Below are 137,464 nucleotides of genomic sequence, written 5' to 3' on the forward strand. Positions count from 1 at the left end.
CCCGAGACGCCTAGTCCTCAACCCACCTCGACCCCGCCCGGCCTCGCCCGGACCACGCCTCGTCTCCCCGAGACCAGCTCCCAGGAGCTCTCGCCGCGGCCCCGCGGAGGCGGGCGGGGGGAGGACGTGGGCGGGCGGAGCGCACCGCTGATTGGTCGGCGCCCCTGATTGACCGGCGCGGGAACCGCTCGCTGCCGCCGCTGCATCCGGCTGCCCTCGTACGGGCTCGGCTCGGCTCGGCGGCTCGGCTCAGCTCGGCTCGGCAGCTCGGCTCGGCTCGGCGGCTCGGCTCGGCTCGGCTGCGCGGCCGCGGACGGACGGACGGGCGTGCGCGGGGGGCGCGGGGCGCGGGGCGCGGGGAGCGGGCCTCGGCGGCGGCGGCGGCGGCGGCGGAGGAAGCCTGGTGCCCCCGCCCGCCTGGTCCCCTCGGAGAGGCGGAGGCAGCGCGGGCCGGCCGCAGCGGAACGGGCGCGGGCGAGGGGGGCGGCGGCGCGGGGGAGGCGCGGGGGGCCCGGAACGAGCGCGGCCCGCCGGGCGCCGCCGACCCGGCTCAGCCGACCGACGGACAGACGCGGACGGACGCGGCCCCTCCCTGCCGCCGCCCACCCGCCCGCCCGGGGCGCCCACCTTGCCGGCGCCGGGCCCGGGAGCGATGACATCGACGGGGAAGGACGGCGGCGGGGCGCAGCACGCGCAGTATGTGGGGCCCTACCGGCTGGAGAAGACGCTGGGCAAGGGGCAGACAGGTGCGTGCGGGCCAGCTGGGGCCGGGGCTGGGGCCTGGGGGCCCCGGGACACGGAAGGGCCGGGGGACCAGGACACCGATGGGGAGTGGGGCACCGCGGGGCCGGGGAGGACCGGGGCTCACAGGCCCGCCGCCGGGGAGGCCGGCGCCAGCGCGCGGAGTCGGGGCCCGGGAAGGAGGCCACCCGGAGCGGGGTGCTGCAGGCCCGGCCCGCGGCTCCGGCCGGCGGCCGTGAACAATGGGCGGCCGGGCCCCAGGTCCCGCCGCGGAGCCCCGCAGGCCGCGCGGCTGCGGTCGGCCGGGCGCGGCCCAAGGACACGAGGCGCGGACGGGGGCGCACGGGCCCGGCCAGCGCCCCTCGGCCGGGCTGCAGGTGCGCGGCCCCGGCCGCATTGTGCGCCCGAGCGACCGGGCCCATTGTGCCGCGGGAGGAGGGGGCCGAGCGGGCGCCCATCTGCCGTCTGCCGCGGCCACGCTAATAGGCGTGTTGCCCGAGCAGCTGCGCCCCGAGCCGCGCGCCCCCGGCCGCGACCTCCAACTCAGGAGGCCGGCGGGCAGGGAGGCCGCCGTGCGCGACGTGCGGGGAACCGGGCCACTCTGGCCAGGCCGGGTCCTCCCTCCAAGGTGGGAGTGGGAGAGTGCCGGCGCCACTCCGAGGGCTGGACAGCGCCTCTCTCGCCTCCCAACCTCTGCTCAGAATGTCTGCGACACTGCACTTCCCAGGGGAGGGAGAGAGAGAGACCGGTCCCGGGCCCCACCGCGGATCCCGGGCCCCGGATCCCACACTGGTAGTGGAGCAGCCCGGCCTGCAGGAGGAAGGGGCTCCCCAGCTGCTCCAGGCCGGCTGTCTTTCTGGGGATCAGGTTAGATCCCGGCCCGGCTGCCAAGCCCCTCGTCTGGCTGGCCAGGCGCTCTCAGAGTGGCTTTGTGGGAGGCTGGGCTCAGCCATTTTCTTTCTTCTCCCTGGATGGGCCTCTCTTGGCGGCCCAGAAGTCCGAGTGGCACTACCTCCTCCTTGCCTCTATGGTAAGTTCCTTAGACCTAGGGAAGGCGGGAGAGCAGAGGAAGGGAGGAGGAGGGTGCGGCAGGGCTCCCCCCCCCCCCCCCCCCCGTGCAGGATCGGCGCCCAGGAGGGAGCTGCTCTGGCCAGGGATGCTGCAAGCCCTCTCTAAGCCCCCCAGGGTGGCCCAGAGGCGGAGCCTGGAGGTGGGAAGAAAGTGGGCCAAACCCCCGGCTGGGGGTGGGGGGAGGAGAGCCGGGGTTGTGATGTAACTAAGGCAGAGCGCAGGAAGGTGCCTGGGCCAGGGCAGTGGGAGCTCCCTCTCCCCCTCTGGGGTAGGCAGCTGAGGCACCAGGGGGTCCTGGGCAGTGGTGCAACGCCTCTGGGAGTCAGGGTGGCGGGGCCCGGGTTCCAGGAGGAGGTGGCAGACAGCCCGTGTTCAACTGAGTTCAGAATATGCATGTTTCCAGTAGTTGGTGAAATTCTTGGTGGGGGAGGGGCCTGGGGCAGCAGAATACAGGAGGCAGTGAAATAATCTAATTATCTAACCAATAAAATGCTATTATAAGGAAACGTCAGCGTGTAAGTGATGACAGCAGTGAATTACATACAGTGCCGCGCGTGCCGGTCTCCGTGGGTAGGGGCTGGTCTCCGTGCTCTTCATTGAGTCGTACTGTCGTACAGTTAATTACAGGAGGTTTCCACTGTAATTAACAGTAATGAGTACAAAAGGATGAGCCGTGTGTGAACAACATGCTGCCAGTGATGTTTAGAAGCAGCTCTGTGTGGCCCAGGACGCCAGCAGTCTCCCTTCTCAGGCCCCTCCCTTTTGAGTGGAATCTGCCCTGGAGGGGTCCAGTTGAGGCACTTGCTCTGGGCGGGGGGGGGGGGGGGGGGTCTGTCTGTCCTGAGTTCCTTCTGGCCTCATTGAGTGCTTTGAGCTGCTACCCAAGTTCTGATGGTTGGAGCGCCTGCTTCCTGGAAAGGCTGGGGAGGAGGCCGTCCCTCGGGCTCCTGTCTCTCTGTCTCTTCTTTTGAAGGGTCGTTGGAGTTTAGTGGACGTGGGGCCTCCTGGTGTGTATGCGCCAGGCCTGGCCCCTTGGCCTGCTGGTTGGCCTTCGGCACCAAATGCCCAGAGAGCTGTGACTTCCGAGGCCTGGCCTTTTGCTCCTTCGGCAAACGTCTGACCTCATCTGGGGGCCAGGCTTTCTGCCAGGAGGCCTCAGTGGAAGAACTTCTGTTGCCGCCTCCCTCCCTGGGACGTTGGTCCTGCTGGGGACCTGCTGCTGGTGGAGCCGTGCAGGCCCCAGGCCCGGGGCCCGTGGTGTGTCCCCTGGCCCCAGCCTGGCTTTCCTCATCTCACAGACACCTCCGTTCTCGCCCTCTGCCCAAGTCCTGTCTGTAAAGGGGGTGCTGGGAATAGTAGGCTTTGGTGAGCTCCGTGATGTAGCTGGGCCTCTGGGCCCATCTGACCTGGGCGCCCTGGCTGGCATGTCCCAAGCCAGGGTCCGTTGGGAGGCAGTCCCTCTGCTCTCTCTCAAAACACTGCACTTGGGGAATCAGATGTGGGTGGGCGATGCTGCCAGATGTAGAGTGCAGGTGTGGGCAGAGCCGCCACCTCCACCTGGCTGGACGCCCCACCGGAGGCTGGCAGGGCCTCGTTCCCACTTCTGTTTTAGCTTTTTAGCCACGGGTGGGTCTGTTGTGCTCATTTGGTGTCGGGCTCAGTGAGCCGGTCTGTCCCCATCAGGGCTGGCGAGGCAGTGGTCAAGAAGTCATCCCCTCTGCACAGCCATCCGGGGGCAGGTGTCGCCATGTGGGGTGGAGTTCACTGCTGAGGCCTGCCTGGCCTCCCCCTGCTTGGGGGGAGGGCATCTCCAGAGGGTCTGGCGGGGCCTGGGGAGGTCCAGGGGGTGAGCTGTGTAGGCAGTGCAGCCTTCATCCCTCCAGCCCCATTGGGAAACCGAGCCACACACACACAGCACTGCCGGAACCAGGGTGCCACTGGCCCGGCAGGCCAGGAGGATCCCGCGGGAGGAGGGGAGGGCGGCGGTTCTGTGAGCCTTTCTCAGAGCTGAGGTGCACAGTAAGATGTGGGGCCTACCCTGGAAGCCCTGCGCCCGGTGGGCGGCAGGCAAGGTAGGCTTTGAGGTGAGGGGTCAGTCCAGCTAAAGAGGGACAGTGGGCGTGAGGGGCCTCCCTGCTGCTTATGTGGCTGGAGGGCTGGTGGGGGCCCTCCCCTCCCAGTTCTCTAGGGACCCTTGGAGAATCAGTGTGGGTGCTGGTGGCAGGCAGGCTGGATAGGACTCCTGGAGGGGGAGGAGCTAGTGAAGAGGGGCAGGTGAGTGAGGGAGATACCGGTGAGCTGGGAAGACAGACAGGTGACGTGGAGGGAGAGACGGTGTGCTGGGAGGAGAGACAGGTGTGATAAAGGAGAAACAGGTGAGCTGGAGACTGTGCCGGCAGACCCTGAGGTGACCCCCGGCCTGGAGCTGGAGGGAGGCCAGCTTGGAGCAGGCTGGGGGAGGCAGAGCCAGAGGTGAGGCCCTGGGGCATGGAGGACGATGTCGGTTTTGGAAAACTGGGCAGAAGGTGGCAGCTTTCCAGTTGGCGAGTGGCCATGGTGCTTCGGCCCTGGGGATGGGGCAGGGGCTGGCCCAGGAGCCGGCCTGGGGTGCCGTGGGGGCTGAGGCCTGGAGAAGGAGCAGGCCTCCCGGATGGGTGGAGGCACTGGACTTGGGGCACCCAGTGAAGGTGGACAGAGCAGGGCGAGTGGGGTCAGCCTCCACTGGCCACATGTGGACCACCCGTCATGTCTGATGGTTAGCGCCATCGGCAGGCCTTGTTGTCCCTTGCCATGAGTCAAGGGCGCCCCACGCTGGCCTCAGGCTGGCCTCAGGTTACCCAACCCGTTTCATAAGTGAGAAAACAGGCTCCGAACTTGGTGCTTTGGTCAGGGCATCAGCTCCTGGGGATGGCAGGAGGCCCGCACACGCTCAGGTCATGAGCTCGGTTAAAAGTTCGGACCCTGTTCTCAAACAGTGGTGGGCGGAGCTTGGGTGGGGGCCGTGGGGAGCCCCCGCCTGTCTCTCTGGCCCCATGCAGTGGTTAGAAAGGCTCGACACCCCGTCTGCAACTTTGAGTGGGACCGATGCCACCCAGCTGTCCTCCCGAGCACAGACCCTGCCCCAGGAAGCCCCCTTCCTCAGCTGAGAGCCAGCCTCTGGGCAGAGGGCAGCTCTGCATGGGGGTTCCTGGCCTGATGGGGGTCTCACCTCAAAGGATGGGCAGTTTCCTGAAGGTAGGATGGGAGGGTCCTGGGGTGAACAGAGCCCCAGCACCCTGGTTCCAGAGTGTCCCTTACCCACTGCGGTCCCCTGTGGCTCTGAGCACCTCTGAGTTTTCACGCATCCTGCCTGAGTCACCACTGGCAGTGGCCACTACTCTGCAGGGATGGGGAAAGGGGCATCTGTACCAGGAAGGGCACAAGTGAACCCCAATGCACAGTCACCCAGAATGTGCTCAGGGCCAAGGAGCAGAGCAGCCGCGGATTCTGGGGTTCCTGGTCCCACTGGCCTGCTGGAGACTGGCCAGGGATACCCCCATCCTTACTGGTGACTGGCAGGCTTGGCCATGCATGTTGCGGGGGAGGGTGTGGATTCCCCCTGCCTCCCAGCCCGTAACCAACCAGCCACCCTGAGGGCTGTGTGGGGCCAGTGAGGGCTGTGCCGCAGGGCGCCGGAGTCCCCTGCTGCCCACACCAGCCGCTAGCCAGCACTGCTGTGGCCTGAGCGAGTGTGCGCCTTCCCCACCCACACATGCTTTTCTCTGGCTCCTTCTTCCCCTCGTTCTCATCACCATTGCTTATCTGTGGGGTGACCACTGGGCCTGAAAATGCCAGAGAAGTCAGGGGTGGGTGGGCGGCGAGGAGGGGGAGGGGGATGGCTTCTTGGAAGGCCCGTGTGGCCTGCCGGCAGCACTGTCTGCATCTGCTCTACCTGAGCATCAGCCCTGCGGGTGCTTGGCACCGTCTGTGTGCCTGGAGTGGGAGGGTCTGTGGCTTGCACTCACAAGGGGCGCTGGGGCAACTTTGTGGTCACCTGGTGCTCTAGTTTGGAGCACCTGTGCCTTCAAGGCTGGCAGACACAGACCCGATTTCTTTGGGGACCTGGAAGGGTCAGGTTCTCTCAAGTTAGCACCCTGGCTGTATCCTCTGGCTGCCCGCACCCTCCATGGTGGGGCTGTGCTGGCAGCTCCTCGGGCCCAGGGCCCTTCCTGCCTATGTCCACTGCACAGGCTGGGCCCCTTGGAAGGGGGCACGCTGTGCTCTCGGGGGCCTGCTGCGCACAGAGGGCGAGCGTGGTGGCGGGGCGTCCAGGGTGGGAGAGAGGCCTCGCCACCTGCCTGCAGCCCCGTGTGCTGCCTGCATCGGCTGGCCTCTCTGGCCCTTGTGGCCAACTTGGACCCTAATGGGGTGGTTCTGTGCCCCTGGTTGTGGAAGCACAGCCCAGGGACAGAGCCGTCCTGGGCTCTGGGCTCGGGAGCTGAGGGACTTTGAGCCTCAGGCCCCATCTGTAGGGCAGCATTTCCTGAGCTTCTGTGAGGCTCTGATGGCCAAGCACAATGTTGGGGGCACATCTGTGGTGCATGGTGTCCAGCTGGAGGACAGCAGGCCAGCATCTGTCAGGGCCCCTTGAGGGTCTCGGGGGAGGGGAGAGACCCCCTTCTCTGCTGGTGTCCCTTGTGTTGCCCTGGATTCTGCCAGAAGTCCTCTCAGATATGGGGAGAGCCAGTTCCTCTGGACAACCGCCCCAGGGTAGCCCACCCCGGTGCCAGGCCACCCAGTCCCGCCGTCATCCACGGGCCGGCTGATGTGACCAGGCCACACAGGACTGGGTGGTGGGCCCGGGGTGGCCCTCTGTGAGCCTGGCCCAGAGCCCCAGGCCCTGGTGGGGGATGGCTGAGCTGCCCATGGGCCTGCCCGAGGCTTCACCCCAGGGATGGTGGCCGGCCGAGTGGGGCAGGCCCGGGCCAGCAGCCTTGAACTCTGGACAAGATGGAGGCTGGGCTGGGGCAGAGGCCGCAGGGACAAAGCGGGGATTGTGCCAGGCTGGGTCCTGAGAGGCGGCCCAGGCCTTGTCCTGCCGCCTCTGAGGGGCCAGTGTTCTAGAGCCGGGCAGCTGGACGCCCCCCGCCCCCCGCAGGACAAGGCTCCAGCAGGCCTGGCGCAGCTCGAGAAAACCGCCCTTGTCTTTCTTCCGGTGGCTTTCTCCCCGTCCTTGCTGACTCCATCCCTCGGGGCCCGGGGGCTGCCGCCGGACCTCAGTTTCTTCCCTGTGCACTAGGGTGACAGTGCCTCTGGCTGGATTTCAAGGGCTACTGAGGTCGATGTGTGTAGGGCGCTGGCTCGGCATCCTGGGGACACCCACCCTGGCTAGGGGTGCTGGCCTGTGAGGACAGAGCTGCTTCCCCAGGTGGTGGCCACATCCTCGTCCCCCTGGGTGCCTGGGGCTGGCTGCCCCTCCTGGGCCTCCTCCAGGCCCTGCCAGTGGGCCTGGCTGACAGTGAATGGAAGGTTCCAGGGCCTTTTGGTTCTGGGTTGGGGTGTGGGGAGGGCCTCAGGGCACCTGCACCGTGGCTGCTCACTCTGGGCTCAGCCTGGGCCCCGGGGTCCTGGAGGGCAGGGCTGGCCTCCCTGGCCCCAGAGCAGAGGTGGGAAGGCAGCCCAAACAGCCGCCCACGTGGCCTGAGTGACGTTACTGGAGCTGGGGACATGTCAGGCTGCCGCTCCATCTCAGGGCTGTGGGTGTTTTTGGGGGGCGGCAGGAGGCTGTCTGGCCAGGAATGCGGCATCTGTAGGGGTGGCTGGGCTGGGGTGCTCCCTGGCGACTCCAGCGTTGCTGGCAGCCGCTGGCTTAGGCTGGGGGCCAGGAAGAGAGGGGTCTGAGGAGACAGCGCCTGGTCAGCCCTACTTGTTGAGGGGTGGCCGCCTGGGAGCCTGACGAGCCCTGCCCCGTGGCTGGCGTGAGCCTGGACCGTGGGCCGCAGGCCGGAGGTGGGGTGGTGCTGGGGCCACTGCCTGGGCCGCCTGGTCAGGAGACCCCTCCCGGGAGCTGAGTCAGGAGAGGCCCTGGCCAGGGGTGGCCCCGGGCGGGGCGGGGCAGGAGGCCAGTCCCCGGGCTGGGTGCTTCCCGCATCTCATTCTGTCTGGGACGGTCCAGAGGCACATTGGGTGTGTGGGTCCTGCTTCCTCTGGTGTTGACGCTGGCTCCAAGCTGGAGGCTCGGGAGTGGGGCGCCACAAGCTCTGCCCACCCCATCTCAGACTCCCCTGTGGTCCAGCGAGGGCCTGTGGTGGAGCCTGGGCAGCCCCTCAGGGTAGCTTTCCTCCCTGGAGGAATGCCTGCATCCCCCGGGAGTGAGTGTGGCCCTGATGCCCATGGAGAGGGGCCTGCCTGGAGTGTCCTAGCAGCCTGTGTGAGGAGCTGAGTCCCCTGGGACCATTCAGACAGAGCCTCCTGGCCACCCCAGGAGCCAGCCAGGAAATGCAGAGGACCTGTGATCATTCGGGGTCCCTGGGGTCAGCCTCTGTGCAGGGCCCAAAGACAGGGTCCCTCCTGGGTGTTTGGTGAGGAGCCCAGACCCTGCGGTGGGGAAGTCACATGTCTGCCGGCCTCAGTTTCCCCACAATGTTTCAGGCACGAGGGTCAGGATACCCCAAGGAGGCACGCAGTGCATGCTCAGGGCTAAGCAGGGACCTGGTACAGCTGCAGCAGCTGGTGTCGCCCTTGGGCATGTGCCTGGGAGTGGGCTCGGCCTGGGCAGGGGAGCCGAGGGGGAAATGGGGACGGGCGGACAGATGGGTGTCGCGTGTGCTTATCCCCTTGGCTTCGGGGTTTGCGTGCAGCTCTCGTTTTGGGGGCGGTCAGTGGGGAGAGCGGAAGGGGATTGTGGCACAGCTGGGCCAGCCAGCTGTGCCAGGTTGAGAGGCCCAGGGTGGGGGCATAGTCCCAGGGCTGCTGAGGGGCTTGTCTGGTCCCTTCCTGCTGCCACATGGCACCCTGGGATGCAGCCCTATCCTGCCCGTGTCCCCACCCCGCTGACCATCTGGCCAACAGCGTCCTTTGTCCCGGGGGCCCACCTGGCCTGGGGGTGTGTGTGCCTGCACCCCCGTGGGAACCAGCCCCTTATTTTCCTTTGCACACAGTCGCTTCCAGGCACAGCAGTAGAGGAAAGTGCGCCCTGGCCCCTCGAGCAAACCCCAGTCTCAGCCACACGCCGTCCATTTGCGTCACCTGCCCGCCTCCTTCCCCACCCTGGACATCGTTTAACTGCAAATATTTCAGGGCTGTGTCTAAAAGATTGAGACTCTTTAAAAATGCACTTACCGCTGGCATCCTGAGAAGTGAACTCAGGGACTTCAACACTAAAGGGCTGTTTTCCTGAGCCTGAGTTCCGTTGCTGGCCCTTGCACGTGGCACCTGGAGGCTGCTGGGGGCCACGGCCCGGGGCTGCCTTGGCAGGTCAGGTGGGCCCGAGGAGCTGCATTTCTTGTTCCCCGGTGATGCTGATGCTGGCCCCCCGCCCCCACCAGAGAGAAAACCAGGTGTGGTTGTGGCCTGTCCCACTCTCATTCCTGCCCCCACCCTGGTGCCATGGTGGTTGGTGCCAGTGTGGGGCACACAGAGGATCAGGCCCAGGGCAGTTAATGCCAGGCTTTGGCTCTGTTGTTCTGGGGGTGGGCCTAAGGCAAGTGAGAACAGGTGGCTGGTCACTCACTGGCCCCTCACCCCCGAGACCACTGCAGCCCTGGAGGGTGTGGGTGAGGGACCAGACACAGAGCTGTGGGCCGCAGGGCTGGTGGGCTGAGGGAGGCCCTCCTGGGGTGCTGGGACCAGCCCACTCCAGAGCCCTCGTCTCCTCACGTCCCAGTGGGCCTTGGCTCCACACCCAGCACCACCTCCTTGGCTGCGGTGGTCCCTTCACCGAGGGCCAGTCTGAGGATACACTGCCAAAGGGTGGACAGATGGTGTGCAAGGTGGTCAGTGCTAGGGTGGGGTGGCCGTGGCCTTGCCCACCTCTGGCCCACGCCTCCAGCTCCATCCTCCCAGAGCATCTCTGCCGACACTCCTGGCCTGTGGCTCCGACACATGACCTTATGCAGGAGCAGCTGACGCCCTGCTCGGCCCCACGTTGTGCTATCTCTGTTTTGGGGTTGATTTCCGGGCTACTTGAGGCAGTGGCCCATGCTCCTACCTCCAGTGGGGGTCATGCCGGGTGCGCCAGTACTTTCCCCAAATGCGTGTGCTTCCAGGGGGAGCCATCTGAGGGGGCCCCTGGTGGCCTGGAAGAATCCCAAGATAGGGCATGGTATGGATGCTAGGAGCCCCTGCGTCCAGGGGCCAGTGACCCGTGAGCAGCAGCACCCAGGGAGCAGGGACCTCTGAGCTCTCTGCAGGGAATGCCATTTGCTGGTCTGCTCTGGCAGCCCGCAGCCCCCTGCTTTCCCCTCCTCACGTCTCCAGGGACATTGAGGGGCAAGCCCTCGGGCGTTTCCCATCTCTGCTACACCCTCCTGAGGACAAGGCCGGGGCAGCTCGCTGGTTGCACGCTGACCCCGAGGCCCTCAGGACCCTGACCCTGAGTTGGGGCCCAGCGCCCTGATGGTCTGAGTGGGCCCTGCAGCTTGGGGCCGGTCCCTCCCCTGGGAAGTCCTGTGGGTAGGAGCTGTCCAGCGCGGCAGTGCTGAAGCCTGCAGCTTCTGCTCCCCGTGGGGGAGGTGCGGTTAGCAACTTGTCCTTAAACCTCCCCTGCAGCGGAGCAGACCTGTTGGGGGGTGGTCTGGGGTCTTTGGTGAGTTCCTGCACCTGTCTCCCACGTGTGGGACTCTGGCTCCGTGCGGAGGAGGGGGAGCCGGTGTCTGGGTGCTCAGTGTAGTCGGCGGAGGCCTGAGTCCCCCAGGCCCAGCTGCTGTGCTGCTGGGGGAAGCCCTGGTCCCTAGTCCCCTCCTTGGGCAGAAGGAGCTGGTAGCCAGTTCTCCTGGGGCTGCCCTGGGACAGCCTGTGGAGCTCCCTACACACATCGGGAGGGTCCTCTGGGTCTCAAAGTCTGTACCTGTGCCCCCTTCCCAGGCCTGGGGCACTGGAGGGGTTGGGCCTAGATTCAGAAAGCCAGGCCCCCAGCCCCAACCCCGACTAAACTAACCCACCCAAACCACCATCCTGGGCTAGCTTGGCGGGGAGGCTGGAAACAGGAGAGGTGGGGAGGGACCGAGGCCGCGGAGATGGGAGGGAGTGTTGCCTGTGTGTGGGGCGGGGGTGGCAGTGCCTGGGCTGGGCAGTGGGAAGGGTTAGGTGCTGGCTCATCTCTAGAAGCGAGAGCTCATCTCAGATTGGAGGTTTGCTGACTCTAAACTCCAAATCCCAGGGGATTTATAACTAATCATAAAGTGGCACAGATGGAACATTCTCCAACAGATCCACAGGGCGGACGAGGGCAGCAGTGGACAGACGGGGGCCACGTCGGCCGGGGTGTGGTGGGGGCGGCTGCGGCTCCTCCGGGTGATGCCCAGTGGCCCCGGGTCTGTGGGCTGGGTCTCCACGTTCCCTTCCAGCGTTGCTGCTGGCCCTGGCAGAGGCCTTTGTTGTCCTCGGCACTCCCAGAGAGCTTGGCTGCTGCCCTCTGTGCCGCCCCAAATCTGTGCCTCTCCCTCCTGGGTCCTTCCACCTGAGGGGTACTCAGACCTCTGTTCCACAGCCCACGTTTGGGGTCAGTTGGTCATGGGGCCTCTGACCTCAGGGGCCCTGCTTCATGCTGCCCCCTTGCAGCACACAGCCTCCTCTGGGCACTTGTGCCCTGCCCTGGGGTCTGCAGGAGGGGATGTGGGAACCACCTCTCTGTCAGGATCCAGATTGGTGGGGCAGGGGAGTTGAACTGAAGGCCACATCTGGGTGAGGGCCTTTGGGGGACAAGTCTGAGCTGGTCAGTGCTGTGGGCCTCCAGAGATGCTCAGGACCTGGTGGGGGCTGGGGGGCCAGGGCCCCTTCTGTCCAGGGGGCTTTGGCATCCTGAGTCACGCCAGATGAGTGGCCCTGGTGACAGTCCCACTCTGCCAGGGGCATTCAGGGGGTCCCGTACTGACTGAGGCCTGGTTTGCCGAAGCTTCCTCGGTGCTTCTAGGGGAGGCGCTGCTCTCCTGGCTGGTGGACACTGGGAGGCACCTCTGGGAAGTGGGCCGGCATCTGTGCTGGGGACAGAGAGACCCAGTGGGCAGCCAGGGTCTAGGGGAGGCTGGCCCCTGGGCCTGTCCATGCCAATCCAGGCTGGGTCTGAGCTTCCAGCTCCCCACCCTGTGCCTGCTGCTGGAGCTCCTCACCAGGCCTTGGGGAAGAAAGAGGCCCCATGGGAGCCGTCTGTCCCTGCTGCAGAGCTGCAGGCAGGGCAGCAGGTCTGTCTGCTGAGGGACACCTTCAGCACGTGTGTGTCCTCCCTTCACGAGCTCCAAGAGCAGCTGGTGGCCGTGGCACTGTCCCCATCTAGTCACTGTCATGGGGGCTCTGTGGTTCCTTGCTGGGCCTTGGGAGTTCACCACTTGGGTGAGTCCTGCCGAACCTGCTTGGGGGCTGCAGGCCAGAGCCCACCCCATGGGCTGCCTCTTCTCCTGGAAGCCGAGTGGCCTGTACCCTGGGGGAGCGGTCAGCAGGCCCCAGAAACAGCAAGGGCCTGTGGAGGTCTGTCAGCTCCTGGCAGCCTGGGTGCTTTCTGAGTTGTTGGGGGAGGTGCCTGTGCCCCTCCTCTTTCCGTTTGGGGACCCAGGGCAGGGGGCAGGCCCGACAGCAGGGTCAACAGAGCAAGAGCCTGGGGACCCCACGCTGGCAGGACAACTGGGGGTCATCTGGTCTGTGTGGTCTCCTGGAGGCCCTGGGCCCGGGACTTCATAAATCAGGCCTGTGCCCTGCGGGCCAGCGCCGAGGCCGACCGCGTGCTCGCAGATGGGAAGGAGGCCTGCACCTCGGGAGCACCTTGCCTGCCGTCCCCAGGAGGGCAGGCAGGATGGGGAGGCGGGCCCCTGCCTGGGCTGAGGGTCGGGGCAGCGGCCCAGGGGATGCCCAGCCAGGGCCTGTGGCTAGCACGTCAGGGCGGGGCTGCTGTTCTGAGACCTCACCATCGGGCGACGAGTCCCACCGTCCAGGCCTTCCAGCTGCTCCCCAGGTGCCAGCCCTGAGAGGGGAAGAGGTGGCGGAGGAGGACCTACTACTGCCTGGGTTCCGTGATCATGGACAGCTCCAGGCAGGCGGGCCTCCTGGAGACAGTGGGAGGAGCCCAGGGGCTGAGGCGATGGCGGACAGACCGGGGTGATGGGTGCGGGCAGGCAGGCCGCTGCCTCTCTCCTTCCTCCCTGTCCTTCGGAGAAGCTGCCCGCTGACCACTAAGCAGGTTCTATTATTACCCCGCGCTGGAGATTACGTGCACGCCGGTGCCCTTCTGCAGATGGGCAGCCTCTCCAGGCACCTGACCCCAGCTGGGCGGGGGCGGGGCTCAGGGCCCCAGGCCTGTTTTCCACTCCCGGCAGTTACCGGTTCCCACAGGCAGTGTATGCGCCTGTCCTTCTGTCTGTGTCTGTCTGAGGGCCTGGGGCAGGAGCTTGCTTCTCTGGGGCTTGATGCCCTGCCTGAGCCCCTGGGGTCAGTTGGGAGCAGCCCGCACATGGCCTGCCGGGCCAGCACCTTGGTGTCCATCTCTTGTCCAGCACTGGCTGGGCCCTTGGGTGGCCCCAGCAGCCTCCTCAGCCCCCGGGTCCCCCAGATTAGGCACCCCGCACATGCAGCTCTCAAAGCTCCGCAGTCGGGGCATGCCGTGGGACGGAGGAGGAAGTGGGCTCCAGGGCCCACTGGCAGCCAGCACCCAGCGCGTCCCAGGCACTGTACTGCCAGCCCAGCCCCGTCCTGCAGAGCCATGCTGTGCTGCCGGGGACCCCCTGACCCAGGCAGGCTGGATAGCTGGTCTCCTGGGTCGAGTCTAGCATGAGGCCCAGCTCCCAACCCCACGAGCGGAGTGGGACATGGGCTTGTTGTCTCCGGGCAGGACGGGACACGCAGCCATCCCAGTGGTTGGGGACCCAAGTCAGCAGGAAGTTTTTGAAATGTGGGTTTTTTTTTTTTTTATGCTAAATCCAGACTTCACAGTGCGGAGTAGTCCTGTGCTGCCCCCCCCCCAACATGGGGACAGGAGGTCTTGGTCATAGCTCATAGGGGGCAGCTGTCACTCCGCCCTGCCCTCCTGTTCCTTCCTACCCCGCCCACAGGGCTGCAGGAGCCCATGAGGCCTCCAAGGCCGACCCTGGCAGTCTTCCCAGGTGTGCTGGGCTGGGGGTGGCTGGTGGCCACAGTTGGGAGGGCTCTGCCCTCCTCTGCTTGACCACAGGCTTGCCGGCAGATGAGGGTCCCCTCCCTGCACAAGGCTTTGCTGTGTCCTTTGCTGTGCCTTGTGTCAGGGGCGGGGTGCAGCCAGGAAGCAGGCCTGGATGGAGGGCCGTCCAGCCTCTGGCATCTGGTCATCCACAGCTCCTGCCCCACGGGGTGCAGGCTGAGGGGAGGTCTAGGGCTTCTGGGCCTGGCTTGGTGTGTGAGGATCCTCCGTGCCTGGCAGGTGTGTGGAGTTATACAAGGCTGCGTCTGCCAGCAGAGAGGCTGCGGTTGTGTGTGCATGTGTGCGTGTGCATGTGTGCGTGTGCGTGGTGACAGGTGGAGATCCCTCGGGCCTCCCAGGGCGCCCTGGCCTCATCACCGAGGCAACCCCATCACCACCCCTGGGGCCTGGCGGTGGGTTGAGCAGAAAGGGGGGAAGGTGGGCAGGTCCAGTGTTTGCTGCTGAAGCCCCCTGGGGCCTGGCCTTGAGGCTCCCTACCTCTGCTGGGGGATCCTCCTCTTCCCCCACTAGGCACGGGGTCATCGACTCTGAATCTCTTCTGCTGGCCACCACCGCTCTGTCCCTCCACTGCCTGCCCCACCCCACACCCCCACCCATCCCTGGGGGCTGGACAGCTGCTGGCTGGGACACTGCCGCCCGGGGCACTGCCGCCCGCGGTGCCTCCGGTCACACCGCCGTATCCACACTGCAGGTGTGACCCTCGTCCTCCTGGATTCCAGCCTCCTTGGACCTGGGGCTCCTTGTGTGCAGGACCCCGCACCCTTCCCTTGCTCTGCTGTGGTGCCCCCACCCGCACCCTCCGCTGCCTGTTCCCCACCAGCTACTGACCCCGCCCCTTCCTGGGTCCCTCAGACCAGCCACGCTCCTTCCTGCGGGTGTTTGGCTGGCGACCCCAGCACCAGCCCCCAGTCTTAAGGCTCCTGAAACTAGGTCATCAGCTTAAAAAAATACAATTTACCAGATTGAATTACTGAAGACTTACTGAATTCAATCAGAATGTTCCATTGGGCTAATTCTACAGTATTGAATTGATAAAACAGTTAATAAAAACTTAATGTGGTCACTTGCCACCGCTGGAACTAGAGCCGTGACGCCTGCTCGCCCGCCTCTGGGAAGGTCCGCTCCTGCGGAAGGGTTTCCCAGCGAGAGTGGGCGACGGCTCCGGGCAGGGAGGGCGGAAAGGGGGCCCAGCCAGCTGTTTGCTGTCGCTGCACCCAGCGCAACCCAGATTGACGGTTTCATAGCACTTGTGCCTCCCAGATGAGGCTGCGGGTCCCCTCGGGGTGCTGGCCTCTCCCTCCGCCTTCTCTCATGGAGAGGCCCTGTGGCTCTCAGTTCGGGCCTCCCAGTGTCTGGGGCTCCTGCCCTTAGGAAGTGGTGCTGAATGAACAGTAGGTGGGTGCCCCTTGGGGAAACTTGCTGGGCAGTGGGCTTTCTGTGACATGGCCGAGGGAGGCCCTGGTGGGCCCCACTGTGTCTGGGAGCCCACCCTGGAGGTCGGAACAGTGATGATGCCCATGGTTTGGACGTCAGCCAGGGGACCTTGGCTGAGGGAGGAGTGCCCACCTTTCTGCCCCCACTGCAGGGTGGGCAGGCTTGTGTGCGGGCTCCTGGGGGGGTAGGAGGAAGGGGTGGGGGGAGTGGGAGGCATGCCCTGTTGCAGTTGCCATGACAACCATGCTGGGGCTGGGTGCATTGATTCTGGGGACCCCGCCCCCCACCAGTGCCCTGCTGGCTGGGCCCCTCAGCCCAGGAAGGAAGCCACAGCCTCCCCGCCCTCTCCCTCCAGCCTCAGCGTGGGGGATCCGCAGTGGCCCTCAGTGAGCGGCTGGGGCCTCCAATGCTTCTGTCCTTGCAGCCCTGCCCATGGCCCACACCCACCTTGACCGCACTCATCCACAGCCCTCAGTGAGTCTCACATTGTGGTGGGATGGAGTCCAGTGTCCTGGACACAGCCCGGTGGAAGGGTACCAGGGCAGCAGCCCTTGGAAAGGGCTAGGGTGTACGCTGAGCTGTCCTCGCCCTGGGATGTGGGGCCACTGGGCAGAGCGGCAGGACAGAGGGAGGGCTGGTGCCCTCTTGCCCCTGCGGCCCCCGCCACTCTGCCTCGAGCGCACCCCGGCTCCCCCGCTCCCAGGCCCTGCACCTGAACTGCTGTGGCCCCGCTGGGAACGTCTCACACCGTCCCAGGCCTGTACGAGGCCCCGCCCCCTCGGGCCTGGCCGGCCTCGTGGGGCTCCCGTCTGGCTGTGTTGGGCATTTGTGTTTCCTTGAGAATTGCCGGTCTCATCACGGACATTGGTGGGTTTCTAGAGGAGCTGGTCGGCTGTCACGCACGGGGACCAGGTCCACCGGGCTTGTCCTTCCGTCCAGCGAGTGGGGTGCTCTGAGTCCCTTCCAGCTGAGGTACCGCGGGGCGATTCCGTTGACGCGGACCCCCAGGGAAGGAGGAGGGCGGGGTGACGGGTGAGGACGCCTGGCTGGGGGAAGTGGGCGCACCCCGATTGCAGTGCCCAGGCAGAAGCTCTGAGGTCCCTTCGGTCTCTGGGCATCGCGTACACCCGTGGAGCAGGTGCAAGGGGGAGGCTGCCAGGGCTCGGAAAACGTGAGGAGAAAGAAAACCCTGGGCTCAGCCCCTGCCCCGGGCGGTGTGCGGTTGCCTGCTCTGCTGCTCAGGTGCCTCTGGGCAGGTCACTGGACCTCTCGGAGCCTGGAGCCCTTGTTGTGAGGGGCAGTCATGGTGTCTGCCTGGCAGAGGTATGAGAACTGCATGTGGGGGTGTGACGTGTTTTAACGGAGCGCTGACGACGTGGTGGCTGCAGCCATGCGCCTTCCTGTCCTCGTGACAGCTGTGACTGCTGGGCGTCCTCAGCTGGCCCCAGCCAGTGGAGTGTGTTGGTCGCGTTTATTCTCGGTGGTCCCCCAGGTCTATACGGAGTTGACTGAGGCAGCACGTGTAGGGGAGCTGCCTGCCAGGCACTGCCCCCTGGGTAGCCAGGATCCCTGGGGCCATGCCTGCCTCACGGTGGGCCCGGGGTGGGCAGGTTGCCTCCTGGACATGCTTTTTGGGTTGGGCTGGCAGGCCAGGGCCTCCTTGGTGGGGACACAGCAGGGGAGGTGGATCAGGGACCAGACAGGTCCCCGGCCATTCCCCAGTGCAGGACGGGGCTGGCACCGTGGCGGAGGCCAGAGGGGGTCTCTGGGGGCTGGAGTCGGGGTGCTTCGCCTGGCCTTTTGTGCAGGAGGCAGGTGTGAGCTGGGCTGAGGCTGGGCCCACTGCTGGGGGCAGAGGGGCTCAAAGGCCAGTTGGGGCTGCAGCCAGAGGCATGCTCTGATCCCAGGGCCCAGCTGAAGAGAGCGGGAAGGAAGGGGGTGGGGAGAGCGCTGTGCCCCTGCCTTTCAGCTCCTGTCGTCATGGCAACAGATGGTGGTTTGGCAGGAGAGAGGGGGGAGGGCTTTGTATGCGGAGGCTCAGGGTTTGGAGACCAGCTGGGATCCTTCAGGAATGGGGTGGGGGCTCTGGGCTCCAGGCTGAGCTTGCCCCTCCGCTGGGCCCCAGAGCAGCCCCAGGTCCACGGGCAGGGTTTAGATGCAAGCTCGAGTCTGAGCCCCCTTTCTGAGTGTCAGCCCTGACTGGCTCACAGTGGCTGGCCCGCCCTGCCTCTCTTTCCCTCCTCTCTCTTCCCATTCCTGGCCCGAAGGACAAATTGGAAAGAGGCCAGTGGCCCACCTGGACACCCCACCAGCCCAGGTCAGTGGGCAAAGGGGGAAGTGGCAAGGATAGGGCTGCAGCTGGGCAGTGGGCCTGGCTCTGCCCCCCGCCGTGGGGTTGGGGAGGAAGCCTGGGTGGAGCATAGCAGCCTCACCCCGTACGGCCGCTGACCACAGAGGTGCCCACCATGGGGCACCGTGCCAGGACGGTCCTGTCCCAGCCAGCAGCCCCCCTGCCCTCTGCTACCGGGGAGGGCCTGGGCTTTCCAGGGTGATCCCTTGAGCCTGTCCCTCACCCCTCACCCTTCACCCCGGCTCCCTCTCTCCCATTGCACCTACCCCCTTCTCTTCCAAACCAGGCTGGTGTTCCCTGCAGACAGCTTCCCAGCCTGCGGGCTCAGTCCAGGCTCTGCCCTGCTCGCTCCCCATGAGTGTGAGCCCACGTGCCTGTGCGAGTGTGAGTCTGTGTGTGTGCAGGAGTGTAAGAGGGTTCTCCCGTTCTCACCCCCATGGGGAGGGCCCTGTGCACATCCATCAGCACCAGGTGAGCCGTGCTGTGGGCTCCCAGGTGGGGGTGTGGGCACCTGAGATGAGTCTTGGGGCCTGGTGCCGCCCACCATGTGGGTGAGGAGGTTTTGAGACACCTACTGAGGCTTGGGGACCCCAACCCAGGCTGCTGCAAGGACAGACTCATCAACCCGGTCTGGCCTCGAGGCCCCACATTTGCATATCCCACCCCGCCCCCAACAAGCACACAGCACAGCTCAGAGTGGGATGGGGGGGCAGGGGCAGGAGCCGCTCTACCCCAGTCCCCGGAGATTGGACCCTCCTCCTGCCCCACCCACAGGGCACCTACTGCTTTTGCTGAATACGGGAGGGAGTGTTGGGAGTGTCCGTGGGCCAGCTTGTGGCCACGCCCGGGGGAGACTGCCCCACTGGCCTCACTGGGAAGGTTGGCAGCATGGTACTGGGACTGGTTTCTTGGAGGCATCTTGGCTCCCAGGGCTCAGGCCTACGCCAGGGTCTCAGGCTAGAGCAGGCGGGCACCCCGGGCCTGCCCTGGAGTCGCTGTGCTGGCCCCAGTGCCCTGTGAGCACCTCTGGGAACCCTGGCCTATCACCAGCACCCTGGCCGTGCCTTCCTGCAGCCTTCAGCTCATTGTCTCTACAGAGCTTCCCCTGGTAAATGCCCTAACCCCGCCACCCATTCTCATGAGCCCGGGGACCCCACCTCCTCCTCCCTCCCCTGCAGTCCCTTGCCCCAGGCCCACCCCTCCAGGGATCCTTTTTCAGGACCAGATTCCCTGTCAAGGGCCTTGAGTGGGTGCTAGGGGAAGACTGACCCACCTTGGGAGGCCTGGGGCTCCTGCAGGGCCAGGACAGCAGGAGGCCTGGGGCCTGATAGGAGGTCCCCTCACAGGAGGGTCCCTGGGGCCCAGGCTTCAGGCTCTGGTTGCGGGATGTCATGTGTGTGCATGTAGGCGAGTCTTTCTGTGAAGGTGGGCTCTCCAGGCCCCTCCCAGAGCTAACCAGAAGCAGAGGGTGGGGTGGAGGTGGGCAGAGCAGAGCAGGGGCCAGGGGCAGCGTAGCTGGAGTATGGGGCGAGCTGGGCCCCTGCCCATGAGCCTAGGACCCCTGCAGTGGCCTCCTCCAGGGCACCTTCCCGGGCAGGGGGCCTCAGAGTGGACACACGGGACCTGTCCCCCAGGGTAGGGAGTGAGCCAGGGAAGCCGGGGACCTCGGGCTGCTGGCTGTGGTGGGAGGCTCCTTCCTGTCTGCCTTGTGCCCTGTGGTGGGGGCACTGTGTTGGTCTCCACGACGGGGCCTTTAGAGGCCGGCCTCAGCACGCCTGCAGCCAGGGCTGGGGATGGTTGCCCCGTCCCCTGGTGGGGTAGGCTTGGCTGGGGTGGGGTGGGCGTGCACCCCATGCACTGCCCCCCTGCAGGCCTCTGGGGGAGGTGGGAGAAGTGGGAAGGACTCATGGGTCAGCCCAGGCTCTGGGGTGGGCACAGCTCACCTGCTCTTTTCCCAGAGGTCATTCCCAGAGCCTGGCCAGCATCTGCTGTGTTCCCACCCTCCCCCGGGGAGGTGGTTGGTGGCAAAGAGCAGCTGTCAGGCCGGTGGGGAGCCAGCGAATTGTGTGGCTTGGCAAAACCCTACTTTCTGGGACGACCTGGATTTGATCGTTTTCAATTTAAGAAAACTGTTCCTGGAAGTCGGGGGAGGGGGCAGGCCAGATCTGGCCTGAGTTTGGGGTGAGGCCACTGAACCATGAGTCTTGGGGCAGCCAGGCCGGGCCAGGGAGCCCAGTGCAGCCCCGTGAGGCATGAGACCATGGGGCCCCAAGGCCATCCTCCCCAGCCAGCACGCTCTCTCTTCCACATGTGTTGACATCTGCCCCCAACCCAGTGTGTTGGTCCCGGCCCCCAGCTCCCCAGTGGAGCCCCCCAAATCAGGGGGGAGCAGGCACAGGGTGTCCGGGGCCCGTGATGCTGGAGCCTGAGCCCTGTCTGGAGGGGGGTCCCCACACTGTCCCACCACCCTGTCCCCTGACCCCACGAGTCCAAGTTGGTGCCTCCCTGGGCAGAGCAAGTGGGGGCCAGGAGCCCGGGGTCCTGCCGCACCCCTCACTCCACCGGCTCCTCCCTCTCTTTGGGGACACCCATGGTGGAGGGGCTGGCAGCTGAGACTCCTGGGAAGGTATAGGCCACCCTGCCCAGCACCCTGACTGCTGGTCCCAGCCTTGGCTGTAGGCAGGGAGAAGGATGTGACCACCTAGGGTGGGCTCAGGGAGACCAAAGCCAAGGATCGCCCTGGCCAGTGGTCAGCGCCACAGGGAAGAGGGCTAGGGCCACCCTTGGGGGCCTGGATGTGAGTCGGGCTGCCCGTGACGGCGGCACCTGGTCACCTGCCCCACCCCTGCTGGACCCCTTGGGGAATGGCCCCTCCTGGGGACCGGGTGCCCACCTCGCATCTGGACACCCAGAGCGGGCTGCTTTACCGTTCTTCATGTGACAGAAGAACATTTGACAGTCATCAGTTGTGGTAACAGCTGTTTTTTCTTGACCTGTCCTTTAGTTCTACAACAATTATCATTGATTAATTTAATTCATTTAAAAAGAAGACTTTGCTTTCATATTCAAAGATATGAAATACATTTCGTGTATGAACCAAGATTTAAACTTAACAAAAACATCACAGCCTGCAGCTCACCCTGTGTCATTGTTTTGAGTTGTGAACAAAGGGGCCGTCCCAGGTCCAAGTCACTCGCGGTGTCCCGGCGCGGCGTGCCAGAGCTGTCCTCCTGAGGAGGTCGGTGTGCGTATCAGGCCGGCTGGGGCCCTGGAGTTTGATGCCTCATCCTCTGTGTGGACGCAGTGCTGGCTGTGACTTCCACACGCAGGATGGAGACTCACCTGCGAGTGCCGACTGGGACGTGGACGATGACAGACTGTGTTTTGGGGGAGGGTGTTGATTTTATCCCTGATGTTTGGAATCATTGGTGCGCGGGATAAAAAGCAAACTGGGTTTTTCTTTTTTGTGAATTGAAGTGAAATTCACATAACGTGAAGTGAACCATTTAAAGTGAACAGTTCAGCGGCGTTTGGCACGTTCACTGTGCTGTGCAGTCTCCACCTCTGTCCAGTTCCAGAACGTTTTCATCCCACAAAGGACCCTGGTGTCCAAAAGGAGTCACCCGATCCCCCTGCCCCGCCCCTGGCAAACACTAATCTGCTTTCTATTCCCGTGGGTTTGTCTGTTGTGGACATTTCATAGACACGGAATTGTCCACATGTGGCCCTCTGTATCTGCTTTCATGTGGCAGAAAATCCTCAAGGTTCATCCTGGTTGTAACCTGCGTCAGCATTTCCTTCCCCTCAAAGGCTGAATAATGTTCTGTCATGTGGATGGATCACATTTTTTATCTGTTCTTCCATAATGGGCATGTGGGCTGGTTGTGCCTTTGGCGGCTGTGAACGCTGTATGCAGGTGTGTTTGAGTCCTTGCTTTCACCTCCTTTGGGGACACGTGTAGGAATGGTAACTGTTTGGTTTAATTATTTGAAGAACGGCCAGACTGCTACCCAGTGGACCCAACTTTAGTGTATTTTTGCTGTATTTAAGTCTCCGTAAGCAGGGCACCCCCGATTGCCTCCCCTGCCCATTGGGCCGCTCCCTCTGCCCGCCCCACCCTCGAGACACCACTGCCCATCCTTCCTCTGCAGAGTTTACTAGAAGGGGGTGTGACTCACCCACGTCTGCGATGCTCACAGGTGGTCCTGGTGAGGGCTCCGTGGGGTGCTGCCTCCCCGTTGCTCTGGGCTCCCTCGTGGCCCACGACCTCCTTCGGCCACTGTCACCTGGAAGGCAGCTGTGGGAGCTCTGAGCACCTGGCCTTGGGCTCTCGGTACTTCTGTTCTGTGTCTTAGTTTTTACCGATTTGCAAAAGTTGAAGGTTTTGAAGTCCATTGCCACTAGGACCCAGAACAACATGACGGCCAGAGTTGGCTCCTAGTTCCCGAGGCAGCCCTGAGCCTTGATCAGCACACGGGCCACAGTGTGGCCCCCGAGGGGCTGGAGAGGGCGAGAGGCTACACCCTTTGCTGTTGCACTGCTTTTGGAGGTGAGTTCACACCTCAGGGTCTTGGTGGGTCAAGCTGGCAATCCTGGTACCCTCTGAATCCGCCATTCCCCGCCACCCCGCCTCACGGTAGGTAGCTGGGGTCCCTCCCAGGTTGTCCCTGGCTCCTTTTTACCTGCAGGTAACACCGTAAACCCCTGTCTTGTTCTGTTAGTTCCAGCAGAATTGCTTCTCTTTTCTCTGGTCTTCGCCTCTCCCTCCCTCCCATCCTCCTTTCTAATAGCTACTTTTACTTCTTTCTTTCTTTCTTTCTTTCTTTCTTTCTTTCTTTCTTTCTTTCTTTCTTTCTTTCTTTCTTTCTTTCTTTCTTTCTTTCTTTCTTTCTTTCTTTTCCTTCTTTCTTTCTTTTCTTTCTTTTCTTTTCTTTCTTTCTTTTTTTCTTTCCTCTTTTTTATAGAACAGTATTTCTGTCTGGCCTTCTGGGGTTTGACTGTTGGTTGACTCTCAAAAGTGAAAAGTCATTAAGAGGGTTTCCATAACTGTCAGCACGGAGATGTCATTCAGTGCTGGGCTGGGTAGTGTGCCAGGATTACCGGTCCTGGTGGGTGGCGCTGGAGTCGGGTGACCCATTTGAAAGAAGTTGTGCCCACCCACCCACTTGGCAGTTCAGCTCTGAGACCTGGCTTTTAAGGATTTGGGAAAATCGGGGGTTTCAAAGTCCGTTGAGTTGACTCTCTTTTCTGACACATTCCATTTGCATCCATGACTTGCTTGAAGAGTCCTTTGATTTTCCTGGAGTTCCCAGTTGCCTTCCTTTTTCCACTGCACTGTTTACTGTAAACTCGTTACATGTATATACGGGCAGGCCATACATTCTGTCAAGGCCCCCGTTTGTTGTGATAACCTCCTTCCCGGAGCCCTCTGTCCTGCTCCAGACCGCCATCTTTCTGGTCTATGGCCTCCCTTTGTCAGGTGCCGTTTCCTGTTGTTCTCGGTTTTCTCAGTTTAGCAGTGGCGTGCCTCGGTGTGGTTTTCTGTGTATCTGTCCTCCTTTTGGGGCAGTGGGCCCCGTGGATCCATGGGCTGATGCGTCTAGTGTGTTGCAGGCAATGCATGAGTATTATCTCTTACATCTTCAGCCCTGTCCCCTGTCCCCTCTCCCCTCCTCCTCTGGGACTCCAGTCACCAGCGTGTCCCACTGCTGGGTGCTGTGCCCGGGTCTCCGACGTGCCGTTCGGCTCGTCTGTCTCTTCGTCGCACTGCTTCCCTTGACCTGTGTTCGATTTCACTGGTCCTCTCTTCTGTCACGTCTAGTCTGCGTCTGTTGGCTGAGGCTCCTCTGGAGGGAGGTCGTGTCTCCCCTTCCCTGTACTTGGGCTTCTCATCTATGTGCCAGACACGATTTACACAGAGGAGCCGTTTGGACTGCAGTGGGGAAAGGTTCCCCCGAAGGGACTCGCCTTTCCCTCTGTCAGGCACTTAGGGCGGGCTGGCCAGTCTGACCCACACGGGACTTCCACGTGGTTGGGACTGAGGTGGCCACTCAGCCAGTTTCTGTTCAGCCCCAGCCGAGTGTCTTGGGGTTGTAAGCCCCACAATGAGGGGTGTGCACACCTTTTTGTTTTTGTTGTTTTGAATGCCTGTCGCTGGACAGGCTCAGCGAGTCCCTGTTGAGTGTATGAATGAACGGATGAGGCAGGGCCCCAGGATGTGACCTCCCGGAGGCCCTGCCCGGCGGGGGTCAGCTTGCGCCCAGAGGGTGGGCAGCCCTGGGCCTTGTGCGCTGACGCGCTGGCCGGGGCGTCGGTTCTTGCGGCGCGTCCCCGCCTGCCCGCAGCCACTCCCTTTGCACAGACGCTGGGCTTCCCTGGCCGCCTCTGATGGTCTCGCCTTTCCTTCCTGTCTTTTCGCGCCGCCTCATGCGGCCCTCCCTCGCGTTCTTGGATCTTGTTCCAGTGTTCTTTCCTTGGCCGTTGTTGTTATTAACTATGTCTTAGAGCCCTCTTTTTTTTTTTCAGTTGAAGTATAGTCAATTTCATTGTATCAATTTCTTTTTTCTTAAAACACCTTCGTTACGGTATGATTCCTACACAGTAAAGTACACGTTTATCAGATGTGCAGTTTGATAAATTCAGATGGTGCCCGTTTCTGGAAACTGCCATGTGGGGAGCGCTGTCTTGTTTTCTCATCCTTTTTGTGGATTTTTTCTTTCCTAGATGAAGCAACTCATTAAACCCTGGTAAATCAATGAACTAAACAGTAAAATAATTTAAAAATACTTCTATCTGTTTCTACCAGGTCAGTTCTTGGACTTCCTTCCTGGGTTTCTCTGGGCGGGGGAGGGGGTGTCTCCTGCTCGGAGCGTGGTGTGTCTGGTGGGGGCAGGTGGATGGCACGGACTGGGCCTTAGGCCTGTCAGAACAGGAGGAGCAGGGCAGCCTCCTGCCCCTGTGGTACTGGGTTTGTCCCTGGCTGTGTCTCAGTCTTGGCTTGGAGGGAGGGGATGCTGACCCAGGCTGTCCCCACACCCATGCCCTCAGTAAGTGCCCCATCTGTTGTTGCAGCCCCCCAATGCCTCCTGGCTGACACTCCTGGAGCCCCCCTGGGGTGACCGGCCCTTTCCCCCCCATGCCTCCTGGCTGACACTCCTGGAGCCCCCTGGGGTGACCGGCCCTGTCCCCCCCCACCTGCTGCCTCCTGGCTGACACTCCTGGAGCCCCTTGGGGAGACTGGCCCTGTCCCCCCCATGCCTCCTGGCTGACACTCCTGGAGCCCCCCTGGGGTGACCGGCCCTGTCCTCCCCCACCTGCTGCCTCCTGGCTGACACTCCTGGAGCCCCCCTAGGGTGACCGGCCCTGTCCCCCCCCACCTGCCCTTCCTTCTGGACATTTCTGGAGTGCTGGGAGGCTTCTCCTTTCCACCACTGGGCTCTCTCTTTACATCCAGAGTGAGGTCGATAGGAGGCAAACACAGGGACCTGAGTCCTTCCAGCCAGCAGGACCCTGGCAGCCCCTCCGGGTACTGGCTGGCAGCCCAGACCCCCTCCCAGGACCCCCCATCCCCAGGCATCTGTCCCTGCCCACTCCTTCCCCAGAACTCCGCCCAGCTCTGCTGCCTCCTCCATCACCTGGGCCAGCGCAGTGCTCCTGGGATTGGCCCTCCTCCCTCCAGCCTCCCCTTACAACTCATCACCCGTCTCCACTGGAGATGGCTTCTGAACACGCGCCTTGGTGTGGTGGCTTGGGAAACGCTTCCAGGCACCTCCTGGCCACAGATGATCCTAACCCTAACTGTTTGCAGAAGCCATGTCAGCCTCTAGTGGGGTGGGGGGTCTGCCCCGTTACTGTGCCCCGAGGCCTCGGTGTCGGGCATCCTTCTGGTGTCCAGCAGGTGCCCAGCGTCTCGCCCTTCTCAGTGTTGGCCTCGGGAGCCTGGCCTCACGCCTCTAGGGGGAGGAGGGTTTGTGTCTTGGGATTGCTTCTGCCCCTCCCCCCACCCCCCCGGCCGGGTCCCGGCACGCGAGGTCTCCATCCCCGGACTTTAGTTGGTGTTCCCATCAGCATTTGCCAACTGGGTGCAGAGCTGGGCCGGAGCTTGTCTTTTGGCGGGAGGGGCAGGTGTGAATGGTCATCTGCTGATTTTCAGGGGGCTCTGGGCCTGGAAGCACTTGGGACCCTGTAGGCTGCCTTTGGGCCATAGGGAGAGGGTGCCTGGTGCGGCTGGCCCCTCCCTGGAGACCCCCCGGCTGTGCTGTGCTGAGGGCTAGAACCCTGCCGCCCACCTCCAGCTGGGCCTTTCCATGGGTGCAGTCCCAGGCTGCCCCTGGAGAGGGAGGAAGTGCAGGAGCTCAGGACTGAGATGTGTGTGTGTGTGTGTGTGTGTGTAGGGGGGATCTCATTTAGCCTTTACCAGCATCAGGAGAGGGTGTTGGGACACCCCTGAAGCTGCAGGGGACAACCAAACCCCTGCTACAGGGACAGGGAGCCAGGCTGAGAAGTCTGGGGAGACCACAGGCATCCGTGCCCACTGCTGGCCAAATACAGTGGGCTCAGCCTGGGAAGGGCCTTCGGGGACCAGAATAGCGCCCTGAGCCATTTAAGTGGCACAGAATGGCCAAGGAGGCAGGAAGGGCTCCCGGGGATGAGTGGGGAGCGACCCCCCATGGCCTTTTCCTCCTCCGGCTCCGGGGCTGCCCCTGGGTTTCCATCCCTCCAGCGCAGGGGACAGCAGTCCCCTAGTCGTGTTTGGGTGCTGTGCGTGGGGAGGGCAGGGAGCCCAGCAGAGGCGGCTGAGCGGCTGCAGTGCGTGTGAAATATTTCAGGGCTTAATTAATTTAATTTGAGAGGTTCCTTTTCAGAGCGCGAACAGTTGTCTCCCAAGAGACACGCGCCGCCGCCTCCCCCTCCTGCCTGCCTGGCGCTGGTGGGCGAAGGAAACAGCACGATCTATATTGAGAGTGATCCGTGACGGGGTGCGTGGCCGCGCCGCGGGCTCGCCCTCCCTGTTGCCTGCCCCGGAGTCCTCCCATCAGGGCCCCCTTCCCAACCCCTGAAAGAGAGGGCTGTGCGGTGTGGGGGGTCCCAGGGAATTGCGGTCGGCAGGGCCTCCATGGAGCCCTGAAATGTGGGCGCAGGCTGGGTGGATGAGGCCCAGAAGGCTGCTGCACAAAGCTGGGGGCCTGGGGCCCGGGCCTCCCCCACCCTGCAACCACTCCCACAACCGGGGAGGAGGAGGGCTTTGAGGGGCGTGGAGCCCCAGGAGGAGAGGCTGAGAGACCCGGGTGCCAGCTCAGCCCAGGGTGGGGGTGGGGGTGGGGGTGGGCGTGAGCAGAAAAGGAGAAAAGGAGGGTGCGCAGGGAGGGCAGGCCAGGGCTGTAATGAGGGGGGAGCGAGCGCGCCTTGATGTCCACAGCAGCTTCAAAGAGGCTGCCGCCTCCTGCGCCGTGTCTGAGTCGCGGAGGAGGCCCGAGGCACACGGGCCCAGGCGTGTTTGAAGTAGGCCCTGCTGGGCCTGCGCGCCCCCTCCGCTGGACTGGGGAGCCTGGGCTGGTGGGGGGTTGCTCCCCAAACCCGGGAACCAAATCCCCATTCAAGCTGCTCCCTTCCCTGGCTCCTCCGCCTGAGAAGTGGGACTTTGAAGCCAGACATGAAGGGGGCAGCTGCTGAGGGCGGCCCCTACACATACATCCTTCTAGACCTGCGTGTCTGTCCAGTCTGAGGAGCTTCCTGGGGCCAGAGGGCCCAGGTAGAGCCCTGCCCCACTGCTGGCCTTGGGAAGAGGGAGCCTGTGGCCATTCTTCATTTATTCTCGGGGCAGATACCCAGGGAAGGTGGGGCCTACGCTCCCGGAACCCCCCAGGCTAACCACGGGTCCCTGGCTCTCGGGGACTGGGCTGCTGGGTGGCAACTAAAGTCAGGCAGGTTGGAGAGGACGCTGGCAGCCTGGGGTGGGGTGGGGCGGCTGCATGTTGTGGCTTGTCCTCAGTTTGAGCCCCCGGTGCCCGACCCAGCAACGTGGATCCTACCCCAGCATGGTCTCCCTACGAGGGCCTTGGAGGCGGTACTGGGCCCCAAGATGGAAGACCTGAGAGTCCCCCAGCCCTCACTGTGGATGGGGGTGCAGGGTAGATCCCAGAGGCCTCCCTGGGCACAAGCCTTGGAGACTGGAGTGGGCAGAGGGGTGAGGGTCCCTCCCAGCCCAGCTCCCCCTGGGCCTTGCCCCGTCCCTCCCAGCCTGCGCTGCCCCCCCCCCCCCCGCTGGAGCCACACGTGGGGTACTCTCTGCAGAGGTGGGAGCTCCTGCAGCACCGTCCCATCCGATGGTTGGAGGGAGGTGTTCTCTCACTGCTGAGGGCCCTTCTGTGGGCCAGAGACTAGGGAGGCCCTGTGCTGGGCGCGGACAGTGCTCAGCGTCCAGGCGCTGGAACCCGGGCAGCATCTCCTGCGGACCGGGTAATGTGCAAGAGGCCTTGTGGAGGGGTGTGCATGCCACTGGTGTCCTGAGTTTCCAGGTCACCGCTGTGCCACGCCAGATACGGTGCAGGCAGGCCTCCTGCAGGGCCCAGGGAAGGGCAGGGGTGTGGCCGGAGGAAGTGCCCCAGGAGTGCTGACAAGTGGCTTCCAAGGGCACCCTTCTCTGGTGTCTCACCAGCTCCAGTGTGACCTGGAGCAAGTCACCTGCTGTCCCTGGGTGGGGGTGGGACTCCCCCCGCACCTGCCCGCCAGACACCTGCACTGGCTCCTGTCCATGGTGCTGAAAGGAGTTCTGGGTGTCATGGGCTTGGCCGCTGCCCCTCCTGCAGCCCTGGGAAACTGCAGGCGGGCATTCCCTCCAGCGTCTCTCTTTGCGCCACTCACCTTCGACTCCCCAAACCTGTACCGAGGGGGTGATGGGGATGGAGCCTGTGCCTACACCAGCTGGGGAAGCCCCACCTGCAGGGTTGGACGTGGGGAGGCCTCACCCTGACGCCTTGGGCAGGGGCAGTGGAATGGGCCTCGGGGTCTTGCAGGCCTTGCCCAGCCTTGGTCTTCCCTTCTGAGAATGGGAGTGAGGCTGCTGTGAGGGTCAGGGTTCATGTGGACCACACTTGGGAGCCTTAATTCTGACCAGATGTGGTGTTGCTGGAACAGGTGGCCACATCCGGGCCTGACCATGTGCCGCAGCCCACCCGATCCCAGGGCTTCAGCCATGCTCCAGGCTGCCTGGGTCTGCAGCCCACGGGGCCCCTCCCCCCACCCATGCCTGGTGCCGGTAGGGCGGTGGTGAGAGCCAGCCAGGCGTGCTTTTGTGGGCTCTTACAGAGGCAGCAGAACCCGCCTCGCCCCCAAACCCTGTCCTAACAGCTCCAGGCTGATGCTGGGTCAAGAGGCCCCGAGGGTGCCCAAGTCCTGTTGAGGGCTGCCCTTCTGGCCAGACACAGGTGCTTCTGCTGAGTGCGTGAGGGTGCAGGGAGAGGCTCACATTACAGTGCGTGATCAGGCTTACAGAGAGTCCTCTGGCAGGGACGAGACCCTCTGTGAAGAGAGGAGACTTCAGGTACATATGGGAAGGGACCCTGCACAGTCCCTGGGGCCCCACCCCCACTGCCACAGCCGTAGTCGCTAGAGCAACAGAATCTCATGTCAACTCTGGGGCCCGGGAGTCTGCGAGTGGGTCTCCTGAGGGCTCCGAGGGAGGGTCAGCTCCGAGCCCCTGCCCCGCCTCTGTGGCTTCTGGTTGTTCCAGACCCAACACCCCGGCCTCTGCCTCCGTCCTCACGTGGTGTTTCCCTCTGTCTTTGTCACTGGAATTAGGACCACCTTGCATGCATCGTGAGGTCCACAAGTACCTCTGCAAAGGCCCTTTCCCCAGATACGACCCCGCTCGTGGGTGCCCGGCACTGACACGTGGACCATCTTCCTGAGCTGCTGTCCACCCCTAGATGCCCCACTTGTGGTCTGGGGCCCCAAGTGGATCCCACATCGTCCCGTTTTGCACTGTGGCTTCCTGCCCGTGGACTCAGGGGCTGCTCGCTGGCTGCCGGGAGCCCTTGGCCATCACCTGGAGCTGGTCCTGCAAGATGAGGGAGGAGACTCTTCCTAAAAGTCCTCCTCCCCACAGTGTCCATGGGTACTCCCAGCTCTGGGGGAGGCCGAGTGTGGGGGTGATGGTAGGAGAGCCAGGTGGGCACCAGGGGTGTCCTAACCGTTGCCCTGGTGGGGTGGCCTCCAGCCCATCCTTGGGATCCCCTACCCACCCAGGCAGACCGTGGAGGGGGCTGTGTCAGAGAAAGAGATGGGGTCCATGTGGGAGATGGAGGACAGGGTGAGGAGTCCCTTTTTCTCAGTGGACACCCTGTGGCAAGAGCTTTCCCGGCGTTTAGAAGAGAAGGATGCAGCCGCTCCCCCCAACACACCCAGGACGAGGGACTGCCGCACAACACCCACTCCAACCACCAGCACCCTCCAGCTCCCAACCTGGCTGGGCCAGGAGCCACTCAGCCCTGGGAGCCGGGCAGGCCCTTGGTCCCCCTAGCAATGGTGGGAGTGGACCAGCAGGTGGGGGGTGGAGACAGACGAGGGGCGGGGCTCTGGCCCCAGGGCTCCCTCCACGTAGGCTGTCTGGGAGAGGTGGTCCCTCTTCCGCCTCCAGAGTTTCGCAGGCAGCTCCTGCTGTCTGATGGGGCTGGGCGGGGGTTGGGGTGGGGTTACTTTTCTTGCTCCCACAGGTGAGGAGACCCAGGCTTGTGGGGGTGAGAGGTGGTTTTTATTTGAAGGCAGCGGCCGGGACTGCCAGGCCCATCTGCTGCTGACCATGTGCTCAGCTCGTGGTAGCCGCCGGTCCCGGGTGCTCCTCTGAAGCCTGGCAGTTGGAGGACTGAGTTGTCTGATATCTTTTGCTGCAGAATGAGCTGCCCCAAGGCATAGTGGCTCCAGACAGCAAGCATTCTCTCATCGCTCACAGAGGAAGGTGTCCGGGGCAGCCGAGCTGGGTGCTCGGGGCTTGGGGTATAGGTTGAGGCTGCATCGGGGGCTCGACTGGGGCTGGGCCCTGCTCCTAGACTCGCTCGTGCAGTCGGCCGGAGGCCTCAGTTCCTTGTAGTGTGGCTGTCACACAAGGACTGCGGCAGCTGGGCTCCGCAGTGCAGTGATCCTGGGACAGGGCCCGAATGGAGGCTGTGCTCTTGTTATCACCTGACCTTGGAGAAACGGGTCTGTCCTTTGTGCCACGTCCCACTGGCCACACAGTCCAGCCTCGGTGCAGCTGGGGTTGGGGGGACCACACTGCCAGGGGTGGCTTCCAAGAGGCAGGAGCCACCAGGCTGTTTTCCTGCAGTCAGGAGCAGCAGGGTGATGGGGCGCAGGAAGGGCCTGCCTGGGAGACCAGGTGCAGCTGAGAACACTGCAAACACTCATCCTCTGGTGAGCGAGGCCTGTGTCTCCTTCCTCATCACTCCTTCCAAGATGGACCCCGGGGGGCTGGGGGAGAGGCCTCTGCTATCTCCCAAATCGGCCCTTGGGAAGCCTCCTCAGGCCAGCTGGTCCTGGGGTCTCATCACCTGTGGCTGCCGTCTGGACCTGTCTGGCTGCACAAGCTTCCATCTGGGCCTTGGGCCTACGAAGAACCCATGTCCCTGCCTTAGTTCTGCCCCCAGAACTGCCCACCCTCTCTTGGCATTGCAAGGGCACGTGTAGGTGCTCCTGACGGCAAGCTGGGGTCTTCAGGCTGGCGTGGGGTTGTGCGGTGTGTGGGGACAGTGGCCAGGGCAGGACTGTGGGGCTGCAGGAGCAGCTGAGACCACCCTGCTGGCGGGAGCTTCCTTCACGGAGGCCCCTGAGTAGCCCTTGGGTTCAGAGCCTGGGAAGCCGTGGTCCCAGGGATAGCCAAGGGCAGTCTGCAAGCCCTCAGCAGGACGCTGCCCTGATGCCAGAAAACGTGTCCCTTCCTCAGCTGGGGACTCAGCCGCATTCCTGCCCCTACCAGCCCTCTGAGGCTTCTCCCAGTGCCTGCAGTGGGCAGTCCGGTCAGGAGGCAGGGCTGGCTCAGGGTGGCCAGCTTTGCTGACTCACTTTTCCAAGAGCCAGTGTGGTGCTACTTCCTCATCCTTGTCCAGGGAGGGCCCAGGCAGGAGGGGTGACAAGGGGCTGCCCTGTTCTGTCCACCCCAGGAAAGCAGTGTCTCCCTGTCACACCCCTGGGAGCACAGCCCCACAGTGAGGTGGGTCGAGGTGGTGGAAAGTGGGTCACTGTTAGCTGTGCTTGTGGCCCTGGGGAGCTGGCCGTGTGCTCCACAGAGGTTACTGGTGGGGGAGGAGGGTCACTCGCCCACCCCAGGCGTCAGTGACCCTCGGAGTGGCCCTGCGGGCATCAGTGGCTGAATGCTGGTGTCTCCTGTGGAGCTGAGAGGGGCCCCGGGGTGGGTGGGGGGGTCTGGGCAGGCTGCCCTGCTCCTCCTCCTGGCTCAGCAGGAGCCTGCGGGGCGGGTGGAGCTGTCAGGTGACTCAGAGCTGGGGCTGTGGCGCATCCAGCCAACCTCCCCCCCCCCAACCTGGAGAGGGTGCTGTTGTCAGGTCTGCGGCCCCCAGCGCGCTGCACGCAGGGAGGCTGATGTGAGCACACTGACGGGGGACTTCCAGTGAGCAGGTGTGTCCCTGTCTCCTGTCTCCTGTCTCCCAAAGGCCTGGGATAGTCGGAGGCCAGGCCCTGTACCACGGCACTGGCGCTGTCAGCACCACGGACAGCAGCTGCCCTGCGCCGCTGCAGTCAGCGCTGAGCTGCGGCACTCAGGGTTCTAGTTCACAGAACACCTCCCGTGCCCTCCCCGCCCCTCCCCGGAGCCACGGCGCTGTGGGTCGGCACTGGTGCCCCTCCCCCTCCCCCAGAGCCTCGTGACCGCTCCCGACCCACGTCCTCTGGGCTGGCCTTGCAGGACACAAGCTGACTCCTGTCTTTTCTCTGAACTTTCACCCTCTTCCAGGGACACGTGGCAGCAGCCAGAGGGGTCCACAAGGTGGGCCCTGAGGCCTATGATCCCAGGGGTGGGGTGGGCAGGAGGGAGCCTGCCCTGACGCCTGAAGTTGACGCGTGGGCGGGATGGAGATGGGGGAGGAGGAAGCACAGTCTCGCCTTCAGGCGGGAACTCTGGGCTCTGGAGAGCTGACTCCACGAGGGGGGGCCCAGGCGTGCGGCTGGGGAGGGAGAGCGCAGGGCCCGGCCAGGGGACGGGCTGGGGCAGGTCCTCCTCCCCTGGTGGAGCCCCAGGGCGCTGTGCATGGGGCCGCGGCGGCGGCGGCGGTGGGGGGGGCTGTGGAGGGGCAGGCCAAGTCAGGAGTGAGCAGGGGCCCAGGCTTCCTCCATTCTCCCGGTAGCCCCCGCCCTGGGGGGCCATCTCTCTTCCCTCAGCTGCCTCCACTCCCCAGGGAGGGGTGCTCATGGTGGCAGCATGATGTAGATCTGGTGACTTAAATGGCTTCCCTCCCTTTGGTTTGCCCTGTTGGAGTTGTGTGCACCCCTAGCGAGCGCATTGCTTCACGGGCTCTGCCAGCAGGGTGCCAGCGGACAGACCCAGGCGCCAGGCTCTGCCCGTGGGGCCTGTGTTGCTGAGGTTACAAGGCTGGTCGGCGGCATGGGGGCACCGGCTAGGGTGACCACACACGGGACCTGTGTGTGGTGTGTGTGCAATGGCGTGTGCACCCCTCTTGAGCCCTGGGTTCCCATCCGCAGAGGCTCCTGGGCCGGCAACTAGTGGACGGGGCTGAGGACGCAGCCGCTGAGCGCTGGCTGGTGGTGCTGGGACTGAAGCTGTGAGACACCCCTGCCGGGGGAGGCTTGAGGTCACTTTGCTGTGATGTCACTTGGTCCAACTTGAGCCTTTTCCTCTGGGGGTGGGATACAGGTCAGCCTCAGAGAAAGAAGACGCCTGAGCGGAGGGGGTTGGTGGAGGGGATGCAGACCCAGAAGCCCTCCCACCAGACACCTGCTAAGTGTGGCCCCCAGGCCTTGAGAATCTTCTCCCACCTAGTTGAAGGGCAGCTGGGTTTGAGGGGAAGGCCCAGGGGTGATGGGGACCCTCGGGCCATCTTCAGGGGCCAGAAGTGTGGGAGCTGCACCCTAATTCTGGTCTTGGGGAGGCGCCGGCCCATAAGATGTCTCCCTCCTGGGAGGGAGGTCACAGTGCCCTCCACCATCCAGGGGCTCGGACGGGGTGGACAGCGTATGGGCTGGGAGTGTGTGTCGGGGTGGCATCCGAGATGGAAACTGACAGAAGAATGTCACTGAGAGGAGCAGGACCTCTCTTGTCCCAGCCCCCCGTAGCAGCCACGTGAGGGGCCGTGGGAGAAGGCCTGGGTGCGCAGGACCCTCACGGGGAGGCGTGGGCTGGGCTTGGGATGCTGAGGGGCCAGCTAGGGGGCTCATGACCCGATGGCCACAGGCAATAGGGCAGGGGCCCTACAGGCAGGACCTTCCCAAGCATGCTTGAGGGAGGCTGTGCGGTGGCCTGGCACCTGGAGACAGGCCTCAGGGCGGCTCTGAGCTCAGGACGAAGGATGGAGGGCAGGCCCCCTGGGGGGCTGAGCTGCCGTCCCCGAGACTGAAGGGCTCAGAGCAGATGGCGGCGGGGGTACCCGGGGTCCCCACATGTGAGGCTGGGGGCAGCGGGCCTCGGCTGGGCCGCCCTGAGAGGCCAGAAGCTCGGTACTTGGGGAGGGAAACAGCGCTGGTGGCTGGAGTGCAGTCTGAGGCAGTGACCCCACTGTGTCTGTAGGGAGGGGTGTCCCCCACTGCCCCACCACCCACCACCCTTCAGCCTCCACTGCCCTGCTGAGTTCCGGGGCTGGAGCCCTGGCGGAGAGGGTCCCCTGCCCTGCCACTCCTCCCTGCCCACCCTGTCCTGCCCCAGCGGCAGTCTGAGTCATGGGGTCCCAGGCTCCCTCTCGGGGTTCCCCACAGAGTGGTGCCCAGTCCTCTGAGCTGGCAGTCCCAGGGTGCAGAGCCCTCCAGCAGGTCTTTTCCAGAGGAGAATGACAAGAGAGCTGGGGTGTGTGGCATCTGCCCAGGACCACCGCCCCCAACTTTGGCCCCACAGGCCTCTCAGGCCACCTCTCGTGTTGGGACCCCTGCAGGCCTGCAAGTCTCCACCCTCCCCTTCCCCACCACTCCTAGGCTGCCTGGGGGCTCTGGCCTCCTTCCTCTGACCACACTGGTGCCATAGGTTTGAAGGCTGGCCAGGCCGGTGGGCAGGAGGGCTGGGCACTGCCTGCAGAGAACTGCTGAGCTGAGCCCGGGAGCCCCCTGCCTACCAGCTCTCTGGCGGCCCAGCCACTGGCGGAGGGGCAAGGGTGCTGGGGGGAGCCCTGCCCGCAGCCCAGGTAGGGGAAGGGTTGCACACTCTTTGGGCGCCTGGGTCCGGGTGCAGGGTCTGCTCTCAGGTACCAGTTCCTGGTAAGGGGCCGCTCCACGCTGAGGAGCTGCGTGCTTATGCCTGAGCCTGGGGTGCAGTGGGGCGCCCCTGAGTGGGCTCAGCGCACTCTGGCTTCCGTCGCCTGGGCGGGACTGGCTCTGCTCCCTCTGCAATTATCTGTGACACTGTATACTTCCCTTCTCTTGATGTGTGCCTATATTTGCTGTGAAGACAATAATTAGAGATAAAATCACAATTGGAAAATGAGCCTGAGCGTTCGAAGGGTGGGGTGATTAGGGAGGCCGTAAGGCTCCCCAGCAGGAGGGCTCCCGATAGCCCGCTCTCCACTCCCTGCCTCCAGGGAAGCGGCGGGGCTGGAACCCGAACTTCCCACCCCAGCACACCCAGGGTGGCAGGGAAGCTTCACCAAGGAGGGGTGCCTCCATGCTGGGCTTTGAGTGGTGTGTAAGAGTCTGTGGGCAGAGGACTTTCAGGGACAGCGGCAGCAAGCAGAGAAAGACGAAGGCTGAGAGGGAGCCACCAGGGCTCTAGGACGAGGCCTAGAGTAGCTCCTGCCCCCCTGCCGTGCGCCGTGGCCGGGGCCCCAGCCCACAGGCCTGCAGGCAGCTGGCTGTGGTGGGCTCATGCCTGACGGCACGAGGCTCATCCAGGGCACCTCCTGCCCTGCTTCTCTGTCCTCTGGGGCTTTCTGAGCAGCCGGGCACCAGCTGGTTCATGGAGCCACCGAGCTTCCTCGTATGCGAAGTGAGGGTGGTAACAGTCCCCCACGTCACACGGCCCCCGGGGCGCAGTCTGCAGTTTGGCTGTCATTATTATCGGTGACGGTGACAGTGACAGCAGCCATTTAATTGCCCAAGAGTCACCTGTGTCACTGTTGGAGGCTCACTTCCTTTCCTTCTGGAAGCAGGACCACGTTTCTCCCCACACACTGCGGCTCCCGCCCCCCGAGGACACGCTTGCAAGGGTGTGTATTCACCGGTGTGCGGCATGCGCGCTGAGTTGTGAGGCTCACCCGTGGGGCGTTTCTGGGCCGTTGGTGTCTCCCCGGGAGCCCCCGCCTGCTCTGTTTGCGTCTGGTCCGGCGTCTGTCCTGCGTGTTGGAGACCTGCAGGAGCTCGTGCCCCAGGGAGCGGCTTTGCCACCCATTGGTGCTGATCCTCATTGCTCTGTGGCCTCAGCTGTCTGCGGGGCTCACCCGACAGAAGTCTGCCTTCAATGCTGCGCTACCCCTGCTGGCGTCCGTGTCTGGGCCAAGACCCACCTCATGTGGGGAGGGCGGGGTCGGTGCCAGCTGTCCTGGAGGCTGTGGAGTCCCCGTGCCTCCGCTCTGAGTTACAGGGGCTGGTGCAGTTCCCCGGGCCTCCTTTGCTCTCCCCCTGACTTGGAATCACAGGGCTTGTGCGCCAGATCAAAGGCAGCTGGCAAGAGGCCCCAGGAGCCCACAGTCCTTCCCGGGCAGAAGACGGGACGCAGTGGGCTCACCTGCAGCGCCTCTGTCCTTCCCGGAGCCCGGGGCTTCCGGCTTCCACCAGGCCTGGCCCCTAGCCCTCGTCCCTCTCTTGCCCCTGTGGGCGCACTGGTGAGCTCACTGGCCCACAGGGTGAGGCTGCGGCTGCAGGGCTGCTGAGGGGCCCTGGTTGAGCTGAGGATGGGCAGTGCTGGGGAGGAGGTGGGACTGAACTTGTGAGGCACCCAGACGGACGGCCAGACACAGAGATGCGCGGCCCCCTGGGAACATGTTTTCAGTGTACGTAGCAAAGAACTCATTTCCCATATAAAGCAAAAGGTTCTGTAGACGGATAAGAACCAGCCCCACAGCAGTGGTCAGTGACCATGAGACGCTGTCAAGGTCGCAGTTAAAGCAGCAATGACAGGGTTGGCAGAGCGTGAATGAGACAGAGTGGGCGTCCCGTGATCCACGCCCCTCAAAACCCTCAAAACCCAGCAGAAGCTGCAGTGCTGTGGGGAGCGGGTTGGCCTACAAGGGGCTATGTCCCAGCCTCCCAGTGCTGGACACAGCCCCAGCCATGGCACTCACCTCCATGCCCGTCGGGGAGCACAGGTCACCTCAGAGAGCATCAGGGTAGGGCCCAGGTGCTGGAAGGGGATGCAGGGCATATCGGCCATGGAGGGTCTGGCGCAGGGTGGAGGGCAGCTGGTGGCGGGTGGGCTAGGTTGGAAGAGGCGCTCCTGAGGCTCTGGCAGCATCCCAGCCGGGGGCAGGGGAGGCCCCCAGCTGTGCGCAAGAGGCCAGGGGCAGCGACCAGGACCCCGGGGCCCTGAAGTGTGGTGGTGACCACAGGTAGCATCCTGTCCTGCGGGGGGTCTGGGGAGGAGGGCCGCAGGGCTGCAGCTGCCCAGCGGGTGGCCTTGGGCCTGTCCTGGTGTCCTGGGGAGAGCAGTGAGCTGGACACAGGCATGGGGGCACCTCTGTCTAAGGGTCAACAGGCCAAAAGGAGGGTGACGGGTGCAGGTGGCAGGAGAGCGGAGGCTGCAGTATGGGGTGGGGAGGCCGTGTGAGATCTTGAGGGGCCCGGCAGGGCGTGGCCCTAGACCTGCTGAGGGTGCCAGGGCTGCAGCTGAACGTCTGGGGAAGGGACACTAGGTGTCACTGGCCTAGGAGCAAGGGCTGGAGGAGGCGGCAGAGGGCCGATCCTGTGGGAGATGTGGTGTGGGGCAAAGTGATGTCGGATACAACTTCTGGGCAGTGATCGAAGAGCATAGGAGGGCAGACGGTGGCCGTGGGGTCTGGCTCAAGACAGTCTGGGCGGGGTCGGGGGGGTGCTGGGTCCTGACGCCGAGGGAGGGGCCTGGGTTGGGTGTGGGCGGGGTCTCTGCTGGTCAGGGCCTGGGCTGTGGCCCGGACGTGTCTGAGGTTCCCTCTCTCGACCCCAGGCCTCGTGAAGCTGGGGATTCACTGTGTCACGTGCCAGAAGGTGGCCGTCAAGATTGTCAACCGGGAGAAGCTCAGCGAGTCTGTCCTGATGAAGGTGAGCCGGGAGCGGGCCTGTGGGCGGGGCCGAGAGCAGCGGGGCGGGCTTGGGGCGTGACCGAGAGCCGCGGGGCGGGCATGCGGGCGGGGCCAAGGACAGTGGGTCGGGCCTGTGGGCGGGGCCGAGGGCAGCAGGGCGGGCCTACGCTCGGGGCAGAAAGCGGCAGGAAAGCCAGCCCTGGGGTCCTGCTGTTCCCAGCCTGGGGCACAGCCCAGGTGAATCAGGACCAGCTCTCTGCCTCTGAGCGGGGAGAGGAAGGGCTCCGTCCCAGGAGGCCTTGCAGCCTCTCCTCCTTCCCATCCCCCTCCCTCCCCCCTCCCTCTCCAGCCCTGCTGGTGTCTGGTCCCCTTTAAGGACTGACTTGGAGGACTCCTGGGCAGCGGTCCAGATGCTCAGTGGGGAGGGGACTGCCCAGGCCTTGGGTTCCCCGTCTGTCTGCACTCCTCTGTTCAGATGTCTGTCCACTCTAAGCCAGCTAGTGGGGAGCAGACCTGGCTCTGCCTTGCCCTCCAGGCATATGGGGAGAAGAAACCAGGAGGGTGGAGACTGGTGGGGGCTGGTGATGGGTAGTGATATCAGTGAGGACCCCAGTGGCTGGTGGGGGCAGGGGGGGACTTAGGGGGCCTGACTGGGGATGCTCGGGGGACCCACGATGGGCTGGTTGTAAGGGAAGGTGGTGGTCACTTGGATGGAGGGGCAGCACTGGTGGCAGACAGGCAGATTCCCACCCTGCCTTAGCCGGAGTTGGGCAGAGGGGCTGAGCCTCACCTGTTAATTTGGGCGCCAAGTTTAAGATGCCCATGAGATACCTGAGTGGGGAGATGGGAGCTCAGTGGAGGGGACCTTGGGGTGTAAATGGGGTCCAGCCCCTTGAAAGGCTGGCAGGAACCAGGCGCAGCCAGTGGGGAGGCAGGGAGGTATCCCTGCCCTGTGTGATGGAGGGGTGGAGACCCCAGTGCTAGGCTGGCCTGCTCCAAAGCCCAGTGCTGCCCGCACGGGCCCATGCAGCATCCTGAGGGCAGCGGGTGCGCTGCGTCTGTGGCCCCCATGGCCTGACCCCACATGGCCCAGGAGAGTGGTGGATGGTGCCTGGCAGGGATGAGCCCGGCCCTGCCACGACGGCACTCCCTCCCCTGCAGGTGGAGCGAGAGATCGCCATCCTGAAGCTCATCGAGCACCCACACGTTCTAAAGCTGCATGACGTCTACGAAAACAAAAAATATTTGTAGGTATTACTGGGTCCGGAGAGCCGGGGGGCCACAGGGCACGGGGCCTTGGGCTGGGGCCGAGGGGGGAGCCATCCAGGAGTGGGCCGGAGGACTGGCCCCAGGCCTTGGCACACTGCTCCGTGACCAGACCCACAGCCAGCTGGGCGGGGACTCTCAGAGCCACCTGCTTGAGCCACCAAACTGGGGATAGAGCCTCCTGGAGGCGCTGGGGCAGGGGTTACGGGGCAGGAACAGCTCTCCCCGCCCTGTCTTCCATCCCAGTGAGCCTCGGGAACCCTCTACTCTGTCAGGGCTTCCTGGGACCATCCCCCGCTCCCTGGAGCCCCCATCTGCTCCCCTGCAGGCGTGGGGAGTGCAGGCCAGCTGACCACCTCCCACCCCAGCCTGCTGTCCTGCCGTTGGTGTGGCCGACCTTCTGTCACCAGCTCGGCCACCAAGGCTGGCAGAAACCTCAGTGTGGGCAGACGTGGGTGGGAGTCCCCAGCTGAATGACCTCAGCAAGCTCACCTTTGGGTGTGGGCAGTGGCCACTCCCAGGGTCAGCGCAGGGGACAGTCAGCTCTGCCACCACCGTGTGACTGTAGGAAGGGCCTGCTGTGCCATGGCCCTCAGGGACAGGCCCCACCAGTGTGCTCCCTGGAGACATGGACTGAGCGAGGGAGTGTGAGGGGGCAGCAGGGCTGGCCTGGCATGACCCCCCTCAGGCCCACTGCTCCAGGGGCCCCTCAAGGCCTTGAGCCCAGCCCTGACTGGGCACTGGACGCAGGCAGACCGGTGGCCCCAAGTGGCCATCCTCAGTCCCCGCGGGCAGCACTGTTCTGGGCAGAGGAGGTAGGGGCAGGGCTCCTAGCCTCCCCTTCCTCCTCTGTCATCCCTGCGCCAGCCAGGGACCCAGTGCATGAACGGCCAACGCTGAGTGTTTATCTACAGACGGGGCGCCGAGAGCTGCCCCCCATCGGGGGCCCTGAGAGGAGCAGGGACAGCAGTCACCACAGGCCTGGGGAGGGGGTGGGAGGCAGGTGGCGGTCCCTGGGCCCCTGGCACTGCTGAGCTGGAGAAACTCGGCCACCTTCAGGACCAGGATGAGGGGCACAGGCCCCCCAACCCCGGCTGGCCTGACTGGGGGCTCACCTTGTGGTGTCTGGATGATGCCCCATGAGTCTGGGGTGCAGGTGGGTGTGGGGCAGACCTTGCCCACCTCCACTCACACCACCCTGGAGGCTGGGTACACCTCCTCACTTCTGCTGAGATACTCGGGGGACTCCGAGGAGGCCACCTGAGGTGGAGGCAGGAAGCGCGGAGGGGCCTGGGCCAGGAACGAGATGCTGGATAGGAGGGTGGACAGGCAGCCAGCTAGGTCCTGCTGGGCTCAAGGCCTCCGAGGCAGCCCGGGAGCCTGGAGACCGAAGAACAAGGTTGGGGCCTCTGCCACTGAGGGCTCAAATCCCACCCAGTGCCCCCACCCCATGTCTCCCGCCCCTTTCTCCCCCAACCCCACCCCTTCTCTTCCCTGAAGACTGGTACCTTGTGCCCCAGGGGCTGCCTCCATCCCCACTGGTCTCTCTATTCCTGCAAGACCAGCTCCAAAGACAGCCAGTCTCTCCTCTTCTGTCCCCAAGGCCCACAGCCTCATCCCCTCTCACCCGCTTTCCCTCCCCAAGCCACCGCAGCCCACCAGGACCACCCCTCACCACTCCCACCCGCGGCTCCTCAGGGACCGTGCTTGGCCCTCCAGGCATCAGTGTCCATGTGTCTTGGACCACCCCCCACCTCACCCCAGAAACCAGCCCCCTCAGGCTCCACACGAGGAGGCTCAGCTTGGACACACTCCACTTCTCATTTGGTACCTTCAGAGGGGTATGGGGACCCACACAGCCTGTTACCCCAGCCAGAGCCTGGACACCTTCCTGCCCTCAACCTCCCTGTCCTGTCTCCCCCACCCCTCACCCCACAGCCCTGCGCAGTAGCCCTGTGGGTCCTTGGTCCCTGGACCCCTGCCTGGTCACATGATGCCTCTGGAGGCTGGACTAGCCGGCTGCTTCTTCTCCCTGTCACGTAGGCCGCTTGGCATGGGCACGCGGAGTCTGGGGAGCTGTTGGAACCCAACCCCTCCAACAGCCAACCCCAGCCCGCCTGCACCATTCGGGCCACGCTGAGCCGAGTCAGGGGCAGTCACCACCCGGCCATCTAGCCACACCCACCTAGACCCTTCTCCCAGCTCTGGACCTGTTTGAGGCCCCAGCTGTGCCCTGCCCCCTACCCATGCTGTTTAGAGGTCTGCCTTGCTGGCCAGGGCTCTCTGAGGGCCCCAGTGTCTGGTGCGTACACCCTGCTCCAGGAGCCCCGTCTGAGCAGGCCGTGAGGGGCCTGGAAGGGCCACAGCCCAGGCACGCATGAGGGTCAGCAAGCATGGGGTCCCTCTCGCCTTGGGGCCCAGTGTGGTCCTGATCTTGGGCCCCTGGCTCCAGAAGGCTCCTCCAGCACCGCTGCCCTGGAGGCGGGGGCAGAGTGGCCCACGCAGTCGAGGATCGCACTGAGATGGGGTGGCGGTCCACGGCTTCAGGCCAGAGGCGCCCTGGCTGGGTGGCCCGGAGGTGGGCTGGGCTCCTCACGCGTGCCCACCCGACGCCCGCCCGGCCCCCAGATACCTGGTGCTAGAACACGTGTCTGGTGGAGAGCTCTTTGACTACCTTGTCAAGAAGGGGAGGCTGACCCCCAAGGAGGCCCGGAGGTTCTTCCGGCAGATCATCTCAGCACTGGACTTCTGCCACAGCCACTCCATATGGTGCGTGCCCGTCCCCCAGCAGGTGTCCCCCATCCCAGCAGGTGTCCCCCATCCCAGCAGGCGTCCCCCATCCCAGCAGGCGTCCCCCATCCCACCAGGTGCCGCCCCTGCTTTCCTGCTCCCCCATCGGACAGCATATGCTCTACTGACCCCCTCTGGGGCATCAGAAACCTTTCTGCTAGGTGCTCACCCAAGGCTCTTTGGCTTTTTCAGGGGTCCTGGGGCCCCCTAAGTCTGAGGGCCTCAGGTTGGGCTGGGCCCAGAGCAGGTGTAAGGAGGGAAGCAAGGGGGGCGGGAACCTAGGGAGTGAAGCAGAGTCTGCCCCTCCCTGCAGCTACTAGGCATGTGAGAGACTTCTGATTGGCTGCTGGTGACATCACCAGGCTGGGTTGCCGTGAGCCTTGTGCTGTGTGGGTGGGGTTTTAGGAGGCCAGGCAGCTCCCAGCCTGCGAGCCTCAATCTCGCCTTCCTTCCCAGCCACAGGGACCTGAAGCCAGAAAACCTTCTGCTGGACGAGAAGAACAACATCCGGATCGCGGACTTCGGCATGGCGTCGCTGCAGGTGGGGGACAGCCTGCTGGAGACCAGCTGCGGGTGAGCCGCGCCCTCGGCTGGTGGCTGCCGGTTCCACACGGGCTGGCCTCTTGCAAGGCACAGAGCCTGGCCCCGAGATGCGCAGCCAGGTGGCCCCCAGCTCCAGGCCCCCGACTCAGCGCCCTGCAGCCTGGGTTGGAGGCAGGGCCTGTCTGCCATGTGCAGTTCAGCAAGGGGGCAGCAGGTGACCCGCCTGGCCCAGAACATCCCTCAGCGCTGCGGCCAAGCCCTGGGAGATGCCTGCCCTGCTTGGGGGTGAGGCTGGTGTGCCAGCTTCCTGCTGTATTCACTCTCGTGGTGTGCCTGGGCGGGGGCCCTGGGTCACACAGCACGGTCCTTCCTCTGATGACCGTCTCCCTGGGCTAGGACGGATGGGCAGACAGTCTTCAGTGCAGTGGGCCCCTAGCTCCTGGGCCTCAGTCTCCCCAGGAGCATGCAGAGGGGGTTAGGTTGTGGGGGAGTGGGCACCAAAGCCCTGTGGCCTCCTGGTGGGCCTGAGGGCCCCACAGCGGGGCATGCATCCCAGGCGGAATACGTCGGGGACAGCAGGGGGGCGCCCCTCCCTCAGTCACCACCTGCTCCGGTCCAGGGGGCGGGGCGAGATGTCCGGGGGCGGGGCGGGTTGCCAGGTGCACTCAGTCCTGAGCCTCCTGCTCTGACTGCCGCTTTTGCCTTCAGATCCCCCCACTATGCCTGCCCCGAGGTAATCCGGGTAAGTAGCCCCCCACCACGTCCCCACCCTGCCCCCGCCCGTCCAGGGTGGCCGCTCTGCCCCAGAGCACGCATACCCCCAGGCCTGCGCCTGGCCGCCAGTCCCTGACACCGCCCTCGGGGTGGCTCCTCCCAGACCCTCCGCCTGGGCCCCTCGGTCCCCGCGAAGACCCCGGCCCTGCGCCCCCGCCAACCGCACTGCGGTCCGCAGGGGGAGAAATACGACGGCCGCAAGGCAGACGTGTGGAGCTGCGGCGTGATCCTGTTCGCCCTGCTGGTGGTGAGCGCCCCGCCCCTCCCCTCCCTCTCCGTCCCGCCCGCCCCGCTCCGTCGGTCCGCCCCCGCGGTGACCCGGTCCCGCCCGCAGGGGGCGCTGCCCTTCGACGACGACAACCTGCGGCAGCTGCTGGAGAAGGTGAAGCGAGGCGTGTTCCACATGCCGCACTTCATCCCGCCCGACTGCCAGAGCCTGCTGCGTGGCATGATCGAGGTGGACGCGGCGCGGCGTCTCACGGTGCGTCCCCGGCCCCTGCCGCCTCCGCGCGGAGGGCGCGCAGCTGTGCCCGCGGGGGGGGGGGGGGGGGCGGGGTGCGCAGGCGTGTGCACGGGGGCGTGTGCGCGCCGGCAGTGAACCTGTGCAGGTCGCTGGGGGGGGGGTGTGCCGCACGCGCGCACGTGCTGGCCAAGCGCCACTGACGGCTGTCTCTCACCCTCATGACCGGCTGCGGGGGCTGGGAGCGCAAGGGTCTGAGGGAAGCCCTCACTTCTGAAAGAAGCCCCAGCCGGCCGTCTCTGCCTCCTCTGGGCTCGGCTGGTGCCAGGATGGCAGGTCCCAGGGCAGGGGCAGCGGGGCTGCTGGGCTGGCCTCTCCAGGACGGGGCTGGCGGGGGTGGCCGGGTGCCCAGGAAGCCGACCTCCCCAACCGGGCTCCCCAGGTCAGGATGGAGAGTGGGGCTGGCCCTGAGCCTCCTGCCCGCACCTGCACCCAGCTCCTCCCGCGCAGGTGGGCCGGGTTCCTGGCTGCTTGCCCCCTGCTCTCCTCTCAGGCCTTCTGCCCTGAGCCCCCGGGGGCTCCTGCCTCCCACACCCCCACCCGCGCTCTCTGCCCCTGCCTGCAGCCCCCACTCTCACTGCTGTCTCTAGGTTGGCATTTTCTCTTCCACCTGGGGTAGGCAGGGTCAGGGGTGCTAGCCTGGAGCCTCCGGGAATGCTGCCCTCCCCTGTCCATCCAACCCCCTACCTCACCCATCCCCCTACCCACCTCTGTTCTCTTTGGCTTTCTATCCTGCCCTAAACCCACCCCTCTGCCTTCCCCCTCCCCCTTCTGTCCTCCTCCATCTCCATCCCTCTCCCCCTGCCCTCCTCTCTCCACCCTCCTGTCCCCCTCCCCGTGCTCCTGCTCCTGCTCCCTCTGGCCTCCTAACGTGGCCTCTGCTCCTTCCTCGTACTAACTCCCTGTTTCTCTTTCCTTGTAGCTAGAGCACATTCAGAAACACATATGGTATATGTAAGTAGCTTTTCCTCCCCTCATCACCTGCTTTGCCTGCCGCTGTGGCCTGCAGGGCCTGCTAGGGAAGGCGGGAGGGGAGGGCCCGGCCCAGCGCAGGCCTGCCTCCAGCCTCGGGCCCGCGGGCCCCCGGGCCCCCGGGCCCCCGGGCCCCCGGCCGGCCTGCGCTGGGCACAGGCAGGACGCAGGAGGTGTGCAGGGGCTGGGCGCAGGGAGAGCAGCAGGACTCAGGGGCCCCAGGAAGGGCTGGGGCGGAGGAGCCTCAGGCCGGCCAGCGGTGTGTGACCCATGGCGTTGTGCCCTGTCTCCCCCAGAGGAGGCAAGAACGAGCCGGAGCCAGAGCAGCCTGTCCCCCGCAAGGTGCAGATCCGCTCGCTGCCCAGCCTGGAGGACATGGACCCTGATGTGCTGGACAGCATGCACTCCCTGGGCTGCTTCCGAGACCGCAATAAGCTGCTGCAGGACCTGCTGTCCGAGGAGTACGTGTGGGCCGCGCCAGCGGCAGGGGCCTGGCGGAGGCCGTGGGTGGGGACACCGCCCTCCAGGAGCCCCCATCCAGCCTTCTCAGCGCCTCTTACCCACTGCAGGGAAAACCAGGAGAAGATGATTTATTTCCTCCTCCTGGACCGGAAAGAAAGGTACCCCAGCCACGAGGACGAGGACCTGCCGCCCCGGAATGAGATAGGTACAGGGGCCGGGGGTGGCCCGGCCTGTGCCCCTCCGGGCCCAGCCGGCTGCCTGGCCTGACCCCCATCTGCACGCAGACCCTCCCCGGAAGCGTGTGGACTCCCCGATGCTGAACCGGCACGGCAAGCGGCGGCCTGAGCGCAAGTCCATGGAGGTGCTGAGCGTGACCGACGGCGGCTCCCCGGTGCCCGCGCGGCGGGCCATCGAGATGGCCCAGCACGGCCAGAGGTGTGTGCTTTGTGGGAGGACCCAGCGCTTCGCCCCCTGGTGCCCTGGCCTGCTCAGCACCGGCGCCTCTCCCGGGCTGTGCCTGGCCTGGCCTGGCCTGGCTCTTCTCTGCCACCCACCCCGGCCCTGGGGCTGGGCTGAGGCCTCTGGGCAGGGCTGGACTGCTTGGGCTGCACTGGCTGTGCTGAGCTGAGCTGAGCTGAGTGGGGCTGCACTGGGCTGGGCTGGGCTGGGCTGAACTGGGTTGATCTGGGCTGAACTCTAGGCTGGGCTGGGCAGAGTTGAGCTGGGGTGGGCTGGACTATACTGAGCTGGACTGAACTGAGCTTTACTGGCAGAGACTGGGCTGGACTGGGCTGGGCTGGGCTGATCTGGGCTGAACTCAACCAGACTGGGCTGGATTGAGCTGGGCTGGCCTGGCTGAGCTGAGCTGGACTGGAGTAAAGCGGGCTGGGCTGAGCTGGGCAGGGCTTTGCTTTGTTGACCTGGATTAAACTGGGATGGGTTAGGCTATCCTGTGCAGGACTGGGCTAAGCTGAGCTGGATCTAAGTGGATGAGCCGGGCTGGGCAGAGGTCAGGTTCTGCTCAGAGCCAGCAGCCCAGTAAGCTTGTCCCTGCTTGACGCTGGCCCCGCGTGTGGGCTGCCTGTGGCCGTGCAGGGGTCAGGGATGTGCACTTGAGGGGTGGGCTGTGATGAGCAGGTCTGGGCTGTCCAGACGGACCTCATGGGGGAACGGAGGGCATCGGGTCCTGCAGAGGCTCAGCTGATTTGGGGCTGGCTGCGTGTGACCAAGCGTTGCTGCTTAGGCAGGGACTTCAGTTTGGGGACAGCCCTGGGATTTGGGGACAGCCCTGGGATCTGGGGACAGCCCTTGGGCCTGAGGTCTCAGCAGCCCTGGCCACGCCTGGTCAGCTGGGTACTGGGTACTGGGCCAGCCAGGTCTCTGAGTAACTGCAGGGCCATTGGGCCACCATCACGATTAAACTGGGCTGACCAACTCACAGGCCACAGACCCCACCCCTCACCCCAGGGGTTCCAAGCGCTCCCTAGGGGTCCAGGCTGGCTCAGCCACTGATCTGGAGTCCCAGCCTCTGGGGGCCTGCTTCCAGGTCTCCAGACAGCTGTGGCCCCTGCCCATGGGCCCCAGCATTGGGGTGGGGGTAGTGGGAGCAGGAGGAGGGGCCTTGCTGGCCGCGGTGCTGCTTGTTCTGGGTGCACCTTTCCTGGCGGGGCCCCAGGGAAACGGGGCCCCCTCCGGTGGTCCAGGCGGGGAGTCGCCTCTTCCCAGCCCACCTTTCCCAAGCCTTGCCCTTGGCCTCCTGTCCATCACCCACAGGGCAGGCTGAGAGCTGACCAGCCCTCCCCGCATCAGCCATCCACACCCCTCACACCCCACCTGCCTGGAGCAGGACAGGGCTGGGTGTGGGCGGCCACCTGTCGTGACTTCTGCTCTGCCTTCCAGGATGGGGTCAGGCGTGTACCGTCCCAGGTCACCAGGAAGCCCCTCCTCGTGGCCCTTCCCCACCTGCTGCTGCTTCTTGGCCTCTGCTTACTCTCTGGCTTGGCCACTTGTCGCCACGACAGGCCACACCCGCTGGGGCTGGAGGGGTCCTGGGGCTGATGGTGGTGCCAGGCACCCCACAAAGCCTGGCCGGGCCACTCTGCCTAGCAGGGCACCAGGGCCGGGTGTGCAGTGGCCCTGGCGCTCTCCTGCCGGACCCCCCTCACGGGTGTGTGCCCTGGCTTGGGGCCAGGCAGGCTGTGCCCAGCTCGGAGCTGCGAGGTCTGGCCTCCCGGGCCGCCTGGCAGGGCTGCGTCAGTAACTGTGTTTTCTCGCTTTGTTCCCGCTGTAGTAAAGCAATGTTCAGTAAAAGCCTGGATATCGCTGAAGCCCACCCCCAATTCAGCAAAGAAGACAGGTATACACCCTGCCCACCCACCCCGCCCCCCAGCCCCCAAGACAGCAGCGGGCCTGGTGGCAGGGCTGCACCCCCTCCCTTCCAGCAAGCCGGGGGAGGGGCCCAGGAGGCGGCGTGGGGCTGCTGGGGTGAGGCTGGCGGTCGGCCTGAGCGGGGCCGGGAGACTCACAGACTCTCCCTGCCCTGGGACCCCTGTGCTGCAGCTGGTAAGGCCCCTCCCCTGGCCTGCCCTTGCCCTGTGGTCAGTGGGCCTCTGTGCCCCGGCTAACCTTCCCTCCCCCATCCCACACTGGCCCGTGTCCTCGGGCTGCCCTGCTGCCCACAAGGGCCAGAGTGGTAGTGGTGGCCCAAGATGGCTGCAGGCTCCCCAGGAAGGGACAGGAGTGCCCGCACTGGGGAGTCTCGGCTCAGGGCCCGGCCTGTGAGCGCCACTCGCTCTGTGCCCAACCTTGGCTGCCCTCCTGCTGGCACCACCCTTCCTGCAAGTCAGTGTCCAGGGGCCGCTCGGTTAGACAGCAGGGCGTGGACACAGCTTCGTCCCCTCCCCCACTGCTGCTTTTCTGCTTTCCTTGCGGCGGCAGCAGGCTCATGGCTGGCTTGTGGCCACTGTCCTGCCGGCCAAGGCTGCTGGGGTGGGCGCCAGGTGGGACTGACTGGCCCCTCTGCAGCATCTGAAAGCTTTGGGCCCAGGCCTGGCTCTGGGTGTGGTACTGGCCGTGGGCCGGCTGGGCTGAGGACGCTGAGAGCTGGGTCTGCGCCGCACCCTGTTCCATGGCTGCACCAGGCTGGGGGGAGTTGGAGGGTCACTGCCATGGGGCCCCAGCGCACAGGTGCTGGGGACTGGCCAGCGTGGGTCCGGCTCTGCCCCGTGGCCCAGGGGCTGAGCTGCAGTGTGGGCAGGTGGGTGGGCTGGTGGCGGTGTGGATGGACGGCCTTCACTCTTTGTCCTCTTCTCTCCTGTGGCTGCCTCGACCCCTCCGGTTTCCTTCCTCTAAGGATGGCAGGTGCCGGCGCCCAGGGGTGAGCGGGCGTTTGCTTTCTCTCAAGGCCGCGCATTGTGGTGGAGCGAGGCCCGCAGGCCTGGCCCTGCCCTGAGAGGTGTCCAGCTCCTGCCCTGAGGGGGTGGCGGCTGTCTGTATGTCTTGGCTGGGCACACTGGACCAGTGGCCTTCCTTCTGGCCGTGCCCAGGTCTGCAGGCTGAATGGGGCCAGGTGTGGGCAAAGTCCACCTCCTGCTGATGCCCATCCCAGCTGTGTCTTGCCCAGGCCCTCATGGTGTGAGCGACGGGAGGGCCATGGGCAGCTCTGGGCCGGGCAGGGTGGCTGTGGGTGTGGAGGGGCTGGGCTGGTGCCAGCTGGTGCCAGCAGGTGCCACACGCCTGAGTGTGAGGTGCAGGACTTGGGGCCGTGACAGCTCAGCCTTGTGTGTGTGTGGGGGGTCAGCCAGGCTCAGGGCAGCCGGGATGCGGGGGGTGCAGCCTGCCCAGGGGCGCAAGTCTGTGCACGGAGGCCCCCGCCTCCCCTCATCCCTACGTTCACCCAGGCCCCCGAGATCCTCACTAAGGGCTCCTCTGTGCTGCCCTGGGCCTGGGGCCTTGGACACAGGGCACCTCTTGTGTGCAGGGGAGGAGCCACCAGCCACACCACTGGGGGGCTCTGATGGGGCCCCCAAGGGGCTGTGGGTTCTCCTGGGCCTGCTGAGAGGTGGGGTGGGGATGGCAGGACGGTCCTGGTCATGGCCAGGTGTGCACCAGACCAGGTCAGCCTCGGGGCTCTCAGCCAGGGCTCCGGGCCTCTCGGAGGGCCCACCTGGGGAAGGCTGGGACCCCTTCCGGATCTGAGCCGCCCCCCCACGCCTGTGTCCCCAGGTCTAGGTCCATCAGCGGCGCCTCCTCAGGCCTCTCCACCAGCCCACTCAGCAGCCCCCGGGTGAGTGACGCTGCCCGGCCTCCGCCCCCGTGCGCACCAGGGTGGGGCGGCTGGCGGACCCCGCCTGCCGCGGGCTGCCCGCGTGGCGGCGGCTGCTGCTCTGCTCCGGCTCCTCTGGCTAACTGCACGCTTTTCTGTTTTGTTGTTTGTTTTCTCGTGTGTTGTTTTCTTTTGTGGCAAACGGTCCCCCTCCCACGCCCGCCTGTCCCCACTGGTCCTGCTTTGCGGTCCCCCTGGTGCTGTGTGTGCATGCGGTGGGGGGGTGGGGCATGCGCTGTGGCTGCCTGCCTGGTGGGTGCCCCGGTTCTCTCCCTCCTGCCCTCTGCGCCTGCCCCGTAGCCTGTTAGAAAGTTTGTCCTGCCTCCCCCGCCCCCCGAGGTCCCCTTCGTGGCCTGCTCCCCAGCCACCTCCATGGAGCCGGAAGCTTGCCGGAGCGCCTCTCGGCCCGGACACATCCTCCCTCCACAGGCCGCCCCGCGGCCCAACCCCAAGACCCAGACCTTGCCGAGCAAGGCCAAGCTGACTGACAAGCCGCTGCAGGGCACCAAGTCCAACCCACTCCCGGCTGGCACCCAGGCCCGGCCCCCTGTCCCGGGGTGCATCAGCCCCCAGCTGGCCCTGCCCCCAGGCCCACCTGCCCTGCCGGCCCCTGCCCGGCTCCCACCCGCTGGGACTGAACCAAACACCAAATCTGTCCCCACCATACAGGTGACCCCTCACCCCTCTCCGAGGGGCAGTCCCCTCCCTACCCCCAAGGGGACGCCCGTGCACACGCCCAAGGAGAGCCCGGCTGGCACGCCGAACCCCACGCCACCGTCCAGCCCCAGTGTGGGTGGGGTGCCCTGGAGGACACGGCTCAATTCCATCAAGAACAGCTTCCTGGGGTCACCCCGCTTCCACCGCCGGAAACTGCAAGGTGAGGGTGTCTGGAGGTGGTGAGGTGTGCAGTGAGGGGGCTGCAGGGGAGCACCACCCTTCCTGGCTAGCTGGGCAGGAGGAGTTGGGTTTGGAGGAGCTGCTACTCCCCTTTGGTGGTTCATCCTGTGTCCATAAGGCAGTGCCAGGGGCCCACTCGGCACCGAGATGCCCATCTGGCAGGCATGGCCTTGGGATCCCTGGCTCTCTTGTTCCCCTTTGGCCTCAGGTGGGGCTGCCTGGGCCCCATGGAGGAGAGAGGGCCAGTGGGTGGGTGTGGGTGTGGATGGTCAGGAAGCCCACAGGACTAGGGCAGAGGTGGGCAGCCTGCCGCTGTGTGCTGCATGCCGAGGGTCGGTTGGCACTGGTCGGCCACCAGGGACCACCAGCCGCACAGCACAGCCGACAGGTGGGGCGTTGGGGGGCAGGTGTCATCTGTCCCTGGACAGCAGGGCTGGCTGGAGACCAGAGAAGGCCTGGTCCAGTTCAGCACCAGGAGGCAGGACAGCTCCCTGGGGCCGAGGCTCCTGCAGCTACAGCTGTGGGCAGGGGCCGGGGGCTGACCCGTGTGTGGGTGCTGTGGACAGCGCCCTGGCTCTGCAGTGCAGGGGCCCTGGGGGGAAAGGGTGGCGTGGTCACACCTTCTCTCCCTGTCCCTCCCTTGTGCATAGTTCCGACGCCCGAGGAAATGTCCAACCTGACTCCGGAGTCGTCCCCAGAGTAAGTCCCCAGGTTGAGTCAGCTGTTACCTCCCTCCCAGTGCCTGGATGCAGACTGTGGGGGCCGTGGGGGACCCTCCCACGTGTCAGGCCAGGGGGATCCATTGAGGGCTATGGGGCCCTCTGGTCCTTCTCTTTATGGCCATCTGCTTGTCCCCGGGCCGCTCTCAGTGCTGGTATCCCTGCATCTCCACCTTGAGTGCCAGGTTGGGGGCGTGGGGTGGGGAGGGAGCTGCTCTTCCCAGCTCTGCTCAGAAGCCACAGACTGGGGGGAGCCTGGGGCTGGGGGCAGCAAGGGACAGCACGGCCATGCCTTGGAGTGACAGTCCACATCTGCTGAGAGCTCGGCCTCCACACGGTGGGGGGGGGGGGGAGCCCTTGGTGGCCAGGCATGCGGTGCCTGCAAAGGGCAGCCTCCGTCGGCGGGGGCACTGGTGCAGATGGGAGCACAGCCCGGAGTGTGGCCAGACACCTGGATGGAGGGTTCAGGGAGGAGGTGTCAGAAGAGGAAAAGGCATGGAGCGGCTGGCAGGAACACATGTCCAGGGGAGGGTGGCCTTGGCTGGGGCCAGGACAGACAGAGCCCTTGGCTCACTGTCGTGCAAGAGGAGGACACGGGGCTGCATTCCATCCTGGACGGTCTGGACACCAAGTTCCGTGTGTCTGAGGTGAAGACTCCACAGAGGCCCCACCCCCTGCTCTCCCCACCTCAAGCGTGAGAGTGAAATGCAGAGGGGCAGACGCAGGGCAGGGCCGCCGTGACCTCACAGGCAGCCTCTGGAGGCAGGCAGGTGGGCCAGCTGCCGTCACCACGTCCAGGTTGCGCAGGGCCTGCAGACACAGCAGGTGTGTGGGGTGAGGAGCCCCGCGTCAGGGTCATGGGCACATGGGCAGCCGGCCCGGAGTGCAGGGATTCGGGGTCTCTGCCGACCCGCTGGTGACCTGTTAGTCAGTCTTCTGCTGTCATCAGACACTTTCATGACTGTATCTGTAACGTAATTGTTACGTATTTCCAAAAAGTTAAAAAACCACCCACAGGAGCCCAATGCGACGGTGCGGGTGGCTGGGGCCTCTCCTTCCTTTTCTCGAGTCCTTTGGTGACCTCGTCCCCTTCCTGAGGGTTCTGGCTGGTGCCTGTCCCTAGCGGGTGTGGCTGATGGGAAGGAGCAGACCTGGGTGGCCCCAGGGGGCGTGGTGCACCCCCCAGCGCCTGCTTCTGCAGATGATGTGCTCTCCTGCCCTGAGCCCCGCCAGTCAAGGCCCCAGAGGGATGAGCCCCGTGTGTGTGGGGCTGCGGTGTTTGGGAGCCGGCGGGCATGACTGTGGGGCTGGCTGGTCTGAGACTGCAGGTCCTGGAGGCAGGAACTTCCAGCTGGGGGCCGCTGCACCCTTGAGTGAGTCTGATCTGCTGGCTGCAGGCTGGGACTCGGGCCTGTCTCCACCTTGCAGTTTTGAGAATTCTGTCTTCCGGGAACTCTCAGCCTCCGGTCCTAAGGCTTTAGACGATCAGACAAGGCCCGCCGTGTCTTGGAGGGAGACCCGCTGTGCTTGGAGTCTGGCGCCCACCCCAAAGTTCCTCTCAGAAGCAACATCCAATGCTTGGCCACACAGGCCCAGCTGATGCCGAGTCAGGCCTTCCTGGCCTACCCAGGCTTCTCTCATACCAGACGCCGAACTGCTGGCGTCCCACAGCACACAGCTGAGCTTCCACTGTTACTCCTCGTCGAGGGAGGGGAGGGCAGGTGTCCCATCCGTGAGCTCCCCAGCCTGCGCCCCCGAGCTCCAAACACCCCACAGAGCCCGCAGCACGTGAAGGAAGTGGAGGTGGCCCCGTGCTGGCATGGGGTCAGCAAGGACCTGTGTCCCTGCGTCTCTGCGTCTGCTGTCGGGGATCCTGGGCCAGACACAGAGGCCAGCTCCAGCCACGGGAGCAGAAAGGGCCCTGGTGGGCAGGATGCTTGGTGGAATCGGGCAGGAAAAAGGGAAGTCTCCCAGCAGGAAACAGCCACCCAAGCCCCAGGACCAGCCAGAGAGCACTGCTGGGCATCGGACCCCATGGCTCATCCCGCCAGCCCAGCCGGGGCAAGATGCAGGGCCCGGCCAGTCGGCCCTGGCCCTGTCCAGCCTGGACTGGCACACGTGGCCGTGGGGCTCTGGCCACGTCTGTGCTGGCGCTGCCCAGCTGTGTGAGTCAGCAGTCACTCGTGACAAGCTACTCCCAACAGCACACGCTGACCGCCCGGTCTCCGTGGGTCGGGCCCAGCTTTAGTGTCCAGTGGTGGTCGTCTCGAGGCTCAGCTGGGCAGGCTCTGCCACCAGCTCATGGGGTCACTGGCAGGATTTGGGGTCCTTGCTACGCAGGCCTCTTGGTCATACCACGTCCACCACCCCCATCGCATCAGGCGGCTTTGTCAGATGGAACTCCAGCCTTCTGTGAGCTGACCTCGGAGGTGACGCCCGTCCCTTCCCCACGCTCTCCTGGTCAGAAGCGAGTGCCGGGCCTCATCTGTGCCCGAGGGAGGGGCTGACACAGGCGTGAACCCAGAGGGTCAGCAGAGGGGTCTCCTGCACTGGTGTGCACTGTTGGGAGGACCCCGTTTCAAAGAAGCGTGGCCTCAGGTGCTGGACAAGTGATAAGACCGGCAGAGGACAGAGTAAAGGGAGGTCCTGGGCATCTGTGACGGTGTCGCCAGCCTTGGGTCCGTGGGGCATGGCCTCTGCCCTGCCTGACACAGTGGCTGGGCCCCCAGGATTTGAAGTGACCACCATGTTCTGCAGAGTGACTTTGGCTGGGCCGCAGGGATGCCGGCAGCCCGGCGGCCACTGGTCCCCAGATGGAGGGTGGCAGGGCAGGTAGCATCCAAGGCCCCAGCCCCTGCCATCTGCGCCGTGTCTCCCGTCCATGCCTGTGCTGTCCCACCTCCCGCACCCTGCCTGCTCCCCATGCACCCCCAGACCGGGGCACTCTTTTCCAGGAAGCTGCAGGGTTGTAGCTTAGCAAATTACCTGGAGACATGAGAAAAGTGAGGCTGGGGCTCACGGTGGACTCAAGGGAAGAGCACCAGCCCCCATTCTCCCTTCTCTTCTGGTGGGAGCCTAGTGGGCACTGCCCAGCCCCAGGCAGGCAAGGGAAGGCGGAGGGGTGAGTGAGGCCCAGGGCTGTGGGATTAGCATGAGGGCTGTGGAGTCAGGGCCTGGAGGGTCAGGGCCAGGGTAGGGGTTCCCTGACATAACCAGCTCCTCCGCCCCCAGGCTCGCCAAGAAGTCCTGGTTTGGGAACTTCATCAACCTGGAGAAGGAGGAGCAGATCTTCGTGGTCATCAAGGACAAGCCGCTGAGCTCCATCAAGGCCGACATCGTCCACGCCTTCCTGTCGGTGAGCCTCCGGCCATGGGGGACACTCGCTCTGTGCGCGTCCTCACTGCGCAGCCCTGGCCTGGGCCGTGGGGCTAGCGCTTTGAGGAGACGGTGGTCGACAGCAGGGCTGTGCTGCGTGCTGGCCCAGACGGGGCTGCGCTGTGCTAGAAGGGGGCGCGGGGACAGGGATGGGCCTGGGAGGACACCTCTCTGAGGGGTGGGGGCGGAGGGTTCTGTGAGGAAGGGCCTCTGCTGGGTCTGGCGGACGTGCCCGAGGCCTCAGGAACTGTCCCCGGGGGCCTGGCTCGTCTCAGTGTGCTGTCTGCCCACCCGACACGCTACCGGCCTCCGGCAGTCCCTCTCCGCCCGCTGGTGGCTCTTCACGGGTGGGCTGTGCTTGGGCCTTGGGTGGGTTCTGTGGGTTTTTGCCGGTATCTCTGGGCATGTGGAGCGGGAAGCCCTGGAGATTCTCTTGCAGAGTCACGGCAGGGAGCCCCACCCTCCCCACCCTACATGGGGCCTGCCTTTTGCTGGACCCCCTTCCCCAGGATCACAGCTTAGGGGTTCACAGCGTCCCCACAGCTCAAGCTCGGGCCCCACACTGTGGTGGTCAGGCCTGCGGGGGTGGTTTCCCTGGCTCAGTGCAGCCTCAGCCCCACCATGCATTCTGCCACCCTGCAACCCTGGCTGCAGCCAAGTTCCCCTTAGGGCCTTGGGGACAGCCTGGCACTCTTCCCAGAGGTCTCAAGGAACCAGGGCAGCTCTGCGCCAGGCAGGGGCTTTGGCTTGGATGTGGGCATCTGGCCCCGATGAGTCCCCGTCCCCGCCACCACAGCCGGCTCTCCTTGGGGCCCCGGGTCTGGGCCTCTCCTGGAGCCCCCCAGGCCCCTCTTGCAGCTCCGGGAACCCCAAGATTTCCTCCTCTGTGATGTGGACTCAGCCTCCTGACGCAGGCTGGCCCTTCTACCCAGCAGGCCGGGCTCTGCTCTCCTGAGCACCAGAGCCTTGCCCTGGGGGCGTCCCCTTTGAGGCAAGACCACCTCCAGGTTTTGCTTTGACCGTCATTTCCCTCGCTGCTCCACACCCCAGATTTGCAGAGGGCCCTTGGCCCGTGCCTGGAGTTGTGGACCCCAGGACCAGCAAGCTGGGGGGGGCCTTGACTCCAGGGGCGTCTTCTCAGTCCGCAGCCAAGGCCCTGACCCCGGTCCTCCCTGCTGCCCTCGGGGCCTCCTCCCTCGCGGGCCCGTTCTCCCCCCACCTGCAGCTCACAATTCCGGGCTGTCGTTGTGTCCCCATGCCCCAGACTGGTGTGGAAATCCATCTGCCGCAGGGGCCGTGGGGGCGGGGGCCGGCTCCCTCCCCTCCGGGGTCTCCTCGGCCTTCTTTGCGCTCACGCCGCCCTCCGCCCCACAGATCCCCAGCCTCAGCCACAGTGTCATCTCCCAGACGAGCTTCCGGGCCGAGTACAAGGCGACAGGGGGCCCGGCGGTGTTCCAAAAGCCAGTCAAGTTCCAGGTGGACATCACCTACACGGAGGGCGGGGCGGCACAGAAGGAGAACGGCATCTACTCTGTCACGTTCACGCTCCTGTCAGGTGAGCCACGGCCGAAGCCCGGGGTGCAGGCTCCCGCCGCCCTGCCCGCCTAACGCCCCGTCTCCCCCAGGCCCGAGCCGCCGCTTCAAGAGGGTCGTGGAGACCATTCAGACCCAGCTGCTGAGCACACACGACCAGCCTTCCGCTCAGCACTTGTCAGGTGAGGGAGGGGCTCAGCTCGGGCGCCCCGAGGGCTGGTGAGTGGGGGTGCCCGCCCCCCGCCTGGCTGCGTGTGACCCAGGGCGCAGAGCCCTCCCTGCAGCGGCCGGCAGTCTGCACACCCAGGGAGGTAGGGCCCAGCACACCACACTGAAAGGCGCCTCTTATCCACTGTAGAACCCCCCCCGCCAGCTCCAGGACTAAGCTGGGGCGCTGGGCTTAAGGGCCAGAAGGTGGCCACCAGCTACGAGAGTAGCCTCTGACGCTGGCAGGTAAGGCGTCCGGCCCCGCCACTGGGGCAGGGAGGGGCTGTGGGCAGGTCCCCTCCAAGAGCCAGGCTGGCCCCAGGAGGGCACCTCCCAGCCCCGGGCAGGCCGCACGGGCCCAGACCCAGGCCAGTGCAAGCAGCCTCCAGAAGAGCGGTGACCAGGGTCCTGCCTGGGAGCCCTGCCGCCCTCGGGGTCCCCCGCGTAGCACTCTCCAGGACTGTGGGCCCGGCACCCACACTCACTGACATGTGACGGGCAGGACAGAGGGGTCCTAAGGTCCCAGTCAAGGCAGGGCTCCCCAGCTAGGCCTGGGGGGCACACACGGGGACGGGGCTGCCCAGGCCTGAGGCCCTGGGGGCCACAGGCATCCGGTGGGAGCAGGCAGCAGCTGTGTGGGGGCGGGTGAGCCCTGGGGCAGGTGCATGAGCTGCGTGTTAGTGGGGCGTGTTATTAGGGTGGGCGGTGCCTGTCTGCACGGAGGGCGGGCGCTCACCTGAGGCCTGTGTTGGGGCTGGGGTCCGGGAGCTGGGAGCGGTGTTCAGCCCCAGACCCTCCTCGGAGCCCCCTGCAGCCAACCTTCTGTGCTTCTCTGTGGGGTCCGGAGACCAGACCAGCCCCACTCGTCCACCCCTGCCCTTACCATCTGCATTCCATTGTCTGTGTCTCACCTGCCCCCCCGTCCCAACATGCACCTCGTCCCCCGGTGGGGGGGCTGGAGGGCCCTCACCCCATGGAGGGGGCCGGCTCTCCTGGCCCTGGAGCCAGGCTGGCACGGGGCAGGGGCCTTTAATGCCTCCACCTCAGAGCAGGGCAGTGCTCACAGAGGGAAACTGAAGCTGGGGAAGGACAGTGCTCGTCCAGGGAGGCAGGCCAAGGGCTGGTGTGCTGCCCCGGTCCCTGGTTCCTCTCTGCTCCTGGCCAGGCAGTGCCACCCTGAGAGGTACCGCTCTGTCAGTGAGCGTCCCCTGCACTAGGCCCTGGGCACAGCAGTAAGCAGGGTGGATACGGCCCTTCCCTAGGGCCCCACTCCCAGGCCTGTGCCCACCTCAAAGCAGGGGCCTCCTTTGGCCCTGACCCCATTTTAGCCATGTGTCCAAACCACATCCTGGGAGGTTCTTGGGTGCCCGCCCAGGGCAAGCCTGTCTGCCCTGCCTTCCTTCAGGGAGTGCTGGACTTGGAGAGCCCAACCTGGGACCCGAGCCCATCCCTCAGCCCTGTCCCCTGGACTTGCCAAGGGGTTTCCCTGTGCGCCAGCCTTTCCCTGTGCCCTTCCTCCCACAATGGACAGTCTTGTCCAGCAAAGTCAGTCCCAGAGCCACTGCAGGAGGGGTTGGAAGCTGGGGCCCCTCAGGCACCAGGCCAAGGGACCTGGTGGCCACTCACAGGGCCCCCAGCCCAGCCCAGGGAGGAGAGGCTGAGAGGACACGTCGCACGTGCAGAAGCCCCAGCGAGGGCTGTGGGGGTGCAGCCCTCCACCCCTGGGCCCTGTTGCCTTCCCCACCCCAAGCCCCAACATCCCAGGCCCAGCAGAGGGAGGAAGAGGGTCAGGGAAGGGGGTGCCACCATGAGTTGTGGGTCACATAGGAGCCACATGGCCACCTGAGTCAGAGTGGCAGGGTAAGGACACACAGGTGAACAGTGTAGACCAGGACCACAGCCCTGGGCTGCTTAGCTCCACAGCAGGTGTCCTGAGCCCGGGGCAGGATGGAGGAGAGAGAGGGCCTGGGAGGCCCAGGGCAGGGAGGGGCAGGGCCAGGTCCTTAGGTTCTGGTTGCTGCCCGGAGATGCTGCCCACTCCAGGCTCCGCCCTCCTCCGAGCCCTACCCTGCTCTGGGCCCTGCCCCTCTCAGGCCTGCCCACCCAGGCCCTGTCCCCTCCCCAGGCCCCGTCCCCTCCAAGGCCGGCCAGAGGCTGCAGGCAGCACCAGCCTGAGGTCTGAGCAGGAAGCCTTTTTCACAAATCTCCCTCCCCCCTCTCTCCGTTCTGTGCTCCAGACACCACTAACTGTATGGAAATGATGACGGGGAGGCTTTCAAAATGTGGTAAGAACCCCTCACGCTCACCTGGGCCCCCCCAGCCTGTCACCCCCCCTGCTCACCTGCAGCCTGCTCCTGGCCGGGTGCTGCCCCGCCACCCCTGCGGCTGTCCTGAGGTCCCTGTGTACACGAGGGGTCTGGACACACCCGTGGCCCCGCAGGCGCCCAGCTGCGCCCAGCCCCCCACCCCTGCCAGGAGCAGCCTCGCTCACTCAACCCCAGGGTGGCCACAGGTCTGGCGGTAGGATCAGGGCAGGCCAGGGAGGGACCCCAAGGCTCAGAGGAGGAAGGGGTTCCTGAGCCCCACGGCTAGCCGGGGTCCCATGTGCTGGCTCTGGCGTAGGGTCAGAGTGGCCCCAGTCCTTGGGCAGGAGGCTGGTGTCAGGCCCTCTGTTCACTGCAGGGGGTGCGGGGAGCTGCACGGCCCCACGCATTCACAGCCCTCTGCACCGCATCTGGTGGAGGGGCTCAGGTGGGGAACGTGTTCAGGTGAAGCCGAGGTGCCCCTAGTCGTGCACCTGGACAGCGAGCACAGCCCCCCATCTGTGCCCCTTCCTCCTGCCATCAGGACTGTCTCTCTGGAACCAGGGCCCCCTCCAGCTGCTGCCCCCAGCTCCCCCACACCCAAGCTCCATGCCTGTCCACCCATCCATTCATCTGTCTGTCTGCCGCTGACCTCTGTGTCCACGCTGTGCCACCTGGGCTGGCCAGGGGCTGGGCACCAGGCCTTCTGGGAGGACCTTGGTAGGCCCACTGGCTCCAGCCTCCCGGCCGCCGGCCACCAGCCCGGGGTCCCGCTCAGCCCTGGCCTTGACGTCTCCGTCTCCAGAGTGGGGCTGGCCAGCGGGTGAGGCTGCAGGGCTGACCGGGAGGCCGAAGCTGAGGTGGGGGGGCCTGGGCCTTCAGGGAGGCCTGGTGAGGGAGGGGTCCCCACCGGCCTGGGCTCTGCCCGCCCCGCTTGCTGCCGCCCCGCCCGTCTGCCCACCTGCCCACCCGCCCGCCCGCCAGCAGGCCCTTCATTCATTCGTCTGTTCTCTCTCTTCCCTCCCTTCCTCCTTTTCTCCTTTTTTCTCTTTTCTTTTTTTTTCTTTTGTCTTCTGTTCTGTGCACCCAGGCAGCCCATTGAGTAACTTCTTTGACGTAATTAAACAACTTTTTTCAGACGAGAAGAATGGGCAGGCGGCCCAGGCCCCCAGCACGCCCGCCAAGCGGAGTGCCCACGGCCCACTGGGGGACTCCGCGGCCGCTGGCCCCGGCCCTGGAGGGGACGCCGCATACCCAGCGGGCAAGGACACGGCCAGGACGGGGCTGCCCGCCGCCCGCCGAGAGCAGCCTTAGACACATAGCCCCCTCCCCCAGCATGGCCCTGACAGCGGCCCAGGCCGCCTCGCCGCCCGCTACGTGTGGACCCGGGGCCGCACCCGTCTGTCCGCCTAGAAGGCTGTGAAGCCAGGGAGGAGGGGCACCGGGGGCCACGCCACGCTGGGCCTGCCCGTGCGCTCCCCTCGCTGTCTCTCTGCCTCTCTGACAACACCCTGTTTCCACTCTGACACCAGGAATTATCCCGAAAAGTTAACACGTCGCCTCCACGAGGCCACCCTCTGTGCTCTGCACCAGACGCTGGCTGACCCAAGGCCGCTGCCGTGGATCTGTCCTCTCCTGCTGCTGCTGCTGCTGCCCGCCCGGCGGCCAGGCTCTGCCCACCTCCGCCTGCCCGCCCATCGCCTCTGCCCGCCCGCACGGCAGCTCTGCCCGGTCTCAGCTCCGCATGGCCATGGGGAGGAGGACCCGGCTCCGAGGGGAAGCTGCCCCCGGCCCACCCGACGGGACGCGCAGCGACCGGAGCCCTCAGCAGGTCCGGCCTGCCCAGCCGGCCTCCAGATCAGGGCCCAAGGGGGCAAAGCAGCCATGAGGCCCAGCGCTGTGCGGCCTCTCCTCGGCACCTTTCCTCCCTGCAGCTCCCTCCTCCGTCCAGGCACCTCAGTGCCGCCACGGCTCGCGGGGCTCAGACGCTCCCCTTCCTTCCTGGCCATGGGGGGAAGAGACCCCGCAGGCCCGGAGCACCCACCCGCCCGCCCCGGGCTGGCCGAGACCAGTGTTATTTATTTGCGGTTTTAACTTACTGAGTTTCTTACTTCTCTGTTCAGGGAAGGGGCAGCAGCAGCGCCGTCCTGCCGTCTGTCTGTCTGTCTGTCTGTCTGTCTGTGTGTCTTGGGCAGGGTGGGGTCTGGGCCAAGATGCCCCGTGGACAGAGCCGTCGGGGCGCTGGGGCGGCGGGGGCAGCTGGTGGATGCGGCGCTGGCAAGCTACTGTAAACTTTAAAGAATTCCTGCAAGATATTTTTATAAACTTTTTTTCTCGGTTGTTTTTGGAGAAGGGTGTTGGGGGACCGTGGGGCAGCGCTAGGCTTTGAATTCGGTTCTTTGCTCTTGGTCCTTTCTATACACGCACACGCGCGCGCACACACACACACGCACGTATATATATATATTTAGAGAAGGGTGCGGTTCACTTGGTCTTGGCTCTGGCCCGTTCCTGTGGGGGCCCGGCACCGCCAAGGCCCGTCCGCCAGGCCCGGGCTGGGGACCATCTTGGTTTTGTGTCCGAGTGTGGGGCAGGAGGAAGGCCTGAACCACCCATCCCCCTCAAGACAGCAGGGGCACCGCAGGGTTCTTTTTTATTAAAATGACAAAAATTTAAAAAAACACAAACAGCCAGGGAGCAAGGCAGCGGCGGCCTCTGCGCGTGGAGGGCTCGCGAGGCGGCCGCCGGGGCCGCCTGTCCGGCCTGTCTCTGCCTCGGGGGCCACAGGCGCGGAGGCAGGTGCGATTGCACACCCTTGCTGGGACAAGTCCTCTTTGCATCTGGTGCCTCCCGCCCGCCCTGCCCGCTCTCCTGTCGTGGGTAGATTTGAACACTTGTTACATGGACACCCCGACCACAGGCTGGGATTTCAGTACATGGCAAAAAAGCGAACACCTAGAACAGCGAGAGCCGCGCGCGCCGGCGGGAGGGGCCGCTCCAGAGACAGAGGACACGGAAGCAATACCTCTCGTTAGCCTTCTTCCTCTTTTGTACTCGGGACACACGGACGTCGTGCAGACGGACAAGCCCCACCCAGTGTACCCCTGTCAAATAACTGTGAGCGACTTTAGTTCCGAACAATAAACTTCCGTAAAGACACGCACGCCAGTCTCCGTCCAGGCAGGTGGGCAGGGCGGGACGGGGGTGCCGCCTGGGGCTGGCTCCGCCAGGTGGCTGGCGCTGCTCTGCCCCAGCTGAAGAGGACGGGCTGCCGTGTGGGGCCGGGCGGGCAGCATGGGCCGGGCCGGTGGGGAGCTGGGCGCAGGACACAGATCTCTGCTGGGGACGGGTGCCTGTCGAGCATGGACCCTGCCCAGCCACTGAGCTCTGCTGCCACCCGAGACGAGACCAGCACCTTTTTCTCCTGGAGGCTGAGCCTTGGGGCACCTACCCAGCCTGGATGCCACGGGCTGAGGCTGGCGGGTGACCCTGGAGATGGTGGGCTGGCAGAGCACATGGTCCCTGCTGTGCCTACCTTGACCCCACAACAGCCAGCTCCGGCCTCTGCTGCTGCAGCACCAAGGACGGGTCCCACCTCCCGAGAGCCGCGGGCCACCCAGCCCCATGACAAGAAGGCTGCACCTGGGCGTCGCCACACAGCCTTGAGGACGGACAAGAAGCGATCCTTGACGAGGGGTCTCAGCAGAGACCACAACGCCCGTGGAGCCTTCCCCTGGCCTCTCTCACGCACGCACCTCCGCCCCCATATGAGGAAGTCAGATGCAGCCTGGCCACTCTGCACCCACCATCTACACCACCACAGCGCCACCAACACTGGGGCCCCATGGTTTCTGCAGGGTGTCAGCACCATCACTGGGCTCCACCCGCTAGAGCCGGTAGAGGCCTCCCAGCCCATGTGACAAGCTGTTTCCAGGCCTTGCCACGTGTCCTGCGGAGGGGCGGGGGGCAAGCAGAACCAGCGCGGCCTGGCTCTTCCCACACCCTCGTGCTGGAGGAGCACGCCACGACGGCACCGTGCTCCTGGCTGCTGAGCTGGGGGCCCTGCTGACGTGGAGCTGGGTCTCCCCCTCCGCCCGGCCCTGTAACGTCGCCTGGCTTCTGAGGGAGCTCGGGGCCCAGAAGGGAGAGGGAGAGGCCAAGGGGACCAGCTTCCACTGCAGTCGATGGACTGCATAATGTCCAATAACCTTGAGCTTGAAAAAGAGGCTGGGGGAGGGGGTTTGGTTGCTGCATTCTGGTAAGGCACATGATTGTCTGGCTCCCGGGGCCCCGTGTGGCCAGCCACCAGAGAAATGTTCTCGACCTGTAGTTCCACATCTGCTTTACTGAGGGAGCAGCTGACACACAGACCTCCTCCTCCTTCACTCGGCCCGCTCAGGGTTTGCAGTCTGAAGTGTCAGCCTTAATGGGCACGTGACTGGAGTCCCAAGAGAAAATGCCACGGCAGACCACCAGCTTTCCGTCTGCCCGCCGCCACGCTCCTCCAGTGGGAAGGAGCCACGTCCTGCAAGCCCACTTTGACGTGAAGCTCTCCCTTGTCTGTAAGCAACAGACAGCAGGGCAAGCTAAGCCAAAACCTGTTAGTGTTGATATTTGCTAACATAAAATAAAAGCCAATACCCAAGCACTAACGATGTGCCAGACACTGTTGTGAGCACATCACACTTCCCTTTCTTGGACACACCCCGCACCCCACCACCAGCCCTCAGCTCTCTTGGGAGTGACTCAGCAAGGGGGTAGGTGAGCAGGGAACAGAGAGGGTGGCCAGGGACGGGAAGAAGACCCCAAGGCAGTGCTGTCTGCTGGAGAAGGGCAGCGGGGGCTGACGGACAAGGGAGGGGACGAACAACAGCCGTGGGGCGCCGGGTGGGACTGTGGGTTCTGGCTGTCAGGCCAAGGCCCAGGCCTGCTGTCTGTCAAACTCACCCTGGGAGTCGGGCCCTGGGCAGGTGTCTGCATAGGTCGTCTCCTCTGGCCTCTGAGTGATCCTGTGAGAGCCCCCTAGCCCGTCTGACAGACATGTTAGTTTCCAATCACTGTAGGAACAAGTTACCAAACACCTAGTGGCTGAAAACCACACAAGTGTGTTCTCTCAAGTTCTGGAGGCCAAGACCTGGGTCTCACGGGGCTAAAATCAAGATGAGGCCTGGGCTGCGTTCCTTCTGGAGGCCCCAGGGGGTCCATTTCCTTCCTTTTCCAGCTCCTGAGGCTCCAGCATCCTTGGCTCATGGCTCCTTCCTCCACCTCCAAGGCCAGGGACGTCGGGCTGAGTCCCCCCTGGCTCTTCCAGTTTCAGGGACACCGTGATCACACTGGGCCCAGACAGCTTTAATTCCCGTGCTACGTAAGGTGACATGTTCACAGGTTCCGGGAATCAGGGTGTGGACTCTTCTGGGTGGTGGCATGATTTTGCCTACCCGCCAGCAAGTTTCCTGTCTATCTCACGTGTAAAACACACCCCACTGCAAGGTCCCCAAAAGTCGCAACCCATGACAGCATCAAGGCAAACCCCAAATCCCACCTAAATCATCTGACTCACGTATAAATGGGGTTTTCTGTGGGGGAGGGGAGGTAATTAGGTTGGTTTATTTACCTGTTTAACGGAGGTACTGGGGATCGAACCCAGGACCTCGTGCACGCCAGGCACGTGCCCTATCGCTGAGCTACACCTGCCCCTGCAGGTGAGACTTCTGAGTATGATCCATCCTAGCACAAAATTCCTTTCCACACGTGGACCTTTGAAACTAGACAAGTCCTCTGCTTCCAAAATACAAGGTAGAACAGTTGTAAGATGCCAGTTACAGACATCAGCATCCCCCCAAAAGGGGGGAAAGCTGGGGGGAGGGTAAGCTCAGTGATGCATGCACGAGGATGTCCTGGGTTCAATCCCCAGTACCTCCATCAAATAATAAGTGAATAGGTAAATAAATAAACCTAACTACCCAGTATCTCCATAAACTACCCCCCACAAAAACCCCCGAAAATGCAGAAGGGAGAAAGTGGAAGGAGGCGGGCAATTTCAAAATCCAGGCGGGCACACCCCATCAGCGCCCATCAAGGCCCCGGCTGCGCCCTCAGGTTCGCCCTTTCCTCGGGAGGAGGGGGGCGGGCCCTCAGCTGAGGCGCCATTGGTCTGTCCTCCGCCCCAGGATCTGCAGCAGAGGCTTTCCACGCCATCCTCTCTGGTCTGCTTTTGCTTTGCGGGGGAGGTAATTCGGCTTATTACTTATTTTGATGGAGGCTGGGGACTGAGATCAGGACCTCGTGCGCGCTAAGCACATGCTCCACCTCGAAGCTGTACCCGCCCCCTTCCCATGCCCTCTCTGTCCCTCTCAGTCTGAGCTGGCAGGGATTCTGACGGTGCAAAACCCTCAGACCTGCTGTGTGTGTGTCAAGGGCACTCGCTCCACAGAAGAAGGGCTCCTCAGGCCCTTCCAGGGAACCTCTCCCCTGCAGCTCTTGCCGAGATGGCCGAGGGTGTCAGCCACAGGGCTCCCCTGGTCAGAGCCCTCCGTGCGCTGGAGTGCTCTGCCCTTGCCTGTCCTGTGGCATCGGCGAAAGGCTGCCTGGCGGCCCTCGACCATTTCTCTAGAGCGCGCTGTCCTGACACGAGTCTCTTCATTCAATGTCTTTTGCAATCTGGCTCGACGGAGAATTTCTCAAATCATCACGTGTTCAGGGCCCTTTTGTCGAGCAGTTCTTCCCTCAACTTCTCTCTTTCATCTCACATTTTACTACAAGCAGCAAGAAGAACCCAGGCTGCGCCTTCCATGCTGCTTGGAGATCTGAGCTAAATACCCAAGCTGGCTGCTTACACGTCCTGCTGTGCACATGGCTGCAGGAGGACCGAACTCAGCCAAGCTTCCTGCTGCGTAAGCCCGTGTTTCCAGTTCCCAAAGACACGGTCCTCATGTGCCGGAGCCCTCGCCCTCGGTGCTCTGACGTTCTTATCTCCACTACAGACGTATGTGCTGGCTTCAAGTGTTCTCCAGGTGAATCCGGCTCCCTAAACTGTGCCCCCCGTTCACTTCTGAGTCTTCAGGAGCAGAGCCCTGAACGTCCACACTTCTACCAATAATCTGTTGAAGGAAATCCAGGCTTTTCCTATGACGCCCTTCAAAGTTCTGGCCTCTGCCACTGCCTCACCCCAAAGCCGACTCTTCACGTGTGAGCCTCTGTTAACAGCAGCATCCCACTCCTGCATTCACGCCCTGTCTCTGCTGTCACAAGTTACCACGAGCTGAGTGGCTTCAGACAAAACAAACCTGTCATCTCACAGTGCTATACTCAGAAGTCCAGAATGGGTCTCACCGGACTGAAATCAAGGTGGCAGCGGTCTGCCTCTCCGGAGTGTCCAGGGGAGAACAGCCTTTTCCAGCTTCTAGAGCTGCCCGCAATCCTTGACTCACGGCACCCTCCTCCTCCCCCATCGGGCCAAGTCTCAGTCCCGCGCCACCTCTCTGCTCCTCCCTCTTCTGCCTCCCCTCCCACGTATGCAAAGTCCACCTGGATGGCCCAGGACACTCTGCCTGAACTCCTCTGGCCACTTCAACGTCACCCTGCCAGGAAAGGCAACACATTCAAAGGTCCCAGGGACCAGGGCATGGACGTCATCAGGGCGGCTGTCACGCTGTCCGCCAGAACAGAGGTAAGAGAACTAGCTAAGGCCGCACGGGGGGCAGGTAAGTGAACGGCTGTCAGAGCAGAGCTGGGGGTCAAGCCTGAGCGCTCCCCTCAAGCTGGGCCCTCACCACGGAGCCCGGGGCCTCCGCACAGGCGGGGGCTGAGAGGGCCGCCTGCAGCCACCTTGTGGTGTGCACGGGGAGACTGACACGGACGAGAAGGCTTCCCGAGGCCCCTGTGGGCCAGGACTCTGGGTTCTGCAGCAAGGGGCAGCCAGCTGGTGGAGACCTCAGGGCCTTTCCCTCACCCTTGGGAGGTGTGCAGGCTGGTCCAGCTGGCTCAGTCCAGCAGAGGTACCCCTCAGGGGACTGGTGCTGGTCCTCACCCTGGCTGCCTGCCCTTCCTAATGACCAGTGCTGTGGCCACAACCCTCATGTCGCCCAGGAACTGCACAGCCCCTTCCTGAGCCAGACCAACATGACCACGTGGGTCCTGGACACCTCCCTGCAGGTATCCTGTGGCTCCTTGCGGAGACATCACCCCCTGGACCCAGCACACACGCTCTGTATCACAGGCTCCACGCAGCAGCTGGAGCTGAAGTTGCAGTCCCCAGCTGTCCTCACTCCTGCCGTGGGCCAGCGTCACCAGGCCTCATTCCTAAACCCACAGGAGACACAGGCTGTGCGCCTGGCCTGCTACCCATACCCGGCAGCCCGGCTCCACTCGCTTCGTTTAACTCCCAACGTGGCCCTCCCTGGGCCCCAGGGCATGACTTTGGCTCCCACATCCAGTCCATGTGGGACCTCTACTTAAGAGGTCCTTGCCCAGCTGGGAGTAGGGGGGGACATGCCTGGGGGAGGGGCCCACGCGACCTGTGGGCCAAAGTTTCGCAGTAAGGCCCAGACGGCGGAGGAGGTGGCGGATGGCCGGGGGTTCTGGGAGGCGCCTGCCAGGAACAGGGTGGTGGCTGCCAAGCTCACCCCTCCCAGCCTCATCGGAGACGTCAGGGCTCAAGGGACCAGTAAGGTCCCCAGTGGGTGGGAGGTGTGGCTTGGATGCGGTCTGCATGTCCAGTGATGTGGGGTACAAGGGTACACACCCCAGTGAAGCAGCAGTGGGCTCCGAAGGGCATGGTGGGTGCTCCAAGTGCGGCTGGCAGGCGAGATGGTAGAACCTTCTGGAACAATGCTCAGAAAAGCCACGGTGAAACAATTCTGCGGTCCCCCATCTCCAGGGACTGAGTCAGTGGGTTTGGGATGGCCCAGCACTGGGGAGCTTTCAAGCTGCCCGCAGTGAGCGCTGTGCGCAGGTCAGCGAGGTGCCCCAGCGGAGGAGGGGTCCGGAGACAGCGGGGGACCCTGTGGGGAGCCAGGGGCCAGCCAGTAAAGACAACGCACCCAGGATGCATGTGGACCTCCGGGGGAGCCCCAGGCCGGCCAAGGGGCAGCTCTGGGGGCAGGAGGAGGAGAGAGAACTGCAGCAGCAGCGAGGCCCACCCTCCAGCCGAGCAGGTCTGGGAGAAGGCGGTGGGGGAACCGGGTGGCCACGGTAGGCTGGGAAGACCATGCAGGCTGGAAAGGCCAGCCCAGGCTGTGAGAGGCAGAGGTGGCAGGGGGCCTGCTAGGCCCTGGGGGCTGGTGAGGTGCCAGGAAAGCAGAGAAAGGGTCTGCTGGCCACAGCTGGGTTCCATGACCAGGTGAGCGTCAGGAGGGCAGGAAACCTTGGACCCCGCGGATGAAGGCTAGTGGGGAGGGCGCGGGAGCCCCAGTGAGCTGGGAGACGGGAGAGCAGAGACCAGGACCCCGTCATTTAAGGGGACCATGTGGGGTTAGCACGACAGGAGTTAACACTCAGAGAAGGCTGTCCCTGCATCAGCAGGCAGCATGTCAGATGGGGAGGGGGACACGACCTCGCTGGAACCCCTCTCCTCCGTCCATGGGGACTGGACAAGCTCCAGGGCTGTTCAAGCCGCAGCCACTTCCATCCCTCGGAGTCCGGCCCACGCTCTTCCTGTGCTGACCCTGCAGAGGTGGTCCCCACAGCTGAGCTTGTGATGGGCTGGCCAGGAAGCCCCAGCCAACTCCAGCCCCCAGCCCAGGTCCCGGCTGCCTGCACGCAGAGGGCACAGCACAGGGAGAGTGGTGGAGGCCCCTGGAGACAAGGGACACAAAGCATGTCCCCGCCCCCAGCCTCCTGTGGACACGTCGGCGGGGTACCAGCAGTCAGCCCTGGAGGTCAATGAGAGAACAGGGCCCCCGGACGGCCTGCAGGGGTGGGGGAGGGCAGAGGGAGAAGGAGGCGGTGGCCACAGGGTGAGCCTGGCCACCCCCACCTGCCCTAGTGTCCTCCACACGGGTCCCTGAGACGCCGAGGACACACACAGGCGCTGACCTGAGAGAACTGTTTTTATTACACCCAAATGGCGGGCGGCGAGCCAGCGGTGCTTTCCGGGGGCGGCAGCTGCGACTCCACACAGGCTGCCCGCCCCGGCCCCTCAGCCCTGAGCCCGGCAAGCCCAGAAGTAACACAGCCTGTGGGCCCGGGCCCCGCAGGGCACCTGCACCCCCCACCTGCTCTGGGCACCACCAGCCAAGGTCCAGACCAGGCAGGAGAGAGGAGGGAGGACTGGGGAGGAGTCGCTAGAAGCAGCCGCGCCCCCAAAACAAAACAAAGTGGCAGCGAGTCTGCAGCCCCAGCCCCGATGGGGGCCCTGCCTCCCGTGCTTCTGCCTGAAGGTGGGGCCCCAGGGCTGGCGCGTGGAAGACCAAGGAAAGAAAAGACCCCAGAAGGAAGTTCAGAACGTCAGTCCGGAAGTGTTTGCCGAGTGCGTGATGGATTGGAGTCCAGAGATCCTGCCTGACCAGCGGCGCAGACGCCTGCCCGCCGGAAGGACGGCGCTGGGAGAACCGCGGGGAGCGGCCCCGGGTCCGAGGCGCCCACACGCCACGCGGCCGGGGGGGCAGCGCCGCCTCTCAGACCTCTGCCCAGCGTGCCCGGCCCGTGTGCGCGCACACGCAGACACACGCAGGCACGCGGACCACGTCTCTGCACGCGGGCATGCCCGTCCGGCCGGGGCTCACCTCTCCTTCACGTGGTTCTGTGCCCCTGCGCCCCCACCAGCCCCGTCCCCGCTGCCCCCGCCGCGGCCCCCGCCGCTGCACAGCACCTCCGTGAGGTCGTCCATGACGGCGGTCTCTTTGGGGTCCAGCAGGTTGAACTCCCGGGCGAAGAGGATGAAGTGGACGTAGAGGGTGTTCAAGTGTCCGTGCAGCTCCAGGGCCAGGGTCTCCTTGAAGTGGGCTGAGTAGATGTGGGCCAGCACGTGGAACAGGTACCTGCAGATCTTCTTCACCAGGGACTCGAAGGAGCTGGGGAACTCCCGGCCTGTGGGGACGGGCCCACCGGTCACCCAGAGCCCACTCGGTCTGCCACACCCTCATTCCCCAGGGGCCAGAGGCCAGACAGGCCCCCCGAGCTCCCAGCTGGCGGAAAGGCGGCCAGCCGGGCGCTTCCTGCAGGACCAGCCTGGAGGGCCTTGCACCCCCTGCCCACTGCTCCCCTGACCCTCCAGCCCTCACCGAGCTGCCCACTGGTAGACACTGGGGTGACACCCCACTGCCCAGAGGATGGCTGCTTGCCGAGCTGTACTGATGGCCTGTGAGGTGAGGGGCCTGCGACCCCGCCACGCACAACCTGAAGCCCGGACTTGGCCCTGGGGTCACACGTGCTTCCCTGACAGGTGCTCCAGGGCTCTCTCCGAGGCCTGGGCTCCAGAGGAGGGGGCCCGGGTGACAGGAACCTCTTGCCAGCCAGGGGCTGCCCTCTGGCCACTCAGGATGGGCCTGGAGCCCCACTAGCCCCAGAGCACGGGCTGGGGGTGCCCTGACCAGCCCGGGCTCGCTCGCTGGGGACACATACCGTATTTTGTGGGGAACACGTCCTCATCGGTCACCAGCTTCTGTATGGAGCTCATGACAAAGTCGACGTACTGGGGGGCCGTGCACTTGACCTTCTTCCCCCGCTCGTCATACCAGTAGTACTGTCTGCGGGGCAGAGGGGCCGTCACACGCCCGCCAGCCCCGCACCAGCCCCGCCCCCGCCCCGCCACGCTGGACACAGGCCCCTGGGCAGGGCAGCCCCTCCCGTCCTCTAAGGGGCAAGTGTCGTTGGGAGTTATCTCAAGAGGCCCCGAGTCTGTTCTTAACAGGGCTACAAACCAGCTTTCCCGGTGGTTCTGCAAGGCTCTGCTGTGCCTTGTCACAGGGCCTGGACCCTCAGGAGCCTCCCTGCCACCACCACTGGAAGCCAAACCCTGAACTTGGCCCAGTGGGTGGAGGGGCCTCTGTAAACAGGAACCTGGTCCCTGGATGCCCTCCAGAGCCCCCTAGCCTGCCCCCATGCACGGGGCGGGCAGGCAGTCCCCAGGTGAGAGAGGGCCAGAGTGCTTGGGGACGTGGACACCCTATGTAAGCCCAGCCGGGAAACCAAGCGAGTCTCCTCGTTCACAGCAACCGGCCCTATCCTCTGGCAGAACAGGCACAGACATCTGGTAGGCTCCGCCTGCACCACCACCATCCCCATGCTCACCCCGACCTGCTCCAGTCTTGCCGGCAGAAGGCCCTGCACCTGCAGGCTGGCTCAGGAGCAGATGGGTGGGTGGGGGAAGGAGGGCACGGGTCTGCTCGGAAATGACCCACGTGGGCGCAGGCTGCTTTGGTCAACCAGCCAGTGAGTGACCAGAGCACCCTCTTCCGTGGCCTAGACCCCAACCCTGTGGCACCTGCACCAGCCAGAAAGGGCTTCACACAGACCTCCACCTGGCGCCCCTACCCATTTAGCTGATTTTACTGGCTTCAGAACTGGCTTAGACCAGGTCCCCCCATCACCTCAACCTCGCACCTTGCCCAGGCTGGGACTCCAGGCTGGCTCTGAACACCCCGCCCTGACATCTGAGCTCACCAGCACCCCTGGGTGACAGCCATGAGGGCTCACCTACACTCACCACTTTGCCAGGCCTGCTCTCAGGACAGCAGGGTCCCCATCTCATGGCCAGCCTGACTCCAGCCAAAAGAAGAGGCATGGCCTGCCCAAGTGGCCTCAAGACAGCCCTGCTGCCCACCTCCCCCAGCTTCCCCACCCCCTAGCAGGACCCAGAGCTCTCCTCTGCCCCCAGCACCGGTTGGCTCATTTGTACCACTGGCAGGACTGGGGGTCGGGCTGCAAGACTTCAGAAGGAGCCCCTACCCCAATGAGCAGGCCACCAGGAAGGAGGCCAACCCTCCATGCACAAGAGGACACAGCCCTGAAGCCCACAGCTGGGGCACCAGGCCCGCCCACTGCCTGCTCCTCCTAGCCAGGCCCCACCCACCTGAAGGTGAAGGTCAGGGTGCAACTCCAGGGGACGAGGCAGAAGGCAGACTGCACTTGTAATGCCACCTCCACAGAGCCTCCCCGCCGAGCCTGCTCCCAGGCCCCCCCCCCCCCCGGGCACTGCGGGCCCCGCAGGGAGACGGGGGCCCACGAGGCCAGGAGCTGGTCGGACAAAGCCCCGGGCAGATCGGCAAGGACCCTGTCCCCAGATCACAGGACAGCCCTGCTGGCCGTACCTTCCCTCCCCTCACACCAGCCCCTGGGGTCCTGAGGATGGGGCCACAGACTCCCGTGGGCTCCAGCGAGTCCCCAGCCCCGCTTGACGTTGGATGCGCCTGACCGCTGAGGCCAGAGTCGGAAAAATCCACCTCGGCCAGTAACTGGGAAGCGTTCCCACGACGCACGGCCCGGGCAGGCCAGCTCCTGGGGGCACTGCAGCCGCCCACCTGCATGACAGTTGAAACACTGCTTTCAACGTTCCTCTTTTTAGTTTTCATTTCATTTTTAAACTATCACACAGTAAAGCTGACTGGTTTGGGTGTGCAGTCTTCAGCGCTCGAACCCAAACAGAGGATCCACGACTGCTGCTCTCCTAGCCAGAGCCTCCCACCCTGGTCCCTGGGACACCATGTGACGTCCCGAGCCGGACTCTGCCATCCACCCCTTCTTCCTTGCTGCCAGGAGGTAGCCCTGCGTGGACACACCAGTGTGTCCACTCACCTGCCGAAGGTGGACACCTGAGTGGCCTCCAGTTTGGGGCACTTCTCAGTCAGGCTGCTAAAGGCCCCCGGTAGGTTTTCGTGTAAGCGCCAGTTCCCGGCGCTCTAGGTGGACACCCAGGAGCGGAACTGCTGGGTCCACGGTAGGCGGATGCCTCATTTCCTCAAACGTTCTCGGGGCGACTGTCCCACCGGCGTTCCCTGCCCCACTCCACGCCCTCGCCCGCACCTGGCGCGGCAGCAGGTGTGCTCTGACTTCGTGCTTCTCCACCTGCTCATGGTGTGGAGTCCCGCAGGTCTCACCTGCCCTCCTGGTGTCTGTCCTCTGCGGCAATCTGCCCAAGTCCTTTTCCACTGGTGACCGGATCTCCTCACTGATGAGTTGTGAGAGCTCTCCACACGTTCAGGGGCCTGGTCCTTTTGTGGATGTGTAATCAGTCTGCCAGTTCCCTCTCCTTTCTCTTAACAGGCTCCTTCTCAGAGCAGAAGTCCTACATTCTGACGAAGCCCAGTTTACTGACTCTTCTCCATCAGCAGACGGCACCTGCGTCACACCGAGTGCTCTCCACCTGATAACTGAGCCAGGAAGACCCCCTCCTGTCTTCTTCTAAAAGTTTTGCTTTATATTTAGATGTAAAGTCCACGTGGAGTTAATTTTGGCAGGTTTAGGTCAAGACCCCCTTTTTTGAGAGGGTGGCACACAGTTGGCGGTTTTCCAGCAGCATTAGTACAAGACCACCCTTTCCAACGGCACTAGTGGACGAGACTCCCCCTTTCTTCCTGGGATTTCTTCTGCATCTTGCAGACACCAGAGGCCCCGTTCGTGTGGGTCCACTTCTGGACCCTCGACTCAGCCACACCGACCTATGCACCTGTTCCTTCACCGACACCACTCCGCCTTGATTACCGCAGCTTCAGACTGGGTCTCAAACCTAGGCTGTGGGGTTCTTCCAACTTGACTGTTCTTTTTTCAGAATCAGTGAAGCTACTCCAGTGACCTTCCCTGTCCATGGAAATTTTAGAACCAGCTTGTTTATACCTACCAAAAAAATTTGCTGGGACTCTGACCGAAATTGCACTAAGTGAACAGACCGATTTGGGGGGACTTACACTTCCATCGTGTTGAGTCTTCCAATCCAGGAACACAGTGACTCCCATTTACGCTGGCCTTCTCTGCCTTTGTTCATCAGCGTTCTGTGGTTTCCAGTGTAGAGATCCTGTGCGTGTTTCCTTAAGTTTATACCTGAGCATTTCATTGTTTCTGCAGCCACTGTAAATGACGTAACTGTGTCAGCTCCAGGCTCCAACCGAACACGGCCAGTACACGAACTATGACTGAGCTGTGTCTGCTGACCATGCTAAATTTATTCATTCAACTTTTTGCTAGAATCCTTGGGCTTTTCCACATAGATGATCACACTGTATGTGAACATAGACACGTTTATTTTTTGTTCTGTAACTTGAATGCCTTTTACTCCCTTTTCTTGCCTCACTGCGTTATGCGAGTGCGTTTTGGAACTCTGTGCTTTCCAGGGAATCGGTGCCTTTAATCTAACCTGTGGGATTTATGCGTGCAAAGGTTTCTTTGTGGTGTTTTCTTATTTTCCTCTCAGTACCTACTGGGTTTGTAGTGGCCCCTCCTTTCATTCCTTACACTGATAATCCCCGTCTTCTCTCTTCTAACTTTGTTTTCCTGAAGGTTTCTCAATTTCACTCTGCACTTCAAGCCAGCCTCTGCCTCACTGACCCCTCTGTTGTTTCCAGGGATCAATCCCAGTGACCTCTGCTCGTGTTAATCTCCTTCTGCTCAATTTGTGTTTATTCTACTTTTTTTTTTCTGGTTTCTTAATATGGAAGTTTGGAGTGATTTGAGATCTTTCTACTTCTTCTAAAATAAACCTTTAATCCTGTACTTTGCTTTAGCTGCATCCCGAATTCAGAGAAGTGCATTTTCGTTTCTGTGTAAAACAGTTCCCAGTCTCCCTGAGACCCCCCTCAGACCCACGGATTACTGAGAAGTGCGTTTCCTTCCAAACGTCTGGAGCCTTCCTGTTGTTAGTTTCTAATGTAATCCCGGGGAGGCAGCTTGCTGTGGATAATGCTGGTTCTCTAAAGCTTGCCAAGGGCTGTTTTGTGAGCCAGGCTCTCATGTGTTTTGGTGAATGATCCCCGTGCCCTTGAAAAGAACGTGCATTCTGCCGCGGAGGGTGGCGCGCTGGGTGAACGTTGGCTCAGGCCTGCGGGCTCCGCGCTCCTGCCGAGGGCCGCGCCCGCTCTGCGCCTGGGCGTTCACGTCCGAGCCCGACACTTCCTGACGCCCCGACGCTCCTGTAGGAGCGCAGCCTCCTTCTCCGCCCCCAGGCGCGCTCCCCCCAGGCCCACCTTGTCCGGGGCTAACACGGCCGCTTCGGCTTTCCTCCGGTTTCGTTCTCCGTCCTTTCACTTTCACCCTGACCGCGTCGCTGCGTCTGAAGCGAGTCTCCTGCACACACTGTGCAGCTGGCTCGTTTAGGAACTCCCCTCCTACAGCCTCCGTCCTGTCATCGGCAAGTTCACATCACTGACACTCACGGCAACGACCAGCCCTTTGGACTGAAGTTTCCCTTTATTCACCAGCTGCTCCCTTTGTTTTCATTCCTCGTGCTTCCTCTTTCCTGACTTCTTTTGTGTTGGTTTTCAGTATTTCCTCTTAACGCACCTGTTATGATTTTGACTGCATCATTTGAGCGACTTTTTCAGAGGTTGCTGGAAGGATTACAAACTCGTCCTGACCTGCTCATGCTGCGCTGGGAACCAGTGAGCGCCCTCAGCAACTGGGACTGCAGAAAGCCGCCGCCCCGCTCCGGCGGGCTGTCCGCCCCCCCCAACCCCCGTGCTGCCACACACACGAACCCCCCTTCAGACGCGAGAGGAGCTCTGCTCCCCGAGCAAACCTGCCGTAAAGACCCAGGAAGGGAGCGGGGTCCGCGTGTCTCCCGTCGCTGCCGCTCGCCCCTTGTCCTGACGTCTCGTGTCCCGCCTAGTATCACTCCCGTCACCGGAAGAGCTCCCTGCAGCAGGTCCGCTGTGAGGAGTGCATGCCTCGTCTTCCTTCACCTGAGAAGTGCTTCCACGTCGCGTCACTCCTGAAGGACATCTGCGGAGCGCTCCCGGGCGGCCGCTCCCCACCCCAGCCCCTCAGAGACGCGGCGCAGCTCCCCAGGAGGCCGCTGCCCGGCCACATCCCCTCCGCCGCTGCCCGGCTGCCGAGGCCCCTTCTTCTCGGCAGTCTGCCCACGATGTGTCTGCGTGTGGACAGGCCAGGAGGTTTTGAAGCTTCTTGAATCCGTAGGTTTGTGTGTTTGCCAGATTAGGTAAGTTTACAGCCATTATTTCTTCAAACGTGCTTCGGCACAGCCCTCTCCGCCTTCTTTTTCAACTGCAACGTTTCCCTTAGGTGTTCATCCTTTAGGCACCAGCAGAGCGGAGGAGGGCCTTGGACCCCGGCGGCCGGGCAGCCCCAGGGTGGCGTGTGCCCTCACAGCCTCCCTTGGCTCTTCAGCTAACGTTGCTGAGTCTCCGCTCATCGACCTCAGATGACCCCTAGGAAGGTACTACGCGCACATCGACTCACACACAACAGACTGCAAACGAGAAGGATGGACAAGTCCCAAGTTCCCCAGATCTCCACGTCCCATGTACCAGGGTCAGCATCCAGACCAGTGCCTGCCTGACATCAAACTCCATGCTCTTCCAAGCAGCCTCTTAGCAAACACACCAGCACTTGAAGGGCACGTGGGAGTGGAGCCCACCAGCCCTTCCCCACTGCCAGCCCCACAGGCCCCCGTGACGCCTGGCCAGGCGCACAGCGGGCGAGGGTCTTGAGCACGCCACATGGGGTTCTGCAGCGCTGCCCGCACCCTCTTCCAGCCTACGCAGCCAGGTCTGCTCATGGGGCCACCGTCCCACACTCATGTTCTCCTGCCTAAGCTCACCTTGAGCCTGCACTCAGCACTGCCCGCCTGGCACTGCCCCACCCTCCCTGGACCAGGCCTGGCTGTGACTTGCTGGGGACACACGTGACTCCTGAGCATGCCATCAGCCGCCCTCAGTGGGTAAGGAGTGGAGAGCTGGCTGCCTCTGCACTTGCTCCTGCATGACCAAGCCCGTCGCTGTGACCTGTCGGGGCCACACAGAGGAGGACCCAGCAGGGCTGAGAGCTGCAGGGTGGTGAGGACCCTCTGCTGCAGTGCTCAGTGGGCTCTTGGTGAGAGGGGCTCAGCTTCTCTGGGTGCAAGCTGGGTCTGCTGCAGACAGTGGGCAGGGCGAACGCAGGACGGCAGCTCAGACCGGTGGTCACCAGCAGAGGCCAGCTGCTCACACGTGAACGTGAAGAGGGGATGTCTGTGACTCCTCCTCGGCCACATCCACCCCAGGCTGAGCCCCGGCCTCCTGCCATCTTTGGTGTCTTCTGTCTGAGACAGCAGCAAACCCATGCCATGTGGTGGTTCCCCGACCCACACAGCATTGACAGCTGCCGCGGAGCCTGGAGGCCCCTCAGGGACGCCCGCTCACTGCGGACATGGATGTGCAGGCCCGTGGGAGGTCACCAAGGGGGCGTCCCAACCCCACGAAGCAGCCAGCAGGGAAGGCAGCAGAAGCTCCAAGGGCATGCTGTCACTTGGCGGACAAGGAGCTGTGACAGGGACACACTTTCAGCTGCGCATGCTCCGCTGTCTCAGAAAACCCAGCTGTCTCGGCCGGTGCAAGGCCCCTGTCCCACAACACAGCCTGTCAGCCCCTGTTGGCTCCTGGCACCTATGCCCCAGGAGTCCCACGCCATCAGCTGGGCTCTGCTTCCCGTTGCCCTGCTGGGCCCCGGGCCCATGGGGACTGGTGAGAACCCCACTGAGCAAGGCCCCGTGCTGCTGGGGGACCCCCAGTGGGCGGGGTCTGAGGAGCCCCCCGGGGCGGGGCCGGGCCGCCCCAGGCAGTGCCTCACGTGTTGCACACGGCCATCGTCTGGCACGCCTCTCCCGTGCAGAATTCTGAGATGGTGCTGTACTGGAGGTTGACGTGGTGGAAGAACGTCGTGGCTGGAAGGGAGAGAGAAGGGCCAGGCATGAAAACCACGTGGCGGCATCATCTGCGTACCCAGTGCCCTGCAGACCAGGAGGCCCAGCGCCTCTTTCCTCAGACCCTGGGGGCTGGTGCTGGTCACAGACCAGAGACATAATCCCCGCTGCGGCATTGCCCTTGGGAGCTGGAGGCCAGCTGCTGCCACGCTGGCGGGCACGGGCCTAGACAGGGTGCCCGTGGCTGTGGAGACTAGAGTCGCCCCCCGAGGGGCAGGGCAGAAGACACCCCAGCCCAGTCCCGTGAACCCACACCCCTGCTCACAGGCACTGGGGGACCAGGGATGCCCACCTCGACATCCACTAGAGAGGGCAGCTATGCCGGCTCACGGCCACGACTACCGCCCTCTGGAGGAGAGACAGGTCCTCACCCTCCACGTGTCGTCCTGTGAGCCCTGAGCCCGCCCAGCGGGTAGGGGTGAGATCCACCTCCCGCTTCACGCCTCAACCCTCCTTCAGCCATAGCACTGCTGGCGTCGCAGCCACACTCCCGTCACACAGTCTCTCCTTGGCACTGGTGGCCCATCCCCCAGGGCAGCCAGGACCTGCACTGAGCCCCTGCATCTGTGGGGACCCCAGGTGCCTTTTAGGGCTGGCCATGTCATGCCGACTGGTGTGAGTGGGCGGGGGAGGCAATGAGCACCAGCCCTGGGGAGTCCCTGGGGAGACAGAGGCCGGCTGTCCTCACTGCCACCCCCTGCAGCCGCCCCACGCACTGTTGCTGGCCAGCCACTCGTTGAGGTCGATCTCCCGGGGCAGCACCACCAGCTCCTTGAACCCGAAGTCGGTGATCCTAGACTTGGTGTACTCCGGCTCCAGGTACACCTTCTTCTCCTCGGCGGCGGGCTTCTTCCCGTTGGGCTTGGCTTTAGACTTCCTGCGGAGAGAAGGGGCACAGGGTCACCGCGAATGCAGGCATGGGAGCTGCGGGCCGGGCCCCGGAGATGAGGAGTGCCAGGGGGGTGGCCGGGGGTTCTGCTCCCACGGCCCCAGGCGTGGGAGGAAGCTGCCTGACCTGAGCCCTCTCCAGCAGTCAGGGGCCTGAACATGGAACCCGGGGCCGGCAGGGAGCTCTGGGCAGCGGAAGGGTGAGGTGCTGGCCACACTGGCCAGCACAGCCCTGTGATCATCTTGGTCCCCACTTGGGGCCAGGACTCGGGGTTGGCATCACTCACCCAGGCCCCGAACCTCTGAGCAGAATCCCCCAGGGGCATCCTTCTGCACAGTTGGCCCGACAGCCCACCCCTGCCAAGAACCTGCTGTAGGCTGATGCCCCAGGGACCTCCACCCCAGGCCTCCGTCACCAGTGGGTTAGTGGCTCACCCCACAGGATGCCTGCCCTGCTCGCCTGGGCTCCATCCCAGGTACATGTGAGGGTTGCAGGTGGGCACAGAGAGGGCATAAGCAGACGTTATAGAGATTTGATGAAGTGGCCACTTCTCACTAAAATTTTTTCTTGGTTAAGAAAATCGTTCTTTTCCATCAAAAATACTGTTACATAACAGAATGCACTTGTTAAGGCTATTTTTACAGGAGTGAATACATGTTTCTGAAATGTCTTTGTTTGCCTTCAAGTACAGTCAATGTCAGCAGCTAAACCCCACAAGCCAAAGCTCTCTGGTGCTGAGGGGGCTCATCCCCTTCTCAGGGGGGCGGCCGCGGCCCCAGAACCAGCCTGCCACCAGCTGCCCCCAAGGCCGGAGCCAGGGCTGCGGTGTGTGCGGCCCAGGCAGGCCAATGAGATGGCCCGGGCCCTAAGGAGGAGAACCGCCCAATGGAGAGCAGCCCAGAGCCCAGCTGGGACGCCAGCCTGGACGGGCCAGGTCTGACACAAGTCACCGTGTCTGTCACATGCTGGAGATGACCTGGGCACGGGAGTGACGTGCCTGGAGCAGCGCAGCCCAGAGGGCCCAGGCCCCAGCGCCACGGCCCAGTGCCCAGGGGCAGGAGTGGGGTTCCTGCCAGCCTCTCCCCGTTGGGGACCACTGAGGAGCAAAGCTGTGGTCACCCCGCACCTGCAGGGACCCACAACATTCTCAGGTCCAGGATTGAGCTCTCGGCGGTGGGGGGGCCTGAAAAGCTGAAGGAAAATGTGCCTAACAGCACGGAGGCCCTCCCGTTTCTCTTCCTTGATGCCTGAACTCTTCAATGGCAAACATCGGGACGTGCAGAAAACAAGCTGCACGGCAGTCCTGTCAGGAGCCTTACTGAGCAGAAAAGGCCACTTCAGAGGTGCCTCCTTCCACTGGACAGAGAGCGACCAAGGGCAGGTGCACTGCCCGGTGAGGGCCCCGCCGGCGGGGGGCGCTGGTGCGCGGGCCGGGCCCCTCTGGCTCACAGCCCGAGGTCCCCAGCACCTGCGTGAGCAGAGGCACACCTGCCCGCTCCTGCTTGTCGTGCCCGCGGCCGCCCAGGTGCACGCACAGCTGGGTCTCGCGCACGGAGAGCGTCCTCCGTCCTGAGGACTCTGCAGGTCCCTCTCCGCGTCAGCCTGGGAAGCCGGGGGGTGTCACGTGGCGAAGAAAGCTCTGCGGCTCCTGACCTGCCCTTTTCTCCTGTTTTGAAAAGTTGCTAGTGGTTTATTTAAGAGAAACAGGAAGGAAAAAATGCTCCCTGAAAGCCAGGGAAATGCTTCCCTTCAGCTTCTCACAGCTGATCTTCACCTTAAAAGGCAACATGTGCTTGGCCTCTGGGTGCAGCGCCCAGAGCGGCCAGTGCCAGACAGGGGCCACGCGTCCTGGGGCCGGGCCTGGGCGGGCGGAGGCTGGAGCGCTGGGGTGGACTCCAGACACACACACACGGGCACTTCAGGGGTCCCCACAGCTGGGCGGGGCTGCTCCCAGGGAACGAGTGAGGACGTAAGCCCTTGGGGGCCCGGCAGCCTTCCCCAGGGTGCACAAGGGGGGACCCAGGGTGCACTAGGGCGCCCAGGGCTCCCCTAGGAATGGGTGGTGGGCACTGAGCCCCGCCCCTGCCCTTTTCCTAACCCTGAGTCTGTGCTGCTAAGTCATGAGCCACCATCAGAAAGCCTGCACTGGCCTGGAAGGTCCTCGTGTCTAGAGCCCCAGGCACAAGGAATCAGCCTGCAGGATGAACTCCAACCCCGAGCCAACCTCTGCTCTGGTCACCTCAAGTGTCCATCTGCCAGGCAGCTTCTCGGCTGTGAGCCCCGCCCAGGCTCCCTCACCTGCACCCTAAGTATGCACCTGCCCGTGCCTCGCCCCTGTGCACACCGGGCCTGGCGATGGCCACTGTGGGGCCAGTTGCTCATGCTGAGCCTCGGTGTCCAGGTTGGGAGGGCTCCATGATCACACAGGCAGGGAAAGAGCAAGTGGGGGCCTGGGCTGTGCAGCCGCTGCCCATCCGCCTCCCCGCTCTGCCACTCAGGAGCCTGTCGCTCGGTGACTCAGGGACACACACCAGTGTTGGCCGCCGGTGGCCTTCACATGAGCAACCCAGGGCACAGCGGCATCGTGGAGCCCCTACAGAGACCTGCGTGGGGGCACTCACTGCCTTGCTAAGGGCATAGTGTCCTTGTGCCTGCAGGCCCACTTCCGGGGGCCTGGAGCCCCTAGGCTGAGGATGTGCTCCGTCTCTGGTTCTGAGGGACCGTGTGGTCAGAAGGCCTCAGCCTCCCCATCCTTCTCACCCCTGCAGTCGGTCCTGCCCTCCGACAACCAGTGGTGCGTGCCAGGCCCCCAGCCCAGTTTCCCCACGCTGGCCCCACTGGCCTGGGCCCCTGGACATTGGTGCAACTGGGGAAAACCCTTCTGCCAGGCCAGCTGGCCCGGCCTCTCTGGACCCTGGTCATTGACTCTTCCTTCACAGCCCACCAGGTATTTGGTAGACGGTGGGCACTGGCCAGAAGCGGGTGGGACTGAGGGATGAGCTCACTGGGGTTTGTCTGGTGATGGGCAAGGCCCTGGGCTGGGAAGAGCCTGTGCAGGAGCCCAGCCACACCCGAGCACCTCTGACCCCGCGCCTGCCCCTCCCACGGCCGGCCGGCTCCTCGTCGAGATGCCTGGCCCCATGGGCACCTCTGTGCCTCTGGGCAGCAGCCAATCTGAGACTTCAGGAGATTCCCGGTGGCCTCTGAAGGGAAGAGGCTGTTGCATGACACTGCGCCCACAGGTACTGGGCTCCAACAGGCCCTGGCTAGCCCAGGCCCACGGGCACCCTCTCCAGCTGGGGCCCCTCAGGTCCAGCAAAAGGGAAGGCCATGTCCCTGGCATGGAGGGACTGTGGGATGACTGGGCTGTGGGCAGAATAGGTCTCACTGACGGGACCAGAGGGTGGACGCCAGGCCCCAGCCCCCCGCGGGGCCCACCATGGCCAGGCCCACAGAGGACCCTGGGTGGCCTGAACTGCCACGTCTAACTGGGGGCTCTGAGGTGGGTCGCACGTGGCCAACACCGAGTGTTTGGCGAGGCAGGCTCAGCCGGAAACACCTTCCAGTGGTCTCCTCAGTGGATGCCCACCCAGCATCACCTATCCCCCGCCCCTCCCTTGACGCCTTTACCGCGGCGGGGTGGGGGTTCCCACGCCCCAGGCACGGATCCAGCTGGGTCTCTCTGCCAACATGCTTGGTCTGGGACACTCCTGTCTCCAAGACCCCATCCAGCACCTTCTACCCAGTGTCACGGGGAAGGCCCTGCAATACTCCACGTGACATTAGCACAGACGCACGTGCACGCACGTGCACACACGCACACGTGTGTGTGCCATCCTGCCAAATGAGCCAACTTGAGTGGGGAGGAGGGACGCTGACTGACAGGCTGCGGGGCTGCGGAGCTGCATCAGCTCCAGGCCGAGTCCAGCCCGAGGAACAGAGACCGCTCCTGCCCGTACCAGGCAGGAGAGCAGGGCGCCCTGAGCGCCCAACGCTGATGCCAGGAGCTCAGCTCACCTCTGTCAAAGCACAGCTCAGCTTGGGGGGAGGATACAGCTCAAGTGATAGAATGCGTGCTTAGCATGCATGAGGTCCTGGGTTCAAAGCCCCAGTACCTCCTCTAAAAAAAAATCAATAAACCTAGTTATCTCCCCCCGCCAAAATAAAAAAAAAAAAGTCAATAATATATAAATAAAATATTTAAAAAAAAAAAAAGAAAAAACACAACTCAGCTGGCTCCGCCCGCAGCCCCCAGGGCGGCCACCCCCGCAGCGGCTAAGAGGATGCCCTGGCTAGCACCAAGAGGAGCCATGAGCAGCTTCTGGGTTTAAAAACAGGATGAATCTTCAAGGCCTCATTAGTGCTGGGCGAGGGGCCGGGGGTCCCCAGGCACAGAGCCATGGGGGCGGCTGGCGAGGTGGCACTGGGTCGGGTGTGAGAAGGGGGGCAGAGGGCGGCTCCTTCCCTCCTCCGCTCCAGCCTGCAGCTGCCCGCGGTGCTCCTGGGAGGCCGGCACAAGTGCCGGGACGGCGGAGGTTCTCACCAGGAGGGATGCTGGGCAGCTGTGGGAGGGGCACCTGTGAGAAGTCAAGGGCAGCATGGAGACCCTGACAGAGGGTGAGCAAGGCAGGGGGTCAGAGATAAAAGTCAGGTGCTGGGCAGGCCCCAGAGGAAGCCCCCCGGGACACACGGCGGTGCTGTGGGAGGCCTGAGCAAGGAGGAGCCCACGGAGAGGGATGCCCACCTGCCCAAGCCCCTGCCACACGTCTCCCTCCAGGCGAACTCAGCGCCTGGGCCCAGCCTGAGAGACCAGCTCTGGATGCCATGCCAGGCAAAACAAGGGCATCTGGGCCATCTGCCCAGGACCCACCTGTTCGCCAGTCAGGTGGCTCGGCCTAGTCATCGCCGATGGAGCTGAGCAGCCCGCACCCCAGGCACAGGCGTGCCCACCGCCAGGGCCAGCCACCAAGGCAGCCTAGGCACGGCAGGCCCCCAAGGCTCCTCAAACATCTCTCCCCGCAGGGCTGGGGAGAGCCCCAAGTTCTGGTGCAGCAGGGCCGGGTGGGGGCTGAACACTGCACGCTGACTCTAGGAGACCCCACCCCTGGACCATGTTCTTCTCACTGATCTTCACCAGTCCTGGCAACTAGCCCCCTCCTGGAGCAAAGACTTGGAGGCCGAGGGTGGGGAAGACCCCCTGGACACTGCAGGGAAAGAACAAGGCTGGTTCCTCCTTGGTTTAACAGCCTGGTGGTCAACACCCCAAACAAAGCAGTTTCACAAGCCCTGTCTCCAACAACGTAAGAGACTGGCTGAGAGGGGAGCAGGCAAGGCAGACAGAGTGAGGGCTGCAGACACCCTGGACCGCCGGCCACGCACATTGGGCACCACGGGGCACCGCTCCAGCCAGAGCTGCAGCCACAACGGGCCACTGGGCTCAGCATGGGTCCTACTCTGATGACTCTGCCTGTGAGATGAGATGCTCTCCTCCTAACACCTGCCTGAACCGCCACCTCCACCATGAAGCCTTTCTGGACTCTCCGTGGGATGACTGGGCTGCCCCCTCCTGGGGAGCCCAGCTGGGACATCTGCAATCATGCTGGCCTTGGGGGGTCCTGCCCTTCTGTCTTCTGCAGGGCCCTCCCACCACGCACGAGCGCACAGGGACACCCCTGCAGCCCTGGCACGCTGTCGGGGACACCACTGTTCCTGTCCTGAACCAACAACCTGGAGGACAGTTAGGCCAGCAGCCCCTGTTTCCAAGCCCCACTCCTGACGTCACAGAAGGAGAGCGCTGGGGCCTCCACCTGTGACTCCCCAGGAGCCCCAGTGGCAGAATGTGCTGGTGGGAGAGGAGGGTGAAACCAAAGGTACCCAGAGACACAGCTCGGAGAGCCCACCACTGTCACCCCCGAGGCCCACCAGCTGTCACACTTGGCCCTCACCTCAGACACTCACCAAGAAGCCCGCTCAGCTTGGTGACAATCAGAGAATCAGAAAAGACGGACTTTCATTTTAAAATTAAGACTCACCCAAATTACAGGCAAATACAAGATTCCCGTCCTGAAGGAAACCTGATTTCAGTCTACGCTGTGACACCCCCTGGGTGAGGACCCCAGCACTCCTGACACCCCAGCGAGCGTGTCCAGGGTCCTGTCCCTCATGGTGGGGCCGAGCTGTGCCCCCGCCCCCAGGAGTCCCGCAGCACAAGACAGATCTACTGTCCCTCAGGGTCCTGATGGCCCGCGCCCGGACCCCACGCTCTCTGGAATGCTTGACACAGACGCCTGTACCCCGAGACAGAAGAGGTGCTGGAGTTTCTCCAACCCCTCCTGTGTGGGGCACGGGGAGCTCTGCTGCGGCAGGTCAGGGAAAGGGAGACAACGGGCAGAACCTGCTTTTCTGGTTACACCCCCGATGGCGGTCATGGCCCAGGGCAGGTCTCTGGACAAGGCCACTTGTGGACACACTGGTCACCCTGCCCGGAGACAACTGGCTAGATACCTGCCAGTGGCGAAGGGTCTGTCCAGGGGGTTGGGGGCGGGGACAAGGCAAGTCTGCTGCGGTCCAAGACACGGCTCGGCAGAAAGACGGACACAGGTCACGGGGGCCCCCTGTTCTTAAGGGCCGAACACCCCCCTTCAGAGCTCCCTCTCCTACGAACAGCAGGAAGTGCAAGAGTACAGGGAGAACCTCACTCCAAAAAAGCTCCTGACCAAATCCAGCGGGTTGCCGGGCCGTCTGCAGGCGGGGCTGTGTCCGCCCTGGGCCCATCAGCCCCTCGGGCCCACCAGGGGTGACTGCGGCATTTGACCTAGGAGGGCTCCTCCGCAGACTGAGCCCTGGGGCAGGGACGGGGACAGTCAGCACCCCACCACCCCCACCACATTCACCTGAGCACTTTGCCGACTGCCTGAAGCACCATTTTGCAGCTGAGTCCGGCTTTGGGGGCCTGGCTGAGCAGAGCTCGATCTGCGGGGAGGCTGCTGTGATCTCCCAGCATGATGGGGCAGCGCGGAAGTGGGCCGGGAAAGTGGGAGCCACGGCCCCAGCAGCTGGTCCCTCCCTCCCTGGGCAGCCCTGACACGAAGCCAGCCACCGCCGGCCAATGAGGGCAGGCAGGGGGAGAAAGGAGGGCTCTCTGGGGGCCAAGCAAACAGCTGCTCCGTTTACAGCTGAGGGCCAGCCAAACCTGGTTCAAGGAGGGAGCTTCTCAATTGCCTTTTCAAAGTGGCGCCGCGCGGGTGCTGTGTGGGGCAAGGCCACAGCTGTGCGGACAGACACAGCCCGCACAGGGGACCCACTGGCGAGGCCCCAGGGTGGAACTGCGGGAGTCTGCCTTTCAGGGGGCTGGGGAGGTCCTCTGAGAGCTGGTGAGATGAGAGAGGACCAGGCAGGGCAGCCAGGCTGCAGGGAGACTGTCCGTGTACCATGGAGCGGGGACGCAGACCTGCAGCAGGTCTCCATTCAGACCGCCCTGGAGAGACAAGGCTGGCCGGCTCCCAGGCGTCCTGGGCAGGTGCCCAGCCAGCACCAGGCAGAGGCTGTTCCTGTCACCACCACGAGCAGCAGGCCCTGACGGCCGCGGCCAGAGCACTTCCCAGGGGGGCACGAGAAGACGCACGGCTGAGGCCTGGCTCTCCACTGGGACACCTGCCAGAGGCCCCCGAGCGCTGACGACTCTGACATCTGAAGGAGGACAACAATCTGCTCGGCCCTAGTTCCCATCTAACCACAGTGACAGTCTGCTGTCCACATGGGGCCACACGTCCCCACGCTTGTCAAGAGGCCCTGTCCGGCAAGGAGCGCGGTGCCAGGCCTGCCAGGCCCCACGCCCGCACTGCACCCCGAGGCCGTGCTCCACACAGGGCCCTGTTGACCGTCCGTCCAAGTCAACTCTGTGCAGTAGCAACTCCAAAGCCACTGGGAGGACAACCCCATGTGCAATACAGATGGGCTGACTGCCTGGACACGCCTGGGGACACCAGGAACGGACTTCTTGCTATACATGAGGACAGGGCAAGAGGGCCCTCTGTCCTAGAAGGACACGTCTCCACGGCCACCCCACTGTTGGCAGGAACTCGGCCACCGCGCTCACCCTGTGAGTGAGATGTGGAGGCCCCGGGACGGAGGACCCAGCCTGCCAGGCAGCTGGGATAACTGAGCACCAGGAGGTGCCCCCAGGCCATCTTGTTAGACCCCTGCCCTGGTCCCAAAACCAACCACTTCTTTGAGGAGCCCTGGGACCCTCTATTGAAGAAAATGAAAGACCGAGACCTGACACGGCCGTCCCACTGAACACAGGAGACGCTGCATCCCAGGATGCAGGAGGACCCTGGGCGCGTGGCGGGGACCCAGGTACACGCTGACTTTTACCAACTGTGACGTCATGTCGTCATCATCTTCCTTGTGTGCCCCGAACCTGCAAGTCCAGATGGTGTCTGGTGAGGAGCCTCCGGGGGGTGGGGACACTCTCCCTCTGCACAGCTGCCCATCCTGCGGAAGAGGAGGAGGGCCACCACCAGCCTCACCGCTGCGTGCGGACTTCGCCCACTCAGGTTTGCCCACTTTACTCGCACTTCTGTCAAACTGACACAAGAAGCAACAGGGGTTTCCAAACAGTGGATGAGTTCTGACGTATGGGCAGAGATGAGGCCCAACAGACACGGGTTCCTGGCTGGGAGGCAGCACTGCCAGTTGTCACACAGCTTGAAATGTTTCCCTCAGTGACACACCCAGGTCCAAAGAGAGTGCAAAGAGGCCGTTTGGAGGACAGATGCATCAAGCCCAAAAGCACACCAGGGAAACAGCTGGACGTCCTGCATCGGAGGACCACCAGTACGTGGCTGGTGTCAGAACACGTCTCTCCTCGCCCTCTCGGTCTCCCCTTTTACATCTGCGAATTCCAGCGAAGGACACAGACACGGGTGCTCACGTCCAGCCAGGCACCCTGCCTGCTGCCTGACCCTCCAGGAAGCCAGCCCCAGACAAGCACGTGCCCCTGGAACACCTGTTCCAAAGCAGTAGGAACCAACACGCAAGTCCTCGTGCAAAAACGTGCAAGCCGCCAAGAGCACAGTCCAGGGAAGGTGATGACAGGTGTCGGCAGTAGTAGTGGTGCTTACACCTCAAAAGACGCCAGCAAGAAAATGAAAAGACTGGAAGAGCTCTGCAAGCCATATACCGATACAGGACTTCTGCCCACAACAGAGAAGATACTCTGTAAAGACGAAGAGGGAATGTTAAAAGCAACAATAACAAACAAGGTACCTCCCATAAGACTATTAGCTGATTTCTCAGCAGACGCTCTGCAGGCCAGATGGGAGGGGCACCCAAAGGGAAGAAAGGGAAAAACCTACAACCAAGAATACTCCACCCAGCAGGGCCCTCGTTCAGACCTGACAGAGAAAACAGAGGCATCACAGACGAGCAAAAGCTAAGAGCTCAGCACCACCAAACCAGCTTTACAGCTGACACTAAAGGACCTCCTCTAGAGGAGAAGAAAAGGCCACGACCAGCAACAGGAAAACTACACAACGGGGAAAGGCTCATGGGGAAGGGCAAATACACAATAAAGGCAGGAGACCATCCACACGCAAGGCCAGTGAGGAGGTAAACGACCAACGTGGTGAAGTCATCTCTATTGGTACAGCTAAGTGACATTCGAAACAATCAGATGTAAAATGTGGTGTCAAATGCTAAAATGCATTTGAAATCAAGAGATCAGCAATTTAAACAAGCACGCATGTATACAGACTGCTACACCAAAACCTCGTGGTGACAACAAGACAGATCTATCATAGGTACACACACAAAAAAGGAGAGGAATCCAAACATAACACTAAATACAGTCATCAAATCACAAGAGAAAAGAACAAAAAAAAGAAAGAGAGGGGAAAAGACCTACAAAAACAAGTCCAAAACAATTAACAAAACAATTGTAGGAACATACATATTGATCACTACCTTAAATGGAAAGGGACTAAACGCTCCAACCAAAAGACACAGACAGACTGGCTGCATGGATGCAAAAACCAGACCCAAAAGTACACTGCCCGCAACAGACTCACTTCAGATCTAGAGACTGAAAGTAAGGGGATGGAAAAAGGTATTCTACGTAAATGGAGATCAAAAGAAAACGGGGGTAAGAAGACATATCAGACAGAACAGGCTATAAAACAAAGACCGTCACAAGAGACAAAGAACGCTGCATAATGACCAAAGAAACACTCCAAGAAGACGACGCAGCTATTGTAAATGCGTATGTACCCAACATACGAACACCTCGATCTAGAAGGCAGATGTTAACAGATGTAAAGGGAGAAGCTGACAGTAACAGAGTAGTGGGGGACTTTACCATCCTACTTACATCAATGGACAGATCACCCAGACAGAAAACCAATAAGGAAACACAGACCTTAAGTGACAGATTAGACCAGATGGACTTAATTGATACTTATAGAGCATTCCATCCAAAAGCAGCAGAACACACATTCTTCTCAAGTGCACATGGAACATTCTCCAGAATAGATCACATGCTGAGCCACAAAACATGCCTCAGTAAATTTAAGAAAACTAAAATCACATCAACTATCCAACCGCAGTGCTTTGAGGCTAGAAATCAACTACCAGAAAAAAACTGCAAAAACACAAACACGTGGAGTCTAAACAACATGCTGTGACTTCAAAAAAGAAATAAAAACACCTGGAGACAAATGAAAATGGAAACACGATGATCCAAAACCTCTGGGAAGCAGCAAAAGCAGTTTAAAAGGGAATTTACAGCAACACAAGCCTACCTCAGGACACAAGCACAAGCTAACACACAACCTAAACTTACACTTAAAGCTACTAGAGAAAGAAGCACAAACAAAACCCAAAGTGAATAAAAGGAAAGAAATCATGAAGATCAGAGCAGAAATAAATGAGAGACTAAAACACTAAAGAAAAGAGCAATGAGACAAAAAACTGGCTTTCTGAAAAGATAAAATTGATAAATCTTTCGCCAGATTAATGAAGAAAAAAAGGGACAGGGCCCAAATCAATAAAATCAGAAACAAACAAAAAAAAGTTACAACTGATATCACAAAAATACAAAGGACCATAAGAGACTATTCCGAGCAAAACGGACACTGCAGAAGACATGGACGATTTCTCAGACAGGTACAATCTCCCAAGACCGAACAGGAGAAACAGACACTAGAACAGACCAAGTGCCAGCGCTGAAACTGAATTAGGAATTTAAAACTCCCAACGAACCAAAGTCCAGACGGTTTCACAGGCAAATTCTACCAAAAATTTAGAGAAGAGTTAACAACCATCCTTCTGAAACTATTCCAAAAAGCTGCAGAAGGAACATTTCCGAACTCATTTTATGAAGCCACCATCACACTGATACCAAAACAAGACAAAGAGATCACACAAACAAGAAAACTATAGGCCAGTACCACTGATGAACATGGATACAAACATCCTCAACAAAAAACTAGCAAACTGACTCCAACAACGTATTAAAGGGACCATACACCATGATCGAGTGGGATTTATTCCAGGGGTGCAAGGATTTTTCAATATCTGCATTACAAACACATTAACAAATCAAAGAATAAAAACTGTATGATCATATCAATAGATGCAGAAAAAGCTTCTGATAAAATTCAACATCCATTTATGATTAAGAAAAAAAAAAAAACTCTCCAGAAAGTGGGCACAGAGGAAATGTAACTCCACATAATACAGGCCATATACAGCAAACCCACAGCTAACATTACACTCAATGAGGAAAAGCTGAAAGCATTTCCTCTATGACCAGGAACAAGACAAGGATGCTCACTCTTGCCACTTTAGTCCAACATAGTTTTGGAAATCCTAGCCATAGCAATCAAAGAAGAAAAAGAATAAAAGGAATCCAAATCAGAAAAGAACAAGTAAAATTGTCACTGTTTGCAGATGACATGACATTATACATAGAAAACCCTAAAGGAGCAACCAGAAAACTACTAAAGCTCATCAGTGAATTCAGAAAATTGCTGGATACAAAATTAATATACAGAAATCTGTTACACTTCTATACACTAACAACAAACTATAAGAAAGAGAAATTAAGGAAACAATCCCATCAAAAAAAAAAAAAAGAATAGAATTTTAAAGAAACAAAAAAATAAAATACCTAGGAATCAACCTACCTAAGGAGGCAAAAGACCTGTACTCCGAAAACTCTAAGACACTGATGAAAGAAACTGAAGATGACACAGAGAGAAAGATACACTGTATTCTTGGATCGGAAGAATCAATATTGCTAAAATTACCATACAACCCAAGGCAATATACAGAGTCAATGCAATCCCTATCAAACTACCAATGACAGTTTTCACAGAACTGGAACAAAAAATGGGAGACTCACCTAGGAAAACATTGCTATTAGTATGGAAACACAAAAAAAGACTCCAAATAGCCAAAACAATCTTGAGACAGAAGAACAGAGCTGGAGGAATCATGCTTTCTCACTTCAGACTACACTATAAAGCTACAGCAATCAAAACAGTATGGCACCAGCACAAAAACAGACACACAGATCAATGGAACAGGACAGAAAGCCCAGAAATAAACCCACCCACTTGTGATTAATTCATCTACAAGAAAGGAGACAAGAATATACAATGGAGAAAAGATACTCTCTTCGGTAAGCGTTGTTGAGCCACATGTAAATCAATGAAGTTAGAACACTCTCTCACATCACACACAAAAATGAACTCAAAAAGGTTTAAAGACTTAAATATAAGACAGGATACCATGAACACCCTAAAAGAGAACACAGGCAAAACATTACCTGACATAAATTGTAGCAGTGTTTTCATAGGTTAGTCTCCCAAGGCAACAGAAATAAAATTAAAAAATTAATAAATGAGACCTAATTAAACATATGATCTTTTGCACAACAAAGGAAACCATGAACAAAATGAAAAAACTTACAGACTGGGAGAAAATATTTGCAAATGATGCAACTGACAAAGGCTTAACTTCCAAAATATACAAATAGCTCATACAACTCAATAACAAAAAAAAAAATCCCCAAACAACCCAATCAAAAAATGAGCTGAAGACCTAAACAGATGTTTCTCCAAAGAAGACATACAGATGGCCACTAGGCACATGAAAATATGCTCAGTATCGCTAATTATCAGAGTAATGGAAATCAAAACTACAATGAGGTATCACCTCACACCAGCCAGAATGGCCATCATCAAAAAGTCCATGAACAATAAGTGCTGGAGAGGGTGTGGAGAAAAGGGAACCCCCCACACTGTTGGTGGGATTGTAAACTGACGCAACCACTATGGAAAACAGTATGGAAATTCCTTTAGAAACTAGAAATAGACTTACCGTATGATCCAGCAATTCCACTCCTGGGCATGTATCCAGAGAAAACTGCAATTTGAAAAGATACATGCACCCCAGTGTTCACAGCAGCACTATTACAACAGCCAAGACATGGAAACAACCTAAATGCCCATCAACAGGTGAAAGAATAAAGATGTTGTGGTATCTCATACTAAGTGAAATCAGTCAGACAGAGAAAGATAAATATCACATGATATCACTTACATGTGGAATCTAAAAAATGAGACACATGAACTTATTTACAAAACACCTAGAATGGAATACTACTCACACATAAAAGGGAATGAAACAATGCCATTTGCAACAACAAAGATGGACCCAGAGATTATCATACCAAGTGAAGTCAGAAAGAGAAAGAAAAATACCATATGCTATCACTTATATGTGGAATCTAAAATAAAAGGACACAAATGAACTTATTTACAAAACAAATAAACTCAGACATAGAAAACAAACATGGTTACCAAAGGGGAAAGGGCGGGAGGCATAAACTGGGAGTTTGAGATTAGCAGATACAAGCTACTACGTACAGAAGAGATAAACAAGGTTCTACTGTAGAGCACAGGGAACTAAATTCAAGAGCTTGTAGTAATGTATAATGGAAAAGCATCTGAAAAAGAAGTGCTTTTTTTCGTGATCAAAAGCACTGCTCCCAGGGCAGAAAAGACAGCTTGCGGCTGGGGACAGGGGTCACTGTCTCTCCTCCCTCCCCGGCCTTCATGAGCCAAGCAGGCACAGAGCCCAGGCCACCAAAGAAAAGGGTGATGCAGGTCCCAGCAAGTCGCCCTGCCCTGCCTGCTGGTATAAGAGGCTGGCTGCAAGATTCAGCCCAAGATTCTGGGCTCCGGGCACAGGGAGGGGCTCGGAAACCCACGGGGGCAGCCCCGCTCCCGCAGAGCCTGCTGAGACCTCGCGTGTGGCTGAGACCTCCCCCTGCACTGGCACACTGGGAATCGTTCCCCCCCACAACACTGAAATCCAAGCAAGAAACAGCCTCTCACTAGAACAGAGCCAGAGAGACATGGAGGAGTGGCGCTGCGCCGTGGTGGGGCGGGGGTAAGCTTCCACGGGGTGGGGGGGACGGCCCCAGGAAGCCCAGTGCAGGGCTGGGGAAGGACTTCCTGCCCACAGCACCCCCATCCCCAGGCTGTCCCGTGTCCGCCCCCAGCAAGGTCACTGTCGCCCCTCTGCTGGAGCTGCAGACTCGGCAGTGCCCACGGGCCCATGCGCACAGAGGCTGAGCGAGCGGCTTCCTGTCACGGACACAGAGGCACTCGGCTGATTCCCGCCCTGTCCCTGGGGGGCTCGTGTGGGAGAAAGCCAGGGACGCAAGTCACGCAGAAAAGGGAGGCTGCCAGCCCCTCCTCCTCTGGACCCTCTGCTGGCCAAGGTCAAAGGGCAGAGGAAGGCAGGTGGCCCCTATGGTGCACTCCCTTTAACTGGAGGTGCTGCTTTCTCCTCTGAAGGCAGAGGGAAGGAGCCCCCCATGGGAGTGTGGGAAAGTGGCAGGAGAGTCAGCCGGAGATGCCGCAGCCCATACTTGAGATTCCTCAGGGGGAGGCGGGGGGGGGGGGGGGGCAGGCTGCGGAGCCCTGGGAGGAGGTGCTCCCTGGATAGAGGGCCAGCCAGCCACACCCTGGCCGCCCCGCTGGCTCCAACACACAACAGACTGGGCTCGGGGGTCAGGAGAAGGAAGGGCTGCAGGGATGTCGGTGACGGCGAGGTGGAGAAAAGATGTGTCCCAAGGCAGAGCCAGTCCAGAGAGCAAAGGAGCGCAGCGGAGGCCACAAAGGGGGAGCCCTTCGAGGACGCACACATCGCCGCGTGGCCTGGACGAACCCACCCCTTCCTCCTCCAAACTCGTCACATCACACACTACACCCTGCAGAATGACGTGGTACGTACACCGCACCCTGACACCACTGATCTCTCTCTCTCTGGCACGCACGCACGCACGCACGCGCACACACACACACACACACTTTCCAGCATGATCCCGAAATCTGGGAGATGAGACTGGGGTGGACAACCGCAAAGATGGGCCTAGAGGATGCCTGCCCGCCACCTCACCCGCCAGGGGAAGGCCACGTGGTACTTGTGCCCACAGTCAGGGTGGCTTATGTTACTGGAACCCAATTCACAATGAAATACAAGACTGTGGAGGAGCTTCCCTCCATGGTTCACACCTTTTCCAAAAAAAGTTCTCTGAAAGTATGCCCTGCACGTGTAACAAGGAAGGAAGGGTGAAACGACGCTGGAGCGACATGGACACGTCTGTCGTGCTGACAGCCACCGACAGGCCCGACACGCCAACCACGTGGAATTAGGTTTAATGTGGCTCGTCAGAAACTGAAGCCAGGAATTCCTAATTAGGGAAATTAAGAAGACAGACATCCCTGACTTATGGTTCAACTTAACGAATTTTTGACTTTATGATTGTGCAAAAGTAACACATGTTCAGTCAAAACCAGCCATGGAACGTGGAGCTTTGCTCTTTTCCTGGGCGGTGATCCACACCCCCCGCCCCCCGCTGTGGTGCTGGGGGCCCCAGTCAGCCCCCGATCACGGGGGACAACCACCACCCTGACAACCGTCCACTGCTCACTCGGAGTGCAGGAGTCAGTCAGTGACGCAGACAGTCAACCCCTGAGTACAAAACAGGCCTTGTGTGAGACGATGTGACCCACATGTGGGCTACTGGGCGTGTTCTGAGCACACTGAGGTGGGTGAGACGAAGCTACGACGTTCGGCAGGCATACCGAACGCATTTCCAACTTAGGCTGAGTCTGTCGGGACACAGGGAGAACAGTACCAGGAAAGGCCCCACACAGAGGATGCCCAGTCACACTCCTCTGAAATGAGCCAGTGTTGTCCGAGCAGCCTCCGGACAGTTACCCAGGATGAGTCTCAGCCCCGGTCCTTCAGCTGCGGCCCTCCCTGCACCCCAGCCATCTGCAGGGCAGCCCTTCCTCCCATGGCTGGAGACCCCCTTCCTGTCCCTTGGTACCGGGTCTCCTCAGAAACCTCCCAAAATAGGGTTTGTGGGAAGCAATTTCTTTTTTTTGCAGGACATGCGTGTGAGAAAATGTTTTTATTCAGCTGGGACAGAGTGGAGAGGCGGGGCCGGCAGCCAGGCCTCTGACCTCATACAGGGAGGAGGGGTTCAGGCATCAGTTGGTAGCTGCGTGCAGGGCCCCTACGGGAAGGTTCAGCTGATGTGATGACCACGTTGGAAATTCTTTCCTGACAGTCTCTTGAAGACTATCCTTCAGTTTCCAGGTTGGAATTTTGTTCGGATTCCTGATTTGTTTTTGATTTGCTCCTCTCTCTCAAGTTTCCCAAATCCTTTTTGGGTCCCTGGTGCTCTGAAATGTCACCACCATGTTCCTTGTCGTGGGAACAAGGAACATTCACTGTCTGGGGCACTGGGCAAGCCCGTTCAATCTGACCTCACTTTCTGTGATTCTGGAAAATTTCCTAGTTGCTTATAATTCCTGCTCTGTGTGGAGTCACCCACTGCTCTGACGGCCATCCCTTTGCCCTCCTGGTCCACACCTGACTTTTCCTTCTACTTGCTGGGAAATACACCTCCTACCTCTTTATCAGGGTTTTAATTTGCTCTCACACGTAACTTCCTTCTTTTTCCTTGCGGGATGTTCCTTTTTCGTAGTAGCCTACTCTCTGCAGCCTGGAGGTCTCTTGGGGAGAGAATGACAGCTCATTTCACTTGGCTGTTTGGTCTCTGTCTTTTCCTGCCCACACATTCAACAAAACATCCAGTGATCCGGGCCATCCACTCGCATTTGAAAGTGGGCACCAGAAAGCTCCGTGACCATGCGTGCGCACTGGCAGGCCGCTTCAGGGCCGCTCTCCGGGGGCCGTCTGGCGCCCTGGCACGCGGCACGGGGGTTGTCTGCCCCCCACTGTTGGGGCCTGGAGGGCTTTTCCCTTGGGCGGCCAGACTAACCCTCTTCTGCCCGGGGAGCAGACTGCAGCTGCCAGGGCCTTGGAGACCAGGACTGTCCGGAGTCGCAGTGCTGGGAGGCCCCCAGGCCTCACCTGCATGACAGTGGCCACAGTGCAGTCCTGTGACTCATGCTTTCCAGACTGTAACCCTCTGGGTCAAAGCAGACGGGCGGGGTGGGGTGTCCAGCTGCCTCTCAGACACACCTCCAGACCCTTCAGAGGCTCCTAAACTCCACGAATCTGGGAGCCACCCTGAACTTCCTCGGAAGAAACCAGCTCCCTGCCTGCCAGCGATTCAGCCTCCTCAGGCCTGCTCTCCACTCTATCCCCAGGGTTCAGCGTGCGACCCTGCCTGCTGTCTCGCCTCCCGCCCCTGTCCTGGGGTCTCTGCCTTCCCAGAGCCCTCAGCTCTCCTTCCAGTGGGGCTGTTGGGGGAGTAGGTACAACACACAAGTCCTGAACAGTCTACCCAGGCATCAGGGCCAAGTGCAACACAGGGTGCCGGCGGGCAGCCCATCAAAGGCCACTGTGCTCTCCGCCTTCCCGCAGGGCCCCGCACGCGGCTGCCAACTGATGCCTGAACCCCTCCTCCCTGTATGAGGACAGAGGCCTGGCTGCCGGCCCCGCCTCTCCACTCTGTCCCAGGGAGGACCAGGGCCCAGCACTGGAAGGAGCCTGCTGTCACTGCACTTGACTGTTGGGTTGGCCAGCCTCAGAGGAAGTGCGCTGCGATGGCCCCCCGCACAGCCTGGCCCCACTCTACTTCCCAGGCAGCTCCTCAGGATGACCCTCCCTTTGCCCCCTATGGCCAAGCGCCAGAGAGCCAGCACGTCCCGTGACCCAACCCTGAGGCTCAGGGAGTTGCACCCGACTCAAGGCCATGGGCTGTTACCCAAGCCCCGGCCCAAGGCTGCCTCTGTGGAGATGTGCCCAGAGCCCGAGGACAAACCACAAGTCTGCCGTCCAGTGGACTCTCCGCCCGGACCAAGGCTGCTAACCTAGGCTCCTGTCTGCACGGGGTGGGGGGGCACGCGGGAGGCAGGCACATGCCAACCAGCCCTGGCGCAAGCAGCACCCTGTGCTCGTGGGATGACATTGCCACTAGCCACACCCTGCCCTGCCTTGAAATTCGGAAAACCACTTGGAGAAGGTTTGTGCGGCTCAGAGAGGTCCCCACCCCCTCTGCTGTGGCCACAGGCAGAGTCCCTAATCCTGGCAGTGACCCTGCCCCAGGCCTCAGGCCATGGCTGGCAGAATGGCTGTTAAGTGGACAGTAAGCTCTGCCAGAAGCCTTCCAACAAAACCCCAGCATGGGGCTGGAGCGTAGGGTAAAATGAACAAGGCAAAGCAGTGGGCCACCTGAGACAAGGAAACATCTGTTCACTGACCAGACAGAGATGGGGACACTGACACCGCCCAGGTGGGAGCAGGAATCCTGCGGGGGCAGGTGTGGGAGGCTGGACTGGCCGCTCCCCCATTCACCAGGCGCTCAGGGGGGTCCAGTTGAGCTGACCCGCGCCTGCATCAGCATCCATGTGGCAGACAGGCAGCTCCTCCAGCCTCAATGGGTGGGACCGCAGGCTCATCTCTGTGCTCGCCTGGTGTTGGAAAGCCCAGCTTGGCAGCTGGCTCTGCCGCGGGCGCCCTCTGGTGGACGTGGGATCCACCCAGAGGTGAAAGTCCAGACCCAGCCTCCCTCTCTCCTCCTGCCAGTCCCGAAAAGTCCCCTGCCCCGAGGCCGCCCCACCCAGCTCCCCCAGCCACCCCCACTCCCCGCCCTCACCTCTGGGGGCTTCAGGGCCAGTGTCAGGAGGCCCTCAAAGCAGTCCCCCAGACACACACCAAAGGCTTGGAGAGCAGGCTCGGGGGCAGAGGGTGGGCATGTCACTTCCCAGCCTGGGGGCCTGGGCAACTGCCTGAACTGTGCCTCATTCTCCTGTCTGTAAAAGGGGAACACTGCCCTCCAGTCCACCGAGCAAGCCCCGAGCGGGCACCCTGCTCCTGGACACGCCTGGGCCACCCCACCAGGAGCTGCCACAACATGAGGCCCTGAACTGCGATGGGATCGTTTTCAAAAGGAACAGAACTGAGCGGATGAGGAAAGGGAGAGTCCTCGGGCAAGCGTGACTGTGGGCAGAAAAGGCGAATCTTACGCTGTGCAAACAGAATGTGCCAAGTACTGGCTGCTTCCCAGGCCCAGCTACCTCTGACTATGACAGCCCGGCGGGCTTCTGCCACCCAAGGGAAGCTTCTCTGCCTGTGAGCATCGTTGAAGGAACGAGCAAAGTAGATCCCTCCTCAGTGAGTGCTTGACTCAAAACCCAGCACCCGAGACTGACGAGCTGCTCACAGAGGAAGCGTGTAAGAGGGAACGAAGATGTAAAACAGGCTCAGCCCCGTGAGTGAGAGACACAGCGCCAGCGGAGGGACGCCTCCGCCTGCCGCATGGAGCGCCATAAAGGGCGGGCGGCCCCAGCAGCAGGAGGTGCCGGAAAGGACACGGCAAGGTGTGTCATCAAGGGAGGGCCAGCAGAGGTCTCCCTGGCCGAACCAAGTAGCAAAGGCAAACAGGCCAAGACGGTCCCGCCACACTCACACCACGCTGCGGCCTCCTGGGCGGGGAACAGCCCCAGCAGGCTTAAGCAAGAGCTGGGACACAGCATCAGCCGCTTCTGTTTCAAACACAGAAGGAAAACCAGGAGAGGGTCTGGGGTGGGGTGCCCCGACGGAAACTGATCCACGTGGAAGTGAGCCTGCGTCTCTTTGCACAAGGAAAAGCCCGACATAGAAACAGCTCAGATCCAAGCGTCAGGATGACCGCCCAGGTACATGCTCATCCCCCAGTGCGGTCCGGGGTTTCAGGAGAGAAAGTAAGTGCCAAGGACCCCAGGGGAAGGGCAGAGGCGGGGGGTGCTGACAGAACGAACGAGCCGCACTCTTCGGTCCCCGTGGAGCCCAGCCCCCCTCCCTGGTGGTGCCTCCTCCCCTCACCCATCACCCAGCTCCTGCTTCAGTGCTCACCGGGGCACTTGCAGCAATGACCACCCCCTCCCAGGCTGCTCCTCCCAGCGCTGCTTGGAGCTCCCCCTCCTCCACCCTCCCGCTCCCCTCCCAGGCACCGCTGAGGCTGAGGAGGGCAGGGAGGAGCAGGGTATGGACCACAGTCAGAGTCCGAGTGCCCACCACGTCATCATCTCCGTCTCCACCTTGGGCGCCCCAAGCTGGCACTGACCAGGCACTGGGACCCCGAGGTGTCCTAACTGGCATCCTGCTGGGGGTCCTGGCAACGTCACGTCATCCCCTTCTCACCACACCGGAGTGAGCTTGGGAAAGCCTCCCAAGGGGACGCCCCGCCCACAGCCGTACACATGGCTCACAGCCCCTGAGAGTTGGGTGCAGTCACCACTCCTGCCCCCGTGGGACGTCTCAGCTGGTACCGGGCCCACCAAGGCCACCCCTCAGTGTCTGCCTGAGTGCATGGGCAATGTCCTTCCCCACCCGTGAGCACGCCGAGGGCAGCCCAGCTGGGTGACTCACTGCCAAGGCCCCGGGCTTGGCACACAGACCACGGTCTTGGCAGTGGAGAGAGACCCTCACTGGCCTGGCCACCCGCAGGGCAGGGCTGTGGACTGACAGACTTAGCTGATGCTTGCTCTGTCAACCGGCACTGCAGTTAGCACCACAACACCATGCCCGGCCCTGCTTGGTGCCCGGAATGTGGCAGACTCATATCATGATGTTAAGTGATGTCATGTTATGTGGCCCAAATCCCCGCCTCCTGGAGCCACCACTTCCAAGGATGGACACAAACACAGAGAACTCAGGTACTTCCAGGTGAGTACGGGCCCTGCAGAGGACAGCATGGGGAAGGGGAAGGGAGGGGGCAGCTACCAGAAGTGGGAGGTCGGGGACAACCTCTCTGGTGAAGGGACACTAGCACCAAGACCTGGGTAACACGAAGGGGCAAGCCAAGAAAAGATGGCGGGAACAGCAAGTGCAAAGGGCTGGGGGCACCAAGCAGCTGGCTATGCAGCCTGGCAAGAAGGCCAGGAGGCTGCACCTGGGCAGCTGAGGCCCACAGGGCAGAGGGAGGGGTGGCGAGGCCTGTAAGTCCAGGGCCACAAGCTGACACAGGAGTCCAGGGCGACAGAAACTGATGTCCACAGCAGTGGGCGCTGCGGCAGGAGGGGTGCAGCCCATCTGCTGCTGCAGGGCGCACTCAGGTGCAGAGGCAGAGAAGAGGGGGCACCAGCTAGGGCGCCAAGAAAGTGGCGCAGGGGCAAGCCTCCTGGGGCTCCCCAGGCTCACCTGCGTGGCCAGAACCCAGCAGGCTTGGGGTGTATTTGGGGGTGGAGCTGCCTGGGCAGACGGCAGCGTTCCCCGGGACACGGCCAGTGGGCACATGGTGGGGACAATGGAGCTGAAGACCTGACATGTGGCGGAGCCGCGACGGAACCTTGACGGACAGAGGTCAGGACCCACAGGGGGCAAGAGCTGAAGGCTTGTGGTTGGGAGAGCAGGGGCCTGCGAGAGTAGCCCTCAAATACTCTCAGGAGCGCCAAGCGTCAGTTCCAGAAAGAGCTCCTAGTACTTTGCCCTGGACGCCGGCAGGAAGCAGGCAGAGGCTGCGGCTGCCGTGCCTGCTCCCCGGGAGCTGGGAGAGCAGGGCCGCAGAGCGCTGCGCACCTGGCGGGGGACAGCCTCCGGTGGAGGGAGAAGCCCTGCTCCAGCCCTCCTGCTGCTCCACCTTTCCCGTCCCTGCCGCCTGCCCACGCCGCCTGCCCACGCTGCACACCAGTCCCCTTCCGACACGGCCGGGGCGGGAGGTGGGGCTGCGCTGCGCCCAGGAGCAAGTCTGGGCCCTGGCACCGGGGCTGCCTGGGCCCTGCTGGCCGGGTGTCCGCGCAAGCAGAAGGTTCGGAGCTAAGGAGGGGTGAGAGACGGTATTCTCCCTGTTTTGAAAAACCTTTGCTCGTTCACTTAAACACGTTCGTAACAGAGAACCACACCGGCACACATGTCCTGGGGGCCTCGTTTTCTCCCAGGAGTCTCGATTCTGATTCATCACCACAACCTCATCTCTCTGGGTCCCCAGAGCAGAGGACGTGAAAGGCAAGAGGCGCCGGGCCTCCAAAGCTCCTCGCTGGGCCCCGAAGGGCGTCTGGGAAGCCAGAGCCAGGCCCGTGAGGTGGGGGGCAGAGGGCAGGGAACACGGGGTCCACACCTGAGCTGAGGCCAGGAGGAGCCCCGGTCCTGCCCCCTTCCCTCCTGACAGCAGCGACTAAGGGCTGCGGAGAAAAGTCAGTACCACGGCCCTGAGGGTCCCAGGGCCCCAGCCCCTCAGCCCCAGGCAAGGCCGTGTTCAGCTCACGCCCCCACGACATGACCAGCTCCAGGGCCAGGCTGGGCTGCATTCCGGCTCCATCCCGACTGGCCGTGGCGGAGCTCTCACTCGGCCCCTGTCCTGGGAGGAGGCACCCCCGCACATGGCAGGAGCACGACCCACTCAGCCCGCACCCCCCCCGCACACGGCGGGAGCACCCGCACCCGCACAAACAGCGCATTTGAGGTCGCATTACAAAATGCATTTCTTACACGGGTAGTGATCACAACTGGGAAAGACTGCTCTGGCACCGACGGCTGCTGCCTCTGGCCCTTCGTCTGAGACGGTCTGTGGGGGGCACAGGGCTTGGGCCAGCTCGCCTGCTGCCGTGTGTCTATGGGAGGCCCTTCCTACACATCCAAGGGGCACACACAACAGAAGCATCGTCTCTGCTCGAGGCTGGTCCAGGGTGCAAGGGCGCAGCACAGGGTCTGCAGCAGCACTGGGAGATGCACGCTGGGGGAAGAAAAACGTAACTGTGCTTAAAAATGGAACCAACGGAAAATGCTTTCCAAGTGCAGTGTACTTCAGTGTGTTCAATGAATCAGTGTTTTAAAAGCTGGCTATGAACTTTAAATGAGGTCTGCTATTTTTAGAGCTGCTTTTCAAGTTCTGCTCCAGACAGTTACTCCAAGCTTCGCTTGACGAGTAAAGGTCCTCCCCAAACACCTCTCGCAGAACCGACACCTCAACACCCCCGACTCCCAGCCAGCTTCCTGCCTCCGGACCCTCAGGCTCCCAGCACCTCCCAGGCCTGCGGTTCTCCCGAGCTGATGGGTGTTGGCGGTTAAGAGTGAAGACAGGCCGACGAGGGGAGCCATGGGCCCTGGCAGCACCAGCTCAGGGAGCGGGCGCGTCCGAGGCCCAGGACCTCCTCCCGCGTTCCGGCTGAAGCCGTGGGATGGGCACTGCTGACCGCACGGCCTGGGCTCCACACGGAGCCTGTGAGCAGGCCGCTACCGGGCACGGCCACCAGGCAGGCCAGCGGGCTAAGATCATACCACGGGGCAGCACATGTGCGGAAGGGAGTAGGGAAGTGAGAAGCTCTGTGACTCCCAGGGAGCCCACCACTGACACGGGCCACGGAGAGCAAGGCAGGCCAGGGCGGAGGGAGACCCGCTAGAAGGTGGGGGCACGGTAGACCCCGACGCTGCGAGGTCTGATGGTGCGAACCAGCCAACCGACCCAAACCAACCACAGGTGCTTCCCAAGGTGAAGCCGGGACAGAGGACAGGAGGAGGACACGGCTCAGACAGAGGGGGCTGACCCAGCCCTGCTCTGGCCATGCAGGGGGACAACAGAAGTGGGGCCTCTAGAGCGCAGTGCTGAGAGAGCTATGGTAGCCCCCAGCACACACACACGGAAACCCCCCACCTAACTTTAAAAAAGATCGACAGAAAAGAGAGGTGGGTGAATCTGATTCCAAGTTATTAAAAGACAACAGAGAATTAATAAATAAGAATTAGAAGAGCAGCCTCTGCACAAGGGAAGCATGCCAGACAGACCCACTCCTGAAGGTAAAAGCTGTCACCTTCAACTTCACAACTGCTTAAAAAACGAGGAAAACAGAAGAAGCCACAAGCGAACCATGATCACAAATCAGAATTCTGAAGACTCGGGGCGACAGGGGAAGACCCTACGGGCAGAGTCAGCTAACCTCCTGGAGAAAAGCGCCCCGGAGAGCACAGGACACCCTGACGTGGCCGAGGGGCACGGGCTTCCCCAGCCCTGCTCTCGGCATCAGCGCCAGGGGCAGCGCCAGAGGTGCTGTGACGTTCCGAGTCCTGAGTGTGGACAGGGATGCCTCAGGTGGGAATCTGTATCAGCGACTGAGCGCCCGGGTCCTCCACAGCCGAGGGGTGGCCACGGGCGAAGCAGGCGGCATGGAAGCCCCAGGCCGCAGGGGAATGCGGAGGGCTGGCACGGCCCCACGGCGCCTTCCGTCCTTCCACGTGTGGTCTGTTCACCGAGAAGTCCTAGAAACAACGGCCCTCCTAAAGCAGTGGGCACCCCTGGCACCTGGAACACGGCCTCTAAAACCCAATTCCCAGCACAAGAAACCAGGGCTCCGTGGACAAAAGGTGGAGTCCAGAGCTGGATGGTGCTGTCACAGTAGAGAGCAGTGATGCTGTCTGAGGTCACTAGGGTCACTGTCACCAAGACTTGGAACCAGCACAGATAAGCTCCCAAGGGCCAAAGATGGGACGATGTGACCACCTATGAGGACCACAGCTACAATGCACTCTAAGACCCCGACGGTGAATCCATGAATTCTTATTGAAAGATCTATTTTAAACCCTGTTGGCCACTTTGAGAAGACACTACAGAATCAACTCTGACAGGCGAAAGCATCTCTCCATAGGAGTCTGCGGCCAGAGCCCTGCACTCCAGGCCACCCTGACACTGGCCTGTGTCTACATCTCAGAAGAGAAGGCTCAACCAGCTCTGCCCCTCTCACCCCTTGAGGAGAAAATAACACGCAAAGTAAACAAATGTACACGCCCAACTCTGACCTTGGAGGTGAGGGGAGACCACACAATGCCGTGAGCTCGGCGGGGCAGGTTTCCGGCTGGCACACGGGGCGGCACGGGGCGGACGTCTTCTAGACCACACGCCCTGCCTGCCTGTGGCCACCGCAAGAAGCCAGCATCGCCTCTCTCCCGTCACCTCTGTGCACCCAGACCAGGCCGTGTGCGAGGATGGCCCAGGAGGACCTCCCCTCTGCGGGCCCAGGGCCCTGTGGAGGGCGAGAGGGGGAGGTGGTCAGGTGCCCGATGTTTATAAAATGGAAACAGGTGGAATTAATTTTATTACCATTGAACCCCAAATAGCGTCATACCCACGTCTAATCAATATGAAAACACTAGTGGCTCTTCACACTGGTTTCCAGGATGCAGTGTGCTTCAGACTTCAGCGCGCGCCCAGTACTCAGAGAGCACACGTGGCTCGTGGGCCTGGACTCGAACAGCTTCTGCATTTGGACCCACCGTCTTCCAGGCTCGATTTTTCTTTGTACGATGTGAGGTTTGGGCCAAGTCTTAGATATATAATATGCACGGCCATCCAGCTGACCAGTGTGATTTATCACAAAGACTGTGCCTTCTCTCTCTTTCCTGACCAGTCTCACCAGAGATACTTCACTTCGTTCCTGTTTTCAAGGAGCTGCGTCTGGCCTTGATGACTGCTGAAGATCCAGCTTCTGTCTCACCTGCACTGCCCTTTCCCACCCTCCTCCTCTCCCCGGGTTTGCGCCGCTGTCCCCGTGGGGACTCGACACGTGTGTCCGAGGCCCTGGGTGGCCTTCTGGCCCCTGGACCCCACGAGTCTCCACATATAGAGCTTTGTCTAAATATGAGGAGCTAGCGTGTCTCTGTGGCTGCTTTCCGGCTGGGCTCCGCCAGGAACACCTGCTGGACGTTTCAGTCTGCTGAAGTTGGCTCAGATTTCGGTCAGTCTTTGTTTAAGTGTCTGTGAGGGCCTGGAGAGGGTGTGCAGCCGGCTACTGTCGGGCTCCCCATTCCCCACGTTAGGTCAAAGGTGCGAATCGCGGTTTTCACAGCGCTACGCTGCAGGCACAAGTGGTCAGGGCACAGCCAAGCTGAGCTTCTGTGGGAAGGGCCACCCCCTCCTCCTGCATTGGTGCCAGGCAGGTGGGTGGGCTCAGCCTCCCCATGCCCTCCTGAGGCCCCAGACCAGCAGGGCAGCTCCACCTCCTCCTCAGGGCCATCCACGGACCCCAGGAACGCAGGAGCAACAGGAGAGGCTGGCCAGGACGGGCATCTTTTTTTTTTCCCTAAAAGTTTGTACCCTTTTACCAACCTCCCTATTTCCCTCACTCCCAGGCCCTGGTAACTGCTTTTCGACCCAGTTTTCTATGAGTTCCAACTTTTTATTTCTATTTTGAGATTCCAGACATCAGTGACACCAAGTGGCACTTTCTCCACCTGGCTCATTTCACTTAGTATGATGTCCACCAGGTTCATCCATGTTGTCCCAAATGACAGGATTTCTCTCTTGTTAAGGCTGCATAATATTCCATTATGTAAGCACGTGCATTTTCTTTATCTGTTCGTCCACTGTTGGACACTGAAGTTATTCCATACCTTAGCCACTGTGAATAATGCTACAGTGAACACAGGAATACAGACATCTCCTCAAGATAACTATTTCCTTCGACTCTATTCCCAGAAGTGGGATTGTGGGATCATACAGTAGGCCCACTTTTAATTTTCTGAGAACCTTCCATACTGTTTTCCACAGGGGCTGCACCAATTTACATTCTCACCAACAGTGCACAAGGGCCCCCTTTTCTCCATGCCCTCACCAGCACCTGCTGTCTCTTTGATGACGGCCATCCTGACAGGCGTGAGGCGGTGTCCCGTGGCTCTGATCTTCTCCGCAGTGAGGAGCAACGTGGAGCATCTTCGCATGCCTGCTGCCCCGCTGTGTCTCCTCCGCCCGCGCGGGCCTGCAGGCGCGGGCCTCTTGGCAGACCTGGGGGCTGCCGGTGCCTCCTCCTGTTCCCCGGGTGGTCTTTTCACTCGCTGATGGTCTCCTTTGTTGTGTAGAAGGTTTTAGTTCGATGCAGTCCCGTTACTTTTGCTTCTGTTGCCTTTGCTTTGGTGTCAGGTCCAAAAAATCAACACTAAGACCAACGTCAAGGAGCTTACTGCCTCGGTTCTCGTCTGCAAGTTCCAGGTTTTCAGGTCTTACGTTCAAATCCTTAATGCGTTTTGAGTTCACTTCTGCATGTGGTGTAAGGTGGCAGTGCAGGTCTCCCAGTGCCATTTATCAAAAACAGTGTCTCCTCCCCGCCGTGTATTCTTGGCGCCTTTGCTGTAAGTTAGCCAACCACATAAGCACAGGTTTATTTCTGGGCTCTATACTCTTTCCGTTGGTCTACGTGCCTTGTTTTTATGCCAAAACTGTCCTGTTCTTATTACCATAGCTTTGCAATATAGTTTGAAACCAGTGACTGTGATGCCTCCAACTTAGTTCTTTCTTAAGGTTATTTTGGGGTCTTTTGTGGTTCCATACAAATTTTGAATTGTTTTTATATTTCTGTAAAAAAATGTCATGGAATTTTGATTGTGATTACACTGAATCTGCAGACTGCTTTGGGTAGTATGGCCATTTTAACACTATTAATTCTGCCAATCCATGAACACAGAAAATCTTGCAGGTCTTCTTCAGTTTGGTTCATCAACATCTAACAGTTTTCAGCGTACAGATGTTTCACTTCCTTAGTTAAATTTATTCCTAAATATCTTATTCTTCTCCACGTTAATGTAAATGGGACTGCTTTCTTAATCTCTAATAGAGAGGGCAAGCATCTTTAAAAAGATGGCTGGGAAGCTGGCCCCTCGCCTCATTTGTGTTTGGGTCCTGAAGCTGAAGGTCAAGTGTTCTAAGAGCCCACAGCCAGCAAAGACACACAAGAGTCAGGCAGGCAAAGGGCCAATCTCCAGGCCAGGGAGGCAGCATGAACACAGGCCAGATGTCTCAGCTGAAGAGGGTGCATCAGAGGCCTGACCAGGCTGCACTGCAACAGGTACCTATGGGCTGGGGGTCGGGGATGGGGGAAAACGGGGGATCTAGACTTCACCCATAGGCAAAGGGGTCCACTTTCAAGCAAGAGTGTGACATGGTCAGCACTCTGGTTTGTGGAGGCACCGAGAGCCTGGGCCCCGGCGGAGCTGGCTCAGCCCAGGGAACCAGGGGCCTGCCTGGAGCAAGCCCAGGGAGCTCGTGGCCCTGATGAGGCCACACCACCCACGACTGGCTCCTGGGCCGGGCTGGGCCCGGCAGCCGGGACACGAGGCATGCGAGCAGTCAGGGCCAGGCCTGCTCCAGCCTGGGTTCGAGGCCCAGACACACCGGCTGAAGAGTGTAGTCTCCACCTCGGAGCCTGCTGGACTTCATCTCAGGGGGTGTTTTGTTATTTCTAGCAGAAAGCAAGACTTCTGGGAAGGAAACGAGGGCTGGTGAGCTGCAGTGCTGCTGTGAACTGCTCCCGGCAGGCCGTGCGGCTCTCAGAGGACAGGAGGGCCCGCAGTCACCACTGTGCTCCCACCGGTGTCTGCTGTGTTACGAGGAGGACCTTGTGACCCCAATTATGTGAATCAGCAGAAGGCTGGGGACGTCTGCAGGTGCAGTGTCTGCATCCCACATGTGAACCATTGGGCTAAAAACTGTCAGAGCAGACTCAAAGCCTGATGCCTGGGCCCACAGCTCCCGGGCTCTGGGAAGTCACGAGGGCTGGGCCACTCCCTCGCAACACCCCCACCCTGCTGTCTGGTCCCAGCCCTGTCACCGCCTGCAGCACTCCGGTGCTGATGCCCAAAGGCCACAAATGCCATGACAGCACAGCTATGCACCACACCCTCCCTGTCAAGGCGGCGCAGGGCGAGGGCACTGCGGGGACACTGGCCACCAAGTCCTTCACAGCAGCGCCTGCCCCTAAAACGCGGTCACTGCTGCAGGCAGGACAAGAACAGGTGCCACCAGGAGCCAGGCGTCAGGACGTCACCAGCTGCCAGCAAGATACCACGGACCCCACACATGGCGGGTGACGGAGGCTTGGAGACCTGTCACAACAGTGCCTCCAGCCCCCCGTGTGTGCTGCCGCCAACGCCAGCCCTGGTCAGCCCTGTCCCAGCTGTGCTGATCGAGCGGGGAGGAGGCTGCAACAAAAGGAGGCAGACGCCATGGGGGTGGGGGCAGACAGCACCCCTGCTGGGCCCCTCAGTCTGTGTGCCTTCCAACACCACGCCCCCGGCTGCCCAGAACCACCAGAGAGCAAGCGGCTGAGCTGCTCCATCAGGAAAGAAGATCAATGCGGTCCCACGGAGGGTGCGTGCACCCTGGGGAGGGCCCCAGCCGGGAAGTAAACCAGAGCTGCCCACGGCCCCAGAGCGGCAGCAGAGCAGGGAGGGGCCGGCGGGGCAGGGGCGGCCGGGGCCCCAATGTGAGCACCAAGGGGCCTTCATAGCAGAGCCGGTGCTGTGCACACAGGCCTCCCACCCCCACCCCGCCTCCAGCGTTCACTCGGGGCACAGCAGGTCCTAGGTTAAGCCCAGTCCTCCGCCCAGGCCCCAGTGGTGCAGGGCGGGAGTCCAGCTCAGTGGCTGGGCAGGCCGGGGACCCTTGTGTGCATGGACCATGACCCCACAAAGGCCCCCCACGGCACCAGCTCCACCATCAGGGTGGCAGGGCTCCGCCCTCGCACAGAGCCATCTCAGGAGAGTGAACACTCTGCCAGTGAACCAAGGGCCCTGCTGCCTTCCTGGTGACAGTTCAGCCCTCGAAGGCCAGCAAACCACAAATGCTCCCACTTAAAACCACAAGTCCAACAAGGAGACAACAAATGAGACAAGGTGACACGGCACACACAGCACGCCAAGAGGAAGCGCATCCCAACCCCCCCAGTGTCGCAGAGTGAGGGGTCGCGGGGCCGGCCACCGTGCACCCGTAAAAGCCGGCTGCGCCAGGCTGGCCTTGGAGGCGGTGCACAAAAGCCAGCAAGGTCGCGACAAGGCAACGTGTCTACTTTCACATGAGTTATAAATGCCGGGAGCTCGACAGAGCTCAGCTGAGCCCAGCACTTCTTCAGCCAAAAGGCAGGAGACCTTCCAGCAGGAACAACAGAATGTACGTGAACACAGGATTTTCATTACAAAGCGTTCCTAAACCCCTGCTGCCGTGTCCACGTGCACAGAAGTTGCCTGGGTCTCCATTCCAGCAGCGCAGAGCAGACGTTGGGCGGCCCAGCACCCTGAAAACAGCGCCCCTGCCCAGAGCACAGCCAGACACAGCGCCTTCTGCATATGGCCACCCAGACCTAATCCCGGGCACCCTGCTTCCAGGAGGCAGGCAGGCTGCCGGGAGAAGCAGGGACAGCCTGCTTGATTACAAACGTGACCCACAAGACCACTGCCGGGTGTCCTTGGTGCTTCAGGTGCTCCGGGGGGCTTAAGCACATCAGCATCCCTGAAACCAGCAAAGCGACTGCAGTAAGGCGAACACCAGCCACTCTCCAGGGACCCACCGTGAAGGGCTGAGGTTTAGGGAGCAGTCTGGGCCCTAAGACCACCTGACCTGCAGATGGCATGTGGAGTGGGCACCCAGGCCTCCTTGTCCAGAGCCTGCAGGGCCAATGCCCCATGGCCAGCATTCACCATGGCCAGCTGCCCACAGGCTGGCTCCGGGGCCTCAGTGCCCACCTGCTCTCAGGCAGAGGAAGTGAGGCTGTGGAAGGGAAGCAACTGTCACACGTTTTGTCACAGGAGCAGGGCACAGGACAGTTGGCCAGCAGAAGGCGCTCCTCTGGTGGACAGGAGCAAGCTGTCCCGGGGACACAGCCGTGGCTCCAGTGGTCTGCACTGCACCCCATGTCGGCGATTCTCAGGAAGATGGGGCAGCCTTGGCCCCGTGCACCCGCTGAAGCCCCTCCGGTCCTCGGACGCCACACAGCTTATCCAGGAAAAGGAAGGGACGTCACTGGGTACTAAATGCCCCACACTTTCCAGCAATAAATTCCTCCAAGAGGACGCAGGGCCCTGGGGGGAGGGTCCCCATTAGCAGTGGGGTGAGTGAGCAGACAGCAGAGCCGTCTGGACGATCCACGGCCCTGATTTTCCTCTGCTAAGCCCTTTTGTGTTTGCTCATCACCTTCGACAGCTTGGAGAAAGCAAAGGCAGCGAGACTGGGAAGACGGCAGCGAGGGACACATTCTGCGGGGATGGCGGGGCAGTGGAGGCTGGGCTATGGGCCCACGAGCATCCACTCAGAGGACAGGCATTCCCTGAGTGACACTGAGAAACACTACTCTGGGCTCTCCACGTTCCCCACAGCCTTGGAGACCGGACGCAGACCTGCAGGGCCCCAGGCAGCAAGGGAGCTCCGTCTGTCCCCATGGTCCTGCTCAGGCCACACCCAGAGCCACACACACAGGGCCCAGACCCGCGCACCCGCACACAAGCCCACTGCACTCTCTGTCCCACCGCCACGGCTCCGGTCTCCAGGCACACGGAGCCGCTCTGGGCTCCCGGCCCAGCTCTCAGCACAGCCCCACACTCTCCCCTCGGCAGCAGAACCCATGCCCGCGGGAAGCGCAGCAAACCAGGGGGGCTGGGGGCCGTGGAGACAGCCCACTTTGGCTGGGTCCCAGCACCTCTGAGGCTCTGCCTGCTCTTATCTGTCTCTTTAAGAATAAGCTCTACCATCTTAGTACTTGGGATCTAATACCCTTAAAACAGAAAGAACTCCTGCCAGTCAAAAGAAGCCGGACCACTCAGCAAAGACCAGGCCGACGAGTCACAAGAGCAGGAGGCAGGGGCTGCACACCGGGGAACATCACCTGCTCCTGTCCTCCCGCAGGGGCAGACTAACCAGCACCCTCCTTGCCTGCTTGGCAACGGCCTTCCAAGAAAGAGCACCATGGCGCCCAGCCAAAAGCGCAGGGTGAGCAGACAGAGCCCCGGACGCGCCGCAGCTGCAGAGGCCCTGGCCAGTCTGCTCTCCAAGCCCACAGCGCCTTTCTAGAACTCCACCTGACGGCACGCCAACGCCCGGCAGGGTGGCCCACCTGCAGGGCTGTGCAGGACGCACACAGCCTGGAGACGCCGAGCACCCAGCCATAGCCAAACAGCCGCCGAAAATCCCCTGCTCAGAGGCCACACCGCCGGGGAGGGCATGCACAGGGTGCGAGAGCAGCTCCAAGTGGGAAGAACCGTCGGGGAGACCAAGTCGTCTACGCTTCTCGCACAGCTCCCCCTCGATGGGCCCTGAGGCCGAGTTCTGGGGGCGGGCGGCCCGCGGTGTCGGAAGTTTTTCAGAAGTGTTTGTCACTGAGACCGTGGGAGTCCTCCGCCTCTCTGGGTGTCCAGCCAGCCTCAGCCTCCCCGTGCTTGGGCTCCCCTCTCCACAGGCCTCAAAGCATGCTGTGCACAGGGACGCTGTGTCGGCTCCAAAGGAAGCAGCCAGGAGAAAGGACGAACGCACTGGCATCCACTCTGGGGTTGTGGGCCCAGTCCCCACGGTGGCCCCCAGGCCCATACCTGTCCCGTGTCTCCCTGTGTGTCCCCACCCAGCTGCCTGGGAAGCACGACCACGCTGCCCTGACGGCCCCCTCTGGCCTGATTCTGTGGCTTTCTCTGTCCATGACCCACGCACAGGATTGACAATCACCAGCACAGAGACCACAGACCACAGGCAAGTCTGGGGACAGCCTGAGCCAGGGTAGTGACCGCTCAGGGCCCATCCTGAGAAGCTGGTCTCGGCCTGGCAGGGCTGACACCTGGGCAGGGTCATTCCCGAGGTGGGGGGTCTTGCTGGCACCACAGGATGCCCAGCAGCGTGCCCGGCCTCTACCCACCCTAGCCCTGCAACAGCTCCAGCCCAAACTGCCTCCAGGCCCTTCCTGGAGACCCTGGAAGGGGAGGTGACTCCAGGCAGCCCGCTCCACGGAGTGCAGCGAGGGCAGGACCAGGACCAGGTCCCGAGAGGCAACGCACCAGGCCCTGGGGAGCCAAACGTGGGCGTGAGCCAGGGCCTGCCGTTTGGAAGTGCAGCCTGGTCAGTGAGGAAACCAACTTGCTGCCGCCAGGCTCCGTGGCCCCAGGCCTCGTCACAGTCCCGGAGCAGGGCCTGGGAGATGATCCGAGAAGAGAGCTTGAGCTCAGGGCAGCTGCCTCAGGCCCAGGCCTCCGAGCAGCCACAGGGGCTCCTCTCTCCAGCTGGGCTGGCGGCGCCCCGCGGGCCCCCAGTCTCCCACCCACCCCTCCTCTCCCATGCCTAACAGTGCTGACACAACAGAAGGACGTAAGAAAAAGCCAACCTTGCCGGCCTGCCCCGGGACCAGGCACCTCTACGTGGGCTAACTGGATCATTGCTGGCCACGCTGGCCACTCAACAAGGCTCCCTCCCACCCCCCTGCCAAGGAGGAAACAGGGAAGAGGGGACATGAGGGGCTTCAGACCGGGCTAGTGCCAGGCCTGTTTGTGTGCACCCCCCACTGCCTCCCAGTCCCCCCACAGCTGTCAGGAAGGCCAAGCTGAGATAAAGCTACAGTTCTGGGTACATCCGGCCATCTCCCATCTGCCTGCAGCGCCCTCTGCCCTGTGGGGCCAGGGGGACCCCAGTCAGTAAACACCACTCCTGGCCCCCTCCCCCAACCCTGACCGAGAGCCAGTGGGCCGGCGTCCCCACGCTTTGAATCGGAGAAGAGTCTGTTTTGATGAGAAGCCGAGGAACCCAACCAGCATTAAGCAGCCCCCTGGGGTACAGAGAACGGGGTGAGCTGCCCACAGAGAGGCTGACCCAACCACAGAAGAGGGCAAAAAGTTCTCCAAGCGGGCAGAGACGCCACAAGCGCCATCCAGCAGGAGCAGGCCGGCCACGCTGCAGCCACTTTGGTGAGGCCTCTACTCTTTCCTTTCACTCAGAAGCCTTGGCTGCTGAGGGCGGTGTGCCCGCCCACAGACTAGGGCAACAAGGGCCAGGAGCGGGATGCTGGGACTGCAGGTATGCGTCCCCTGGGCCATGCTGAGGACCTGTGCAGGTGACACCCGCTGAGCCAGGATGCAGGGAAACACAATGAGCCCACGCTCAGCTGGAGAACCCAGCGTGGACCCCTCATTTGCAGCCTGGCTGCACACCAAGAAGGCGCCCTCCCCTCAGAAGACAGGGCCAAGCATCACATTGCAGAGGAAGGAACCGGCCTGCAAGAAGAGGCTCTGCCCTGGGGTCGACCCCTATCAGCCTGCTAAGCTGCCCCAGCCTGCTTCGTTCCAGGGGGTGGGGGGGATGGAGGAAGGAGGTGGTCCAAGCCTGCCGGGCCCTAAGGCCTTGTGCTTCAAGGACGAGCCTAAAATGGGATCAGTCAGAAACACCCCTCACTGCTCCCCAGAGACGCTGCCAAGAGAAGCAAGCGCAGGGTGAGGGCAGGCACGGCGGCAGGACTAAGCTGGCTGAGCACGTGTGCATAAGCGGTGCCAGCACCACGGGCAGGGGCGCAGCACACTCGGGGTCAGACACCTCCGTCGGCATACGACCTCATTCTGAAAGCAGGGTCTCCTTTCAGGGGCCGTCCTTGGACGGACAGGGCACTGAGCATGGCTGAGATTCCCCCACGAGCCCGGGCGTGGAGGGGGAGGGCAGAGGGAGGAAGCCCGAGAGGCAGCACCGCGATGCAGCAGCCGCGAAGCCAGAGGGAGAAAGAGGCTGGGGCAGGAGGTGGGCTCGGAGCCAGGGCCCGCGAGCTCACACGGGAAGCGAGTCGGGAACTGGGGGGGAGAGTGGACCTGTGTGCAGAAGCCTGAGGGCAGGCCGGAGGCAGAGAGCTGCACCCAGCAGGGAGGTGACGGGAGCCACCATTTTAGTTTCAAGCTCTGCTGTGGGAAAAACAGCCAGTCAAGCAGGCAGAGGGAGGGCAGGAAGAGGGGCTGCCCTAACCCACGAAGGAAAGATGCACGAGGCGGGTGCAGAAGACACCCCTTTAAAACGAGAAAACAGTGTCGACGATGAAAAGCCCACCAGGCAAGGCCAGACCGGAGCTGATGCCTCCCGGCCCCCCGCCTCCGCCATCCCGTTCGGGCTCCGGCCCTGGGAACAGACTCTCCGCGGAGAAAGTGCAGCGACGAGAGCCAGCCACCACGGCACCTCCCATCCCAAAGGCGGCAGTGCCTTCAATACCTGCCAATGGTCACCCGATGGGGGAGGAGACACAAGGGGGCCCTGGCAGCTCCCACAGCACCCAGGCCGCACCCTTCCCGCCACCCCGGGGTCAGCGTCAGCAGAGGCGCTGGCGTCCAGCAAGGAGGTCGGTGGGGCGGGATGGCAGCACCGGGACGGGGCACGTGGTGGACAGCAGGCAGCATCCAGGGTGCCAAGCCCCAACCCATGGGCGCCCTGGGCTGTAGCAGCCAAGCCATCGGGGGAGGCCCCACTGGCACCCTATCCCCGTGCAACAGCGGCACTCGGAGAGCTGGGCGGGGGAGCACTCGGAGACAGGGACAAGGTGGCCGGCAGGATGCCAGCCCACGGAGCTCCAAGGCTGCAGCACTGCAGAGGGAGGGCAGGGACGGCAGGAGGGGCAACCCTCAGGCCCCCCCCCGGGGGGAATTCCAGAAATGAGGTCTTGAACCAGGGCCGGGGCTGAGCACCACCTCAGCTCGCACGGAGGACGCCTCACAAACCCACCTGCACCACCGGCCAGGGAAGGTGACCACTCAGCCCATCTCACAGACGACAAAACCAAGGCTCAAGGAAGTGAAACAGGACACCTAATGAAGCTGCAGTTGGGATTCAAACACTAAACCATCTGGCCTCCGAGCCCCATTCTCTTTAACACCTTCTGTGCAGAAAAGTCACCTGCCTCCAGACCAGAGGCCCTGAGCTCTGAGCTGTGGTGGACGCTGGGGTCCCGGCAAGACCTGGCCCGGGATTCCCAGCCCTCTCACCTCCCCGCATGTGGGAACCCTCAGCAGAGAGAAGGGTCCGTGCCCTCCCACCCTGCCCCTGACCTGACTCTGGGAGGCCTTGGGACCTGCCTGACCAACAGAAAGCAGCAGAGCGATGCTCTCATCTTCCAGCAACGTCCACTGTGGCTGCCCTGGCCCGAGGGCTCCCTGACTAGAGCCAGGCCACGTGCAGAGCCCTAGAGCTGCGGTGCCCAAGGTGGGGTCCGGGGGCCCCTAGGGCTCCCCGAGGACCCTTCTTAAAACTCTTCTCGTGGTAACGCGAAGACGTGACTTGCCTCTTCGACTCTCGCTCTCTCACAGGGTCCAGGAGAGCTTTCCAGAAGCCCAGACGTGTAAAATCACATCACAAGGAACACAGAGGCAGACAGAAGGATCCAGCACATGAGCTCTGCAAAGAGTCATACTCTTCCTCCCACTTTTTTTCACTCTGAAAAATACAGTCATTTTTTACTTTAAGAACGTTACTGACGTTAACGTATGCTGGTGTGACTATTCTCTCTAAACAAACTAAACAGTATTTTAAAAAATTTCTTAATTTAAATTTCTAATATGGTAAAAACTTCTGATCACTACAACCCACACAAACCTACCAATTTTTGAGAATGTCGAGGGTCCCAAGACCAAAAGCTTGAGAACCCTGTTCTAGACGGATGGAGCCCAGGTGCAGAGAGACCACTGGGGAAGGGGAGGCGTGACCTCGCCCATCACCCCACAGAATTGGAAAAGGTAGAGGTCCTCGTCTAGAGACATTAGTCTGGAGGTGATGTTGTGGTCCAGGCACCTCCCAACGTCCAGGCCAGAGAGAGCCCCGCAGATCCCGGGATGAGATGTAGGACACACGCCCGCACCCCGGCTAAGGCGCCACGCTCTGCTGGGAGTTGAAATGGCCAGCCACTCAAGTGCGTCCTCACCACCACCTGCGGGGACATGGCCCTGCAAGGCTGCCATCAGAGCTCCCACTCAAAGGGACACATCTCAGTGAGGCTGACCGCGTCACAGACAGCAGAGGCCGACTGTGCACCCACAGGGTGACAGGAGTAGAGCTGTGAGTGATTATGAGTTCACATACACTTTCCAACCTGACTTACGCAGTCTTTTTAGGTTTTACTTTATATTGTATCCTTCTAACATCAAAATCATAGTTACTAATGATACTGATGTATTGATTTTCTTTAAACCTACAACACTCATAAAATAGTTCCCAAATCGTGGGACCAGCATGACTTTTAACACCACCCTGAGTTGTTGGACGTCTTTCTGAACCCCTACTACAGCGGCTCGCGTGCCCCAGCTCCCTGTCCTCCCTCCCTGTTCACCTGCAGTCCTTCCCCACACCTCTGCTCAGAGCAGGTGCCCTGCATCCTCTGGCTCACACCCACACTTCACAGCACCACACAAACTGCCTTGTCACAAGTGGCACCAGCACACTGCACAGGGTGGACCTGGGGGTCGTGCTGGGAAAGAGACAAGGTGCAAGGCTGCCCAGAATCAGACCCACAGACGAGCTGCCCCCCACTGGTCTCACCCCTGAGCTCGCTAGCTGGCCCGCCCAGGGCTGGGCCTCTGGCTCCCGCTCGGCCAGCTGGCACCACATCAGGTTCTTCCAAGGTCTGGGGCCCAGTCCCAGCAGAGCAGGGTCTGGACACCTCAGTGGAGGCCAACGGAGCTCTGGAGGTGCGGTTCCCGGGGGCAGCACACTCAACCCCATGCAGACACTGGAGGGGAAAAGTTTCTCGATCCTGGAGGGGCAGGACGGTACACCCCCCTGCTTTAGCACACTGGCCTGCCTTCTGGGGGAGAAAGTGCATCCCTCCATGGAAGCCCCACTTCCTGCCACCCCGAAATGCTCAATCAACACTTACCCAAAACCACCCCCACCACCCAACACAGCAGCAACACTCCAGACCGAACAGAGCGACATAACTGTGGTGACTCTACCCCCAGCGCCCCCGTGGTGAGCACACAGACACCTGCAGGGAGGCAGGGGATGAACGCCCCACCCCAGGCACCCGCATGACAGCTTGTTCTCACTAGAGAAGAAAACCAGGTGACAAGGAGAATGTGGCCACAGCCCAGGGCCACACAGTTCCACACAGTCCCACGGATCCCATGTGGCCCAGACGCCCGCCAACCACCCCCTCCTCTTCTCCTCAAGCATCCACTTCCTATCCTCCAGTCCAACTGGTCCCACTTCCACGCCCCTAGGCCTGTCCGAGGGAACAGCACAGAACACCCGCGGGTGCGCCCCAGCCAGGAGAAATCCTGTGCAGCAAGGAAAACAAACACGAGGAAGACAAAGAATGGGAGGCCCTCCAGCCAAGCCAGCCCGGAACGCCACCTCCCATTCCGGACAGGACCGCTGCTGGCGGGGACACACACACAAGTCACCACTGGGGACTGAGACCAGCTTCCCACAAAAGCACAGAGGGCAGATGTCTCGCCAAGCAGACCCACCCCTGGGCCCAGCCTCCCTCAGTGGAGCCACACGAGCACGCCCATGACAGAGCCCAGGACGTGGGGTCTGGGGGAGTCCAGGTCTCCAGGACCACTTGAGGAAGACGGAGGAAACGCGGGGATGGCGGGAACACTCACCCTGGTGTCCCTGGAGGTGGCCTCCGGCACCCCCTTCCCAAATCAGCCTCACCCCTCCAGGAGGCGCCCTCAGAGCTGACGACAGCCTGGTCGGATCAGCGAACCCCTCCCAGGCCACCATTAGCTCCTGACAACATGGCACCTCCACACCATCTGGCGTTTCCAGCATCCTGGAGGAGAGGCCTCGGAGAGCTGGCAGCGGGCAGTGACACCTGGCGGTGAGGACAGGGGGACCAAGGCTGGAAGTGGGGTGCTGCAGCTGCCTCAGGAGCGCCTGCCAGGAGAAGGGCAGCCCCGCCCACCCCCCACAGGGCCTCCTGTGGCGCCTTCAGTGGATTCGTGTCCTGCCTGTCCCCTGCCAACAGCACAGCTCTGGGGACACTTTGCAACACGGCTACCAGCAGACTCACAGAGCAGGAGGACAGACGAGAAACGATGTGCTGCCAAGAGTGTCCAGGCACTTGGGGCTCACCCTACAAAGGGCTCTTTGTGACCCTGTTCTCTTTAAAGGGCATCTGAATGCACCCCAGCCCGGGCAAGCACAGCCACAAGTTAAGGCCCCAGTGGGCACCTGTGTGGAGAGCCGCTGTTCCTGGATGTTCCCCCGCCATCAGGGTTCCCAGCGCCCCTGCGCCTTCCCAACCACCCACCCGAGCCCACCACCCCACCTCATTCACTCACCTTCCCCAGCCCGACAAAGCTGAAACCGTGTCTTCTCCATCTTGGACGCTCTGATCCCCAGCACAGGGCCTGGCCCACGACAGACCCTGAACACAGTCGGGACCAGAGGTCTCCCGGTGGGAAGTGGGCCAGCTCGCTGCCAGAAAAGGCTGGGTCATGTCCCTATCTTTCAGGATCAGCAAAAAGCAGGAATAATCCAGATGTCAATGGGGAGACAAAATACACCTATCTCCATATGCTGGAGTATCATTTGGCTAAAATAAGGACCGCTGATACGTGCAACAACAGGGATGAACTTTTAAAACATCAGGCGAAGTGAACCAGCCACAAAAGACCACGTGTTGTGATGCCGTTCAATTCCCACATGAAATGCCCAGAATAGGCAAATCTGTAGAAATAGAAGGTAAACTAGTGACTGCCCAGGGCTGGGGTCATTGCGGGGGGCCAATTCAAAAATGGGCACAAGGTTTATCTCAGGCGTGATGGCCACGTTCTCAAACTAAACTGGTGATGATCACAAGACTTGGTAGTTTTCCTAAAAATTACTTAACTGTATGCTTGAAGCAAGCAAACTTCATGGCATGTAAATTATACCTCAAAGCTGCGGACCTTGTTGTCAGGAGCTACTGGTGGCCTCGGAGGGGTTCGTTGGTCCGACCAGGCTGTTAAAAAACAAGTCTAGAGACTCAAGCCAGTTCAGTCTGCGTATCCCCATAATCGGATTTGATTGGCAGCCACAACATCTTCCCCAGAGGCAATGTGCAAGAAAAAGAAAGTCATCCACACCCCAAATGCCTGCAGAGATGCCATCTGCAGGATGTGGTCCCCTCCGCCTGAGCACAAGATGCTTGAAGGCCAAGATGGGCGGGCCGAACACCCCGCGGCATGGAGCAGAGCCTTGTCAGCTGCCCACGAGCACCAGCTTCCGTCACCCTCTGCGTGAGAACGCCAGTCCTGCAAGCTTATCTCCTTCTGCCAGAGCCAGAGAGTGCTAACCTCCACCTCGCCCCACCCCATCCGCAGCCTGGGGGAGAAGAGAGGCACGGAAGTCATGGTAGGGTGCCGCCCAGGAAGGGGGCTCTGCAGGGCCCCACCCAGGGCCAGCAGAGGGCTGGTCTGCTCCTGCCAGCTGGAAGCGGGAGGAGGTGTGTTTCTCCTCTCTGGCAGCCCGGGTGCTTGCAGGGAAACTTCCGGACTGCTCTTTGCTGGGCAGAACTTGAACTGCACTTCAGTCATCCGCTCACAGGGCCTGTCGCTACCCGTTAAGGACCAGACAGCAGCTTGCTCTGGATCACCACCCCGCCCCTGCTCCCACAGCATCTCCCTGGGGCTGGCTTCCTCCCGCCCTGTCGCCTGTCATCCACAAGGGCCAGGACTACAGGGGTGACCTACAGAAGTGGGAACCCTCTGCAGGTTGGAAATTACTTTTGCAAAAAAAAAAAAAAAGGAAAAAAATGACTAGGCATCTCCTCCTACAGCCAGCTCAACGCCAAGCGGAGAAAAAGGCACTGAAGCAGATGGATGCAAGCTGCCCATCACAAAATTCTTCTCCCAAGAAGCCCCAGCAAACTCCCGCACAAGTCCTAACACGCTGGCTTTACTTCTGGCCTCCCTGGCGGGTTTCCTGCGGGACCTCCCTTCCCCGGCCGCTGCAGGGAGAGACAAGGCTGCCTGCACTGCTCAGCACGGCCCTCAGTGAGACTGGCTGCGGTCTCACTCCAACATCTGGGCACCGTGCTGTGGGTCGTGACAGTGATCACTGTCAGGAGAGGGAGGATGGCGCACTGCTTGCTACCACAGCTGAGTCTACGCTTCGTCACCTGAGATGAACTAATGCAGAGAAACTCTTTCTTTAAAAAAGTACAAAAAACACTTAAAACGTGAGAATTATATTCCAAACGACCTGGTTGACAGGATATAGTGTTGAATTAACAAAAATGTCAAAAAACAGTAAAAAAAAAAAACAAAAAAAAAAAACCAGACATTTCCTCAATCCTTCCAGGCTGAAAGCTGGCCAAGGATTAAGGACAAGCGAAGCCACAGCAGCGAGCACGGAAAGGGCACCCGGCAGGAGGCAGCTCCGCGCAGCGCTGCTGGGGCTCTCCTCTCTGCTGGGGCTCTCCTCTAGAGGCGGGCGGGTGGCTCGGGGCGGGGCGGGGCGGGCTGGCGGGCCTGCGGGCCCGGGGTCTCCACTGTGCCCTCGCTGCAGCTGTGAGTCTGGGCCTGAAAACCCCCGCGCTCCATGGAGACCCTCAGTACACACAGGGGAGGTGCAGAGGGCCACTGCAGTGTCCTGACACCCCGGGAACAAGCTCTCAAGAAGATAAGAACTTGACCACTGAGGTCGCACCACTGTTTTTTTTTTTTAAAGAGGAGAGATTCACAATTAAAGAATTGTTAAAGAATTTATGATTCATAAAGTCTGATCTGCAATCCACTAAGTTTAAAAACACATGCACAAGGATGCCCAAACTCCATCCTCACCCCTCTTCCGAGCTGTCTGGCCCACTTTTGGAACTGACTATTTTACAGCCAGGCAGCAGCGAATGCTCCTTCCCTTGCCAGAGACCACAGGAGACGCAGCTCCAAGCCTTGTCCCTTTCCAAGCTGTATTCCTCCAGCACCTGGACAGCCACCCCCCACCCCCCCAGCATGGGGCCCACGAGGTAAGTGCTCCGCTGACCTTACCCAGACGACCGCCTGGCTGCCAAAGTCTTGACAAGGGCCTCAAGAATCAGACCCTCATGAGCCCAGCTGTGGGAGATTTCTGCTTGTCCACAACGATGACGGTAAAGTGCACAGAGAACAGACCTCGGTCAGCTTCCAGGCACAGAGTACCTGCTTCTTAGGGACACGAGCACATGATAATTACACACTGACAAAATACAACCAGCTGCTTCCTCAGCAGTCCAAGTGGCACGGCCGATCCTTCCGACACGGAGCCCTGTGAACTCAGCCAGTCAATTGTCTGCATCTCTGAAACAGACTCACAGGGTGGCCGGGTTGTCTCCAACGTAATCCCACCAATAAATGCAGAAAGGAAGCATCCAGGATTCAAAATAAAGCAAACACAGCTGTCTGCCCTGAATTTTCGGTGACTGTGGGTTACAAAAGCCTCCTACAAAACATCTCTCCTTAGCAACAGTGGCCAGCATTCACCAACATCAAGCACCGTGCTAAAGGCTTTTCTCTGTCACCTCAGTTTACCCTTCCACGAGGCTACACTGCGAGGGCTACAATTTCCACCTTACACATGAATTTTTTTTTTCCAGATGACTTTTTAAAAGCAGGTCTGGAGAAGAAGCGATCACCTAAGGTCACGGTTAACAAGCTGCAGGGCTGGGATGGCAGCAGTGCTGAAGCCAGGCCATGTGTCCTGCCCCATGGCTGGTCCCTGCATCACCCACACACTTCCCTGACCCCTGCACTCTGGCTCCGGGACTACCCCTGCCACACTCAGCACGTCTCTTTTGGTCTCGTGGTCCATCCTCATGCAGCTTGTTCCCCTCAGACACACTAGACTGCACCCAACCTGCAGGCAAAGACGGGTCTAATTCAACTCCTTGTTGTCCTGACAGCAACCCCCACTCTGCCTACGAAGGCCTTACACACACTGAAACGAAAGGTACAGCAGATCTTTCACCTCCCTCCCAGGACCTCAGTGTCTCCACAAGCCCTTCCACCAGCCCAAGGCCAACAAAATAGCAGCAGCTCCCTCACTCCCACCCCGAGCCCCTGGAATAATTAACCTGACTCCAGAGGGGTACTATTCAAATCAGAGGTAGGTACAGATGTAGAAGGACCACGCTACTGGGGGGAAACTGCCTGCCCTTCTCGTTTCTCCAAAAGAAATTAAACTAAAAAAGAAAAAAAAAGGATCGCTTTAGCCAGAACAACTTGTTGAAACGACGTGACATTCTGCATGTTTATCTAACTTCCAGCAAGCTCAACACAAAGCCAACGGGAGGGAAGCCCGGCCCGCGGCCCCGGTGCCGATGCTTCCTTCCTACCCCGCCCTGCGGCCGGCCGCCCGCCCGCGTAGACGCCGATCGCACCCGCCCGGCCCCGCCAACCTCGCCCTGCTCTCCCTCCTCACCCGAGCCCCGCGGACGCGTTAGCACAGCTGAGTCGTTTTGCTTCTTTCCCCTCGTTTTTAAGAAACTCTTCTCTGCCGGCGTCAAAGTTTCTTCCAGAAGCAAGTTCCCTGCGGCGATCAGCGAGAGCAGCCGCAGTCCGACCTCCCCGGCCGCCCGACACCCAGCGGCGAGGTGTGGCCGGCGCGACCTGGGCCGGCCCCCGGGACGCGGCGGCCCCGCGCGGGCGCCGGAGCTGCAGGCCGGCGCGGCCCCGCTCCGGTCCCGGCGCCGCGACCCCGCTCTGAGGAGCCGCCAACCCCGCGCCGCGACCCCGGGGGACGCCCCTCGCCGGCCCGGCCCGCTCCGCCCGGGCCCGGTGCCCTTGACCGGAGCAGCCCGCGGCGCGCCCCGTCGCCCTTCCCGCGGCCCGCCCCGCCCGCCCGGCCGCCCGACTGCCCGACTCACCCCATGAGCCAGTCCATGGCTGCGCGGGGCCCGCCGCACCCGCCGCCCGACTCGCTCGGCCCTCAGCCCGCGGCGGCGGCGGCCGGAAGTAAACACTCGCTCGCTCACTCCCACGCGCGCGCCGCTGGCGCCGCCGGAAGTGACGCGCAGGGCGCCGCCTGCTGGGAAATGTAGTCCTGGTGGCCCCGCCCGCTCGCCTGCGGCGCCTGGGTCCCCGCGGAGCTGTTCCCTCACAGCCCGGCTGTCCCCCTGCTCCCCACATTTCCCCCAAGCGCTGGCTGCCCCATCTCGCCAGAGGGAAGCAGCCCCTCCACCCGCCCCTCTCCGCCAGGTACCCTCCTTCCCCGGGCCCTCTCTACAGGCTCAGGAAGCCTCAAATATCAGGCTGAGCTCTCAGTTGCCATCAACAGAAAGGTCTGGGTGAAAAGGAATTTATGCACGGATACTGGGTAGCTCACAGCACTGCCAGGAGAGCCGGGGACGTGGAGAACTTCTGAGACCATGGGCCACTCACAGGGGCCTCTTCTGTGACTCTAAGCCCCCGGTCTCCTGCCCTTCCCCGTGGTGGAGACCAGCAAGTGAAACCTTTCCATCCCAGCCTCCCTGGCAGCAGCGGCGGTCCGAGGACACAGCTACAGTCAAGGAGGTAAACCAGAGGTCTGCTGGGGAGGCTCCCTTCCCCAAAGGAAGGACCAAGCCTGGGGCAGAGAGGTGCTTGGACTTCTGCTGCTTCTGCAGGGGCATGATGCCTGGAGGTACAAGACCACAGGGATGGACGCCTCTGGCTAAGAACAAGGATGGAGAAGACAGAACTTGGGACCCGGCTGACATGCTGCCCGCCGTAGTGTGCCCGCCCCTTAGATACTTGAAACACCACTCACCCCTCCCTAACGGGCCCAACCTGAGTCTTGTCAGGGCCGGTCAGGTGCGCGGAGACGCTGTTCTCCTTTTATTGTCTTCATCCCTGTGTGGCTCACGGGGAAAACCGCACACTTTTCCACCAACCACCTGAGACGGTGAGGAAAGACAAAGGAAAGTGGGGAACTCGCTTAACACACAGCTGCTCAGAAAGAAGCAACACGCAGATAGCCACCTGGGGCTCCGTCCGTACAGCCCAACAAGTGGCCGTGGCTGAAATGCACGACTTCGCCTGGTGCCAGGCACTCTGCAGTTGCCTCACTGCCTAGCACAGTGACCCAAAGCATCCTTCCTGAGGAGTGCGAGCCCTGGGAGTTCCTGCGTGCACCCGGTTGCTACAACCTTCCCTTAACTGTCACTGGAGCTTCAGGCAGCCCTCCAAGATTGTGTCCACCTTCCTGCCTCACTACCAGCAGTCCTGTGTCTCCATGGGAGTCTGGGTTTTGGGTCCCTGCTCTTCCACTTACTGACTGGGTGACTTGGATAAGTTGTTTAATGTCCCAGTGACTCAAGGCCTCTATTAGTGTAATGGGAGTAATAATGTCATAAGAAATTTCATCAGGTCACAGGTATCGGCTGAAGATGAGGAAGCAGGGAGGTATGACTTGGTGTATCAGGAGGGTGACCCACCTGCTCAGGCAACTTACCTGTGCTCCAGGTCCATCCACTTTCCCCTTGCTGATGGTTTCCTGTGAGGCACGCCCCACTTTATGGCTTCATGTCAGCCAGTCTGTAATGGGCAGTTCAGATCCCATGGTCATGTGATGTCCCATTGTCTTAGGGACAGCCCAGAAATGGACCTCGGTGGCAAGCCGAAACTTGTATCTCAAAAAATCATGATTTATTTCATAAGAAGATATGGCTTTGCTCCAAAAGCCTGGGGCCCTCCTATCTCATTCTTCAATTAGAGTTGCCACAGTCCCCACAGAGCACCGCTGGATCTGTCGAGTCATAGGTTCCAAGTGATAGACCTGCTTCTAACGCAGCCTCAGCTAAATCTTCTTCTCAGTTCAAAGCTAGTATACCCTTAGGTCTCTTGATAATTTGATAAGAACTGTACACTCAAAAAGTGCTGGTCAGAGACTATACATTATTTGCCCAATATCCGTATCCCCTTCTTTCTTCTTCCTTTTCTTCTGATTCTCTTCCGTCACCACCTCCTCCTTCTTTTACTCAGCTTCCCATGTAGACAGGGTGGCCGATGAGATGTAAATGGAAGTTGTTGGATCGCTTCCAGGAAATCCTTTTTGTCCTTCCTCCCCACCACCATCCTGGTCCAGCCTCCCACTTCCTGACAATAAAAGGAAAATGATGGCTGGAGCTTCTGCAGCTATCTTGGACCATGAGGCAAGCAAACGATGGCAAAGGCAGAAAGAAAGAATCTGAGTGCCTTTGGAAACTCTGGGACCTCCACAGCAGTCCTGAACTTCTTACCTCCTTTAACTGAAAAAAAAAAATCTTAAGCCACTGTTCTTTCCAGTTTCTGTTACTTGAAGTTGAAGGCAACTGCCTAATTGATACACTTATCAAAATGGTTGTGTTCTTCCTATTGCCAAGGTGCTCAAGGTGTAATAACCTGTACTTCACTTTGGGGGGAATGTCTTGATATTGCCAGATGACTGAACCCCTCAAATTTCACCTAAGTGTGGCAAGTTCCTAAATTTTGGTGAGATCTGTCCCCTGGGCAAGCATGTCTGTTATTTCAGTGTCTAGAGTACCACCAAGTCCTGGGCCCCACAGCCTATCAATGGGACATACCCAGGTAATGGAATGATGTGATGTCCTGAGATAACCTGCATCTGCAGGGACTAAACCCAGGGGAAGGGAGTAAGGGCTGATGCCCATTCGGCAGGACCGCAGCGGTCTGCCAGTAACCGTGACCAAGGGCAGCTCACTGCTCTGGGCACTCCTGGTTGATGCGACGGGGTGAGGAGTGTTTGCACAATCTGTAGCTGAGTAATAACTGTACTGATTTGCTCCAGGAAGGACATCACATCGGGAAGGGCAGCTGCAGCTGGAATCATCCTGGCTTTAAACTTGCAATAACCCGTTGTCATCACCAACCTGCCTCCATCTTCTGCACAGACCACACGAGTAAGTAAAACTGGAGTGGGACAGGAGCCTCGTCCTCTGCACCCTTCGGGTCTCTGGTGGTAGCACTAACCTCCATGACTTCTCTGGAGATGCAGTTCTGCTTGGGGGCCACTGTTTTGGCAGGGAGGTGCACCTGGAGGGGTTTCCCCTAAGCCCTTCCTCTGTCCACTCATCCAGTCACTTGGCAAATAAGTATTGAGGGCCAGCCACGTGGCAGGCCCTGCTCAGGTGCCCGGAATGCAGTGGTAGATTAAAAAAACCCCAAAACTACCCCTATGGACCTTACAGGCTAGTGGGAGTAGATGGTCAAGGAAAAAAGTAAGAAAGACATATAGTACATTGACAAGTGGTCAGGACTCTGGAGAATGATGACACCTACAATGGGGACAAGGAAAGCTGGGGGTTGTGGGTTGAATTGGCCCCCACCCCCTAAAAGAGGTACACTGAATTCATCAGCCCCCAGACCTCAGAATGTGGCCTTATTTGGAAATAGAATAATTGCAGATTAAATTAGTGAAGATGAGGTCATCATAGAATAGGGTGGGCACCTAATCAAGTATTGCTAGTGTCCCTATAAAAAGGGGATATTTGAGCACATGGCAAGGATGGTGAGAAGAGACAGGGGGGAGGATGGCTCTCTGCAAGCCAACAAGAGGCCCAGGCCAGACCCTTCCCCCAGCAGCCCTCAGAAGGAAACAGACCTGCCGACGCCACCCACAACCATGAGACAGTAAACTCCTGTTGTTATAGGCCATGTGGTTTGTGGTCCTCTGTTACAGCAGGCCATCCTCACTGATACACACGCCCATCCCCAACCTTGTCTTTTCCACCAGACACCGGCCTTCTGCCCAGATTGTGAGGGGCACCTGGAGCCACGTGTCAGCTGGGAGTTCCAGGGTGGGGAAACAGGGCCTTGGTTTTCCCAATTATGCTTTGCTCTGGACTGGGGACTTCTTGAGGCAGGACCCCCAGGAATCCCCCAAAGGAAGCTGTCCTCTGTTGTGGGTGGAGGATGAGGCTTCCAGGGTAAGAGTGACCACATGGACAAGTCTGAAGGGAGGAAGCTGACTCTCAGCGGCCGATGCTGGGCACAAGCATCGAGCCCTGCTGGGTCCTCCCTTCTCCTGCACTGCCTCCAGCCTGACCGTGTCTGTCCGTCCCATAGGCCCACTCACTGCCAGTGCTGTGGGCAGAGGGCCGCCCTCCAGCTGCCTTCCCTTCTGCCTGACAGCCAGTGGGGAGCGTGTTCAGTTTGCTGTTCCAAAGCGTCCCCTCCCAGGGCCTGGTTGCCCGGCCAGGAGGCCTTGTCACGGGCCGGGCCACCTGGTGGTCTTTCTCCTACACTCCGAGGCTGGAGAACAGTGGCTCTCTCTTGCCTTCTGAGCTGGTTCTTGTGTCTGGGACAGTCCCAGGTGAGGCTGAGTGAGTGACAGCTGGGCCCGGGCAGCAGAGAGGGCAGCCCTTGTGTCCCTGCCATCACAGAGGTCAGTGTTTCCTTGTCTCAGGGAAGCCTAGGGGTCTGCTTTGGGGAAGGCACTGCGGGAAGCCAGCCTCCTGGGATCTGCAGAGGTGGGTGGCCCCCCATCGACCCACTGCTGGCCTTCCCCCTCCCAAGGCATCAGCTCTTCCAGTCCCTCAGCTGCTGGGGGGACGCCCTCCTGCAGATCCACACTTACTCACTCAGTGATCTCAGGAAGGAGACAAGGACTCTTAGAGGGACAGGGACGTGTCCAGATGCCTTAGTGAGCAGGTGGGGAGCTGGGATTCCAGAACCATCTGTTCCTAAGCCCAGGATCTTCCCTCTACATTCTGCCTGGCAGAGGGGCTCTCCTCGCTGCATCCTGAGCAGACAGTGGAAGAGGTCACCCGTGGGAGCAGCCCTTGGAGCGGTCCTGTCTGGCAGTAGCAGAAGAGCTGAGCTGCCTGGAGAGCGCCCCTCCCCCTGCAGAGAGCAGGGAAACCCCTTTTGGGGGGCAGTCATCTTAGGTTCTGAGGAAGTAGGGGCTGGGATTACTTCTGGGGCACTAACCACCTGTCCACCCATGGCCTCTACCCGCTACGGCCTCCCAGCCTCTGCCCTTTTCCATTGCGCCCTCCCCGGCTCAAGTTCCTGGGTTGGTCGGGGCAGAACAGGCTAAGGGTCCCTATGCCATGGCCCTGGCAGGCGGCAGTGAAAGGAGCAGGCCTGGGAGGGAGTCAGGAGACTGGGCCCTCCTCCCCACATGCCACTAGCCAGCTCCGGCTCACCCCTGTCTCCTCCATTCAATGGGCGGGGGCTATTAGACGTTGCGGGGGTCCCCAAATGCTACATCTTCCAGTCTGCACATGCAGCAGGCTCCCTGGAGAAGCTGGGAATACAGATTCCTGGGCCCTATCTCCCCCCCCCCCCACTGCCTCTGTAGGTCTGGATGGAGCCCAGGGATCTGTGTTTGAAGATGCTCTCAGGGGACCCTGAAGGGCAAGAAGCCATGGACCAGATGGTCCCTGGTGGCTTTTCCTGGTCCTGATTGAACTGGTGCCTGCTCTCTCTGGTCTGAGGATTCCAGGCAGTCAGGCCGGCTCCACAGCTGGAAATCCTTGTGCCCAGAGCAGGCTGCTGAGCAGAGCAGTGAGACAGGTGTGCGGGGCCGCCCCTGGTCATGTCCATGCCTACTGGCTGATTCCCGCCATTGGCTGCACTCTGTCCTACCCAAAATGATATGTCAGTCCTTACCTCTCCCCTCCCAGTGCCCCAGAATGGGACCTTACTTGGAAATAGGGTCTTTGCAGATAAAATTAGCTAAGATAAGGTCACCAGGTGGGCCCTAATCTTATATGACTGGTGTCCTTATAAACTGGGGACGTTTGGACACAGACACACACACAGGAGCATACCTGTTGACCATGAAGGCAGAGCTCCGGGACTGTCAGTGCTGGGCCCTTCTGGGCAGAGCGGGCAGAGGCAGACCCCCAACAGAGGGAGACAAGTGTGTCTGCTCAGCAATGGGACGGAGGATTCGAGTGAGGCCCTGCACCTAAGACTGGGGGAGCCACGGAGGAGCATGGAGTGACACTAGCAGAACCAGGCAGGGGCACCTTCGAGGAAGAGAAGAGGACCTGGCCCCAGGCGGGTTCTTTGTAGGCCGCTCAGTGGAGTGGGGAGGGACCAATGGAGGAGGCCAGAAACCAGAGGCCAGGAGGTTGGTGAGAGGTGCAGGGGGGCGGGCTGCGGGCCTAGTCAAGAACGGTGCTGCTTACTGGAGGGCAGTGGGGTGAGGATGGGGAAGGAGGGGTGAGGGGCTGTGGGCCAGGGGCAGGGAAGGGAGTTGGAGTTGCTGAGAGGGAAGGGAGACTAGGTAGCACCCAGCAGCTTGGCATTTCCGGGTCTGAAGGCCAAGGATGAAATCTGGCTGGAGACACAGTAGTGGCAGTTGACAGCATTTGTGTCCCTGATGCCTTGGGTGTGGCTGCGGGGCAGGGCGGCTGGAGCAGGTGGAGATTGTGGGCAGTTGAAGCTGCAGACGCGCCAAGGGGAGGGCGTCAGAAGGAAGATTGGGGGGAGGGTGCCGTGGGGCTGGAGGCCACTGAAGACTCGGACTCCCAGGCCACCCTTCCAGCCTGCAGAGCCCCTGGGATGTGCGGAGGCTGGGGGTCCTGGCCCGAGAACCGGCTGCCCCTCTGTTGGCGCGGGCAGCAGGTGGCGCTGCCGGCTGCTCTCGGGGTTCTGGAAGTGTGGGGACGGGTGACCCGCGAGCCCAGGTGGGAGCCCGAGGCCGGAGAGGAGCGCCTAGTGCGCTGGGCCCGGCGGGCCTAGCCTGGAGGGGCGCTCGCCTCGTCCCCGCCCGGCAGGTGTTTGTTTACCTGTCTGGGGCTGGGCCGGGCCGTGCCGGGCCGGGCCGGGGGCGGGGGCGGAGGCCGGCGATACCCACGGGCTTCCGCGCGGAGCAGGTGCTCACCGCGCCCCTCTCGGCTCGGGGCCCGGGCCAGCGAGGGTGCGCAGAGGACGGGAGCGCAGGGGCAGCGGCGCTTTGAGGATGAAGGGCGCCGCGGCGGGCAGGGCAGGCAGCGTCCGGGGGTGGGCGCGGCTTTCCCGGCATGAGCTCCGCGCGAGCCGGCGGCGCACCCACCGCGCCTAGCCTCCCGGCCCTCAGGCCTTGGGGCTGGCCCGGCGGTACGCGCCGGTTGGGGGGGGATCTTGGCTCCTGGGAGGAGGACCCCAGGGTTGAGAATGTGATGGGGGCGCTTCCAGAAGGCCTAGAGGCCGGCTGCTCCCGCCCCAGCTAGGACGCTCTGGTCGCCCCTACACCTGGGCTGACGTCGCCGCCCAGCCCAGCAGCCCCGCTGATGCTGGTGGGACCGCGCCCACTCCCCACGCTGGCGCTGCAGCCGCTTCTTCCCCCTACTGGGTCTTTGGCCTTGGGGAGGGGCAGGGCAGCCACCACCTGCGGTGAGAGGTGAGAGCCCCCATCGTCCCCTCCCCTTCCCCGTCCTAGGGCCCCAAATCCTGCCCCTCCTGGAGCTTCCTGTTAGGGTTGACTCACAGGGAAGGGCCTTATCAGCTGCTCCCGCGCCACCCTCTTGTTCTTTATCCGTTCCCAGCCTGCCAGCTCCCCTCCCCACGGGTGACCACCAGCAGAAACCAGGAGCGGAGAAGGGCGGGCGCCTGGATGGGGGAACCTTAGAAAGGGTGAACTCCCCGTGGGAACCGTGTGTGAAGTCACGGGGCCAAGGGGAACTCAAGGAGGAAGCCCTGAGGTTCTCTCCTTCACCTCTGTGCCCCACGTGAGGTCGCAGTCCTGCAGGCCCTGAAGTTCAGATCCCCAGATCAGATGGTGGGAAAGGGCGGAATTTCGCTTCTGCCCCTCCTGGGAGACTTCAGGAAGGGGGGCCGCTCTGCCCGCAGGCCCCCTGGGAGCGGGAGGCCGAGAGCCAGGCGGGGAGCTGTGGCCGGCACAAGCCCCCTCCCGCCCCGCACCGGCCCCCACCCCCGCCTCCGGCAACCCGGCTGGCTTGACTTCACCCTGCCTCCCCAAACATTTCCGGGAGCGGACACCCCGTTGGACGGCGGCGGGGGTGGGGCTCTAGAACAGGGCTTGTGTTTTCTCCCCTGGCCTCAGGCGTTCCGGTCCTTTCTCCTCCCGTCTGCGCTCCGGGACTCCGGCCCCTTCCCCCCCACTTCTATTTCAAGCTCTCCTTGGCTATTTATAGCTACGTCAGCCGATTGCGTCAGGCTGTGTCTGGCTTCGACCAGCCCCGACGCCAGTGGTGCCACCACCCCGGTCCCGGGCCGTCACCTGCCCTGCTGGGTCCCGGGGGCGGCCCCAGGTGTGGGCGCTCGGGCGGCGCGCCCGGCCTGGGGCCGGGACGCCGGGGCGGGGGGGAGGGGGGGAGCCCTGGGAGGGCACGTGCCGCGGGCCGAAGGGGAGACGCCCCGCCTCATTCGAGGCAGGCAGCGGGTAAGGGGCAGCTCTCCCCGTGCTCCCAGGGTTGCCCCGCTGGGCTGCCCCGAGGAAAGGCTTTCGCTGTTCAAGTCAAATTTGGCGTTTGCAGAGAGACGGAGAAGCCGATGTCCGCCCGCGGCTGCCTCCCTGAGGCCAGCCCCTCCGCGCGGGCCCCTGGCGGGGGACGGTGGAAGGCCTACTCTGCTTTGAAAGACGGGAGGGAGCTCCCCAGGGACCTGCCTAGGGTTGGCCGAGGCCTGGCCCAGGCGTCGCCCTGCCCCACAGCCTTTGTGTGCTTGGCGTGGGGTGGGGGTGGGGGCGCGTTTGTCTCCGCCGCCCACCGCCGGCGCTGCCTCCGGGAACTGGACCTCTTTCGCCGCCTGGTTCCCCTGCTGGCTGCCCAAGACTGGTTTTGGTCCCCTCCTCAGAGGGAGCCACTCCTTGTTGCCCCTTCTCCCTTCTCCCTTCATAAAGCCACCATCACATCATTAGAGCCAGCTGCCCGCCTGTCTGCCCAGCGCATACCCCCTCCCGGTCTGGGAGAGTGGGACACCCACTGCCCGTTCCCGCTCTTCACACCCTCAGAGGCTCTGCGGCGTCTCCTTTTTTCTTCTCTAACTGAAGTATAGCCAGTTTGTGATGTGCCAGTTTCTGGTGCCCAGCGTCATGTCTTGAGCCACACACACACACACACACACACACACACACACACACACACGTGCATTCCTTTTCGTGTCCTTGTTCACGATGGGGTTCCGCAAGACACTGGGTGCGGTCCCTGCGCGCTGCGGAAGAAGCTCGTTTGTTTCATATGTACTAGTGAGTGTCTGCAAACCTAGAACTCCCGATTTCTCCTTCCCCCCACCCTTTCCCCCCCCCCCGTAACCTTACGTTTGTTCTCTATGTGAGTCTGTTTCTGTTTGGTAGATAAGTTCATTTGTGTCTTTTTTTTTTTTAGATCCCACATATGCGTGGTATCACGGTTCTTTTCCTTCCCTTTCTGACTTACTTCACTTAGAACGAGGATCTCCAGGTCCATTGATGTTGCTGCAAATGGCATTATTTTATTCTTTTTTATGGCTGAGTAGTATTCTGTTGTATAAACACACCACAACTTATTTACCCAGTCGTCTGTTGATGGACGTTTAGGTTACCTCCATGTGTTGTCTGTTGTAAATGCTGCTGCTGTGAACGTTGAGGTGCATTGTCTTTTTGAATTAGAGTTCCCTCTGGATATATTATGACTTCTCCTTGACTGCAGAAGTCCTCTCCCCTGCCCCAGACAGACCATATTTCATCGGTTTTGCAGAAATTCCCCCACCCTGCCTGCCATTCAGAGCCATGCAGAGCCACGCCTCACTTCCCATCACAGGTGGTCCACTTCTGCAAGGCCCCAGCGATGCGCATTCCCACCTCTGCCCTCTCCAAATACAGCCTGGACTTTAGAGCCTCCCTGAGAACCTGCCTTCTTCACCCTTCCCCTGCTCAGAGCTCCCTCAGGTCTGAGCCTCAGAAGCACTGTGACAAATCCATCCTCAAGAAGACTGGTCTGAGCAGAAGGGGTCTGAGGGCCACTGAGACCAGCTACTTCCTAGATACGTTCAGAGGCTGCTCTGCCTGTCAGAGTGGAGCTTGGAGATCAGGGAACTGAGTCAGCCTCCCACTCTACCCTGACTCTGGGGGATGCTGAAGTTGGTTCCCCTCCGTGGGCCTTGGAGAGGGCTGGACTGGGCCTCTACAGTAGTGTGCAGCTCTGAGACTGGTGGTTTGTGGCTTGTTCATTGAACATTTTCTAGCACCTTCTGTACCAAGGACCGGATGCCTTGTGTTCCAGTGGGAGAATGGAGGTAAGCACACAGCTTTGATAAAAGGCCGACTGGTAGAGGTGCACTAGGTGTGTGATAGAATGTTACTATTCACCCACCTTCTTTCCCTCCTTCTCTGCCTTCCATCCATCCATCCATCCATCCATCTCCTCACCCACCCTCCCATTTACCCATCTATCCGTCTCCACCCCCAACTACCTACCCACCCATTCATCCATCTACTCATCCACATACCCCTATCCACCCATCCACTCCTTAATCACCCATCCTCCCAACCATCATCCATCCATCCATCCATCCATCCATCCATCCATCCATCCATCTGCCCTCTCTCCCTCCCAGCCACTCACCTACCCACTCATCCATCTATCCACCCACCAGCCGTCCACCACTGCAGTCTAAGTGCCTGATAATTAGGTTTTTTGGTTGTCAAGTGCCTGATTGTTGTCAAGCTTTTGATTGTTGAGGTGACCACTTCATCCATTTGGAACAAACACATGGCCACCTACACAACTGAAGAGCCAGGCCACCCCACCCATGAGGGTCCCTGTTCAGAAAGCCCTGGATGACAGATAACTGATCCCTTGTGTGACCCCATGTTTCCCTTTAAACATACCTTAATTCCCACTTTTGTCTTAATTCACCGATGAAGAGTGAATCCTCAAAACCCTGGGCCCCCCAGCCTTGACCCCAATAAGAGCAGAACCCCAGGTCTACACTCTCTCTCTTCCTGTGACCTCTCTGTGTGATCCCCGGTGTGCTGTGTATCTTCCAGGCTCTGTGAGTAACAAACCTTGTTTTTCCAAAGTTCTCTGGTGGTTGTTGCTGAGCGGTGTGGCAGGCAGATGTCTGTGGGGGCTTCCATGAGGAGCGCAGGCCCAGGTGAGGGCTGCCGGCTTCCCGGCCCCTAGAGCATGGTCAGCAGGCTGAGACCAGCCACAGAGGATCCCGTCCCACTCATCTGTCCAGCCATCCAAGACCCATCAAGTGCCTAACTCTCTTGGCTTGGGGGCCGGGGCAACACAGAGGCAGGAGCAGGGGTACCCAGCATCAGGGGACCTGGTGTTTGGGGACCGGGCTGTGGGGTCGGGTCGAGAGCAGGTGGAGGCCAGCCCACCAGGCCGAGATCTTGCCTCCCCACTGCCTTGTTCAGCCCTTGGGGAATCTGACCTCTGGGAACCTGGGGGACTGGGGAAATGGCCTCCCTGATGCCACTGGCCCCAGGGTCCTGAGGCCTTCTGTACCCCTGCTGGTCACCTGCCCCTCCCACGTCAGGGCAGGGGAAGTACCACTGTGCCCGTGCAACGACTATCAGCTTTTTCCAGTTCTGTTTTATGGACTTCAAGGGGCTGCCAGAGTTATAAATAGATGTTCCTGAGCTAAAGATAGCCTTGCCAGAGCCACAGCCAGTGTCTCTAGCTTTTGGCCTCTTGGAGGACTTCTGAAGATGCAAGATCTGAGGACCCTACCTTCTCCCACAGCCTCACCCTTTCATTTTCTCTCACTTCCTCTTCCTCCCAGGCCTCCAGAAACACATGTACACCACGCATACGTGTGTGCTCACCCCCTTGCCCTTGTGCTCATATACACACACGTGTGTGGTCACACCCACAAGCAGAGACACAGGTCTGGCTGTTGTCACTGGTTTGGGCTACCTGCCTGCTTGAAAAGGGGGAAGGAGCTGTAGGGTGAGCAGGTGAACCCTCCAAGAAGGGGCAGAGGCCCTCCGGGAACTGGCGCTGCGTTAGCCGGGGGACTGTGGGGCTAGGGCCCAGGTCTGCTGGCGAGGCTGCCTGGAGACTGCGGGCGCTAAGTTCTCAGGAAACACAGAGGGGTGCCTGGCGTGCCGTGAACGCTCAGTGCATTGGAGCCGCTGTGATGGTAACAACCAGACCAACTCTGGAGTGACCCAGAGGGGTCATGTCTAAAATCTGTCCCAGGGTAGCACACCATGGACGCTCAGAGCTACTGTGTAAACCCGCATGAGCATGTGAACCTCAACCCCGCCATGGGGGCTGGTCTAGCGCGTTCCGCGCACACACTGTGATCAGGGAGGGAGGCCTGCCTCCGGGGAGAGAACCCACACTCACGTGTGCACACACGCAGAGCTCTGCAAGGGCGCGTGGAACTGTTCCCAGGGGTTACTTCTGGAGAGAGGGGTGGGGGGAGCTAAGGGGCAAAACTGAGTTTCCGTTTGACACAGTTTGAAGTGATGTGAATTTTCAGTAGCATGTAGCAACAGAAAAGGGTGCTTTACAGCCCAGGGTGCAGCCAGGGACGTGGGCGCTGCCTGCCCAACCTGCCCGCTGGGCTCAGGGTAGTGAGTCCCGGGCAGTCTGACTTTCCAGGCCCAACTCCCCAACCTCCTGGGCCCAGGAAGCCCCTCTACCACCCACCCACCCTCCCCAGCCTGAAGAAAGAGGCAGCCTGAGGTGCAGAGAAAACGTCCAGCTCAGAATTTATTACAACACGTTTCCAAATACAAAAGAAGGGGACAGGACAGGGGGCAGAGTGTGGCCGCGCTGGGGGAGGGGTTCTGAGGAGGGGTGGGCAGCTGGGTGGGTGGCCCAGTCCAGAGAGACCGGGAGCCCTGTCGGGGTACCTGCCACCTCTCCTCCGCTGGTCTTTCCAGCAGATAATAGGAGGGGGCTGGGTCCATTCCAGGGGACCCCCCATTGCCAGGGCACTGGGCCGGGGCAGGAGGGGTGGGAGGGCCGAGAGGCCTGGGGGCCCGCCCCCTCCCCCTTGGACCGTGGGTAGAAGTGACAAGGGAGGGGCTGTTGCCCAGTGCCTGGTTCCCCCAGCACAGGAGGTGGGGGTGCGGCTGAGGCAGGACCTTCTCCCCTGTCCCAGCTGCTCACTTTGGGGTCACCAGTGTCACAAGAGCCCCCACGCGCCCCAGGACAGAAGCCACAGGAGGCCCTGCAGCCCTGGAGAAGGACGGAAGGAGGGAGGATAGGCGTGGGACCTGCCTCGAGTTCTGAGGCCCAACCAGTGGCCCCGACCACTGTCTCCTGGACAGCACAGGGGTGGGGCGCGGAGGTGGGGGCCAGTGCATCCTCCACACCCAGGGTCACCTCAGAAACCCAACGCAATAGACAGACAAGAGGCAAATTTACATAATCAATAATAATAATAATAATAATTAACCAATAATAATAAATACTTAAACCTCTAATCCATGGATTGCAAATACAACAATGATAGCTTATTTTCTGGGGGATGGGCGGGGACAGAGGGGAGAGGAACAGGACTTCAGGTCATAGGAAGGAGGACAGGGACATAGGGCTGGGGGTCAAAAGAAAAACAAATAGAAGAAACAGCCAGAGGACAGCTGGGGGGGCAGGCACCCCCCCCCACATGCCTGAGGACTCAGTCCTGCCCGGGTCACCCCTCCTGCCAAGCCCCTGACCTAGTCCCAAGGTGACCAGCCCCTACCCCTAGACTCTCTAGGACATCAGGTTGGAGGACGTTAATTCCTGCCTCCCAAAGCCTTGGGTCCCACCGACCCAAGAGGGTGGGGGCGGCTGGGGCTTTTCTGCCCTCACCCCCAGGCTGGCCCGCCTGGGCCAAAAAGCCACCTGCGGGTGGGGACTGGCACGTCACCTCAAAGATACCAGGGAGACTTCAGAGAGGAGAGCTCCCCGGGAAAGGGGTGTACGGGGGGGGGGGCTCTCTCCTCCGAGGTCCTTGTGGGGCTTGGGGCAGACATAGGCCCCCTTCATCTGCTTACATCAGGGACCTTTATCTGCCTGGAGATGGCTCTCCCAAAACTAAGGGCCTCACCTTCTAGGAGTGAAAGGGTTTGACAGGCATTTAACTGCCCGCTTCCTCCGCAAAGCAGTCACTCGTGGAGGTACCTCAACCCGCAGGACCTTCCTGAACTCTAGGTCTGGCCTGGGGCCTGGGGCTGGGGGGGCCTGGGGGGGTGGGACAAGAGCCCACACCAAGCCTCTAAGTCCCTCTGCCCTCTGCTCAGTGGCGTGGGCACTAGCTGGCCCAGCTCCTCTCGCCTGACACCTGCAGGGGCCAAGCCCCCCTCCTGCTGTTCCCCACCTGGCAGCTGGCGCTAGGGGGCACCCATGAAGCGGAGGAGAGGGGAGCAGCCTCCTCTGAACCGGTGAAACTAGACCCAGGCTCAGGCAGGAGTGGAGACATTCCATCTCCAGCCCGCCCTGGGGACCCAAATCATCAGACACTCCGGGGGCCCCCTTCACTGCACTCCGGCCCTGTTCCACACCCCAGCCGTCTCAACACCCCGGTCTCCTCAGGCCCAAGCCCTCAACACCCGCCAGGCCACAGGCCTGGGGGGATGGGCAGTGGAGGTGCCCTCAGTGGCACCAAGCCTTGGCTCCTGGAGCTGACAGGCTGCTAGAAGTGCCCCCTCCGCCACACCCCGGCTCCT

At 61.7% G+C, this 137,464-nt stretch overlaps 3 protein-coding genes across 15 annotated transcripts in view; 1 reads left to right on the top strand and 2 right to left on the bottom strand.

Annotated features, from left to right (window-relative positions):
* The first annotated feature begins 344 nt into the window (after window positions 1–344).
* BRSK2 (BR serine/threonine kinase 2) lies at window positions 345–62,179 on the top strand. Of its 12 annotated transcripts, none has more exons than XR_012509462.1 (23): window positions 347–746; window positions 38,260–38,354; window positions 39,497–39,582; window positions 42,230–42,370; window positions 42,848–42,964; window positions 43,643–43,676; window positions 43,887–43,955; window positions 44,043–44,189; window positions 45,151–45,182; window positions 45,497–45,661; window positions 45,770–45,867; window positions 45,947–46,097; window positions 47,953–48,018; window positions 49,015–49,038; window positions 49,887–49,947; window positions 50,656–50,863; window positions 51,534–51,582; window positions 54,834–54,957; window positions 56,352–56,532; window positions 56,603–56,692; window positions 56,869–56,963; window positions 58,955–59,002; window positions 60,553–62,179. XR_012509462.1 is itself a non-coding variant. In XM_074371385.1 (22 exons), the coding sequence occupies exons 1-22, from the start codon at window positions 653–655 to the stop codon at window positions 60,332–60,334; spliced, it is 2,256 nt and encodes a 751-aa protein (XP_074227486.1). In that variant the 5' UTR covers window positions 348–652; the 3' UTR covers window positions 60,335–62,179. The 12 variants fall into 12 exon arrangements, 8 of the variants coding, with proteins under 8 accessions (XP_074227483.1, XP_074227484.1, XP_074227490.1 ...); XR_012509461.1 differs by lacking the exon at window positions 60,553–62,179 and adding an exon at window positions 60,159–60,248; XR_012509463.1 differs by lacking the exons at window positions 49,015–49,038; window positions 60,553–62,179 and adding an exon at window positions 60,159–60,248 and having other exon boundaries at window positions 348–746.
* A 6,872-nt stretch (window positions 62,180–69,051) lies between these two features.
* MOB2 (MOB kinase activator 2) lies at window positions 69,052–122,950 on the bottom strand. Of its 2 annotated transcripts, none has more exons than XM_074371391.1 (5): window positions 122,802–122,950; window positions 78,584–78,744; window positions 77,735–77,828; window positions 70,583–70,707; window positions 69,052–70,048 (listed from the first exon to the last, which is right to left on the bottom strand). In XM_074371391.1, exons 1-5 carry the CDS (start codon window positions 122,816–122,818, stop codon window positions 69,741–69,743), a joined length of 705 nt encoding a protein of 234 aa, XP_074227492.1. In that variant the 5' UTR covers window positions 122,819–122,950; the 3' UTR covers window positions 69,052–69,740. The 2 variants fall into 2 exon arrangements, with proteins under 2 accessions (XP_074227492.1, XP_074227491.1); XM_074371390.1 differs by lacking the exon at window positions 122,802–122,950 and adding an exon at window positions 85,650–85,800.
* A 12,542-nt stretch (window positions 122,951–135,492) lies between these two features.
* The window catches only part of DUSP8 (dual specificity phosphatase 8), a 16,919-nt gene continuing 14,947 nt past the window's right edge, over window positions 135,493–137,464 (bottom strand). Inside the window, exon 7 of the mRNA XM_074371392.1 lies at window positions 135,493–137,464. This exon is cut by the window's right edge and continues 1,609 nt beyond it. The gene's annotated coding sequence lies outside the window, so the exon portion shown is untranslated.

Source organism: Camelus bactrianus, chromosome 10 (assembly GCF_048773025.1).
Source record: "Camelus bactrianus isolate YW-2024 breed Bactrian camel chromosome 10, ASM4877302v1, whole genome shotgun sequence".
NCBI lineage: Eukaryota > Metazoa > Chordata > Mammalia > Artiodactyla > Camelidae > Camelus > Camelus bactrianus.

What these genes read in the sequence shown, in the direction of transcription:
- BRSK2 (XM_074371382.1), top strand. Translation starts at nt 653, where the DNA reads ATGACATCGACGGGGAAGGACGGCGGCGGGGCGCAGCACGCGCAGTAT. An exon ending in TACGAAAACAAAAAATATTT is followed by an intron (nt 39,583 to 42,229) that starts GTAGGTATTACT and finishes CCCGGCCCCCAG; the next exon opens with ATACCTGGTGCTAGAACACG. An exon ending in TGCCACAGCCACTCCATATG is followed by an intron (nt 42,371 to 42,847) that starts GTGCGTGCCCGT and finishes CTTCCTTCCCAG; the next exon opens with CCACAGGGACCTGAAGCCAG.
- MOB2 (XM_074371390.1), bottom strand. Translation starts at nt 85,759, where the DNA reads ATGCTGGGAGATCACAGCAGCCTCCCCGCAGATCGAGCTCTGCTCAGC. An exon ending in GCAGTCGGCAAAGTGCTCAG is followed by an intron (nt 78,745 to 85,649) that starts GTGAATGTGGTG and finishes TTCTCTCCGCAG; the next exon opens with GAAGTCTAAAGCCAAGCCCA. An exon ending in CGAGTGGCTGGCCAGCAACA is followed by an intron (nt 77,829 to 78,583) that starts GTGCGTGGGGCG and finishes TCTCCCTTCCAG; the next exon opens with CCACGACGTTCTTCCACCAC.